We start from the raw sequence: 143611 nt of genomic DNA, 5'->3' as shown, positions 1-143611 counted from the left end.
AATCACAGGGATGGGCACAGTGGGAATTCAAAGTTACTCCTCCATACACCTCTGGATCCTCTTTCTTTCCTCACTTTCCTTTTAATTCTTCTTTTTCTTTCTTTCTTTCTTTCCTTGTTTTCTTTCTTTCTTTCTTTCTTTCTTTCTTTCTTTCTTTCTTTCTTTCTTTCTTTCTTTCTTTCTTTCTTTCTTTCTTTTTCTTTTCCTTCCTTCCTTCCTTCCTTCCTTCCTTCCTTCCTTCCTTCCTTCCTTCCTTCCTTCCTTCCTTCCTTCCTTCCTTCCTTCCTTCCTTCCTTCCTTCCTTCCTTCCTTCCTTCCTCCCTCCCTCCCTCCCTCCCTTCCTTCCCTTTCTTCCTTCCTCCCTTCCTTCCTCCCTTCCTTCCCCCCTTCCTTTCTTTCTCTCTTTCTCTCTTTCTTTCTCTCTTTCTCTCTTTCTCTCTTTCTTTCTCTCTTTCCTCATTTTCCTGCTCCTTTTTATTCTTCCTCTCTTTTTTTAGTGGTACAGGGAGGAAGGCTTTGAGAAGGAATAGTGCAGACAAATCCATCAACTCCAGCGAGGAGGAGCCGAGCTGGCAAGCTCCCGAAAGCAGCAAGGAGACGTCTCTTCCTTGGGGGAATCTCTGCGTGGAGGGATGATGGGAGAGCCCCTCCGCCCCCCTGAATGCTCCGCACTCTCGGCATCCCCTCTCCGCCTCCTCCCCAGCTCTCCGGTTTCCGTGACAACGCTTGGCTCACACCAGCCTCTCCATTGCAGCGCTCGCCCAGCCCAGCCCAGCTCCTGGTGCCTGCGCAGCCCACGTGGGGTTCAGCGGGTTCACCAGCAAGCAACAGCCTCGGACTGAGTGCTTGGGGGAAGCTCCAAACACAGATTCTTACAGGAGAAGGCTGCCAGGCTGGGGATTGTCTCTTTGATCCAGCTCCTGGGAATGGTTGTTGCAAGAGGTGGGTGATGAGAGAGGTTGGGATGCAGGAAAGGCAAAGGGGAAAACCCTCAGAGTGCTCAGGTCAGAGCTGATCATGGAATCAGAGTCCCAGACTGGTTTGTTTTGGAAGGGATCTCAACTTCTTCCATCCCCTGCCATGGGCAAGGACACATCCCACTATCCCAGCTTGCTCCAAGCCTCATCCAGCCTGGCCTTAAATCACTTCCAGGGATCCAGGGGCAGCCACAGCTTCTCTGGGCACCCTGTGCCAGGGCCTCACCACCCTCACAGCCAGGAATTCCTTCCCAATATCCCATCCATCCCTGCCCTCTGTCAGTGGGAAGCCATTCCCTGTGTCCTGTCCCTCCATCCCTTGTCCCAAGTCCCTCTCCAGCTCTCCTGGAGCCCCTTTAGGCTCTGGAAGGGGCTCTGAGCTCTCCCTGGATCCTTCTCTTCTCCAGGTGAGCACACCCACCTCTCTCACCCAGCCTGATGCTGAGGTTATGCCTCCACAATAAATCCATGCTGGAGCCTGATCTCCATCCCTGAGACCTGGCCATGTTCACACCATTAACCCTTCCCACCCTCCTAAAGACAGTGGCTGCACCCAACCCCCTGCAGGGGATGATCCCTGGCCTGTGCCACCTCCTGAGCTGAGACAGGGATGGTTTGGCTAAATCTGAGTTGGCCAGGGCTCAAAAGGCTCTGGGGATGGTGGCAAAAACAGAAAGGTGAAGGTTCAACCCCAGCCCTTGTGTTCTGACTCTGTTCCATTTACCACTCTTAACAATCGATCACCCAGCCCTGGAAGGGCCTGGGCAAACCTGAGTCCATCTGCTGGCAGTGGTCTCATCTCATCTGTGCCCCAGGCATGTCACAGCAAATGCCCAGAGCAGCAGCAGTGACTTCCACCAAGGACTGGACCCAGAGGGTGACTCACAGAACCCTCTCAGATGATTGTCCCCTGCCCCAGGGGACAGAATCAAACTGGTTATTTTGGCTCAACAGTCACCAAGGACATGAAGCCACCTTGTAGAGACCCAGACAGTGCTGGGAGTGTTTGCAGAGAGCAAGGGCTGTGCCCAGGAAAGAGCCACAGGGTGGGAATAAAGGGCAGGAACCGTTAGAATCATAAAATCACAGGCTGTCCTGAGCTGGAAGGGACCCACCAGGACCATCCAGTCCAGCTCCTGGCTGTGCACAGACACCCCAAAGTCCCACCCTGTGCATCCCTGAGTGTTGTCCAAATGCTCCTGGAGCTCTGGCAGCCTTAGGGCTGAGCCCATTCCCTGAAAAGCCTTTTCAGTGCCCCACAGCCCTCTGGGGGAATAATCTTTCCCTGATATCCAACCCAATCCCAAAATAAGCTCTACTGGTTTAGTTGTGTTGAAAATGGTTGGTAAATTTGTTATCTCTGTAACCTGGAGCACAGGAAAACAATCAAACAAAACATCCAAACTCTTGCAGGTTTTCTCCACACCCCAGAGCTTGGCAGGGTGTGGGGAGGACTTGGTTTCCAGCACAGCCTTGGTACAGACTAACAAATGCTGTTCTAAATTGTCCCACAACATAAATCCCAAAAAGGACCCAGGACCAGTTGCTGCACAGAGCTACCACTGATCACAGAGTCATGGAGCAGTCTGGGTTGGAAGGGACCTTTAAAGGTCATCTAGTCCCAACCCCTGGAATGAGTAGGGACATCTCCAACTAGATCAGCTTGCCCAGCTGATAGGCTGTCCCCTTGGGTTCTGATCTTACACCCTCACAAAAATCAAGTGGGTACAAAAGAGAAGGGTATGATGACTTCTTTTCCTCATTCCCATGAATCTGGGCAAACAGGATCTGAAGGCAGGATCCCTCTGCTTTCCAGGACTTGGGGCTGGCCATGAGCAAGGAGGTAGTTCCATATACTGCTGCCTGCCCTGACCCATGGAAATAAACCAGTGGAGAGGAAAACACAGCCCAGTGTGAACATCAGACTGTGGGAGAGGGAGCTAATTACCCCTCCTGAAAAGAAATGAAAAGGCACGGCATAGTCACTGCTGGAATTGTTTTGCCAGATACTTTTATCAGTGACAAGAGAAAGGCAGCTCTGCTCACTAAAAGGCATCTCCTGTGGGGTGAGATCCTCCAGCTTCCAGCTGAACTTCTTCCTTAACAGGACCCAAAGGTGATGGAATTGTTATTTACAGGCAGCCAAATTCCCAGGAAGGGACTGGCAGGGACAACTCTTGGGTATCAGGTGGCATCATGTTTTAACTCCTGGGAACAGCACCCACTCCAAGCTCTGGACTCCTGGTTTTGGTGGGAATTCTGGCACCAGCTGAATGTGGGGTTGCCCTCTCTGACATTGAAAAGCCAGCTGGGATTCCAGCTGCCAGAACAAAGGCTGAGGAGCTGTGTTTAACAGCACGAGGACCCAGCTCTACATTACACACACACACGCACACGCTGAGCTGTCCCCAGCATTAAAATTTCATTACAAGGAGTGCACCAGGAATAACCATTATCAATTATATATTACACACTGCTTTAGTCTAAAAGAAATCTCATGGCTCGGGGGTTCTGCTGTGAGAAAGAGCCTCTCTTGCAGACTTTGGAGCTGGTTGTGTGGTGGAGCTTTGTGATTCACCACACAATTCCCACTCCCCCAGCCCCGTGTCCTCATGGTGGGAATATCCATTCCTGGCTGGCTGTTTGTCCCAGTTCCATGCAGGTCATGCTGGGTTATCACAGAAGCACAAAATGGTTTGGGTTGGAAGAGTTCCAGTCACACTTTCCACTGTCCCAGGTTGCTCCAAGCCCTGTCCAACCCAGCTTTTAACATTTCCAGGGGTGAGGCAGCCACAGCTTCTCTGGGCAACTCTCTGTGGGATGCCCAGGACAGGACAGGGACTGAGGACTGGATCTTGCGGCTTTTTGTAAAGAGCTGGCTTTGCTATCTGGATAATGCCACTGTGCCAGGAACTGCTTAGGCAACTCACTTGGTCACCTGAGATGTCACCTACAGCCATGGGTGCCTCCAAAGGTGGCTGTCCCTGTGTGTCTTGGACACCTCTCATGGGTGGGACGACTGGAGGTGTCCCCACTGCTGACAGAAGGTTCTCTGGTGGCCTCAGTGTCCTCTTTCAGGTACTTTGGTCTGAGCACCAGAACTCACCCATATCCCAGAGCTGAGGTGTCCATGAACTTGTCCTGTGCCATTTCCCTGGGACAGCAGTGACAGCCACCCCTTCAGTGTCTACAGCACCCAAATCTCCTCTTTCCCCCAGTGCACCAGGCCTGAGGGCTGAGCAGCTTTTTAAAACTAAACCCCAAACTCTTCCCTTCTTAAGTTGCTCCTCATCCCCACCCTGAGCAGCTTTGGCCCCATGAAAAATCCACTTCCATTTCTTCATGTTGAGGAATAAATGTTGGCACTGTCTGAAGGTTTTCCTGTGAAATGATCCCCCCTATAGATGGCAGACAATGAACCGCCCTAGATCCTGACAGATGATAATGACAGGGACAATAAGAAGTGATGGGGTGGAGGGAGGGGATGTTAAAGGGTGTTTAAGTATTAACACTGATATTTCAATTCAATTAATTCCTCTGTGTGTGGTGCCTTAGTGTTTTAGGTTTTATATTTTTCATATATTTATAATCCTGCAAATTCTTTAGCGTATAACTCTAACGTAGCCTGTCAGCTCCTGTTCTCCCATTTTATTCAGACAAAACAGTTCCTCTCTAGGCCCAGGACTCAAGGACACCTCACTGTCTCAGGCCCCAAAAAGTTTAAACAAAATTAAGTTGGGGGGAGAATCAAACTGGGAGTATATGACTTCATTACCTGAAGCTGTAACTGGAGGATTAATCCCTGATATGTAAATAGACCAAGCTTAAAACTGTATGAAAAATTGGTGATCAATTTCCCCAGGGTGTACCTATTGAAGGCCTTCAATAAACACCCACTTTTATTCTATTAATTTTGTCTAGCCTGTGTTTCAGGCAGCCACTCCAAGGCATCATTTGCACCAAAGCACTGGATATTGTGGAAGCATCAGCAGCTGGGTGGGGAACAGTCAGGAGAGGGGGGTCTGCAGGACTTTGTCCACTCCCTCAAAGTTTTTGGGAGGAGATCCTCAGGCAGATAGGGAAAGGCCATGGGGGAATGGTTTTTAAATTTAAAGAGGAGAAATTTAGATTAGATCTTAGGAAGAAATTCTTTCCTGTGAGGGTGGGGAGGCCCTGGCACAGGTGCCCAGAGAAGCTGTGGCCGCCCCTGGATCCCTGGATGTGTCCAAGACCAGGCTGAAGAGGGCTTGGAGCAACCTGGGCTAGTGGAAGGTGTCCCTGCCCATGGCAGGGGGTGGGATGGGATGATCCTTAAGGTCCCTTCCCACCCAAATCACTCTGTGATAAAACTACAGTGGACCCCACATTTCTTTGCTGCCAACAAGCCCATGGCTGCACTTTGAAATCCTTATTTCCCTTTCCCATCCAGTGGATTGTGCCTGAGAAAGTGATTTCTCAGGATGCAGATTAAAGCAGAACAGCAGAGAGCCTCCAGTGCAATTATGAAAAGGAAGTCATAAAAAATAGTAATTAAAAGTCATATTTCTGCTGGGTAAATGCCTGGGCAGGGCTGGGAGTTGGAGAGAAAGATGCCTGAAATGCAGAGGATGCAGCAGAGGCAGGGGTGGGACAGAAAGGCTTTGTCTGTGCCAGTGAAGGAAGCAGGGACAGGGATTGCACCACTCCTGCTGTCACCTGTTGGCACAGTCCCTTGCACAGTTTTAACCCAGAGAACAGGCCTGTTGGGTGCTGTCACCTGCCTGTGACTCAGTTTCCTGCTGGATGAGCCAGGAATGGTGAGTCCTTTGGTCTGTGTGGATGGTGGGACACACGGCATTCTGCTGCAGCTGCTGAAATGGAGCTGGGGAAAAGCAAAGCAGTTTGGGTTGGGTGGAAGAGGTTTTACTCACTGAAATGAAAACATGGGCAGAATTTTATTTGGTTCAACCCTGAACTGAGCACCTTTGACCCCCTGGAGTGGCACAGCCTGAGGGCATCTCAGGTGGCTTTTGGCACCTGGGGAAAAAACTAGGAAAAAGCAACGACTGTGTATGTGAAATATCCAGAGCCTCTTCTCCCAGATCCTGAGGTCTTGTCCTTGGGCTGCCCAAACTGCAAATGCTCTTCCAGCTGGTGATCCAGCAAGGATTTACACCCCAAAGATCCTGTACCTCCTGCAGGACATGCAGCCATGGGGTCCTTTCTGCCTCTTCCCAACCCTCTCAGACCTGGCCAAAATGAGACCTCTGAGCTGACTGGTTGGCAGGTGATTGAAACCTCAACACCTGGAAACTCCAGCCACGCTACTGTCATGGATGTTCACCCAGGAGAAGATTCCAGTGGGACAACTGGGATGAGACCTGCCCAGGAAAGTCTTTCTGCACCACCCATCAGCCCATTTCTGCTGTGGGGACATTGGTCCAGTCCCACAGGCAATAAACGAGACCCAAGCCAGGGGGAACATTTCAGGAAATGCTCAAAAAACCCTCTAAAGGCAAAACCCTGGAGGCCAGAGGAACTCTTTGCCTTCCTGCTGCTGAATCACCAGTGGGGAACAGGCATTAAACAGAAGAAAATAAGAATGTAAGGGGAGATTGTAAACACAAGCCAGATTGAAAACTTAATGGGTCTAAGGAGGCTCTGGGGGTGGAAGACAGAGGGTCTGGAAGGGAGGGGAGGCTGGTGCTGTCTGAAAGGGCTGTGGGAAGCTCCAGCAATCCCACTGCACCCAGGGGAAGGGAAACAGATGCTCTGGAGTGGGAGTTGGAAGTGCAATCACTGGGCTGGGTCATTCCCAAGAGCCCAGGGGACATTTGGAGGGACAAGGTGGAAGCTCAGGACTGCCACCATCCCAGCCCTTGCTGAGGTCCCACATGGGGTTTGGGGCAGGGATGGGGTGCAGACCGATGGAGGCTGTTTGAGGGGTGGTGGGAATTGGTGGATATAAAGGAAGAAAAGGTTTTTCAGCCCTGTGTAAATGTGCCTGGGGCAAAGGGGAAATGGGCTCATGGAAATCAGCCTCATGGAAATCAGGGAATAAATTAGGAGGAAGCTCAGGCCAGCCCAGGATGAGCCTGGTGGTTGAAGATGCAGAAGACTGAGGCTCAAATCCCAGTTCTTGCAGTATCCCAGGGTTCAAAAAACTCTGCTTTTCCTATTTGTCTCCCAAAGTTTTCCTTTTCAACATGAAATCACATCCAGATCTCTCCCTACACTACAGCTAAGAAAACAAATCTCTCTGTGAGTAAAAGAGCGAAGCAAGGTTGGTTTCCAAGGGATGGGGGATTCTCCAGCACCCAGTAAAGAACAAGCACCAGTGAAAGATTTACCCAAGCCTGTGACACTCAAATTTCTCTGATGGGTGGTTTGGCTGGAATTTAGGAGGGAATATGGTCTGGGGGGTGATTTTTACTTCACTGAGGATACTGAGGTTCAAATTCTCTTTCCATTTGCCTGGTTGTGTGGAAGTTGAAGGATTTATCCTCTGAAAAATCAGTATTAAAAGTTTTGAGGGGTCCACCTTCTGTCCCTACGTAGGTCTGGTTTCTTTAGGAAATATATGTGAAGCTGTGGTGAAAGACTGCCCAAAACCAAACAGGAAAACTTTGTAAACAGAATTTTGCACCTCCCAGGCAAAGAGAAGCATTTAAAATGTCTCTGAGGTGAGGTTTGGCTTCAAAATTTTCCTCCAGGCTCTAACACCTGAGGGGGAAAAATAATGATGAAGAAATGGAATGCTGATGACTTCTTCTCTGCTTGCCTGGATTTAAAACCATGGAATGATAGAATCATTTGGGTTGGAAAAGACCTTTCAGATCATAATTTTTATTACTTTCTGAGGGCTTGGTGTGCATCTTGGAGAGCCTGAGATTGGCAATGCCTTAGCTGGAGCCAGTGAATTTCAGGACATGGGGAAAAGAGCTGTTTGATCACACCAGTGATCTGAGCTGCAGGTGGGACAGGAACCCTCTCTGGTGGCTCAGCAACCACGTCCTGGTGCTGGTGACTGTGTCCCCTCCCTGCTGTGCTCATCACCCCAACCAGTCTCTGAGACAACCATGGAAAACAGGGAATGTCCAAAAAGAGGATTCAGCTCACACAGAGCTGGGCTGAATCCTCTTTTTGGACATTCCTTGCCTGTCTCACCTCCTTGTGTCCTCCAAGAAGGGACCACATTCCTGCATGGCTGCCCCTGGGAAGAGGTGCAGGATGCCACCTTGTCCCATCAGGCCCGTGTGTCACCATGGAATCATCTTGGGTTTCTGTGGTTGAGATGACCCCTGAGGTGTTAGAAAGTCTCTTTTTTCCCAGCCCTGAGACCAAAGAAGTCGAGGTTCCTCGGCTCTGGTTTTCAAGGTTGTTTATTTTCTGTCATCTATCACATTCTTTCTCTGCCCTGCTGAGATCTGTCCAGCAGGTTGGGTTGTGGCACAGTCCCTGCCCTTGGGGTGCTGTTAACATTTTATACTATGAACTACGTGTACTTTATTTACAATAATTTCCCAACACCTCTCACCTATGTTAGACAGTTTGTCTCCAGTCTAAACCAATCCAAAAGTGCCACCATCACAGCAGAAGATGGAGGGCAAGAAGAAGAAGAAAGACAGGACATGCCCAGATTCCTCCATCTTGCTTCTTGAACCCCCATTCTAAATCCCCAAAACTCCCCAAATTTTCACCCTGTGACAAATTCACTAACATTCTACTCAAACTCTTGTGGCTTGTAACTCTTCACACAAAGTTGGTAATTGTTTCCATGGGCTAAAATCAAAGGCACAGGTGTCTGTGACTCTGTGCCAAGGTCTCTGAGCCCCTGCCAGGGTCTTGAGCTCTCCAGGACAGCCAGAGGATTCTGTCCTGGAATGACAGAATCACAGAGGGGTTTGGGTTGGAAGGGAAAGTAAAGCTCATCTCATTCCACCCCCTGCCATGGGCAGGGACATTTTTACTACCCCAGGTTGTTTCAAGCCCCATCCAGCCTGGCCTTGGACACTTCCAGGGATCCAGGGGCAGCCACAGCTTCTCTGGGCACCCTGTGCCAGGGCCTCACCACCTCACAGGGAACAATTCCTTCCCAATATCCCATCTAACCCTGCCCTCTGTCAGTCTGAAGCCATTTCCCCTTGTCCTGTCCCTCCTGCATCCATGGAAGTGTTCCAGAGGGTCCAGGCAAACCCTTTCCAGGCGGATCCCTGACTTGCAGGTTGACCTGCACCTTGTGAGGCATTAACCAGCAGTAAGGGGATCCTGCCATGACTCATCCTCAGGATCTGAAAAACCCTTGATCCCATTGATAAAAGCCCTGGAGGGTTCTGGCTCCTGGCCAAATCCCTCCACTTCATTCATGGAAAAGAAGGACAGGGAGGGAAACGGGCTGGGCTCGGGTCCAGGGAACAGAAGCACAGGAGGATCTGGCCATTGCACAGAGTCCTCCTATAGCCATGGATGGAGGCCAGGGCCAGGGGAAGGAACCACAGCCAGCCCTACACAAGGAGGCTCCGGCCAGGAAACAGCAAGGAAGCAGAGTCCTGGGCCAGAAACTCACCTTGGGGCAGGCAGGAGGAGCAGACCCTTCAGGAAAGCCCTGTTCCTAGGAAAGGTCATGTCCTTCTGGACAAATCCCTCCAGTGGCACCATTAACCTGAGCAGGGTGGTTTTCCCAGTAGGATCTAGAGCCAAACTCCAGTCTTAAACACCAGCAAGACCTTAAACATCAGCAGGACAGGTGAGGACAAGGAAGGGGCAGTCCTTGGGTGTTGTGGGATTCAAATATTCCTCGTGCAATCCCTTGTGCATCCACATCTTTTTGTGTGCCCACAGATGCTTCCAGTGCTGGAAATTACTTATGTTTCTCACAGCTTTTCCCTAATTGCTGATGGAAATGAAAAGGCATCCAGGGATTTGAAACTAGGTGGTCTTTAATGTCCCAGCCCAAATCATCCAGTGATTTGTTGGGATACCAGAGCATATCATGCCCACGGGGACACCAATAACAGGGGAAAAGCCTGCAAATAGCAACCCCTAAATAATTCCCTGATCACCAGAGTATTAGTTCAGAGGGATCATTCCTGCCAAAGACATTACTGGAATAGGCACCTTCCTAGAAAAGGAATTTTTTTTGTGGGGGCTGAACTGGTATTTTCCAGCAGAGAAATAAAAGTTTGCCTTGAGAAATTCCTAGAGAGCTTTCTCAGGAGATTCGCAGACTCATCAAGCCATTAAGATTGGAAAAGCCCTTCAGGATCATCAAGTCCAACTGTGCCCCCAGCACTGCCAAGCCCACCACTGAGCCATGTCCCCAGGTGCCACATCCACAGGGCTTCTAAATCCCTCCAGGAATGGGGAATCCACCACTGCCCTGGGCAGGGAATGACTTGTGCCTTGGTGCAGTCTGCTTGGAAAAGGCTGCTGAAGAGGCAGGACACCCTCAATGGGTTTCAAGTGTCAGGCCAGGAGACCTGACAGCCAAGCCTATAATATTTTAAGCCATGGGGATAAGAACTGAGCCACAATACTTTCTCAGAAGGCACATGGAGGAGCCAGGCTGGGACAGGCTGGACTCTTCCCTCCTGTTTCCACTGATTGCATCTCTAGGCCTTAGGGATGAACTGCAGGGAGGGACAACCTGTCAAAGACAAAAGGACTCTTCAATGTGACCCCACCTGCACTTTGATCCCCAGCCAAGCCTCTTGTAAGGGAGAGGTGATGGCTGGTTTGCTTTCAGAGCTGCAGCAGTGGCTTAAGGCAGTGCAGCCCCCAGCCTGGTGCTGGATTTGTCTCACTCCAGTGCTTTCATGTACCTGTAAATGTTAAGAGCTCACTCCTGGAGGTGTCAACCACGCAATGGGGCTGTGCTGGGAGGGGAAGCAGAAATAACAGCTCGAAAGCAAGAAAAGGGAAAATTTAGGGGGTTTAAGAAGAGCCTTCTGATGAGGCAGATGTTGGTCTGGGGGGCAGAGAGGGAAGGGACTCAGTCCCACTCTCCACTTGGGGCTGATCACTGATCCCACGGAAGGCAGCGAGGTGGATTTGGAAAACACAAGTGTAACACAAGGCAGGTGTGCAGCAGCAAGGCCAAAACATCTGCAGAGACCCCAACCATGCTCCTGGGCCACAGGCAAGAAACCCTTGGAGAGGGATCCATGTCCCTATAGGACACGAAATAACACAACGCGCACACACCGCTGTTCACAAGGTGAAAAAAGGGAAGTTTATTTTCTGGCTCCAACATTTATAGATTTCCAAAAGTGACAGTGGATTGGAGGGTGAAAGTGCCACCTCTCCAATGACACTGGACAAACCAACAGTCCATCAGGTTTCTCCTCCTCCATGAAAGAATGCCAAACAAGAAGTTATTTACAAAAGTGTGTGAGAAAGTTCGTTGCAAGAATATAAACATCAGAAGGCTTAGAAAATCTTTAAAAATCAGGGCGACAGATCCACGCCATCCCCCACCCCAAAATCACCTCTGAGCCTTGCTGCAGAATTCAGGGAAGCAAGCACCTCCTTAAGCACTGACTCCACCAAGCAGGGAGGAAAATGAGGGCTTTGGATGTAGCATTAGTCACGGGCTCCTGTGCGTGAGGGAAGTGGATCCCAGCCTTGTGCTCTTCCCACACGAGCAGTCCCATTGAGATCCAGAGCTACTCAAGCAGGGAGAAGTCAAGCAAAGTGAGGATGTGTGGGAAGCTCTCACAGGGCTTTTAAGGTAACGTTTGAGGTTGCCGTCCATTTTTTTTTCCCCCTCTTGAAATTCACTGAACAATTTTCTCCCTCTTGCAATTTCTTTTTTTAATTTTTTTTTTTCTTTAAACCAAATCCACATTACAGAGAAAAATGGCAAGAAAGTGTAACTGTAGAGGAGGGGAGGGAATGCAGAGTAGGGAGAGGAGGCAGCTGTATTGACCATCTGCTATACCACTAAAAACACCCACTTAAGTGTCTGTTTACAAATCAAGTTGCCCGTGTCAGGAGAAACAGAGGCACTTCTTCAGCAGGATCAGATGATTGGCTGCCAGCACGCTGGGTTTATTAGGGAGCAGGCTGGGTCTGGGTGAAAATGTGTGGTGGGAGAGGAGCAAACCCAAAATCTGTTCCCAACAAGGAAATACTGAGAGGCACAAGGCAGGAAAAAACAGTGCCTGCAAAGAGCTGTAAAGTGGGCCCACCCCTGAGCCAGCTGCCATTCTTAGAGGGATCCCAAGATTTCCTGAGTATGAGGTTTATCTCAAAAAAAGCCCCACAAACATTCAGCTCCAGCTTTGGCTTCATTGTTTGCCAAGGAGGATGTCATAGAATCATGGAATCACAGAATGTTTGGGGTTGGAAGGGACTTTAAGGACCATCTCATTCCACCCCCTGTCAACTCCTTCCACTATCCCAACACTTCCACTTGCTCCGAGCCCCATCCAGCCTGGCCTTGGACAATTCCAGGGATCCAGGGACAGCCACAGCTTCTCTGGGCAGCCTGTGCCAGGGCCTCACCACTCTCATAGGGAATAATTTCCTCCTAAAATCTAATCTAAATCTATTCTTTTTTAGTTTAAAAACAATCCCTACTGTCCTGTCACAATCTGCCTGTGTAAAAAGTCCCTCTTCATTTTTTTAATAAGCCCTCTTTAAGATGAAGTGAATTCCAGGTGAGACCAACTCTTTTTCCCTTCTTTCCACTTTGGACAGTGCTATATCCTTCCTCCAGAAGAGCCTGAAAGCACATCAGACAGTATTGCTTGGCATTTCACATCCATCTTACACAGAAATGTTGAACAAAAAGCTGACAAATACTTTTCCAGAGGTGTATTTAATCCCAGCAGGGATAATGAAGCATCCTGACCCCTCAGATGTTAGGTCACTGCTCATAAGTGCCTAATGATGCAAACCAAGCTTTAAAGATGCATTGCTGATTCCTGCTTCCATTCCCACCATCCTTGGGAAAGCAGGTGCAGGAAGATCCAGCTGCATTTTGGGAATCTGTACACACAGCTGAGGCTGCCTCTGTTCCAGAAACCAGGGGCCCTGAGCTTCTGGAACACAGCCACCTCTCAGGTGATGCCCTTCAGAGAACCTGAGCTGGGTCTCCAGGGGCCACCTCACCATCCCATTCCACCCTAAAAAGATTTGAGGGCAACAGGAATTTTAGGATAACCCAGCAAGATGTCCTGAAGCCAGCTGGGAGAAACAGCTTTCTCTGTGGAATTCATGAGATGGGACTTAAGAAACAGGGAATCGTACAGGTAGAGTTGCCTTAAGACTTAACTGCCCTCAACTCTCCCAAATCCAGCTCCTGGGATTCTATAAAATCAGCAGCCAGGTGTTTGCTGTGTTGGGAACTCATCCAGCATAGTCAAAGAGTCCCAGGAGAGGGAAGTTTTAGATGCCAGACATCAGTCAAGGAACCTTTAAAAGGATTCCCCTGACTGCTTCCAACCTGGCCACTGCTGGGCACACGTGGGAATGGGATCATGGAATCACAGGATCAGCAAAGTTGGAAAAGACCTCTGAGAGCAACTGAGTCCAACCATTAACCCAGCACTGCCAAATCCACCCCTAACTCATGTCCCCAAGTGCCACATCCACACAGCTTTTAAATCCCTCCAGGGATGGGGATTCCACCACCGCCCTGAGCAGCTGTGCCAGTGCCTGACCCCCCTTTAAGGGAAGAATTTTTCCCCAATATCCCATCTAAACCTCCCCTGGAACAACTTGAGGTCGTTTCCTCTTCAATCTGAGCATTTCCACAATTGTGGTTCAACGAGTGGCCCTGGTGTTGGTGCCCAAGGCAGCCACAACTGTTGTACATCAAAGTTGCCCCACCAAGGTCACTTAGTTTGCATTTCTTTACATCCATGGCTTGTATTCCAGCTCAGGCACAAGCAGGTGTCCAAGTGGGACTATAAAAACAGTGCTGGGGACACTTAGAAGTGTTGAGGCAGATGGCACAGCTCCATCCCAGCTCCTGCCTGCAGAAAGCCCTGGCAGACTCCTCAGGAGCCCTGGCTGACCTGTCTGCAGCCACTGACCATTCCAGGCTGTGTAAAATCCCAGCCCCGTGCCAGGGAACTTCTCCATGACAAACAGTCCCACCAGAAGCCCGGCACACCTCTGGAGCAAAGCCCTGCCAGCCTTTCCTCCCTTATGCTGCCCTATCCAGCAGTTTTCTCTCACTGCCCAAGGAAGAAGTCCCCCGAGCAGGCACAGCAATTTTTAAGATGCAGCCACGCCAGGGAGGCATCCAGGCATCTCCTGCAGCCTGTGGTCAGCTGGCAAGGCTGCATGAGAGGCAGATCCAGGCAGCTGCCAGCCCTTCATCTCCTGCAGGAGCTGGTGCTCCCTGTCCCTCTGAACAACTGCACGTTACCAGCGAGTCAGTGGAGCAGACACTGCTGATCAGCTCTTAATGCTCACTCCAAAGATGAAAACATTTAACACAAAATCAGATCTTAGAGGATTTTTTTAATTGCTATTATTCTATTATTATTTTTATTCTCTCTCTCTCTCTTTTTTTTTTTTTTTTTTTTTTAATTCCCTTCCCTTTTAATTCACTCCTTTATCTTCCAGGCCTTGATAGTGTCAGGAACTGACTGATGACTACAGTGTTAAGTTGCCTCTGGTTAAATCAAACACTGCTTCAAGCAGAGAGTTTCTGGCTGGGAGCAGTTCAGGAGTGACATGGAGCAAGGGAATAAAAATGCCTCTTTGATGGGTGGAGGGAGCCACGCTCCTGGATTGATGGAGAGAGGAAGAAAATATCCCTGTGCTGGTTTATCCCTGTCATGTACACACACAGGGAGGGTTCAGATAATCTGGGCAGCTGTGAGGCTGGTGCAGGGCAGGGGAGCATGACTGTAGGAACAAAAGCTCACAAAAGTGACAGCAGCTTCCATTCAGAAGGGACAGAGGATCCTGTGTTTTGTCTCCTCACAGACATATGCACCAAAAAAACCCCAATGCCTCCTGCTGGAGTGAAGCTCCACAGCCTCTCTCCCTGCAGTGGAAATGTTAGTCCAGGGACTCATTTTGCTCAGCAGCAGCTGCCTCTCAGAGGGTTGTTCAGCCACTGAACCAGCCCCATCCAGTTGTGCTTCCAGGTGCACACCCTGCTGCACGCCATTCCCATTATGCCAAGCAGCCTTTCCAGTGGCTCACAGATGTCCCAAATCTGGGCTAAGTTTCCTTCAAGGTCAGCTCCTGCCTCTGCTCCCACCAGGTGAAGCTTTTCTAGAAAGCTGGTGAACTCCTCCTGCTCCACTCTGTGCCATTTTGCATTAAAATCAACGTCACTTGGAGCAGCAAAGCTCTGCTCTTTATTCATTCAGCAGGGCTGCTCATCCCCCACCAAATACATCCTGGGAGCATCCAGGGAATCCATCCCCCACTTCAAAGAGCCATTCTGGTTAACACAGGAAGCTGGAAAGTCTGGAGAAAGGGGCTATTTTAGTTTTAATTTTTTTTTTTTTTTAATGCAGCACATTAGGTATGACCCAGGCTCCCTGTGGTGAAGGCTGCATCTCTGTGGATGAGTCCAACACATCACCTTGGTGGCCAGGTGGAGTTTCCTGCATGGCTCTGAAGTCACACAGCAGCTGGGATGTTGTCTCTGGGATATTTAAGTCCCTTGGAGTCCAAACACTTCTCCTCCCAAGGCCCTGCCCAGCCTTTCATGTGCTGTGCTCTAGAAGTTGCTGAGCTATCCCATCATTCAAACACCCACGAGATGCCCCAAGTGGGGTCCCAAACCCAAACTCCCTTGAATCAAAGTTGGATCAGTTCCTGTAAGATCTCACAAACTGCTCTGCTGGGTCAGATTCATCCATTTCTCTGGCTCCAACAATCATCAATGGCAGATTCCCAAGGAAATGATGAGAATTGGGTAAGATGAGAATTTCCCCCAACTCGCTCAATCTCCAGCAATCTCCACATTTGGTACTACCAGAGAAGGGAGCAGAGCTGGGGAAGGGGCTGGAGCACCAGGAGGGGCTGAGGGAGCTGGGAAAGGGGCTCAGCCTGGAGAAAAGGAGGCTCAGGGGGGACCTTGTGGCTCTGCACAGCTCCCTGACAGGAGGGGACAGCCAGGGGGGCCAGGCTCTGCTCCCAGGGAAAAGGGACAGGAAAAGGGAAATGGCATCAAATTGCATCAGAGGAGGTTTAGATTGGATAATAGGGAAAATTTCTTTTAGATTGGATATTAGGGAAAATTTCTTCATGGAAAGGGTTGTCAAACCCTAGAACAGCTGCCCAGGGAAGTGGTGGAGTTTCTATTCCTGAAGGGACTTAAAAGCCCTGTGGCTGTGGCACTCGGGACACAGGTCAGTGGTGGCCTTGACTGTGCTGGGGGATGGTTGGACTCAATGATCTTAAAGATTATTTCCAACCTAAGTAATTCTATGATTCCACCTACAGAGATGGATAGTTGGTTTTATTTTAATTTTTAAATTTCCCTTATTCTAATAGGTTTTTCAGTTACATAAACCTCCAGAGTCTACTTCCCTCTTTCAGCAATGAATTCCATGAAGAACTGGCAGCCAGTTCTTCTTCTTCTTCTATGGCTCAATAGAGCCATAGAATGCCCTGAGCTGGAAGGGACCCACAAGGATCATCATGCCCAACTCCTGGCCCTGCACAGGACACCCCAACAATCCCATCCTGTGCCTGAGACTGAGATGATTTTGGATTAGACAAGTCTTTCTGAGCCCCAGCACATTTTTGCAGCACCCAGGTTCCTGACAGTGCTTTTGCCTTGATTTGCACTGCCCAGACCAGTCACCCCCATCCAAACAGCACCTCTCTGGTGATGATTTCCAGAGTATGGATCCAGCATCTGGATCCTGTGGGGTCCTAGTAGGTCAAACAAGTCCTGTGCCTCAGTTTCTCCTGTGTTTTGACTGCAAATGCTCTGGGGCTGTTTCTCCTTGGATGCACAGAAAACACTGGATGTTGGATTCCATCACAGGTTTCCCAGGAAGCCAGTGGGGTTTAATTCTCCCATTAATGTCACCAACATGTTTTATGAAAAATCCTTTCTTTAGGATTTTTCCCTCCTGAGAAGCTGAGAGGCCTCAGGAACAAACTGTAAACAATTCTTACCTGCTGCTGTGGAATGCACCAGGTGGATCTGGGATTGGTCTCATCTGGTTGTTTCTAATTAATGGCCAATCACAGTTCACCTGCCCAAACTGTCTCAGCCAGAGACAAGCTTTTGTTATTAATTCTTATTCTATTCTTAGCTTAGCCTTCTGATGAAATCCTCTCCTCTATTCTTTTAGTATAATTTTAATATATTATATATCATAAAATAATAAATCAAGCCTTCTGATACATGGAGTCAACTTTCTCATCTCTTCCCTCATCCTGGGACCCCTGTGAACAATACCACACATTAACAGCCCCTAAAACTTCCAGACACCTGGCAAAGGGCAGCTCTGCTTGAAGAGCTTGATGAATCCAGAGCCTTCAGGCCGCACTTCCCACATTTCTGTTAGGAAATAAAATGGGTCAGGGCCAGTTCTCTGAGGGCAAAGCAGCATGGCACAGCCCACATCCATATGGACAAACTCTCCCGTCCTCCAAAGCAGGCTGGCACAGAGCCTGCTGGAAAACATCCCTGCTAAACCCTCAGGCACGCCCAGATATTGTCTGGGAGAGGGGTGGTTGGTCTGGGCCCAGCCCTTGTTTGGGATCATGGTGTGGATTTAGTGCCAGGGATGATCCCAGAGGTGGATTCAGCCTCCTGTCCTTGCCCTGGTTGGTTTGTTTGATGTGGCCCTGGGGAGCTCTGGGCTTTCACACACACATTGTACCTGCCAGGACCCCAGGCCAAATGTGCAGGACCCTAAAACGTAGCTTTGTGGATAACTCTGCTCCAGAGCCCAAGTCTGGGGTTAAATTTACTGGTACAGACAGACCTCCCCCACCTGGATACATCCTCCATTTGCCCACCTCCCTGCCCACAGTTTCCCAGGAAAAATCAGCTGAACAGGCACTCCTGCATGCTGTAAGGTGCTGAAGGGGAAAGTGCCACGTGTGGGCAGGGATTGCTCCCACCTGGAGTCATCCCAACTCCCAGAGCAATGAAAGACACAGGTATTGCAAAACAGGAGGACTCAGAAAATCCTGCAACGGTTTGGGTTGGAAGGGACCTTAAAGATCAATTTATTCCACCCCTATGACACGTGCAGGGACACCTTCCACTACCCCTGGCTGCTCCAAACCCCATCCAACCTGGCCTTGAATGCTTCCAGGGATGGAACATCCACAGATTCTCTGGGCAACCTGTCCCAGTGTTTTATCACCCTCATGATAAAAACATTCTTCTTTATATTTAATATAAATTGACCCTCTATTAGTTTAAAACCCCTTGTCCTACCACTACAGGCCCTAATAAAAAGTTTGTCCCCATCTTGCAGGCTCCAGGCCTGGATCAGTGGCAGATCTGAAACCCTGGCTTTGTTGGGCTGCTCCTGGAGCAGGATGCTGCTGCAGGAGATGACCAAGTCTCTGCCTCTCCATTGCAAACCCTGTTTATCTCAGAGGCATGAAATAGGAAGAGGGCAGAGATCTGAAATGTGGCTTTCCATTTGAGCCAACCATGGAATCATTAAGGTTGCAAGAGACCTCTGAGATCATTGAGTCTGACCATCAACCAGCAGCACCCTGTTCACCACTGAACCATGTCCCCAGGGGCCACATCCACACATTTTGAACACTTCCAGAGTGGTGACTCCAGCACTGCCCTGGGGGGTCTGTTCCAATGCCTGACTGCCCTTTTGGTGAAGAAATTGTTCCTAAAATCCAGCTTAAATCTCTCATAGCACAACTTGAATGCATTTCCTCTTGCTCTCTCACTTGTTACTTGGAACATTCCTCTTTCTTCTCTTGCCAAACCAAGTTAAAACCTGGCTTGAGTCTCACCCAGCTGTTTGTGGCCTACAATGCTGTAAGATGGATTTTTCTTTCAACAGTTTTAACAGTAGGAACCTTTACACTAAAACCAGCTTCAATTTGCACCACAACCACATTCCTGCAGGAATTAAATTATTAAATCCCATAGAAATGTGGCGGGGGAAAAAAGTTAATTTATCTGCAGAACAACCCACTTTGCTTGGGGTCTTTCCAAAATGATGATGCTAATGTCCTTAATGCCAAGAGATTTAGAGGTTTAGTGAGGATTTGGCCTTATAGAATAAAATCATGCAATGGGAGGCATGCTCAAGGATCAAGTCCCACTCCTGGCCCTTCACAGAATGACCCCAAGGATCACATCATGTTTTCCTGGAAGTCTGAATCCACGCCAGCCTGCCTGGAAGAGGAGGGTGAGCAGAGGGCTCTGAGTGCACCCAGGAGGAACACCAACCATTGCCCAGAAATCAAAAACTTCCTCAACTCATAAAAATTCCAAGGATGCCTATTTCCCACATAGAGAAGAATTAGCCACTGGCACAATTTACCCAGGAACATGGGAAAAGCCTTGTTTCCTGCTGTGTTTAAATGAAGGTGGATGTCATTCTGAAACCCCCTCCTTGGGCTTGGCTGAGGGTACTTAAAGTGGCTACTTTTGACTCAAAACCTCAGAGCCAGCTGATCCCAGATATCACAGAATCACAGAATTGTTTGGGTTGCAAAAGACTTCCAAGATCATGGAGTCCAACCATTCCTTCAGCACCACCACATTCACCACTAAACCTCATTCCCAAGTGCCACATGCCACATTTGCTTTTGAACACTTCCAAGAGATGGTGACTCCATCACGTCCCTGGGAAGCCTGTTCCAGTGCCTGAGCACCCTTTCAGTGAAGATTTTTTTTTTCCCTAACCACCAATCTTTGGATTTTAGGCTCCTCCTAATCCCCTGAGGATGGCAGAGAACTCTTCAAGCTGGCCAGGCTCAACTTTATGTGCTTTGAGTTTGCTGTGTTCCTTCCCAACAAATAATGCTGAGCACGGATCATCCACTGCTTGTTCCACAAGGCTCCAAGCAGAATCCATGGCAGGGGGTGGAATGAGATGAGCTTTAAGGTCCCTTCCAACACAAACCATTCTATAATTCCATGATTTCTCTGTGTCCTTCATCACACAACTTCTCCTTCACATCCTCTGTGGATCTCAGTGAGAGCTTCCCCTGTGAGTGTTCCAGCTTTGCTCCTGTGCCCTGGCTCCTCAACACATCTCAAATGCTCCAAGTCAATCCTGAGGGGACATTCACCATTACAACTTTCACATTTGGATTTTTAACTTCCTTGAAGGCTTCCCAAGGATAGCCAGAGGAGGGATCCTCTTTTAGGTGCATGAAGCAGATGAAAAAACTCACCAAATTAGGACTTAGTGCATTAACAGACTGACAAGTGTTTGATCTGATCCTCAGGTTGGAAAGGGTTGGATTTCCTTGTGCAGAAGCCAGGCAGCATCTCCTCCTCCCAAATCAAATTTTAGCCTCCAGCACCAGCCCCTCACAGGCTGTGGTTTCAGGGGACGTTTCCAAGAGCTGGGAGCACGTGCCTGCCCCGTGTTAGGTGAACACACACGGGGCAACATTGAAATTACACAAATAAATTCCCTTAATTGTGAGTGGAGGGGCTAGAAAAGCTCCAGTCATCCTGGCAAAATTTGAGGAATCCAAACTTGCAACAGCAGCTGCTGCAAGGAGCTCAGGGACAGACTGAGAGCCCATGCAGGAAGGCGCCGGGCGCTTTCTGCACGCGATCTTCTCCTGGCAGGGAAGTGCTGTCAACCCTGAAGTGCTGGAAGTGCAAAAGGAGGTGGGAAGCATCCCTAAAGACAGCCAGCAAGTCAGGCATGGAGGTGTTTCTAAAGCAGAGGGCATTGCCCTGTGACCATTGCAAACCCATGGACTCGTAAGTGATGGGATGGATCACCCTCATCCAAGCTCCCTCAAAACCTGCTGAAAATTCCTGTGTTTCCCTCCAATCCAGCTGTGGCAAAGGGAGGGTTATAAGCCAAGAAACTCGAAGAGATTATTTTTTTGATGTTTCATTTTGGGTGTTGGTCCTTTCTCCCAAGTGACAGAATGGCCTCAGGTTGAGCCAGAGGAGGTGTATGTTGGATATTTGGAATAATTTCTTCACAGAAAAGGTTGTCAACACTGGCACAGCTGCCCAGGGCAGTGGTGGAATCAGCACCCCTGGAGGGATTTAAAAGAAGTGTGGATGTGGTGCCTGGGGACAGGCAATAGGGAATGGTTCTGTTGGCAGCAAGTGGGGGATCTGCCTCAGGAGAAGAGCACAGAAAGGAAATTATTGTATGGGTTGGTATCGAATTATAGAATTGTTTAGGCTGGAAAAATCCTCCAAGATGGAGTCCAACTGTTAACCCAGCACTGCCAAGGAGGCAGCAGCTGTCCTGGTGAGGCTTTGGCCATCCCAGGGGGTGATTTAAAAAGTCATTTGACCCCTGAGTTCACCAAGTTCTACACTTGGGATCAACCTATGCCAGGTTTCCTTGCCATGTTCCAACACAGGGACACCTCAGCCCCCAGGGTCAAGGCACAGAAGTCTCCTTACTGGTGGCTCCAAGACAGGATGCTTCCAGCTGCTGCCCCAAACTCCTTCTATTATCACCCCAGCTGATCAGTAAAGGATGGTTGGAGATAGATCACAGAACCATGGAAAAGTTTGGGTGAGAAGGGAATTTTAAAGGTCACCGAGCCCAACCCTCTCCTCTGGACTTGCCTCTGAGCTCTGCCCAGTCCAGTCTGGGCTCACCCTGGGTGTGGCAGGAACACCAGAAATGGGGGCCAAGTTCCAGCCAGGGCTCCAAGATCAGATGGGATCCAGCTGGTCCAGAGACACTCCTGATCCCCCTCCTTGCTCCACTTCCAAGCTACATTTTCCACCTTGTGATCAGTGCACTCTGGGTTTTTCTTGGTGTTTCCTGCTGTTTCCAAGCCAAGCCCTTCCACCTGGGCCCAGTGAGTCCATGTTCCCAGCTCCACCTGCTCTACACCTCGCTCCTCAAAGCCAGCCAGGCTCATCTGACATCTCCCTGCTCCCCTCTCTACATGCAGGGCATGGCAGCCCCAAAGCCAGGTCTGGAGGCCAACCTAAGCCTTGTGGGGGCAGAAGAAATAATCCCATTAATGTGAATTCCCAATAAATCATGTCTTTGGGCAAGACTTCCCATTTCGAACCAGTAATTCCAATTTAATTTGTAATACAAATGCTTTTTGCAGCATAGCATGTGCCAGCTCATGCAAGAAGAGCAAAAAGAGCAGCAGCAGCTTCTGGGAAAGCACCTGATTTCTCCTGGGATGGGGCATGTGCTGGTGATTCCACTTTGGAGCAGGGCTGGAACCTCCTGCTCTTTGTTCTGAGTGAGTCAGAACTTGTGCAAATCTTTTGCATTTCCACTTCTCTCTTCTGCTGAAGCTCTGCTCATCCTGAGCTCCTGAAGCACATGAACTTTCTCGGAAAAAAATACATTTCACAAGCAAAAATCCTTAGGAAAATGAGATACTTGATGAAAAGCTTTCCCTTTGCCTTCCCTCCCAATTATTTTTTAAGTACTATAGGCATGAAATAAAATATTTTTTATTAAAATGTCAGCAGGCAAACAAAAAAAATCTGACAAGATATTTCACAGCAAAGCCAAAATCTACTCTGAAAAATGACTCAAGCAGAAGGGTTAACCCTCAGCCTGCAATTTCTTTCCCAGGGAGACAGCAAATCCTCTCGAGTTCTCTGTACAGAGGGACTCCTGCAAAGTCTGGCATTATTTGATTTTATTGTTTTCTGAGTAATAACAGCCCTTCTCTAAGGCTGAGGACTGGATTTGTCCTTATAAAATGACCTTTTTGTAGCCTACAAGTAGTGACAAAAGGACAAACTGGCAGAAAACTGACGAGATCTGTGGCTTTCTGCAGGTGGAAAGTCAGGTTTTATCCACCCTCAGCTCTGAGCCACTCCAGAGACAAGAGTGTGGAGATCCCTGTTATCCTTTGGGATCTGCCATTTCCAGAGCTCCTGGAACCACGTCCACAATGAGTTTTTGTTTTTCCTGCAATGGTTGAACAATCCTTCCTCACTCTTTGGAGCAGGTGGAGCCCTTTCCCACTGTCACTTTTCCGACAGATGCCAACAGCCTTCCTGCTCTTCTTGTGACATCATTCCCTCTCCTGAAATCACACCCAACCTGTCCAAAACTAATGTTTTTTCTCAAAAGCAGAAGCAATCATGATATGCTGGAACATCCAAGTGCTGCTGTTCAGGTTAATCCTCCCAAAGTCTTTTGAATCCTGCAGAGTCCCTGCCAGAACACCACAGAACAAAACAGAAGTTTTATTCCTCATTCCCCTGATGGGATTTTATCTCTTCTGGTCAACTGCTTCTTCATCTCCACTAAGAAAAGCTGGGAACAACTCCCTGTCTGTTTGGAATGTGCAGGAGCAAAGGAAAATGGCCAAATACTGAAAAAGGAGGATAAATTGCTTCCCTGGGTAGATCAGAGCAGGCTGGTCTGCACAAAACCCACCCCTGCCCACAGAGCTGAAGCGAGGAGCTGCTGTGAATCTTCATTTTCAAACCCACATTTTCAATGGGGCTACAAGGAGAGGGAATGAGTCAGATGACAGAAACCGAGCGAGGAAGCATGAAGACCATCCCAAGCAAACCATCTGGGCCTGAAATGTCAGGCAGATCCTTCCTGGAGGAATCAATCAGAGCAGTCTTTCTTCCAGCGTGCACACGAGTGAGCGAGTACCTCAATTACGGCTCTGTGTTCCACTGCACATTGACCTTAAGAGCTCAGTGCTTTATAGGAAGGAGATTAATTCAATTAGCACACCCAGGGGCTTCCAGCCAGGCTCAAACTGACCTGCTGACAGCAGGCATTGGAAGCAGCACAGGGCACTGCAGTTCAAATGTCCCATCTACCCCTGCTTTCCATCTGCAGCCAGGAAAAAGGGACATCGGTGACACCACAAAGGTGGGGTTTGTTTGAAAAACGTCCCAAGGGTTTGGGGTTTTATTGTAGTTAAAGGCAAGGCACTGAGAAAAGCTTGAGCACATCCACTTCTTGATAGGATCTGACCCTGTTTATGAAGTTTGGCCAAACTGGGAAAATTGGGACCAGCAACTTGATATCCTAAAATCCTGGAGTGGTTTGGGTTGGAAGGGAATTCAAAGATTATCCCATTCCTCCCCCTGCCGTGGGCAGGGACACCTTCCACTATCCCAGGCTGCTCCAAGCCCTGTCCACCCTGGCCTTGGACATTTCCAAGGATCCAGGGGCAGCCACAGCTTCTCTGGGCACCCTGTGCCAGGGCCTCACCACCTCACAGGGGGGATTTTCTTCCTAAAATCTCACTGAAATTTCCTCTCTGCCAGTTTAAAACAATTCCCCCTTGTCCTGTCACTCTCTGACCATGTAAAAATCTCTTCTTCTTTTTTATAAGCCCCCTCTAAGTACTGAATTGAGGCCTCCCCAGAGCCTTCTCTTCCCAAGCTGCTCTGCCATCAGCAATCCTGTTTTCCTCCTGACTGTGTGAATTTCAGCATTTCTTCTGGGAAGAGGGAGGGAGACCTTGCACTCCAGAAAGTCACTTGAGCACCAGAGCATCTGCACAAGGGACATTTTCTCTCTCCCTCATCCTATTAAAGGATGACTTGAGGTGGGAAGCAGTGATAATCCTAACCAGGAATACCAAATTCCACCTCATGCTAAACCAAGTTTTTTTTTAAACCCCCAAGTCTGTGTGCAGGTGTACTTTCTCCTTGAGGTGAGAAAAGAATCAGACAATCATGGATTTGTTAAGGTTGGAAAAGACATTTAAGATCAACAAGTCCAACCATCAACCCCATGCCACCACTGTGTCAAGTGCCACATCCACACATTTTTTGAACACTTCCAGGGATGGTGACTCCACCACTTCCCTGAGCAGCCTGTTCCAGTACTTGACAACCTCTTCTGTGAAGAAATTTTTCCTAATATCCAATCTAAATCTTCCCTAATGGAGAAAGTGGAAGATCCAAACCTTTTGAAACACCAGTGATGCCACCAGCTCTGTCAAGCCACTGGCTGTGCCCCACTTCTCCAGACAAGATCGGGATAATTCTGCATCCTTGGACAGGATTTGGTGGCTTTTATGGTGTTCATGGGAGTGGTCACCAACACCATGTACCTTCACCCTTGCACAGCATCCCACTGGCTGTGCAGCAGTGCTGAAAGCAAGAGAAGGAGGCAGCAGAGATCCCGAGGGAACTCAGGGAGAGTGGGAATTGCTGAGGTGCACCTCGGCTGCATACCCAGAGGGATGGGCAGAAGGAGTTAAAACAGGAAAGCTTTGAAAACTGGGGGCTGGTTCCCAGCGCTTTTGCTCCGTGGATTGCAAGGGAGCACGCCTGGAGAAGCAGGGGCACCGACAGCTCCCCTCCTCCTTCTCCAGGGTATCTCAGAGCTGCGGGGAAAAAAAAAAAAAAAAAAAAAATAGGAGCAAAACCGTCCAGCGACCTCACTGAAATTAGAAACTTAACAATGAACACGCTCCACATACAACTTGCCCGTCTCTGTCGTCATGGAGACGGGTACAAATCTGTGTCAGCTGCAATCCGCTCTCCAGTCCCGAAAATTTAAACGAAAAAGGAGGGAGCGCGGGCTGGGAGGCGGGAAGAGGGAATTCCTCTGCTCTGCTTGGCTTTGATGTGCATCACGTTTAAAGGCACAGGGGATTATCCGAGCCCGGTGCAGAAATGAAGCCGCAGCCGTGGAGCAGCTGATGTGTGCTGGCCACGTTTGCCTCCAGCAGAGCATCTCCCCAGCCTCCAGAACAGCATCTTCCCAAATTCCAGCAAAACATCTCCTCAGATTCCAGCAGAGCATGTCCCCAGCATGCAGGACATGATCTTCCCAGATTACAGCAGAGCATCATCCCAGCTTCCAGGACATATCTTCCCGGATTCCAACAGAACCTCTCCCCAGATTCCAGCAGAGCATCTCCCCAAATTCCAGCAAAACATCTCCTCAGATTCCAGCAGAGCATGTCCCCAGCATGCAGGACAGCATCTCCCCAGATTCCAGCAAAACATCTCCCCAAATTCCAGCAGAGTATCTCCCCAGCTTCCAGGACATGATCTTCCCAGATTCCAGCAGAGCATCTCCCCAGCTCCTAGAACATGATCTTCCCAGATTCCAGGACAGCACCTCCCCACATTCCAGCAAAGCATCCCCCCAGACTCCACAGGGGCTGTGTGGAAGCCTCCCAGAGCCCAGGATGAACCCAACCCCATGGCATTCCTGGGAGGATACAGAGCCTCAGCAGCACCCTGCAGGCAGCAAGACGAGGCAGCATCCCAGAGGAGATGGAAGGAGGGATAAGAGCTGGGGAAGGAGCATCCCAGGGGTCAGTGGAGGTTTTCAGTGGGAAAACACCCAGCAAGGAGGTTGGTGGTGTCTTCAGGGCAAAAAGGGCAGAGTCAGACAGGAATTCCTGCTGCTGGCATGGCAGGGGGGAAGATGAAGCAGGAAGGAGAAAGATGGCACCAGAGATTTGTTTGTCGTGGGTTCAGAGGTCACAGCTGGGATTTGGGGCATGGACACCCTCCATGTTAGGTGGCTATACAGAAAAATCATGGGAAATGGCCCTTCCAGCTAGGAAAGAGCAAAGCCAGGGGACACAGGATGGTACAGATTGGAAGGGAGCACCAGTAGGGTTATCTGGTCTCACCTCCCTGCTCCAGCAGGGTCATCCCAGAGCACAGGGCACAGGATTGTGTCCAGATGGTTCTGGAATATCTGGAGACTCCACAGTCTCTCTGTGCAGCCTGTTCCAGTGCTCAGTCACTGCACAGGAATGTTCTTCCCAAAGGGAATGAAGAATAGACACTCCACAGACCTTCCTGGAGAAATTCTCTTCCATCTTGGCAACTCAGCTCCCACCTCTGACAATTCCTAGGATTTGGGTGAAGTTTTGTATGACTGGAGGCAGTTATTGGCCAGAAATTCAGAAAAATGGAGCAAAACCAGCCTGATTTCCTCCAGCATCCCTTTCCTGCTCCACCATGTTCTCACTAATATTAAAGGGAGATTTAGGATGCATAGGGTGGAGACATGAGAAGTGACCCAACAGGGGAAGACTCTTGGGACACTGTCCCCTGGGCAAGGATGCAAAGCAGAAATACACCTCACAGTAACTGCAGGAACAGAGACACCAGAAATTCCAAACTCAATAATCTCTTCTGTGAAATAAGCATTTTTCCAACAGGGGTGGAGTTACCTTGCTCACTGTGATGCACTATCCAATATGTAACCAGTGGATTAAGATCTAAGGATTTGCTGAAATGGTCTCATTTGCTGCAAAGCAATTAATTAGAGAGACATTCACAGCCAGGTATGTTTTTAATGCTATCCAGAGAATAAAGCTAAAAAAAAAGGGAAAAAAAAGAAAAGAAAAAAGGGAAAATGAGCTTAAAATTAGTTAAATCCATAAATTTAACACACCAGTGTAACTCCTCTTCCTAGAACACAGATGCTTTGCTTTTCCTTTTTGAGAAAAACCCTTCAGAAGGCATTTTTGCTGAATTTTGGATTTTTCCAATCAGTGAAGTGCAGCTGAAACCAGAACTCAGGCTGGAAGGAGGGAATGAGCAGGAGCACTTGTTGAACAGAGCTCCATCAACACCCCACCCTGACCAATTAGCAGTGCCTCGTTATGTGCACTGCAGTAACTCCCCAATTAATTCGTTCCTGTTTGCAGAGCCATTGCAGGAGACAAAGCATTAAATATGGATGCTAAATAAAAGGGAATAAATAGCAGGCACCACTTGGCTCTCCAGGTTTCCAGGCCCCATCAGTGGGGACGTTCCCTCCCTGCCCAGAGCAGGCTCCTTAACTAAGGCCTGTAAGTGCATTATTAATTTTTCAGCAGCCAGGCATAATGAAGACACAGTTGCTTTGGGCATGAGGAGCCTCCCCAGAAGAGCTTTAAAATCTCCAGCCTTGTGGCTGGAAGGGTCAGTGCTGCTCTGCATCCCAGCCAGAGCATGGGCCAGGCACGGAGAAGTGACCCCTTTGCAGCCAGGAGAGTTCCTGATGCTCATTTTTGTGTTCCCAGGACACCTTCCACTATCCCATGTTGCTCCAAGCCCCATCCAGCCTGGCTTTGGACACTTTCAGGGATCCAGGGGCAGCCACAGCTTCTCTGGGCAGCCTCAGGGCCTCCCCACCCTCACAGGGAAGAGTTTCTTCCCAATATCCCATCTAAATCTCCTCTCAGTTGGAAGCCATTCCCCCTCATCCGTGACACCTCTCTGCACATCCTGCACAAGATCCCAGCTGAAACCAGGCCCTGGTGACCAGCAGGACCCTGCAGAGCTCCTCTTCCTCGATGAAGGCTCTTTGCAAACAGTTGTTTCTACCCCACAACATCCCTGTTCTGATCCCACTAGCACTGATGGAAGAGAAAAAATAATCCTGTCTTCAGTAAGAGCTTGAACGAAGGATTTAAGTCCAACCCAATGGCTCCCAGAGGCAACAAAAGACATCCTCTGCTATGAGGGTATTGGTGGAGATGGCCTCTTTCACAGAATCCCAGAATTACCTAGGTTGGAAAAGACCTCCGAGACCTCCTGTGACCAATCCTTGTCACCCAGCCCTGAGTGCCATGTCCAGTCCTTCCCTGGACACCTCCAGGGATGGGGACTCCACGACTTCCCTGAGCAGTGCCCTCCAATGCCTGACCACCTTTTCCATGGAGAAATTCCTCCTGATGTCCACCCTGAACCTCCCCTGGTGCAGACTGAGGCTGTGAGGACACAGAATGATGTGGAGATGCACCTGAGAGCTGGACACCTCTGGGAAAGGATGTGATCCCTGTCCCTCATTTGCTAACTCAGAGGGAATTTCAGCCTGAGCCTGAAATCCTGTACTTCTAACATTAAAACAGCACTAGCAGGTTTAAGACACCTTAAATTCAGACAGAGAAGTCACCTGCATCACTTGTGGATCTTCCACAGCAGCCCAGACCTGTGGGCTGGCCTCCAGAGAAGGTATCAGCTTCCTTAAATCCATCCCCAAGGCCCCTCTGGGTTCCCAAATCCTTCCTTCCACCCCCCACTCACATCACCCACTGCTGTTTCATCACTTGTGATGATCAAGGGGCAGCATTAAAAAAAAAAAAAATCTTCTTTGCATTTCCCCCCCAGCCTGCAGGTGCTGAGGGGACAGGTTGATAGTCTGTGCACTCAGCTGGTGTGTTCCCTTGGTTTAGGATTACATCAATCATCCCTATTTTTAGGCTTGAGGGCACAGTCCTGTAGACCACAACAGAGGCAAAATGACTCCCAAAGAAAAGGTATAAACATATCTTTATATTCCAGTCTTTGTTAAGCTCCATGAGGGATCCATCAAGGACCACAAGCCTACCAATTTCCAGGGCCTGGAGTATTTCCAGGAGTCAGTTCTGCTCCAACCCAGCTGGGATTTTTCCCCCCTCTCTTTTTCTTTCCTTGTTCTCTGCTATCCGTGGGAGTTCATTTGCCTCAGAGTACCTTGTACTTGGTTGAGCTTGTGCCATTATTATCTTCCCTGCAGAAATCCTTGTATGGGGGGAGGGGGTTTAAAACACCATTTCTTCATTTGGGGCCTCATCCCCATTGCAATCAGCAGCCAGAAAATTCAACACCTCGTTGGAATTTTCTCTTTGATTGAACCAATCCTTGCTGACCTTACCTCGAGAAGAGAATCACTGAAGGGTTTGGGTTGGAAGGGACCCTAAAGATTATCCATTTCCACCCCCTGCCATGGGCAGAAAAACCTTCCACTATCCCAGGCTGCTCAGGCCCAACCCAACCTGTCTTTGAAGCTTTCTTGCCCCAAAACTCCTTGTGCATGCCTTATTTTTCAAGACATTGTAATTAATTTGCACAAGTGCTGTGGGTTCTGTGCCAGACACCACACACCAGAGGTGATGCACAAGCATCAAGCAGAGCTGGAAAAGCTCTGAAGGATGCTCTGGACTCTTCACACCCTCCCTTTGGTCACTACACCACCACACCATAGGATTTGGGGTTATGCAATGAACTCCCCACTCTCAGGTGCCAATGTCACAAGGAGCTTTCCCGAGCCTCCACCTCTCCTCCATGACATCATTTTGCCTTTCAAAAAAGGGCAAGAAGCAAACAAAAGAGGTTTTTGAGCCATTGCACCACCTGGCTGTCCTGGCTTTGTTTCCCCAGCCTGTGTGACAAGGCAGCTCCCAGCAGAGAGGGAACAGCAGCTGGTACAAAGCTGGCACTTCAAGAGATTTTGGACATCCACCCTCCAATGCTGCAGAGGTTGGGGACAGGGACAGGTCCTGAGCCACCACAGGCATTGTTATTCCCATTTGGAGGCCAGCTGTGAAGTGGGACAGGGCAGCAGGAAGGTCGTGGCTGGAAGTGGCATGGGACATCTGCCTTGCCTCAGGAAGGGAGGAGGGACTTTGTGCCAGTCCCTTTCCCTGCTAAAGGTGTGCTCACCAGCAGAAACATCACCTAATGAAGGTTTCACCTAATGAAGTTTTCATTCAGGACTCTGCTCGATGGAACCTGTGGGTTTTAAGTAAAATAAGGTATTCTAGGCTTCAGGGCAGTGGGTGCCCAAAGCACCTCTGTGCTTTGAAACTCCACAAACAGGGAAATTGAAAAGGGTTGGAGGGAATGGGTGGCACAAAACACAGCCAGGGTAATTCTTCAATGTTTCGAAGTTTCCACCTAAAATGTGGAAGTGATGCTGAGATGGAGCACAGGATTCATGTATTGCATCCATTTAAAATAAATCTAACATTTAAGAGAAGGCCAATATACCCCTGCAATGGGAAAGAGTTTACATAAGAATAATCATGGAATCTTAAAATGTTTTAGGTGGAAGGGACTTTATAAATCATTTAGTTCTATCCCCTGCCATGGGCAGGGACACCTCCCACTATCCCAGGGTGCTCCAAGCCCTGCTCAGCCTGGCCTTGGACACTTCCAGGGATTCAGGGGCAGCCACAGCTTCTCTGGGCAACCTGTGCCAGGGCCTCACCACCCTCATATATCCCATCCATCCCTGCCCTCTGGCAGTGGGAAGCCATTCCCTGTGTCCTGTCCCTCCACCCCTTGTCCCAAGTCCCTCTCCAGCACTCCTGGAGATCCTTTAGGCCCTGGAAGGGGCTCTGAGCTCTCCCTGGATCCTTTTCTCCTCCTGGTGAGCACCCCCACCTCTTCCAGCCTGGCTGAGCCCTGCTCAACACCAGACACAGGAGAGAGGCATCTGGGGTGGATGAAGCCCCACATGAGGCTCTGGAATCCCAACATCTCCTGTGTTACACGAACCTGAACATGAACAAACCACCAAGTCACACTTAAAAGGGCCCTGATAGACCTTCCCCTCCTACCTCCAAACCCCTGTAGACTGAGTTATTTAACACAGCTATAAAAATAGCACCCAGACTGCCCTGCTGTGCCAGACAGAGCACAAACATCTGGCAGGCAACAGATCTTGTCCCCAAAAACTTAGCAGGAGGCTAGCGGGTAGCTCAATTCTAGATCCATATGTCCCAGGACCCAGGGAAGTATTTTAACCTCTCTTCAATGCTGTTCCTCCCAGCAATGTGGGAAAAGCTATTCCTGCCCACAAAATAAGAGGGCAGCAATTTCCAGCTCAGGAAAGCACAATGCCCAGCCTGGCTTTTTGTACTCAGATGTGAAGAATCACAGGCTGTACCCAAGAGTCACGAGTGACACTGTTAAAAGGGAAATTCATATTAAATCCAAATGCAAAGCAGCCCTTGGAGAGGAAACAATTCCTGGTGTGAAAGGGAAGTGGAGGCTGTGCCATCGCTCAGCTGTCTCTGCACTCACAGCTCCTTTTGAATTCAGTGTTGGTACAAAAACACACTCCCACCTGGGACTCGCTTCCCCCACGTCTCTCCCTCTCTGGGAGGCTCCCAAAACCCTGGAGAGCCTGCACAGGTAATGGGATGTGAGTGGTTTCCATGGGATGTTCCTGCCTTTGCACTGGAAACCTCATTGCTCTGCCATCTATATCCATCATGCAGTCATGGAATGGTTGGAGTTAGAAAGGACTTTATAAATCATTTTATTTCAACCCCCTGCCATGGGCAGGGACACCTTGCACTATCCCAGGTTGCTCCAAGCCCCTTCCAACCTGGCCTGGGACACTTCCATGGATGGGGCAGCCACAGCTCCTCAGGGCATGGACGATGCTTTGTGGATGTGGCTTCATCCCAGACGTAATTCCCAGCCCACCAAAAGGCAGGTATCCCCATCCAAGCCTCCTCTCCAGGCTCCCACTGCAGCTCCTGGTGAAATCTCCAGGCAGCCAGTGGAGGCTGCAGTGGTTTTCCCCAGGAGCTGCCTCCCACGTGTGGCTGTAGGAGGAGCTGAACACAATCCCAGCCCTATCCTTACTCGACCCCTCAATTCACACACAGCTCCCTCTCTGGGAGCTCTCCTCAGCTGCTCCCTGGCCTGCCTGTCCTGTCTGTGCCGTGGAGATGCCTCTTTTGGGACTGCAGCACTTGCTGGGATCACAGGAGGACAGAGCCACGGGATAGCGTGCTGGTGCTGAGGGCAGCCGGGGGCTCTTCCAGCACGATGGGATTTCCTCACGGAATAGAAACATTTTGGTGCAGGGCAGAGGTGGGGACAAACACCTGAGCACAGCAGCTCTTCTTGCAGCAAAAGCAGTGGGATCAGCAAAGGTGGGAGCAGGTCTGTGCTGGGCTCCCACAGAGCTTCTCTGAGTGATGGCTCTCAAATTGCATTAGTGAGTGAGATTGTCCCCAGAGACCTCAGAGTGAGGAAATGCTGGAAGTGAAGGCACCACGGGGACCAAAATCCACCTAGCAGCTCGCTGACAGCTGCACTGGCTCTGGGGCACAGGCTGGGAACTCCTGCAAACTCAGCTGGAGGCTGCTGAACCCAAACCTCATCCAACAGCTCACCCAGCACTGCTGGGAAAGGGGCTCAGGAGGGAGAAAAGGAGGCTCAGGGGGGACCTTGTGGCTCTGCACAACTCCTGACAGGAGGGGACAGCCAGGGGGTTCAGGCACTGCTCCCAGGGAACAGGGACAGGAAAAGGGGAAACAGCCTCAAGTTGTACAAGGGGAAGTTTTGGTTGAATATTAGGGAAAAACTCCTTCATGGAAAGGGTAGTAACAGCTGGAACAGCTGCCCAGGGCAGTGATGGAGTCCCCATTCCTGCAGGGATTACACAGCCCTGTGGATGTGGCACTTGGGGACACGGGTCAGTGGTGGCCTTGGCAGTGCTGGGGGAATGGCTGGACTGGATGATCTTGTAGGACTTTTCCAGCCTTAGCAATTCTCTGCCTCTGTGCTCTAATGAAGGAATCTGAGGTGTTTCCAAGCTGTCAGGAGCACTTTGGAGCTCTCCTCCACGAGGCTGAGCATCCCAACTCTGCTCTCAGCAGTGAGAGCCCATGCTGGCTCTCCTCACCAGTTCCAGGCCCCACACACCCTCATGTCTTTACCTGCTTGGTTGGAGCTCTCCAAGTGGGATTCAAAGTGGCTGCACAGGGTGACACCAGGAAATTCTGGTCTCTCACTTTAATAGTCTCTTTTATTCTTAATGAACAAAGAGTAAGCTTTGTGGCACCTGCAGATTAAATATTAAATGCTGGTTGCTGCTTTCTGCAAAGACAATACACAAAGACATGAGACCTGGGGAGGCTTACAAGCTCATTGTGTTGAACTGCAAACACAAGGAAAAATTTTCTCTACAGTTGGTTCATATTTGATGAAATGAAACCATAATATTTTGTAACGTGAGCATCTATGTTAAAGAACTTGAAAATTGTTTGTTTATCTTGAGAAGAGGTAAACAAAAACACTCAGGGTAAGATAGGACAAGAAGACATGGCCTCAAGTTAGGCCAGGAGAGGTTTAGATTGGATACTGGGAAAAATTTAATCACCAACAGGGTTGTGAAACATTGGAACAAATTTCCTGGGAAGTGGTTGATTCACAATTCTCTCAAAGTGGCTGCACAAAGTGACACCAGGAAATTCTCCCTCCTGCCACGCTGGCCAGTAGTGCTGGTTCTATTAGAAGCTTTTGAGAATTTCACTCCAGGAATTGCTGTTTATTTATTTATTTGAAAAAGACTGGCTTTTTTGAGTGGACAGAAATCTTCCTGCCCACACTCAAAGAAACAGAGCTGCAGGCTGAATGCTGCTGCTCCCGGGGCTTTCTCCCCAGGTTTAGGTTTTTTCTTTTGAAAATAAAAAGCACTTTTTTTTTTTTTTTTGGTGGCCACAGAACCACACAATGGGAGTGTTCCTGCATCAAATGAAGATTCATTTAATAATCACATTTGGAGTTTGCAAAGCAACTTCTTGGAAGTATTGGTTGGAAGGGACATTAAAGAGTGTTGTATTCCATCTCCTGCCATTGGCTGGGACATCTTCCACTATCCCAGGTTGCCCCAAGCCCTGTCCAGCCTGGCCTTGGACACTTCCAGAGATCCAGGGGCAGCCAGCCACAGCTTCTCTGGGCAACCTGTGCCAGGGCCTGCCCACCCTCACAGGGAAGAAATTATTCTTAATACCTAATTAAAATTGTTTCATAGAGAAGATCCAGCCTGACCCCAGTGTCTCCACGTGCTCCTGTAACTGTTGTGATTCCCACACAGAGCCTGGAACACACTGGATTTCTGTAGCAATCAGACTGGGCAGCTCCAAAATGTCACAGGTGCTCACAAAGGGAATGACTGCACCTTGAAAGCATCTGAGTAACCATGAGAGTCATTCAGTTCAGAGAAGAGGCTGATATTTAAGCTACAGATGGAGAAAAATTATGTCAAGAGCATGGTTCAAACCACTGCAGTTTAAATAACCTCCTCCAGGCAGCTTTGGTAAACACAATGCCATAAAGGAGCCCTTGTGCTGCCACGGAGAGCTCTGAAGGCAGGAAATGACAGTGGTGGGTCACAGGGACTCCTCTGCTCCTGCTCTCTCCTCTCATAAAGGGAAGCTGCTCAGAGGGAGCACAGCCTGGCTGCCACTCCTGATCCAGGAAAATGCTGCTGTAAAGGAAGGATTCTTCCCTGGAGCAACTTGGGAGAGTGGAAGGTGTCCCTGCCTGTGCTGGGGTTTGGACTGGATGGTCTTTAGGGCTCCTTCCCACCCAGACCATCCTGTGGTTCTGTGACTTGAGGCTCAGGTCTGCACAGAAAATGTGCAATAACCTTTAAGTGATGGTTAATCCTCCGCTCCTCTCAGCCCTTTCATTTCTCTTCTCCTGCAGACCAGAAGCTCTGCAAACAGAATCCCAGAATGGTTTGGGTGAAAAGGGACCTCAAAGCTCCTTTCATTCCACCCCCAGCCATGGGCAGGGACACCTTCCACTATCCCAGGTTGCTCCAAGTCCTGTCCAACCTGGCCTTGGACACTTCCAGGGATCCAGGGGCAGCCACAATTTCTGTGTGCCAGGGCAGACCTGGATGCACTCCCTGGTCCCCATAAAGCCTCACCTCAGCCTCGTTAGCTCCAGCATACCATTATCATTTTAATTGCCCAAACTTGAGGGCCTGTAAGACCTTTATTAGATTGCACTCATCCCCCAGTGCCAGACACAGCCTGGTTTAACAGGTTCAGTGCTGCATTTATGAGCAAGCCTGAGCACAGCCTCTTTCATTACTGTCTGAAGGTAATTCCTCTTGATTCAAAACTTCCTGTGGCTTGGAGTGATACCCTGGAAGGGAGAGAAGGGAAAACTGCCAGGCAGGTCAAAGCACCCAGCTGGGAAGTTTGGGTGCTTTGAGCACTCCTGTCCTGTCCTGTAGCTCCCCACCTCCACCAGGAGCAGCCAGAGGGAATTTGGGAGACTCCCAGACACACAACCTTCAGCAACAACTCTCACCTGCCCTGATCTTTGCAAACCAGATCCCAGACTGAGATGGACTGAGCTCCCTGATGGTGTTGAACAGCCTCCCTGGCTCTCCTGTACCCCACATATGCAGCAAATGCTTGGATCCTCAGGGCAGGGGAACCTTCCTGGTGTGGAGACAGTGCCTGGGGGGATTGGAGGGAGTTTGAGGGGGAGTTTTGACAGCCCATGCAGGGAAAAACAAGGTTTAAAGGCCAATATCTTGGTCAACTTGTGATTTTATATTTGTAAAACAGAAGAGGGAAAGGATTCTCCACTCTGGATCCTCCACTTCTAATTAGGGCAGCTCTGATTTCTGCTCTCTGTGAGCAGGAACAGGACCCAGGAATGGCTGAAGCTGTGTTAGGGGAAGGTTAGGCTGGATATTGAGAAAATGTTCTTCCCCAGAGGGTGTTTGGGCACTGAACAGGCTCCCCAAGGAGCTTGGGGCAACCTGGGATACTGAAGGTGTCCCTGCCCATGGGAGGGGTTGGAATGAAAGGAGTTTTAAGGTCTCTCTCCACCCACCCAAACCATTCTGGGATCCTGGAACAGCATCCCAGTTTTTCAAGGCACTACAACCTCAGCATCTTGAGTATCTGAAGCAAACACCACAGGCAGTGTCTATTTTAGACCACATTATTCAGTTTCAATACTTCTCAACACCGGTTTTCTTCCTTTTTAATTGCAGCTTCACCTTTGGGATTAGTGATTTTATTTTATGATGGGATATTAAGAGTAGGCAGCCTTCTTTTTTCTTTTCTAGTCCAAGCCAGTATTTAGAAGGAATAGCTTAAATTATTAAATACACACAAGCACAGGAAACACAGGAAACTCTCAACCATTATCCTATGAAGACAATGCCAATGCAAACACTGTAATAAAATATTCTTCACTGAAATCAACACTAATTTTCCCAGGCAATCAAATCCATCCCTGTGATCCCTCCTCCCAGGGAAAACAGCCAGCACAGCTAAATTCAGATCTCTGTGGCTCCATGCTTAAATTTGGCTCAGACACACTGCAAATCAATGACTCCAGAAAGGTTTTCTAAGGAAAAAATTCCCAGTGGGCAAAGTTTGCTCCAGCCCACGGCAGCTCTCCTGACACAGCAGCAAAGAGCCAGGGCTGCACTGATCTGGGAATTCAGGAAGGCTGAAGCTTCCAGTGGTGAACTTGTTGAGGTCACCACTGTTGGGACATGGCTCCTATGTCCAAGGGGACAGTCCCCAAGGACAGCTCAGCCATGAGGACACCCCCAGAGGATGATGCACCAGCAGCCCTGAAACAGCACCGAGTCTCTCACAAGCTTCTTCCTCATCCACCAACAATGGGGATGAGGATGGGATGGAGAAAGGGATGCAGCAGGTCTGGCAGCACCTTCCAGCTCAGGGGGAGGAGGAGAGGACATGTGATGGGGAGTATTTTGGGTTGGAAAAGGCTTTTAAAGGCCTTCCAACCCCCTGCAGTGAGTGGTGACATCTTCAACCAGATGAGGCTGCTCTGAGATCCATCCAACCTGATCCTGAATGTTTTTACGGATGGGGGAATCAGAACTTCCTTCCCCAGGTGTGGGAAATCTGTGGATTGCCCATACTCAGGGCTGTTTCACATGACACCAAGAAAACACCATTTTCTTGTCTCCAGAAAGTGTTGGTGCCTCTCTGATGTCCCTGAACTCTTACTCAGTAAGAGCATGAAGAAATGTTCCACCGAGATATTGTATGGTGGGTGCAAACCACCACCTCCATGATTTCTTTAAGGATCTTGCAGCACCTTGACCTCAAGACCATGGCAAAATAACACAATCATGGAAGATCAACCATTTCCCATCACAGCCAAGGCCACCACTAACCCATGTCCCCAAGTGCCACATCCATGTGGCTTTTAAATCCCTCCAGAGATGGAGACTCCACCACTGCCCTGGGCAGCTGTGCCAGGGCTCAGCAGCCCTTTTGGGGAATAAATTATTTCTAATATCTAACCTTAATCTCTCCTGGGGATCTTGAGGCCATGTCCTCTCATCCAGTCCCTGTTCCCTGGGAGCAGAGCCTGACGCCCCTGGCTGTCCCCTCCTGTCAGGGAGTTGTGCAGAGCTATAAGGTCCCCCCTGAGCCTCCTTTTCTCCAGGCTGAGCCCCTTTCCCAGCTCCCTCAGCCCTTCCTCTTGCTCCGTTCCCTTCCCTGGACAAGCTCCAGCCCCTCAATGTTTTGTCTAGTCAGGAGGATCTCAGAGCTGTTCCCAGTACTGGAGGTGCCCCAGCAGCTCCAGCACAGGGGACAGGCACTGCCCTGGCCCTGGTGGACACACACATTTCCTGGAACAGCCCATGGGCCACTGGCCTTTTTGGCCACCTAGGCACACCTGGATCTTGTTCAGTTGCCTGTTGTCCATAGCATGGAAGTTCCAGCCCCACCTGTCCAGCTTTTAAAACACCCCCAGCCCTGTCTCAGTCTGTCCCCCTAGTCCTGCAGAGCAGTGATGGTGACAGTCCCTTGGCCAGGCCGCCAGAGCTGTGTCATCAAGCTCAGAAACAGCTCAGCACCAAACTGACAGAGGCTGAATCATTTCTCCTTCCATACCCATGGCCCAGGATCAATGAACCTCTGCCATGACTCCTCCTGTGAATCACTTAAGAGGGGGAACAGTGAAACCACTTCATAGGAAGCAGTTTTAAAAATGTCCTGCTCTGCATAAGATGAGTTTGCCACAGAGAAGGGGGAAAAAACATTCAAGCATGTTCAGCATCTTATAGATTAATCCTAGGCCTAGAGCCAGGATAATTACTGCCAGAAGGAATAAAAGTAACATAAATATAGGTTAACACACAAAGGGTCCCGTTTGCAAGGTTTTACACATCACCAGCTCACAGGCGGATTTGTAAATTTAATTATAGAAAGATTTATAAAAGCAGGTAATACCCAAAGGGTCGTAAAAATAATTTTACTACAGTGAGGAGAACAAAACAAAAATAATAAAAAAATAAAAGAAACTCCAAACATTTTAAATTAAGTAGGGCATCTGATGGATCTCCTGAAGCCCTTCCGCAGGATCCAGCCCAGACTGCAGAGCAGCATCCGCCACAGCCTTCCAGAAATGCCATTTCCAGAGGAGAGCAGATAAGTGACTCTGACAGCCTTGTGACCTTCCAGAGCTGATGTGCTTAAAAAAAAAAATCTTCTTTTTTTGTAGAGGGTGTTCCTGGTATGGTCAAAGCCTTGTTAGGATGGGGGAGGGCAATTCCAAAACACCTTTGCTACAGGGGTGCTGTGAAATGCCTGGAATTGCTGGTTCCCACCAGGATTAATGGTGTTTTTCTGCCAAGGACAGCTTTGGGGGAGGAGGATGGTTCCCTGGCCATGGCAGGGGGTTGGAATGAGATGATTTTTAAGGTCCCTTCCAACCCAAACCATTCTGTGACTCTGTGATTAAATATCACTGGGATGGATTTAGTTTCTGAAGGAGCTGTTGCCAGTGAAGGAAAAAGCAGGAGCAGGGGCTGTCCAAGCAACTCAGCCTGGAAAAACAGGGATATTCTCCGCCAACCATGCTACAAGAATGTTATAAACTCTCTCCTTCTATGAATGCTGCATTCTTGAAGAAAAATTAAATACTTTTACAAGGTGTGTATGAAAGGAAGGCACAGGGCAGGAACAGGGAGGAGAACTCCATTCTGGGATCTCCTGGGCTTCCCACTAAAATACAGCCACCCTTAGAAACTTGAAATTGTTACCTATAAACCTGGTTTTGGTGTATAAACCACGTTTCTGACCTATCCAGTGCTTTCTGCTCCAGGAGGCACTTCCTGAAAGATCCCTGGGAGTGATGTAAATGCTAAACCAAGCTCTTGTCAGTCCAGCAAAACATGCTGTCACTTTTAAATGCACCTTTTGGGGACTTCAAACAGCTCCTGGCTGGCATGCTCTGCTACCCCCATGCCTGGTGTGTGTGAGGAGAAAATGTTCAGGATGCTGAATACCTGTAAAAAAGCATTTCAAAGGATCACAGACAAGGATTTTTTTTTGGCCTGAAAATACACATTTATTAGGAAGAAAACCTATGGGGTTACAAATATCATAAATAAAATGTAGTGTGATAAAAAAAACCTCAGGACTGAGCAGTTAATCTCTGGAAAATGGAGACAGGACACTCCACTTTGCCACGATCAGCATCAGTTCTGCACAGGTGGCTCTTGGAATTTCATTTCACACCAGTTGTTTCTGTGCACAAAGATCCAGGCTGGACATTCCAAACCCTTTTTATACGTAAAACTGTTCCTACAGCTCGAAAAGCTCCACACAGGACACCAGAGCTGTTTGCAAGAGTGTGGTTTAAATATACATCAATGTATATTAATGTAGTGAGCACCCAAAACAGCACAGGGAGGGTAACAGGGAGGGTAACAATCCATCTGCCTTGGGAAGGCCGATCCCAGGAAGCAGCAGCAGCGTTATGGGATGGCACAGGATGGAATGGGATGCTGTAATGGGAATGCAAATTGAATCTCAGTATCAAGGAAGTGCCACTAAATCAGAGGCTGCAGCAGACGCAGCCCGGAGGAGCCCAGTCCCCCCGGGCCGTGTAAAACTGGATTAGGTGTAAACTTCAAACCCAGTGTGATGTGGAATAATCCTATGCTGGCAGAAAGGGATCAAAGCTAATTTCTCTAACTTGCTTAATCTTCTGCAGAGATGTCTGAGCACGGGAGACCCAGCAGGCTGGGAGTTAAAGCCCTGCTCTGCTAGGGGCTGAGGGAGAACAGAGCACGTTAAAAATCCTGGGGAGTGGAGTTGTTTCTGATGAGCTTTTAGAAAATCAGGGAATCACAGGATGGACTGGGTTGGGAGGGACCTTAAAAATCATCTGATCTCTTAAAATTCCTCCCTGGAAATGTCCAAGGCCAGGTTGGATGGAGCAACCTGGGATAGTGGAAGGTATCCCTGCCCATGGCAGAGGGGTGGAACAAGATGGGATTTAAGGTCCCCTCCAGCCCAAACCATCCTGATTTCATGATTCTCTGTCTCTATACCTGGATGAGCTCTGCTGACGTAAAATTCCAGAAATTTAAAGTAACCCAACCAAAAAACAGGAAAAAAAAAATTCCACTCCTTCCCACATTAAATGAACAGATTGATCCAAACACTGGAACATCTCACCACCCATAAAAACCTTTCATACCTACAAAACAAAAAAAGAGAAAAGAATAAAATTAAATAAACAGCAATGCTCAAATCTTAATTAAACCATTATCGATCAATTAAAGCTTAAATGATGAAATAAAAAGAGGATGTTCAGGGATCCCTGATGGGGTGGCAAAGCTCATCCCACCAAAGGTTCAGTGTCTGAGGTGCAGACCCAGTCAAAGCTGGAGCCAAAAGGTCAGGATTTCTAGGAGAGGACACATGGCAGTGTCAATGACTGAGAGAGCCAAGACCAGCAGCTCTGACTGGGCACCTCACTTGGAATCACTGAATCTTAAAGATTGGAAAAGTCTTTAAGGTCATCGAGCTCCCCCAGCACTGCCAGGACCACCACTGGCCCCTGTCCCCAAGTGCCACATCCACATGGCTTTGAAATCCCTTCAGGGATGGTGATTCCACCATGGGCAGGCAGCCTGTTCCAGTGCCTGAGCACCCTTTCAGTGAAGGAACAGATAAATGAAGTCAGATGGAATAAAAAAAATCCCAGCAGTGTAAATTACCCATTTCAAAGCCTTTAAGAAAATAATTTTACAGGTGGGTGCCAATTGATTGGTAATTACACCTTAAACTGGGACAGGAGTTGGGATTTCTGGTTTGGGATGAGATCCTTCCACACTCAGTGCTCCCTTTGTGCTGCTAAAAGGATGCTGGTAACTGATAAACGCAGAGCTGCAGGAGAAATAGTCTACTTTGAGGTGTAAATCAGCTCTTACACTGCAATCTACAAATGATTCTGCTGGATAAAAAGCACAAAAAATTAAGTACAAAGAGGCTCAATCACCTCAAATAACGATTAGCCATAAGTGGATACATTATACCACAGACATGTCTCTGCTCTGTTAAATATTAATTTAAATGGACACATTTTAAAAGACATATAATAGGGATAAGCACTTTTTGTTAAAGGACAGCAACTCCTTTTAGTGAGTAAGAAAGGAACAGCTCAGAGGAGAGCAGAAGGATTTCAAGCAAGAACAGTCCAACAGTAAGAAAAATATAGGTAGAGTAACCTGATACAATTATATGCATGTAAACATGTGCATTCAGTGCAGCTTTTCTAAATAATTCCTCAAAATCTTGAATTGCAAGCTAAATAAGATAATATATTGCTGAGCTCCAAATCTGTGAGATCATTCAGCTTTCCAGAATGGAGTAACACTGAGCTAAAACACACACAGAGCTGAAACCAGCCCAGCTTTGGCTGCAACTAGAGGCAACATCAGCAGCTGCCACTGCAAAATGTGCAGAGAGCTCTCTCCAAGCTTCATACACACCCCCTAAATAAATCCTGTGCCAAAACACAGCAAATACTCTCTGTCAGAGACCAAGCTGTAAAGCTGTTTGGCTTGGGTATTTGCTTCCTTAAGTTCCAGCTTGAGGAGTGCTTTGGAATGCTCTGACATGGAAAGGGAAATAGCCTGAGCACGTGCCCACCTTGTTTCCTCCACTGGTGGTATTATGATGTTATGATATTATTATATATAAATTTTCTGGTGATAATTGACTGAGAAATCTGGTACATTTGCCAATTACCTGTCAACACAAAACTTTATTTCATTCTTAGTTATGGAATCATAGAATCACAAAATTACACAATCAGGGAATGGTTTGGGTGGGAAAGGACATTAAAGCCCACACAGTTCCACCCCTGCCATGGGCAGGGACACCTTCCACCATCCCAGGCTGCTCCAAGCCCTGTCCAACCCGGCTTTGGACACTTCCAGAGGCAGCAACAACTTCTCATGTAATTTTTGGGTTTGTACAATGCTGCCTAAACTCCCCTTTAGTTCCCAAAGTACTTTTGGAGAGAATTATGGCATACCCAGGACTATTTGCAAGAGGAAACCTCATGGAAAAGGAAAGAGAAGCTTTGCAAAGCAGCAGAAGTTGTGGCTGAAGACAAGAACAGAAGAGTGACAGCACAACAGAAGCCTTTCTTGGTCTCATTACCATTTTGCTGGAAGTTTTCCAGAGCGCTGGTCTCCTACAGTTCCTTCTATGACGGAATCAGGTGATGTCAAAATAACCCAAATTCTGCCTTAGTGCTTCAGTCTCTTTGGTTTAAGCTAAAAACAAAGACACACATGGGTGATTATGGAATGGAAAACACAAGAAAAGTAAAATAATGGTTTTTTGAAGGATTCTGAATTGTCATGAACAGTGAAAACAAACAAATAAATATAAACAAAGAATAAAAATGCTTTATCCTAAACAATGGGTATAATGTATATACATTAAAATATATATACATTGGAATAAAGGGGTGAAAATGACAGGTAAGAAACCACATCGTGTTTGCAACAGATGACAGAAATGAACAGAAATCTGTTCACAGGAGCTGAAAATACGCTGCAAGGGTGTAATCCTGACTTCTTCACCACTTACCCAGCTGCAATTGCCATCACCTCAGCCACAAACAGCACAGTTGGGGAGGGAGGGGGATTATTAGGGGCTCCTTTGTCATCCCGAATTACCTGCCCTGTGTGTGTACACAAGCACTGGCTTAAACATTCAAAGGAATGTGCCTCTAAGAAAAGTCATCTTTATTGTCATTGTCCCCAATTTCACGGCCAGACCAGCGACACAGCCCGGCTGTGTGTCAGCACAGCCCCCAGTTTGAGGAATCCACACTGACACGACAAGAACTAATCCTATTATTTCCTTAACGGCATCTGAATAGGCATTTTCCAAGTCCTCCTTCTTATTGTAAGTTTAACCCATGTGTTAATTCTCTTACTGAGATCTCAAGCTGCTTTCTCTAGAATCGGGGATTTAAGGGAATCAAATCCCTTCTATTCAATTTGCTACTTAAGAGACAAACCTTTCAAAATTAAACTTGCAGGCTGTTTGCCTGAAAAACATCCCATCTCTTTTCAAGGAAAGTATCTCTAAAATCTGTTTTAAGCACAGAGAGAGGAAGTTTTTAGCACATCTCAAGTGTAAACCTGACAGCAGCTGCCTTGAAGTAAGAACCAGGAGGGCAGAAATTCATCGGGGAAAAGATTTTCAGTTTATTTTAATACCAATTTGATGAGTGAGCAACCAAGCAGTGCTTTATTTGAGTAAATTATTTCCTGTTATTGTGATTCTCCTCCAGTAAACCACAATCACAGAATGGTTTGGGTTGGAAGGGATCTTAAAGGTCATTTTGTTCCAACTCCCTGCTATGGGCAGGGACACCTTCCACCATCCCAGGTTGCTCCAAATCCCATCCAACGTGGCCTTGGACACTTCCAGGGGTCCAGGGCAGCCACAGCTTCTCTGGGCAATATTCAAAGGTGATCAAGTGAGGAAAGACTTGGGCAAAACCCAACTCCTTGCAGACACTTCCTGTGGCTGAAAAAATTTTTGAGCACACCACGCTCAGGGGAGTTTTCCTTTCTGTAATCAAATATTAAGCTATGAAGCCCCATGAAAACAAACACCTCACTCTACACACACACAGGCACTTTCTGTGCTTTCCAGCAAAGCCACAACAACAGATTTGCTGTGGGTCTGCAAGAACTTATAGGTAACATATTAAATATTGATTGAAAATAAATCTAAATAATTAGGCTTAAATTTTAATACCCGTGTAGGTTTCTCTATAATTCATGATGAACGGCATTTTCTGAGGTTCCATGAGAAGCTCTGGGTTTAATTTTAATTATGCATTTATTACATAATTCACCAAATTCAGTAATGTGCAGTGAGTCTCCCAGCCATTGAAGTGAGTAACGAGATTTATCAGCCCAGTTTGTCACACAACAAACAGGATTCAGAGCCTTATAAAGGCGGGTGATGAAAGATACATAGAGGGAGGGAAGAACCAGCAGCAGCTTTATTTCCATGTAATAATGCTAATAATATGCAAATAATTCCCCATCTTAATGAATACTTCAGATGAATGCCACGTTCTAAGCGGGGATGGCACAGGGAGGGAGGGAACTCAGCTGCTGGGAGCATTCAAAGCTCTTTGGAAACCAGAGTTACAGCTGTGGGTACCACTGAGCTTCCCTTTTCCCCCCAGAGGGAGGCTGGACACTGGAACAGCTCCCCAGGGAATGGGCACAGCCCCGAGGCTGCCAGAGCTCCAGGAGAATTTGGACAACGCTCTCAGGGATGCACAGGGTGGGATTGTTGGGGTGTCTGTGCAGGGCCAGGAGTTGGATCAGTGATCCTGATGGATCCCTCTGAACTCAGGATACTCTGTGATTCCATGATCCTCACATACCAGGAATGACACTGTCACATGGCAGAAGGTTCCTAAGCTCCTCAAATCCTGTTTTTAGACAGTGACAGTCACATCAAAAATGTGGATAATTTTCAAAATAGGCAGGGATGCACACACACCCCGGTAGGGATCTCCCTCTGGAGGCTGGAGCACAGACAACATTTTATACGCCCAAACCTCCAGGGGTCTGTGACCTGCTCTCCTAAATGGTGACTCTTCAAAGTTGCATTTGGAAGTTTCTCCTGAATCCCTGCAACTGCAGAAGCCAGTGCTATCAGGTACTTGCCATGCTGTTCTTTTCCCTTATTATTTTAGCCTCAAACATCTTCAGGGAACTCAAATATTTAAGACTTACAACCTCCTCACAAAGCCAAGCCAGCATTCCTTCCCACGTTCTCACTTGAAACCCACATTTTTTCAGTCCTCCTTAGGCATCCCTTTCATTCAGCTTCCCATACCCACACATCCTCTGGGATTTCCAGTCTATCTCCTCTCTCAACAAAGTGTTAGGAGAAACAGGAACCTTTGGGCTGCAAGAAGATGCCCCTAAGCCTCCTTTTGTCCAGGCTGAGCACCCCAGCTCCTTCAGCTGCTCTTCACAGGATTTCCTCTCTAGACCCCAAATTCCTGTGGAACAAAAAGGCCCAAAATCCCCCAAAAGTTCACCCTGATGATGAATGGGGGTGGTGGATCCTCCTCTATGCTCACCCTTGGGAAAAAAAGGAAGTGTGAACCTCTCTCTTCTCAGCACCAAAGGATCTGCAGAGAAGAGAGAGCCCTTTAAATGGCACAAAACCTTCACCAATTCTCTGAGATTCCCCCTGGGTCCCAAAGCAGCTGACTGTGAGACAGGAACTCCAGGATATCAGGCTTTGTTAGGTCTGGCACTCACAGCACTGCTCCTGGGATATCCCAACTGGAAGACAACAAAACCTCCCCCCATGGAATCTGCAGCTCCAATGCTATCATGGGACTTGACTGTGGAATCACAGGCCCTTGAAATATTTTGCTTATTTTGACCTCAGACACTGAGGGAAATCTGCTGCTTTCATTGTCAGGTGGGACCAGCAGAGAAATAATATTTTCAATGTCTGATCCAGCACCAGCAGAGCTCATTGCTCACCAAGTGCAGAAACACTCTCTGAACTGAAAAATGAACTCAATCCTCGCCTCTGCTTAAAGGATGCCCTCAGACACCAGATGACAGTGGGCTGTGACCAGGGATTTACTGCAGGATATCAAAGCTGCTGCAGGAATGAGGAAACACAGAGCTAGAAAAGACACAGAGACTGTGTTGCACCCACTGAAATGCAGTGTTCCCAAAATAAAGGGTTTCCATCTGACACCAGGAACCCAGAATGGTCTGGGATGGAAGGGAACTAAGATACCATCTCCAAACCCTTGCCAAGGGAAGGGAAATGACTCAAGAGACACTGCAGCTCCAAGCCCAGTCCAAGCTGGCCTTGGACACTTCCAGGGATCCAGGGGCAGCCACAGCTTCTCTGGGCACCCTGTGTCAGGGCCTCTCCACCCTCACAGCCAGGAATTCCTTCCCAATATCCCATCTAACCCTGCCCTCTGGCAGTGGAAGCCATTCCCTGTGTCCTGTCCCTCCATCCCTTGTCCCAAGTCCCTCCCCAGCTCTCCTGGAGCCCCTTTAGGCCCTGGAAGGGGCTCTGAGCTCTCCCTGGATCCTTCTCTTCTCCAGGTGAGCACCCCCAGCCCTCCCAGCTTGGCTCCAGAGCAGAGGCTGCTCAGGGAAGACACCATCTGTGACCAAAACTGGACAAATTACACCTCATCGCCCCTTTTCCATATACTTCATGGGAAACAAAAGTGTGAAGAAGAGGAAATCCTCTTCCACCTCTGAAACATTCATCTCTAATAAAAAACACAGCACTGCCAAGTAGGGCACCATGAAATTATTCAGATTCCAAGTAATATCACAAATTTGCAATAAACCACAAAGCCCTTAATTCTTCCCCAAATAATTTCTGAGTAGATCCAAGCATACAAAGGAAAACAAGCAGGGAAGAAATGAGAGAGTGACTTTTTACACGGGCTGATAAGGGATGGGACAAAGGGGGAGAAGGAGGAGAGATTTAGATAGGACATCAGAAGGAAATTCTGCCCTGTGAGGGTGGGGAGGCCCTGGCACAGGTTGCCCAGAGAAGCTGTGGCTGCCCCTGGATTCCTGGACGTGTCCAAGGCCAGCTTGGACAGGGCTTGGAGCAACCTGGGATGGTGGAAGCCTTGCAGCAGAACTGTTCCAACCTGTTCATTGATTATAGAATCTAAATAAAATAAAGGAAGATGGACAAATAAGCAACCAGAGCAGCACAATTGAGCTCCCAGGTGGGGAAACATCACTTAATAAGGGAATTTTGTGGGCAGCAGCACCAGAGCTGGAAACCTTTATTCCGGCCTCTACAATCAGCACTTGCAGCACTTTGTTGACACAACAGAACATGGCTCAATTTCAAGCACCGTTGAGGTTGAGTAATTTCAAACATCTTTTAATGTTTGTAGAGAGTCCAGAGGGAAGTTGGTAGAAAAGATCTCCAAGGCAGCCATGTGGAAATAAGATACAAGTGCCTTCAAATCACTGCAGTTCCAGGCAGGAGGCAGGAATGGAGACAGAGGAGGGAAAAGGGGAAAGGTGAGGAGCCACACTTCCAGCTAAACCGCTTAAAGCATTTATTTATGTCCAGTGGCTCCACTGCAAGTTCACAGTGTGCCTTGGGGAGCAGTAACAGAACAATTCCATGAACACAGATTGGTGCTTCAGAAGTAAAATTTTAAGTGTAATCCGTACTCCTATTTCTTCTCATGGCAGGAACACTCCGTTTAGAGGGAGGTCGTCCTCCTGTTCTCTTATAGCAACCAAAATTGGGCATGAGAAATCAGGTAAGACATGAATACAGCTGGATTTAACTTGAGCATTATACACTAGGGCATTGGTGCTTTTAATGAAAATCTGGGAAAGATTGCTGAAACACCTGAGTTGGGAACAATGACAGTGAAAATAGGCTAACACTCATCTACAGAGCTTCCCCTAAACTCGTGAGGTCAAGGGAGAGCCCTTTGAAAGTCTAAATTAAATTTACAAAGGACAAAATTAGCTGCTCACTGTTGGTATTAGAGCATTTTTCAGAGCAGGATCCAGCAGCAGTATCCCAGCAAGGAATTTCAGGATAACAGTAAATACAAACCAGCACTTAGGGTTTGTGTCATTTTTTTGGTCACTTGTATTATGATGATTCAAATAAGGAAATCTGTCCTGAGAACACTGAGGGAAACCCAGCTCTTCAGGACACCCTATCAGAAAAGGAATGTCCTGCAAACATGTCCCTGGAACGAGCCAGCAGTGGAGGATGTCAGGGAAAACAGGAACACACCTCCAGCAACAGGACAACACTCTGAGGTTGGAGGATCCATGGCTAAAAACTGCTCAGGTCCTGCTGGCAGCTCTGGTTTCTTCCTGACCTTGTAACTCAGTGCACAGGCTGGATTATCACTGCTCCAGAGGCTGGAGTTTAAATCTGGCAGCAGGGAAAAACAACCAGGCCACAAATGGCCCAGAAACCCTGAGGCAAGGTGTAGAGATGATGGGTGCAGAGTGCTTCATCTTCTTCTGACTGAGCACAAAGTCTCTGCTTCTGCTTCCAGAAGCTTTTTGGGAGTGCTCAGCACTCTTGGAAGTTAAACCAGACATGAATGTTAATGAAGTGGTGCCCACAGCACTCCTGTCACATCTGGAGTCACAGAATGGTTTGGATAGGAAAGGGCCTTAAAGACCATCCAGTTCCAAACCTCTGCCATGGACAGGGACACCTTCCACTATCCCAGGGTGCTCCAAGCCCTGTCCAACCTGGCCTTGGGCACTTCCAGGGATCCAGGGTCAGCTACAGCTTCTCTGGGCACTCTGTGCCAGGGCCTCACCACCCTCACAGGAAGAATTCCTAAAATCTCAAATCTAAATCTATTCTCTTTCAGTTTAAGCCATTCCACCTTGTCCTGTCCCTCTATCCTTTGTCCCAAGTCCCTCTCCAGCTCTCTTGAAGCTCCTATGGGCACTGAAGGGGCTCTGAGGTCTCCATGGATCCTTCTCTTTCCAGGCTGAACACCCCCGGTGCTCCCAGCCTGTCTAGATGGGATATTTTATGTTTTTTATATTGGGAAAACAAACAGCAGCAGGACTGTCAGATTTGCTGTGGAGCCAGCAATGGGGACCACTGTGCAGCCTCACCCTGAGCCATGGGACAGCTGCTGTGCAGGTCTGCCTGCTTCCACCAGATCCTGCTGCATCTGCCATTCCTGAGCACCTCTGGCAGCACCACTCTTAGAGGAAAGCCAAGTTAAATCCTTCCTGTCAATTTGCTTTCTTCAGGACATGACTCAACCCCCTGCACAGATCCACACAGCTGTCCCAAAGTGCATCAGGATGGTTTAAATTCTTCTCCAAGTTTTACGATTATTCCAAGGGTAAAGAATGAAAAAAAAAATCTTCTCCCACATCACCCCAGAGAGCAGAGAAACCCTCAGAGGCAGCAGCAGCTGCTGAAATTGCTCCTTCCAAGCCTGTCCTGACACCTAAAAACGTGAAACCTTTTCGTGAAGGAAGATTTTTCTCAGTGCAGCACCAACTACTGCATCAAGCCCCATTTAATTTGCCATTTGCTCCTACCCAGCAGAGGTAAGGAGTGAATCAGCACCTCTGTGGCTCTGTCACAGATGCCACAGGATTTTCCAGACAGACAGACAGACAGACAGACTGTAAGTGCTGCCCTGCTGGGACACTGCACGCCATGGCACCGGCACATTAAGAGGATCATGATCCCAGCATTAGCTGTGGGAACACTCCCAATAAATAGTTATTTTTCCACCCTGATTGCTCCAGCTTCCATCACTTCACATTTTGATGCAGATTCTTCCTGTGAGCAGACTCATCACTGCCCAGCTAACTCTGTCCATCCGGCCCAGACACCACATTTGTTCACACAAGGCTGTGGCATATGGATTTTTCCTTCAAAAATGAGGAGTGTCAGCATTTTCCCATCATTCTTCTGAAGCAAAAGTGATCTTAACTACCCCTTCTTAAAAGCTGGAGCACATTTCACGAGAACTCCACTTTGTCAGGCCATGGTGAGGTCACAGATCAGGCTGGCAGGTGGGAAAGAAGGTTTAAATGTGTTTTTAGGGTCACCAGAAGAGGATCCCTCAGCCATTTGGGTTTTTCAGCAGTTCTCTACTGCCTGAATGCAAAGCAGTCTCAGCTGAATTTCACTAATTCCTTCAAAGGCTCTCTTACACTCATTTGCACAGATTATGCAGTAAATACTCTTTAAGAAAGCGCTCCCTAACCCCAACAAGGCTATTCAAAAAATAAGGCTTAACCAGCTGACCTCTGATTATCTTCAGCAGTTCACCCATCTGTCTCCAATACACAAATTCCAGCCTCAAAGCAATGCTTCCTTTAGGTGTCTGAACTGGATCTTAACAATTACAATACTCTCCAATGAAATGGTGACATGAAAGTGTCCAAACTGTTCCCCAAAAAGCTCAGTGAGGGCTGTGAACACTTAAATCCCTCTTGAAAGTCACCATATCCCAGGCACAGGACACTGAAGCAGCATTTCTGCTCTCAAGGGACACATCAGGACCACCCCATTAGGATCTGTCCCCCATTTCACACTTGGACAAGATCAGCTCAGATGAAGTGAACCCAAGTCCTTAAATGTTAATGAACTCCCACAGTGACTTTGGGAAGTAACTTTCCCAGTAGCTTTGCCTTTTGTAGTGACAGTGTTTGCAACATTTGGGAGCTGTGAAGAAAACTGGGATTGCTCAATGGCAGCTTTCATGAAGTGCAGCAGGCTGCAAAGTAAGTGGCATTTGAAGCTAAAAATTAGTGAATTATTTGCCTAGAGGTGGAGCAGCTCCAAGGTGGTGGCACCATGCTCCAGCTCCTTTATGGCCTTCTTCTCCCTGGACACCTCTGTTACCATTCCATAGGAGCTGCAGGAGACATGGCATCCATCAGGAAACTAAAGGGTTATCCCAAACCTCCTGGGGTATCACAAACTTCAATTTTCCCCTTCTCCCTTAGGTTATTTTGAAGTCTCAGCCAACTTTAACTGCAGCCAGGAGCTCACTTTGCCATCCATCATGGCATGACAGAATGGTTTGAGTTGGAAGGGACCTTAAAGATCATCCAGTGCCACCCCCTGCCATGGGTAGAGACCCCTTCCGCTGTCCCAGGTTGTCCCAAGCCCCATCCAATGTGGCCTTGGACACTTCCATGGATCCAGGGCAGCCACAGCTTCTCTGGGCAATCCGTGCCAGGCTCTCCAGATGCTGTCACCCTCCTGATGTCTGTGTATGAAGAGAGCAATTTCAGCCACTCCAACCCTCTAAAAGTGGTGTTTGACACTTTCCAGCCTGGAATCCAGCATCTTTAACATCCAATATGGACACTGTAAGCAGCTTTTGAATTTGAAGGGTTTCCACTGAGTGCATTTTACAAGTTAAGTCTCTTCAGGTTCAAATCTTTCTCACAGTGCATTTGAAATCACCCAGAGAAATCCTGATCCTGGCAGGGCTTGGAGATTGTTTTGATTACAAAAGAGAAGAAAAACTGCACAAATACATCTTAAAGAAAGGGGAAGATGGAACAGGAGCTTTCAAATGGGTGCAGCTTTGCTAGAGACAGGAAAAAAATCACAGGAAATGAGGGAGCACCAGTCTGGGAAACAAAAGACCAAAAGAGGCTGATTATGGCCTTGATTAACAATCCCTGCTCAGGGCTGGGGCAACAGGAGCAGCAGTGGGCAAAGCCACCCCTGGGAAGAGGTGAAGGAAGGCAGGAGCTGCTTTCCAGGAGAACTGAGCTATAGGGGCTCTTCACACCCCCATTATCCATGAGGGAAAAGCCCAGGGCACCTCCCATGGAAGGACTTGGCTCAGGAATGAGACTGAGCTTTGAGAGAGGAGGAAGCACCCACACCCAATTTTCCTGCCTTAACTCAGAATAAATCAATATTTTATCACCTTTCACCCTGAATATTTGGAGGGTTGCTCATTCCAGGAGAAAAGGAAGCTGCAAACCCACAGCAATGCATGGTGGGGCACCCAGCTGGCTCAAAAAGATACCTGGACCCGATCTTGCACCTCCAAATTCCAATGGTGCAGCCAGACTGAGGACATTGCAAAGCTCTTGAGTTGTCACCTCTCAGCCTGAGGCCACCAGAAGTGTAAGAGTGGATGGATGGCACTGGATGCACTTCTAACATGACAAAATTCTCTGCTCTAACTCATCATGTGTCCTCCTGTAAAAAACACTGTGCAGAGTATAGGTTTAGATGGGATATTAGGAAAAAATATTACCTTGTGAGGGTGGTGAGGCCCTGGTATGGGTTTCCCAAAGAAGATGTGGCTGCCCCTGGATCCCTGGAAGTGTCCAAGGAAAGACTGGACAAGGCTTGGAGCAACCTGGGATAGTAGAAAGTTCCCTGGCTATGGCAGGGGTTGGAATGAGATGAGCTTTAAGGTCTCTTCCAACCCAAACCATTCTGTGATTCTGTGATATAACACAGCAAATTCTCTCCCTTCATCTCAAATTAAATCTAAGCATGAAGCAAAAGCAGCTGCATTTGTGTAGCGATACATGAAAGTGTCTGCAAAGCATTTTAGGATCCTTCAGGAAAAATGCTAAATATCTGTTCTATAATTCAATGAATGTTAATATATTCATCACAGATTTCGACTCTTCAATTGCATGGGAGAAAAACAAGAAAATTGGTGCTTGTTGCAATGTTACGATGCCAAGGGATGGAAGCAGTCCAGGGTCTCGGAATATTCAAGTTCTGTGTGGGATGCAGGGAAATCCCCCATGAGAACACAAGCAGAACCTGTGTGCTGTGGGATGAGGAGTGAGGTCACACTCAGGCACGCTGGCTTTGACCTCCAGAGCCACAAACCAGATGTTGTTTTACCTTTTTGTGGTGGCCAAAATCAAACCCAAACCTGCCTCTGTCCTCACACCGAGGGCCCTGGTCCTGCTTGCCAGGCAGAGCTGGGTGAATCATTCTCCTCGCTTGTTTTTCACTTTGTGCCCTTCTAAAAAGCTCTACCTCAGGTGCCTTCCTGCGCCAGCAGCTCTTGCCTGACACGACCTCGACCTCGTGAGGACAGAGCTCCAGACCACAAAGGCAGAGCACTTGCCCTCCTTTTCCCAGGCACGCCATTCACTGCTACTCCAAGGTATTTTTGTTCGCTGCTTGGAGCGACTCTGAGCCCATAACTGCCCTCTTTTGTTCAGGCTCTTCAACAAGAGAACCCACTGCTTTTGCAGCGTGCTCTAACATAAAGACTCTCAGCAATACCATGTGTTTAACCTCGGGCTATTTTAGCATGTGCTAAATTAGGGGACTGTTTGTAATGCACTCACCTAAAATGATCAGTGCTCACACACCTCCTGCTTTTACACCTAGGCGGAAAAAACAAATCCCTGCTGTGGTGAGTCCACATGGGAATAAGCTCCTCTGTGGTCTCCCTGCAATTTTCCCAAAACGTCTTGCTATTCATCTTCTCTCCCAGCATCCTGGGTGTTTCAGTGACCATTTAAGCAAGTCACTTCAGAGGCCTGGAGCTCCTCTGTGCCAGAGACAGGCTGGGAGAGCTGAGGGTGTTCACCTGGAGAAGGGAAGGATCCAGAGAGACCTCAGAGCCCCTTCCAGGGCCTAAAGGGGCTCCAGGAGAGCTGGAGAGGGACCTGGGACAAGGGATGGAGGGACAGGACAAGGGAGAATGGTTTTAAGCTGAAAGAGGGCAGAGTTAGATATTGGGAATGAAGTCTTGGCTGTGAGGGTGGGGAGGCCCTGGCACAGGTTGCCCAGGGAAGCTGTGGCTGTCCCTGGATCCTTGGAAGTGTCCAAGGCCAGGCTGGACAGAGCTTAGAGCAACCTGGGATAGCAGAAGGTGGTCCTGCTGATCACAGGGGGTTGGAGTGTGATGTTCCCTAAGGTCCCTTTCAAGACAAACCATTCTCTGATTCCATGACTTTTGCCCCCAGCCCTGTTACAAAGCTCCAGTTTTTCTCCCAATAAAATACTCCTCATGCTGACAGCTGGAGCACTGCTGGAGTGCCTTGCAGGAGGGGCAGGAGAAGCACCTCAAAGTGAGAGGATTATTCTCCAGCAGTGGAGCACCCTTCCCTCCAGCCTGGAGCCACAGCAACCCTGCCTTTCCCCTGCTTTCCAACAATTTCCTCCCCCTGCTGTGCTTATGGAAGGCCCAACCCGAAAATCAGCCCTTAAAACAACATCAGCAGTTTTTAAACCCCGCTAAGCTGCACACTGGAAGGAGGAGGGGAACAAACTGGCCCCAAAGGCAAACTCCAATTCAGCTCCATTCAGCCATAGAAACTAAAATGTTAGAATAAAATATGTGTGCACAGTGGTGAACCCCTGAGCTGGCAGGTCACGGGGTGGGCAAAGCACAGGGTGTGCTGGCAGAGGCTTGGAACAACCTGGGATAGTGGAAGGTGTCCCTGTTCATGGCAGGAGGCTGGAACAAAATAAGCTTTAAGGTCCCTTCCAACCCAAACCCTTCTGGGATTCCAAGAAATACAGCAGGGTTACAACACTTTTAACATCTGGTTACTTTTTGATGTTATTCTTAGAAAATGTTTGCAAAATGGCCATCCAGCATCTCATCTTCATTATCTCAATGCCATCAAATCCACACAGATTTTGCCTCGTAGTAAATGCAGAGTATAATATTTAGGCATTTTCGAGTTTCAAGGCTGGAAAAGCCATTTCAATCTAAAGAGCCTCAAGAAGCAATAAATCATAACAGCTCAGACAGGAGTTGTTTTTGACTCAGTATTACTGAGGTAAATTACTTGTAGCATTACAGAAGAGTAATTCTGTGTGTGAGAAGCCAGCAGCAGCACTTTGGTGATAAGGTTAGAGAGATATTTGTGCTAACGAGGAAATTTAAGCTCCATTTCAACGCAGACTCCGGAGCCGTCAGCGGTGTCTCCTGCCTTTCTCCAGGGACCAACTTAGTATCACTCTCACATCCTTCTCTGGAGTGATGAAAGCACATTATAGGCTGATAAAGGCAATCCGTGGTATTTCTTACAGGTCTCCAAAGATCAGCAATTTATTAAAAAGCGCTTTTCAGGAACTGGGCAAAAACAAAACGTTCTTCATCAACACCTCACACCGAATCCATCTTGCCTTAAATAAATTCACAGCTCTGGCAATACAAACTCACTCCTCCCTAATTGCTGCTGCTCTACATTTGCAAATTCCAAGTGGTGATGCCTCTCTGCTTGTCAGCAGAGATTTATCAACCCTGCTCCATGTCCAAAGGTCACACGAGTAAATCTGTGTGTGTTCTGAGCAGGAATCCCTCCCCCTGCTCCTGAGCTGTCCCATCCACAGCAGTGCACAGACACAGGGTGACACAATGTGGAATACAACAGCTTAAATAATTAAAACCAAATTGATAATTATCAAATGAAGGAACAAAGCTGCTCTGAGACACAACAAGCTTTGCTTTGCTTTATCCTCCCATGACTTATTTGCAACAGGTCTCACAGGCTCTGCTGAGAATTAACAGCAATGAAGGGATGCTCTGGGGCTTGGTTAAAGGCTACTGCACCCAGCTGTTCATCTGTCATCAAGACACAAAGAAACCACCAGAAAATTGAAGGTCTGAATCTCACTTCCCACTTAAAACCACCCTGGCAGTGCAAACATGAGAATAAATTATACTCCTCCAGCAGCAGCGTAAATGAGCTGTAGTGGAAAGGCAGATCCAGCTGAAGATTTCAAGTTAAAAACTAAAGCAAATCCAAGTACAGATGTTTTGTATTCTCATGCCTTGTGCAAATGCTGCTTTTTTGTGTGCTGGAGCTGCTCAGCTCTCCTCTGAACAGCACCTGGGAACTGTAGTGTCACGTCAGACACTAAAACCAGGCACAGAAATGCCCAATAAATGAACCGTCCAAAAATTTCTTTTACTGTTTCTGCACCTTCACTGGTATCAAAATCTCTCTCCAGCCCACCTGCTGCCATGGAGCTCTTTGATTCATCCCCACAGCTGAGAAAAGCCTAAGCCAAGCCCCTGTGTGTGAAATCAGGGGAAATCAGTTAAATCAGCCAAGTCAAGTGGAATAACCAGACAGGGAACTGCTCCTTACAGGAGTATCCTTATCCATTGTGGGTCACACCGCTGGAATTCAGGCCTGTTTTTCCCTTGGCTTCTCAAGGCTCTCTGCAAACAGATGATACCTTCAGCTGTCTGCACTGATGGGGGTCACCACCCAAAAATCCACCCCTCTAGCTCAGTGTGACTCCCAGAAGCCCAGCAATGAGGGGCTGCCAGGGATGTAGGACACCAGGACAGGAGAAGCCTGGCACAAGCCCTGGTGGGTTCCCAAAGGTGTTTGTTCCAGGACCTGGCTGACCCTGACTTCAGCGTTAATATCATTTTTCCATGCTGTCACTTTTTTAAACAAATAAGACTAAAATTGGAAGATGTACCTGCGTGGCTCAGACACAACCTGCCCTGACAGGGGGACAAGGTCAAGTAACCCTGTGATTTATTGACTCTGGGATGTCTGAGTCACAAATTACAAAATCACAGACTCACAGAGCCTGGATGGAAAAGACCTCTGAGATCACCATGTCCAACCAACCCAGCATCACCACCATGTTCACCACTAAACCATGTCCTCAACTGACACACCCACACACTTTTAGAATGCTTCTAGGGATGATAACATGGACATCCTACTCTGTAAACCACAGTTATCCAACCTTACAGTCCATAAAACCTTATTCCCCTTTTTCTCCCAAAATTCTGAGGGGTTCTGCTTCACTACTTAGACTTCAGAATGTATCACCTGAGTCTGTTATAGTGCACTGAAAATAGAAAAAATGCCAAAATACACATCCCAGGCTGATACAACCAAACTGAATTGGGTGAGGTCAGAATATTTTGGTAGAGAATGATTTGAGCAGCTCATTTTTCTAAATTACACTGCAGTGCTGAAAACAAGCAGCACTCAGTGTTTCCCTCAAAGCTTAATTCAATTTTACTCTGTCTCAGAAAAAGAAAACAGCACATTAATCCCAAATCCCGTAAACACAGAGTTGTAAACATTCCCCAGCACCCTCCCCACCCATGCTGAGGAGGGCAGGTCTGTTTTCCAAGCCTGTGTGAAAGCAGATGGCAGCCACCTAATTCGGATTCGGTGCAATCTGTTGCTGGTGAGGAAAAAAAAAGAAAGATACTTGACTGCTTTTCCTTATAAATGTAAAACCTGGGAAGTTCAACCCACTCTGTAGTTTTGTGAGATGTTTGGTAGCAGTTTTGCCAACAGAGCCAGCTCTGCTTGAGGAGAACACATGCTTCCTGTTCTCAGCCTGAACTCTGCAGTGAAAAATCCCCTCGAATCATTTGGGAAGGGAGAGTTGTCTATGGGCTCACTTCTTACTCTGGCTTTGCACCCTGCAAGTGCACCAATCATGACAACATCATGATACACTGAGACTTTATCTACTTATCTACCTCATTTTTCATCACAGCAATGAAGATCTTACTGAAAATAGAAGTGTATTACAGCAGATAAATGCTTTTTGTGTCCAAACACCCCATGTTGTCAGCCTCATGGTGAATCCCCTCTGGTTCAGAGAAGTTCTTCTTATGAGGCACAAAACTGGATGTGGGATTTTGTGTATGACCAGCAAAGGTGGTCAAGTCAATCCTCTCTTGTGGTTGGGCTCCTGTTTACAGAGCCTGAGCTGCTTCTGGTGGCTTCCATTTTCTGGGAAGGGAATGGAGCTGGGGAAGGGGCTGGGGCACCAGGAGCAGCTGAGGGAGCTGGGAAAGGGGCTCAGCCTGGAGAAAAGGAGGCTCAGGGGAGACCTTGTGGCTCTGCACAACTCCCTGACAGGAGGGGGCACCGGGGGAGGTCGGGCTCTGCTCCTGGGGAACTCCTTCTTTGCCTGCAAATGCCTAGAAATTTGCTCAAGAGGACTCATTCCACAATTTCTTCAGGGGTCAAAATGGAGCTGACTGCCCTGTAGCTCCTTGGATTTGTAGCCTTAAGAAGACAGGGGCAATATTTACCATTTTCCCATCATTTCCATGGATTTTCAGAGTGGCCTTGCTTTGACACCAGCCACCTCTCAGCACCCAGTGGAACCCAGCAGGTCTCATGGATCTGCAGGTGATCCCTCACTGTTATCCACTGCTGATGTTCCCCTGTGGCTCAAACCCCTCTACTCTTTGCTCATGGCAGAGGCCAAGGAACACAAGTAGAGGATCATGGAATCATTTAGGCTGGAAAAGCCTTCCAAGATTATCAAGTCCAACCATTCCCCCAGCACTGCTAAGCCCACCACTAAACCACATCCCCAAGTGCCAGATGCACACCTTTAAAAACATCTTGCTCTTTCTGACATTCCCTTGAAGCATCAACTGTAGCTGAGTTCTGGCTTTCCTGACACAAACCCAACACACCTGGACAATGTTTAAACCTCCACTCTTGTAGCCAGATTCTGCTTCTACCTCCTGAATATTGTTTTTTTGCATACTGAATGCCAAATGTACCCACTGCCTTGTGGCTCTAGCACAGGTCATAGCATGATGCCTCAAAGTGAAAAACCTCTTTGGCCCCACTCAAAACTCAGGGCTTTGATAGTTCTTCTCTCCAAGCATGAAAAACTGGATAATGCTGCCAGTGATTAGTTAAATCCCTTCACAGCAGCCTGTAAATAACCCTGGCTTGACACAAATGCCAATGGTCACAAAGCTTCAAAGTCCTTCTTCAAAACTGGCCGATTTCATGTGACTGGGTTTCTCCGCGCAGGAATGAATTTGAGAGGTTGATTCTATGTGATACAATCAGGATGTTTTAGTTCCTGGAGATAAGCTGACACTTCTCCTCCTACCCACAGCTATAGACTTGAGAAGCGTGACACAGATTTCCTATAAACTTACAAATGTTTGCTTCGCTGTTTCAGCAGCCTCAAAGTGCCTTAACTGAATTTTTTTTTTTGTTAAAAATAAAAATCGCTAAATGCTGAAGTTACAACATTTCTGTCATCCCTGATGTTTATAAACATTAAATGAAGCTTTCAATGAGCATGTTCATGCTGTCACCAGCACAGAGCTGCCTCGCTTTGCTTTTTGTCTCCTGAGGAGAAATGCAGCTGTGAATCCTCCTATCCAAGAGTAACAGGAGAACTTGGACACCAGCTGGTGAGTCAGGTTGAGCTGGGAACTTTACTGGAATAATGGAAAATGTACCAACACACAAGACTAAAAAGCTCTACTGGTCGTTGCTTCTCTTCATGGAACTATTTACTTAAATTCCTGCAATTTTTTTCTCTGATCTCAGTACAAACAATGCTTTTCAACACTTTGGCTTAAAAACCCCTCCCATTATTGCTATCATCAACTCTTCACCTAAATAACATCAGGGACAAGGTGATATGGGAACACTCTTCCATATACTTGATGCATTTCCTTGGGGCATTAATCCATCAGATAAACAAACTGAAAGAGGAGAGGTTTAGATTAGATATTTTAGGAAAATATTCCTCCTGTGAAGGTGAGGCCCTAGCACAGGTTGCCCAAAGAAGGCTGCCCCTGGATCCCTGGAAGTGTCCAAGGCCAGGCTGGATGGGGCTTGAAGAAACCTGGGATAGTAGAAGGTGTCCCTGCCTGTGATCCTACAATATTAGACCTGTCACCCACCTTGGAAGATGTGCTGCCTTTGTAAGGGACAAAAACCCTTCAGGAGATGGCAAAAAGACCTTCCACTCCTTCCACTTCCCTCTGTGGAGAACAATTACCAGAAACTGCCCTGCAGCCTGGAAGAGGAGCTGGAGGGATTTATGCCTGACTTGCTCCTGTGCTCAGGCACAAAGCCTTTTTAACCCATTTGGAATCATAAAATCACACCAAGACTTCTCCTCTGCAATTTCAAAGAGCCTCAAGGCTGTCAGTGCTCAAGGAGTGTTTGGACAATGCTCTCAGACACTGGGTGGGATTGTTAAGGTGTCTGTGCAGGGCCAGGGGTTGGACTCCTGCTGGGTCCCTTTCAGCTCAGGACATTCTGTGATTCCTCCTGATAAGCTCCTGGGTAAGCAGAGTGAGAACATCTCTCCTCAAGCAATGCAAGGTTTGGTGTTTCCCACTTGCTCTGCCTTGGAACAGCTGCTGTGGCTGAACCTCACCCAAAATCTGCTCTGCTGACAAAGCAGCACCATGGAACCCTGGCCTCGTTCACTGCTGCTCGCCCCAGACTGGGAACTTTGAGGGCAAGACCCGAGGCAGCAGCTGGCACAGATGGGACACACCAGCACTGAATAAAGCAAGGCTGGTCTCAGGTGATGCTGCTCCACTGCCAAAACCACTCTGGAGACTCTTCAGTGTGACCAGGACTGCAAGAGCTGAACCAGGGTCTGCTTTCTCCTCTGGAGATGGTCTGGCTGCTTCCCTTGGGTCCTAACTCACCACTTCAGGGCTCTCATGAGATGCTGGACCAATGTCCACCCTCAGGGTCCATCTGTGTGCATCAGTTTAGTCCCTGGCAAAACAATCCTGTACTAAACCCAGCTCAACTCTGTCACACCATGGGCTTGGAATTATGTGCTGCCTCTTGACCCATCAGGTTCTCTGTTAGAGGATAGCAAGACCAGGGGCTGAGTTTTAGTGCCCTGAAGCCAAGAGAGAGACTCCCCTCTATCTCTTAACAGTGTAATTTCACAGAATCCATCTCTCCAGAGGTACTCCTGCTCACTTTAAAGGTTACAGACGTGGTTTCACGAGATTTATTTTTATGAAATGAGACTTTTATACTCCTTTTTATAAATCATCTGATCTCCCAGTATACTTCAGCTGTGGTATTAATTGTGAAACCCCCACGTAACGAGGCAGAAATGTTAAACAGGGAATGCTCAAGAACTGGAGAATTACATGAGGGATACAGAATGATGCTCAGTGCAAGGGCAATCCAGCATCCTGCTGAGAACAGAAGATAGGCACATGCAACCACCCTTCACTAATCATGTGAAAAAACTTTGGGAAAGATGAATAAATCCAAGGGATAATTAAGAAGGGACTGTTTTTGAGAAGTGAACTGCATGAAATGTGGAGAAGGATGTCAACACTTTGTTTTAACACCGCCTCCAACAAAGCCTTCCACTTTCAGCCTCTGCCACGTTGTGTAGATCAGATCTCAAATCTCTTAAAGCAGAGTGGAGCTCTCCAGTCTTACACTACTTCCAGTATATTGATCCCAAGCAAGCAAAAATCAGCAGCCATAATTATTATGGGTTTTGGAAGCAGCTGCTTTGTTGTAACTTGGACAGAAATTACACAGCAGTGAGAAGTACGTGAGATATTGTTGTGCCTACTTGGCCTACATAGTAACAAGTCTGTGTGTCTGTAGCAAAATGGGGAAGACCACAGTTGTCTAATAAGAATAAAATTCACTGCCTCAGAATGGAAGTTTTGGCCAGATCTTAATGCTGTAAAAATTACATTTGTTTCAGCAATCAAGTCTCCCTCTCATAACTTCACTGATATCAGGATTCTGATATAATTGACATGATCACTTTCAACAGTAAAGTTTGGATTTCAGAACAGCCAATCTTGTCCTTTTTTTCTGTAGTACTTTACACTCATCCATTTATACAATCAGATTTTTTTCCATATACCCTTCTAGAAAAATACTTTCAAAATAGTTCCAATGTCCACCTAATTAAGAATACAAGCAGAGTGAAAGACACAAAAAGAGTTTCTAAAGGGACGAAACCTGTTCCTTTTTCATTTAAGATGACCAGGCATGCTAATTATTTCTGTCCAGGTAAGAGTTTGTCCCCAGCATGGTGACACAGAGCATTATGTGCCCCTCATTCACACCTGGCTGTCCCCACCTGCCCGCAACTGTCCCTCTACAGCACAGGTCAGGGATGTGACAGCCCAGGCTGTGACCTGTCCTGCTGAATTCTGCCCCTAGAAACCCTTCTTGGTGATAAAACTGATTTATAGAATAACTTCTCTCAGTGGTGAGAACAAGGCTGCCTGTTGTAAAGTCCTGTCCTGCTACCAAGCAGTTCTGACATAAATCATCCTCTGCAGCACCTGAGGCAGGGAAAAACTCTTCAAAGAATCATGGAATGGCTTGGGTTGGAAGGGAATTTTAAAGATCTCTGTCCAAGTCCCATGCCATGGTCAGGGATATAAAGTTGCTCAGGGCTCCATCCAATCTGATCTTGAATTTTTGAAGGGATGGGGCACCCCCAACCCCAAGGGATGGCTGGCATCCCCCAATCCCCTCATCATAAAAATGTCTCCTATATCTACTCTCCTATCCCTTAACTGTTGTGACTGCCAGGTCCCCTCTGCACAAACTCCTCTTCCCGGGGGTACTCTCACTCCTGCAGGAGTTATCCCTTCCTCTGTGCTTGCAGACCTACTCTTGCACTGCTCAAAACCTGGCTGTCTGAAAAGGCAGCAAAAAGAAAAAACCCTAAAACAAAAGAACCTAAAGCTTAGACGCCTGGAATTTCCTCTTAACACCTCTTCAAGCATTCACTGTTCACTGAGCCTTTCATTTCCTTCTCAAATAACCTCCCACTGAGTTAAACCAACACAATCGAACAAAATCTCTGTAACCAGGCCAACACACGGAGCTCCCATAGATCCAGGGAACACGTGAAGATCTAGCACACCCCCTCCCGTAGTGCCGGGAGCCTGAGCTGGGATCAGCAGCTGCAGGTGGAAAAACAGAGCCCTGGGATCAGATTATGGCATCACTTCTCCCAAAGATTTACCTGCAAAAGAGGAAAGATCTTGGAGATCGACAAAGATAGGAGCACAGGAATGATGAATTCGGTGAAAAATAAACACACAATCATTTAGGCTGGAAAAGAACTCTGAGATCACTGATTCCAACCTGTGACTGCTCCCCACCTTGTTAACTGGAATAACTGTTGTGTCCTGGTAAACTCACAAACGTGGCAGCTTTTACTCCATTGGACCTGTAATAGGTTTTTCTCTCTCCTCTGTTTTCAGGGACCCAGCAACCATTTGTGATCTGAAAAATCTGCACTGAAAACTCTGGTTGAAATGGGTCAAATTCAGAAGCTACCACAGGGGCAGGCTCTGTGTCTCCTGCACAGGTGGAAAACACCACAAGAAGGATCAAATAACTTCACAGAATCCCAGAAGGGTTTGGGTTGGAAGGGACCTTAAAGCCCATCTCATTCCAGTCCCTGCCATGAGTTCCACTAACCCAGGTTGCTCCAAGCCCTGTCCAACCTGGCCTTGGACACTTCCAGGGATGGAACAGCCACAGCTTCTCTGGGCGACATTTGCCAGTGTTTCCCCACCTCAAAGGGAAAACTTCCTTCCTAATATTCAATCTAAATCTAAAATTCAAAAGAGCCTAATTATCCAGTGCTTTATGCTACGCTTTTTCATGATTCAGATGCTCTGATTTCATAATTCAGGACATCAGGAAAAGAAGCTAAAGATCACTATGGAAAACACTAATCATGTTTTTTCCAAAGTTTTTTAGAAAGCAGCATAAATACAACTCCTATTTCTTTTTAACCACCCTTTTGAGGAAAACTCAGTAGAAGTGGCACACTTTAGACATCTCTTTATTTCACTTTGACCACAACACCCTCTTCTTCTGGCTTCTCTACCACAGTACAGACACTTTGAGGACTTCCCCATTCCAGCTCCCACTCTGCCCCAAATCTTGGGCTCAGCTCTGTCACATATCCTTCCCCACGCTCCACCATTTACCTCCTCAGGAACATGATACCTTCCAAGTGCTTATTTTAAGCTGCTCAGAAGCTGTTCAGATCCATGGAGAGCAGCAAATCAACTCTCTGCCACCCCCTGCTTCAGTTTCTCCACCAAACTGGGGCATCCTTGGGATCTGTGAAGGGAGCATGGAAGATCCCACCTCCTCCCCTTGGCCTCCATCCTCCTCCTGAACTTCTGGCTTTCTTTAAAACTCACACTGCCAAAAAGGACACCTCTCTCTTGAGAGAAGAGTTTTCTTTCCTCTCCTGCAGTCTCCAGGGTGGCAAAAGCGAAACATGAACATTTTTGTTTCCTTTCTAGTGAGAATTCCCTGGCTTTACATTCAGAGCAGAAAAACACCAAAGTTGGAAAAAAATGGTTGTTCCTGAGGAACAGATACTCCCTCTGTGGGAAGGGATGTGCTGTGAGCCTGTTCCCTTCCCACAGGGATGTTCAGCACTTTCCTAAGTGATCAGAGACATCCTGAGTCACCCTGTGTCAATCAACACCATCCCTTAAAATACAACCACCAGACTATTTTCTCCCAGCACATCCAAACCAGGTACCAGAGAATCAATCATGGAATTATATAAGGGTTTGGACTGGAAAGGACTTTTACAGATCCTCCAGTGCCACCCCCTGCCATGGGCAGGGACACCTTCTACTACCCCAGATTGTTCCAAGCTCCATCCAGCCTGGCCTTGGATAATTCCAGGGATCCAGGGGCAGCCACAGCTTCTCTGGGCAGCTTGTGCCAGGGCCTCCCCACCCTCACAGGGAAGATGCTTTTCCTAATACCCATTTTAAACCTACTCTCTTTTATTTTGAAACCATTCCCATTGTTCTGTCCCTCTAGGTTGTGGTAAATAGTCTCTCTCCATCTTTATTATGGGGTCCCCTCTTGAGGGGTCAATAAGGTCACCCCAGAGCCTTCTCTTCTCCAGGATGAACAATCCCAGACCTTGCAGTCTTTCCTCATGGGAGGGGTGCTCCTTTCCTCTAGGATTTACCTCCAGGTACAACTCCTCTGCAGGCTTCCTGCCTTCCTCCCACCCCAGAGATCCAGTGTGGATTATAAGTGAAAAAATACTAAGTCCAAGATAAACCAGTGATGACAAGGCCCAGATCTACTGGAATAACGAATTCCTTTTCTGGCTGCAAGGTCAGCATATCTACAGGCTCTGGACTCTGCCAAGACAACACATGGATATCACAGGGACCCTGACACAAGCTGACAGAGACCTTTTCCTTAGATCCTCTGCCAGATCTCCTGTGTGCCAGAATATTCAACCACCTCTATCCCCATCCCTGAGAAAACACCCCCAGCTCCATTTTACCCTAATCCATGGACGAGATCAATCTGCAAGACAGAAAGCAACAGTTCAGGTGATGCCAACCAGCCAAGGTGCTTTTTATTTCAATTCTCTCATGCTCTGGAGTGGTACCTGATGGCTGCTGAGCCAAACCTGCAGAGCCTGGCATTAGGAGCCGTGTTTTGTGCTCCCTCAGAAAGCCAGCAGTTAATGGCATTCAGGCTGCCTCCAGAATCATGAAAATATCTTTATTAAGCATGTCAGGAAACGCAGCAAAATGCTGTGTCGAACAATTGGCCATAGCAATGCTACTCAGCTCTGCAAAGCGAGTCTGGATCACATCTGATGTGCTACATAAAATATATGTCAGCATTTTCCTGGCAATAACAATAGAGCACCTGCTGAAAAAAACCTTAACACACTGCAAATAAAATATTTGGAAGTGTGGTCACTGCAGAGCTTAACACACTCAGCTGGAGACTCACATGTCTCAATCCCCTTAGAGGAGAGCTGAATAAGCCCAACTTTTTCAGGTATATTTAGACACAGTGTTGAGTCTAAGGGCTTCTTATATATATAAGGTATAAAAGACATTTTTACTTAGCCCTATCTATGCTTTCCTGCATATAGGAATATGACCCGAGGGGAAAAAAAAAGGAGATGAAAGGAAGAAAGTAAGGCCAGTGTAAGGAAGGAGGCACAGGCAGAGAAATTTTTTATGAGGCTTGAAAACTGCTGTGCTTAGTCATGAAGGAAATCAGAAATATGAAATAAGAGGTAGAATAATAAAATATGCTGAGTTGGAAGGGATCAATTAGAATCATGGAGTCCAACTCCTGGCCCTGCACAGACACACCAACAATCCCACCCTCTGTCCATTTCATGATTTTGTGATTATGAGTAAAAATCCACCTGGGAACAACAAAAATACAAGAACAAAATTCAACTTAACCTGAAAAGTCCCACACAGGCAATGACTGAACACTAGTTCAGCATTTCTTGTAAGTGAGGAAACTCCAAGACTTCCCAGCTTTTCACAGAGTAATATCCCAGGATCATCATTCAGGGCTGGAGCATTTGGAAAAGGAGGGGGTGTGCACTGAACATCCCTAGCCCTGTGCACTGGATATCCCCAGCCCTGTGATGCTCTGAGAGGAGCACGACTGGGCTGGTGGCTTTGCTGTGCTTCAGGTACCTTTGAAGAGACTGACACCAGCAGAAACAAAGCACTTGCCTTTCTGTCAGTGCAGTCATCCCAGGAGGGCACTTCTGAAAGGTTTAGGAAGCCTTTTGATTAAAGGGGAAATTGGAAATCCTAGCTACAGATCCTAGCACATAATAGGTCAAAACCTGCTGTCACCAAAACTACTCATTTAATTTTTTTTTTCCACAGCTCTACCAGAAAATGAGTTACACAGAAAACAAGAGTAAGGGGAAGGAAGAACAGAGAGGGCTGTGAGTGTGGTCTCCCCATTACCTCCATGGATGATCCCTCCTTCAGGTAATTCCAGCTCTGTCCAAACCTACCACAGAGAAACCCCTGTGCTCACCTACTTTATCTGTGATTTCTCTTTAGAGATGACAAGACTGGGAGCTAATTTTGATGCATCTTGATATCTAACAATGCTTCTGATCTTAAAAGTAGTGCAAGGTACCCTTCAACCCTTTCCAGCCCTCATTCTTCCTGGATAATCTGCAGCAGACAAGGATTTAGCTCTAATCCCAACAGTTTAAAGTAGTCATGGTGCCACTGAAGGATGGTGCCCACACGTTTGGTGGTGGAGGGGTTAAACATCACCAACAGTCTTTTGCTATTGATGTAAAAAAAAAGGGAAAAAACCCAAATAAGCAGAAACTGGGCCAGCCTGGAGCCAGAATTGAGTGGCTGATCCTTCTCACAAGTCTTGTCTGTAAGTATTTGCAGCAGGGGACAGAGGGCCCACCCCACAAGGAGGTTGGGATGTCCTTGTGCAAAAGAGAGAGCAGATTCCAAACCTGGCTGTAGCATCCTGGGACCTGACAGGCCAGGTGAGTTCCAGAGGCAGAGAAAAAAGGTTTGAGGAGGCAAAGCTTTACAGGAGCAGCAGGGTGGGGAGATTTGGCAGGCCCACTGCAAATGTAAATTTGCTTTTCTAAGATTATTTAGGGTCTCCCCCTAAATCTTCCTTGGCCCTGCCTTGTCTAACGCTGGCCCTGCCAGAGACACTAATTTTCCCTGCCCCATCTGTTTGGATTTGCTTACTTCCTAATTTATCCAACGCCTAGCTCCATGGTGGCTAAGCATTTTAATCACAGTGATTAACACACTGAGCAAGAACAAAACAAAAATGGTTAATCAAATGCTATTAGCAGTGTTTGAATGTCTAGACGCCGCTTTACACATGAATGCTGGTTAACGATCATCTCCCCAGAACGTTCCCTGATTTATTCCTTCCCTTGCCAGCTCCACAGTTTGCCACCACCACGGCAGAGATTTTGACCCATTTGGCACCAGGATAACACAACACTCTCCTGCAGGAAACACTCAGGCTTTTCAGGCTGCCTGAAGTGCTTCACACCACCAGCAATCTCCAGCAAGGGGAAATCCTCAGCTCCATCTCTCATGCAGTGAGATGGAGATGAAATCCACCATGCTCTGAACTCACCGTGCCTCCAACATAAAGAGGATCCTTCCCAAACTGAGGAGGAAATGCCAAGAAATGTCATTATTAAATGCACAACATCTTAACCAGTGTTTGTAACACTCAGGTATTATTTATGCATGAGCATAAATGAGTTGGGGATTAATAAAAGCCTCGGTTTGCTCCTACAACCCTGGGTGTTGAACTTTCCACCCCAAAATTCCTCCCAAGAAACAGAGCCCAGTGCCCAGCTGGGAATGAGAACTCCCTTGGGTGAAGGCATGTCTGTCCACAAAAAGGCTCTGGCTTGAGGATTGCTCACAGGGATAGACAAGGAAAGGAAGGAATGCCCTAATACTTGGACAAAGCATTAATTTAGGAAGCCCAGACCTCTAAGAATGAGTTATGTGGGCAGGAAAAGTGTCTTATCTGTGTTTGTAAAACCCTGTGTAAATTAACAGTCTTGCACAAACAGGATTTAAAACAAAAATACAAGTGCAGTAACAGGGTTTATGGCTTTAAATACATCTCCAGTGGTTTAGACTGTGAGCATAGTGCTCAGTGGTTTATTTACGAGTCCCAGCAGCTTCAAGTAAAGCAGAACTGTAGGTTTGTTGGGTTTTTTTACAGTTAATACAAATAAAAACAACCAAAAAAGTTCGACCACTTTCAATTCCACTGTCTTCAACTGGTCCTTCTGTCACTGAGCTTTTTCTGAGGTCCCTTTGGCCATGTAAGTTTTATTTTTCTTACAAAATAAGGCCCCACAGCTGCAGCAGTGGGCTCTGGGCAGGTTCTGGGTTCAAAAGGCTCCAGTAAAAGCTGAGTGCTGGGTGAATCACAGAACCAATTAAGGTTGGAAAAGATCTGTAAGATCATTGATTCCAACAGTTAACTACGATAGCCATGATAACCAGTCAAGTTAAAAATGCTACAATCCCATACCAGCACACATACAGTCATCTCCCTCGAGATAACAAAGGTTTATTTGGTGGTAAACTGGAAGCAAATGGACAAGGAATTCCCCGTATTCTACTCAGATTTTTACCTCCTTTTTCCAGCCAATCATCAATCATTTTAGCTCAATCTTTCCCTTCCTTGGAAAGGTATGTTTACAGCAAAATAGCAGTTTTGGGGGGGTTATCTCTGATGAAATCTTGTGAAAACACCTATCCAAAGTCTCAGCGCTGTGCAAAAGAGAAGAGGCATCTCAAGAGAAGATGGACCTCAATTAGCTCAGTCAAAGCTCGTCTCCAGTCACTTAAGTCTCTTAAAACAGCATTACCAGCCACAGGAAGCAATAATCCCACTGAATGTGCACATTAGTGATTTAAAAAGCCTGGCTAGTAGATCCTTACATAGACCATCCCAGCTTTCCACCAGTTCTACTCCACTGTTGACTGTTTATTTATAATTTACTATTCAGGTGTCTCTGGGACAACTTAATACACTGTGATAGTCTCTCATCTCTTCCCTGCTAATGAAGGCAATAAATAACTACAGTAAGCATTCCAATCAATATTACACTCTGCTCACATCCTGGAGAACACGAGGTCTGTGGCCTGCAATCCTGCTGGAGATGAAAAGTCTCCCTGGGATCTGCTCAGGGCTCATGCAGAGCAGGTGGATTAGCAGCACTGGGCTGGGGTCTGTGTGCTCCAAAGGGCTGGGAAGGCACCTGCAGCTCACGGCCTCATGTTTCAGGTGAGATACAAGAATGGTTTTAAACTAAAAGAGAGGAGATTTAAGTTAGATGATAGGAAAAAAATCTTCCCTGTGAGGGTGGGGAGGCCCTGGCACAGGCTGCCCAGAGAAGCTGTGTTTGCCCCTGGATCCCTGGAAGTGTCCAAGGCCAAGCTGGAGCAACATGGGATAGTGGAAGGTGTCCCTGCCCATGGCAGGGGCTGGAATGAGATGATCTTTGAGGTCCTTTCCAGCCCAAATCATTCCATGGTTGTATGAAGAGACATCCAAGTTTTATGCACTGAGTAACCTCTGTGAACAATCCTAAAGATCCATTTGTGATTTGAGAAAATAAACTCATGTTATGGGAAAATACTATTAATACTATTGCAGCTGCTTGGAATTTTCCTTCCTACAATGCAGAATCACAGAAAACTCTCATGATCCTGAGTTCAACTGCTTTTTCTTTTTGTCTTCTGCCCTTACAAACTCAGAACTTCACACAAGACTTCTGGCTGCCTCTTGTTGAAGCAATTATATTCCTCCATTCTTCCACCAGCTCTCCACCTTCTCCCTGAGCTGCTCCAAGGCATGAGCCAAACCACGTTACCCAGAGGCTGAAATCAGACATGAGCTGTACTTTTCAAACCATCCCCTCTGAGATCAGTCATTATTACACCCCTTGGTACCCTCCCAGGAAATATTTAGCCAAGCTCTCTCCTTGCAATTCCCACTCTCCCTTGTCAGTGCTTGCCCCCTTCCAGGATTTCTCCTCAAATCCTGCTGTACATCTCAGAGCCGGGATCACAATCTGCTGCAGAGAAATCTGCAGGGACCAATTCTCCCCAGAGCCTGAAGGGAGTTTCTCCAAATGGTAAAAAATGAGAAAAAGGAGAGAAACTACAACTAATGACTCATCTCAGAGAGGAGCTTTGCTGCTGAAGCTGTTCCTGGTGTAAAATCACCTCTGTTATCAGCATGAACATCCCATGTGGGAGACAGGGTTTGATCTGAAGGGGATCCTGTTTTCCTTGGGTCTCCCTCCTCTTCACAGCTCAGCTCTCTGTACACCAGCTGTAGAGAGCACAGACATTTTTAAAATGTAATTTTACTTTCTAGAAAGGTGTCCCTGCCCATGGCAGGGGGCTGGAACTAGAGGAGCTTTAAGGCTCCTTCCAACCCAAATCATCCCAGGATTCCATGATTCAGTAAAATCTTTCTCACTAAAACACCCTTTGACTGCAGAGTAAATAACACATTCACACTAAAAATTCTGACAGCACAAAATACAAGAGTATTTTCTCTATACATATTCCCAAAGTCCAATACACACAAAACATAATTACCCAATAAAAATATCATTGAATCCAACTGTCAACATGACACTATACTGAAGCTGGAAAACTGACTTTGGAATATTCAGTACTTTGCTTCACTAAAAAATAGTGTCCACAATTAATCTATGGACAGGTTTTTGTTGCACAGGTATTTTCTCTCTCTGCATGGAGCAGAAACTCACCCCACTGGTTTCAGTTCTTCAGGATAACTTACTATTTGTAAAGCTCAAATAATCCCTATTCCACAGAGGAATATGTATGAAAACAAACCAAACTCCCCCCAAAAAGCCCCAAATAAAACAACTGCCATTGTCCCACTCTCAGTATTTGCAGGAAAACAGTTTCAAGACCTCAGAATTCACAAAATCATCAATCAGAATGGTTTGGGTTGAAAGGGACTTTGCAAATCCTTCAGATCCAACCCCCTGCCATAAGCAGGGAACCTCCCACTACAAGATCCATATTTGGGAATCTTCCTCATGAAAAGAGCAAGCAGACACCGAGCAAAGCAAAATTTAAAAAAAAATATAGAAAGAAAATTTTACCAAGTTCCAAAACCCCTCAAAGGACTAAAGCATTCGTCGTGGGCTATTAAACACACACCACCTCCTGCTCAGAAACTTTTAAAGCCACAAATGCCAGATGATGGCATGAGAACCTGGAGGAAAATCAGGATGTACCTGCCCAGATCCAACCCCTTTTCCTGGGCCAGCTGTGCTCTTTTCTGCTCACCATCAGAAAGCAGATAATGAGCTGCACGGTGCTTTGGCCTGAGATCTCTGAAGGTACTTTCCTATACTGCCAGAAAGGCTCTTTCAAGCATTGTGAAATGTTTTCAGTAACTGATAATGTTCAAAAAAAAAAAAGAAAAAAAAAAGTCTTTTACACTTAAATCAGAACTACTTTAAAAACACCAAACATTGCTGCTGCTCTGTGGTTCCTTCCTTTAATTCCAGCAGTTATTACAGACCACAGGGAGCTGTGCACAAAAGCTGGTTATCCCTGTCACCCTGAGCCCTGAACCATTCAGGACATGCAGTTACTTCTTTAATTCACCAAAGGCATGGTGGAACAAGTACAGGACACCCCAGGAAGGGCCCCCATCAAAGGCAGAGCAGAGCCAGGTCAGGAAGGACAGCGGAGCAGACAGCCTCATTTAGATAATCCCACTGGTTTGACCCAAAGAGATACAACTTTATCAGGTAACAGAACTCCTGTGGGGGGGAAAAAAGAGTGTGAGATCATAAACTGACAAAAGCTGACTTTGCTGACTGAATCCAGAGGTTTCAGATGTATCTGACACTTCACTGCTGAAGCTGAATGGGAAAGTGCATAGAGGAAAATAATGGCTGCGCCACAGAACTGGGTAAACAGCCTCATTCAAAGCAGGAATTCCTTATTCTAATTCTATTCCTATGATTAGGAAGAGTAATAGATACCCTTTAATAGGCAAATAATGTCAGTGTTATCATGAGAATTGTGGGCAAAAAGGATGTGGGAGCAAATTTTTAAGTCTGGGATGGTGAATTTTCATGGTCATTCCTGCTCCTGTGAGGAGGCTTTTCTGAAATCCGGTAACACCACTTTCAGTAAAACCAGCCTTGGTTTGTCAGGCCTTTAAGTTGCATTTCTATTAGGAATCTTGTCTTTTATTAAAAAGCCAAAGGTACCCAAGTTCCAAAAACCTGAAACTTTCTGAGGTAACCCCAGCAGATGATGATTGAAGGGCAGGGAGAGCCAGCCTTGTACAGGTATCCCATCTCTTAGGTGATCCAAGAACATTGACATGGATCAAAGGAAACTCTAAAGCTGGAACTACCTGACAGGAGGTTGTGGACAGGTTGGGGTCAGTCTCTTCTGCCATGTAACAAGTGATAGGATGAGAGGAAATGGCTCAAGTTGTGCAAGGGGAGGTTTAGAGTGGAAATTAGGAACTATTTCTTCACCAAAAGGGTGGTGAAGCTTTGGAAGGGGCTGCCCAGGACAGCAGGCATCACTGTCCCTGGTGCTACTTAAAAGCTGTGTGGATGTGGCATTTGGGGACACGGGTCAGTGGTGGACCTGGCAGTGCTGGAGGAACTGTTGGACTCTATGATTTTAGAGAGCTTTTCCAAGCTTAGCAATTCTCTGATCCTGTGGTTAATAAAATGTTGCAGTTCCTGGGTTTCTGCCACTCAGTTCCATAAATGCAGGAGCAGCCCAGCCCTGGAGACACTCAGTTTAAAAGCAACAAATGACCACAGCAACTCAAGGCACTGATTGCACAGAAACCCTGGGTTTGGGGGAAAAAAGAGTCCAAATAAAACACTTCAACCAACTTCAACAATACTGAAGAAAACAATACCTTCCAAGATGGGGAAGGGGCTGGAGCACTAGTCAGATGAGGAATGGCTGAGGGAGCTGGGAAAGAGGCTGAACCTGGAGAAAAGGAGGCTCAGAGGGGACCTTGTGGCTCTGCACAACTCCCTGACAGGAGGGGACAGCCAGGGGGGTCAGGCTATGCTCCCAGTAAACAGGGACAGGATGAGAGGAAATGGCCTCAAGCTGCACCAGGAAAGGTTCAGGCTGGACATCAGGAAGAACTTCTTCCCTGAAGGGATGGTCAGGCATTGGAAGGGGCTGCCCAGGGAAGTGGTGGAGTCCCCATCCTGGGAGGTGTCCAAGGAATGACTGGATGTGGCACTCAGTGACAAGGAGGGGATCAGCCACAGGTTGGACTTGATGGTCTTGGAGGTCTTTTCCAACTTTAGTGATTCTGTAATTTAATAATTCTGTGAAAAGTTGAACACACTCCCAAAGAAGGAAAGGGGTAAAGAGCAGAAAACAGATGAGGAGCAATGCCAAGGGAGAAGGACAGGATACACCTCATCTCAGAGCTCCTGACAGGTGTCAGGCATTGCCCTTAAATCTGCGTTAACTCTGAGGGCAAGTTTGTATTCTTGCCTCACAAGCAAGAATACAAACTTGCCCTCAGAGTTAACACAGATTTAGTGTCCTACTGAAAGGTTTCCTCTTGGAAAAAGAACTGGAAGAGAAGTAAGTATGTTTAAAGGAGTCTGATCAGTAAAAATGTCCAGTTTTATGATGGCGAAATTGTCCCTAAGAATGCAGACTCCTATTCTGAGTGACTAACAGATTTTCACATGGTGCATTTAGGACAGGAAGAATACAAATGCACTGATAATGGCAGCCTAATGAAGCTTAGTCCTCAGTTAATTCACACAACCAATTAATCTGATATCTGCTGGAAAGTGGCAGCAAGGCAAGGACCCTTTTGCTGACCATAAGGAGCAGTGCTAGGCAGAATATCCATTCTAAATATCATGGAATTATAGAATGGTTTGGTTTGGAAGGAAACTTAAAGATCATAAATACGTGCATTTTCATTCTTAATTAGAATTATGTGGTCTTTATGAGCCTCACAGCAGCACACAAGGACCCAACACCAGATCCCAGCCAGGTACAATTCCCAGCCTGGCTCCTCTAGCAGTCAGGATCCTTAAACAGCTTTCTGCTACAGTGACACCCATATTCCATGTGGGAATTAGCTCTAAATAATTTTTCAATTAGTATATCCTCACTGATCAATTCCTACTTAAAATTCTTCAGCAGAATTGTTCAAAATAAATATTCAAAATTAAAAGTGTGATTTCCTTGTCATTCCCCCCAAACACCAGTTTTAGGATGGCAAAAGCAGTTCATTCAAAGTAAATGGAGGAGGTGTAAACCCAGTGTCTCAGACACCTCTGTCAGGAGTGCTGCTTCACAAATAAATCCCCTAATCCCCTGAAAAAAAGGGGGAAATAATCCATTCCCAGGCAAAGAAGTTGGCAAAGCCACCAGAAATGCAACTTAACCCCTGAATTCAAACTCCCCACTGCAGTTACACAGCTCCCAACAATTGCAGGAAATCGGAAAAATTGTCTTTATTTTCATCTCAGAACACACTTAAATATCAACAAGAAAAATAAAAGAGTTAGAAATAATTTGCCCTTGCTGATAAAAAATTGGTCACTTCCCAGGAATGTCAAAGATCTGATTCCCAGTGAAAGAAGCAGCAAGGAATTACAGGAAGATCTGTGTGTTCAAACAGAAAATTCAGTGGTTCGTTGCAAGAAGAGCTTGATCACAACCAAAAAGAAAATAATGAGAGCCTATAACGAAGCTCTAATTGTGCAATAAGCCATACCAGGGAGAAAAGAAACAACAAAACCCCAAATGTTTTGATAAATGGGATTATGAAACTCCAGAGCAGTAAAACAAAGACTAAGAACACAAATGGTAATAAAGCATCATTAAAGGCGCTGTTTTGAAGCACTGCTGAAGCACAGGTAAATGTCAGGTTACCCAGGCAGAGTTTTAGTACTCAAAAGCAATGTTTAATCTGATTTTTTGCTCTCCTGAATTTCTGAATGGAAGATATTCCCCTTACTGAGGGATAATTTTTATTTGCCTATGTAGATATGTTGATTTTTTCAGCCCCTTCTGAGACACAGGGCATTATGAGAAAGGACCAAGCACTAAGACCAACCCAACAGGGGTCATTTGTCCATTTTGTTCACTGCCTGACAAACAGATTTCAAACTGGGCTTTGCATCACCATTGGAGGAGCCACACCAATCTTAGAGCAAGCTGAGGAAATGCTGAAGGATGTCTGAATTTAGGGATGCCAAGATTTTCCCACAATAAAACCGGGGCAGATCAACCATAATTTTCTGCAAAATTATAAATGACACCTGAAGTCCTGGCTGGCTTCACCTACTGAGGGATGATTAAGCTGCAAATCTACAATTACTTCTAATCTTAAATAACTGATAGGATTTGAACTCCCAACATACAGTAGCTCAAATGTGATATTACTGGGAGCTTTTTGAAGCCAATCAATAACTATTAAAGCTGGATCCCATCAGCTACCACCAGGTATTAGCCACTTTCTCAATATTTCAAGGATTCAGTTATTCTTAGCTACAGTTAAAGTAGTAAAATGAAGTGGTCTCATACTGACACTGCGATAAATACGAGATTAAATATAGAACAAATTTATTACTCCCCGAAGTCCTACTGAGTGTCCTGATTTTTTTTCCCTTTTTTTTTTTCTGTATCCACAACAATCTGGTTTACTTTGATGTTTTATTATCCCAGATCTAAAGCTCACGACTGAAAAGCAAAGCCTGCGCTGGTTCAAAGAACCCAACCCCAGCCACGCCGGGGGAAGGGAACAAATTCCAAAGGGAAGGTGCGGATGACGGAGCCGGCCCTGTGACAGCCCTCATGCCCCACTTAGAGCAAGTGGCACTCACAGGCGAGTGATTTGTGACACTGAGCGTGTGTGACACGGCGCAGCACCCCTGGAGTGCCTTGGGCTGCCAGAGGATCGTGCCTGCAGGAGCCGACTTTTCCTAATACCCCGCGCTTTGAAGAAAGCGGAATAATCAACCCATTTTTAAAGCACTGGTTTGAAGGGCTCCGAGGAGTTTTAAAGGAAAGCAGTTAATTACTTGGCTCGCTTTACAAATAAATTAACCCACAAATTAGAGTCGGGATGGGTCTGGGTGATGATGGGTGACCCCGGAAGTGTGCATTTTTGGCTCGCTGCATGTCCTGAGCTCCCAGGGATGATCACAGTTTAACACCAGTGGGTCTTCCCTGAGGAGCAAAGCACTCTGGAGAACTGTGGGAGCAAGAAACCACATCCTCCTCCACCAGCATCTGAGTGGCATAAGTCCACAGGGACGTGAGTGTTTGAGTGTCAGTTAAATTCCCTGGCAGTGTTCAAGACCAGGCTGGATGGGGCTTGGAGCACCCTGGGATAGTGGAAGGTGTCGCTGCCCATTGGAGGGGACTGGAACTGGATGAGCTTTAAGGTCCCTGCCAACACAAACCACTCTGTCATTCCATGATTTATGACATGTCCAGGCATTTCTCTGCCCTCCTAACCTGGGATTCACGCCTAAGCATCAATTCCAAAGTGGCCCACAGAATAAAACTCTCCCAAAGATGACAGTGACAATCTAATCCAATGAAGGGATCTGGTCTCCACTACTGGTGCACACACAGAAGTCATAAAATAAATTTAGTCCCAAACAGGTAAATCTGACAGCCATGTCCAAAAGCTAGAAGTGGATTTTGCTGGAGACCCTAATAGGCTGGATACACCCTCATCAGCTTGGAAAAATATGTCCATGCTCTCATAAGAAAATAAAAATTAACCCTAAGTAATGGGAATATTTTCCCTCTGATGTGCTGCATGCTTCTGGGCTCTTCCTTGTCTACTATGCAGGGATACTGCTGCCTTCAAGGCTCAAACCAGCACAGGATCATCCCTGGGACCTACAAGCCCTCACCTCAAGAAGCATCACCAGAACCATTCCCAGCTGGCATCCTGGAGCCAGCCACCCTCTCCCAAAAGCCAAGAAAGCTTAATGTGACAGAAACAGCCACGCTGTGCCAGCCCATCTCAAGGCCAGAGGGCAAATCCTGCCACTACCAAGAAGAGATGTGGCTACTGAGGATGAGTTCATGGCAAGAGAGATGAAAAGGGCTCTATCCTTGATCAGTGCATAAGGTTGGACTTTGAGATGGAACCACGGAAAGGGGAAAGCGTCCCTGCCCATGGCAAGGGGTTGGAATGAGATGATCTTGTAGGTCTCTTCCAGCCCAAACTATTCTGAGATTCACTGAAGGGCTCTGGTATCATCCCAGAGAGAGCTGCATCACATTTGGGGCTGGAGCCTTTCCTGGCGTCAGCGGCACAATGCATTTACGTCAGCGTGTGACAAAGGGCCCGGAGTGACAAGGACTAAGGTAAGATTAAGCATTCAGGAGCAAAGCATGTCCTTCACTAAAACAAGGGCGCCGAAGCCTTATCGCGCTGCCTTTCGGCACAGCCACGTGCCCAGGCACAGCCTCAACCTCCAGCTCCGGCCCCGGCTCGGATGCACATGACTTGGCAAGGCACTGCTGCAGCTTCTTTCTCCCAAGGAAATCATTTCTTCCCCAGCCCAGCCATGAAAAACGCTGGGAAATAAAGCCCTGAGACAAGCTCCCACTGCATCGCTGACGTGTCGGCATGACAGACTCCGTGTGGCGACTTCACACCCCAACGTGAGCCTCTTCCCTGCATTCGTGAGTGTTCCACGAGGGAGGAACTGATGGATTTCTGCAGCCGGTGGTGCTTGGAGAGCCGTCGGTGCACACTGTTCCAAATTATTTCCATTTCTAATTAATATTCATAAACGAGCCACAATACTGCGCCTTCCATCAGCCGTCACACACCACCCACGCTAGATGAAAGGACAACTACACGAGATAAGCAGTTTATTGGATCAAAAGTCCCCTTTAGACGAGGAGACAGCTACTGCAACAGCCTCCAACTGATAGCATCCCATCACATGGAAGGAGTATCTGCAAATCTCCCTCTTTAAACCCAAGATTCTGTACACGGAATGCACAACGCAATTATTATGTTAATTTAGCTGCATTTTGCTGCCTGCTTGAGGCTTGAGCTTGAGGGAGGAACTTCGGTTTGAAGAGCTGCCACTGAAAAGGGCTACTTCAAAAAACTCAACTGACACCCAATTATACCATCAGCTGTCAGAGTTTAATCCCCTTTTGTCCCTGTTGTCAGCACCGCTGCCTCACCTGGCTGGTTTTGGGAAAGGACTCTGCCCTTCAGCTTTTGCCTTTACCGACTGTCTACATCTTGCTCCAGCAGGATCCTGAAGGAGCTTTACCTGTCCTCCTCCCCAAACTCAGTTTGGGCAACAGAAAACGAGGATCTCATCTGCATGCACAGAACATGGCCTGGGAGTAACAGCTGTTATTGTCCACTACCCCTGCATGGACAAGAAATTAATCAGAAAGACACCTGACATTCACATCAAGCCCATGCAGGATGACAGAAAACACTGAGACTGTAACATCACATTCCCCCCTCTCCACTGATGGGAAACAAGTGTTTCCCAGCTTTAAACTGAAAGACAGTAGGGTTAGATTGGATATTGGGAAAAAAGATTTCCCTGGGAGGGTAGGGAGGCCCTGGCACAGGTTGTCCAGAGAAGCTGTGGCTGCCCCTGGATCCCTGGAAGTGTTTAAAGTTAGGCTGGAGAGGGCCTGGAGTAACCTGGGATAGAGGAAGGCGTCCCTGACCATGGAAAGGGGCTGGAACTGGAAGATCCTTAGAGTCCCTTTGAACCCAAACCATCCCAGAATTCCATGATTAAAAAGAGCAGAGGAAGGTGCATTGCCCACTGCTCTCCAGAGCTGTTCTGCTCCTCATCCACGAGGGACCCAAACAGTCTGCCCAAGAAAAAGCATATTTACACCCATTGCCAGAGAGGGAAAGTATAAATATTTCCAAAGCTTTATGAAGGCTGGTACTTACAGTCATGCTTTGAAAGGGAAAGAATAAAGCAAAATATTCAATTAGAAAAAATTACTATAATTGCAGGTTCTATTTTATCCCTCCATTAAAGCAATAAAGTGCCTCGAAATATTGCTAAGCTGGGATACAGAGCTTAGTGCTACTTAACATATTAATATACATCCAGGGGGGTTAATTTAATTTAGATCTGCATGAGGGTCTTCTCTCCTCCCTGGCCCCAATGGTCTCTCCCTACACTTCCAGCTGGATATCCACACATGCTTCTCCCCCATTCCAAGGCATGGACATGCAATGCTGAGGCTGGACATAAATTCTGACACGTGCCACACACCTCTGGAGCCAGAGGAGCCATCAAGCACATCCACACACAGCTCCACACACACAGATTCCCAGCTTAAACCATGTTTGCCTGCCCCTCAAAGCTCTGATGTCTGAGTATTTGATTTTCTGTTGGACGAAAATGTTCAATTCCTGCTCTCTGAACATCAAACAAAATCCTCTTGGAAATGTAAAATCATCCCATTTTGCTCTAATAGTACATAAATCCCATGGGAAGGGATTTGCTGTTGAAAGTCACTGAGCAAGGAACTGCTGAGGCTGAAGAAGGGGCTCTTCCTCCCAGCCTTGGCTCTCTCCATGCTTTCTCCACACAGTGGTGCCACAAGCTGCAGTTTTCCGAATATAACCTCGCTCTTCCCTGCGACAGAAGATAAGTGAATCTTATTTTAGGGAGCCCTTCATCCTTTTAATTAAACAAATTTATATCACTTCTCCGTATCTCATAGCCTCCATTATCTTTTGTGAACTCCTACAATTCTGTTGTAAAGATATATTGAAAAGCGCTAATTGAGATAATCTCTGGAATTCAAGAGTTGCTGTATTTTTAGCCATGTTTTAAAACTATTTTCCCTTTGTTTCTGGAATGCCTCCCATCCTTCCTCCCATGCCAGACTGTTTACATTATTTAAATGCCTTCTGCTTATACCACTCTTTACAATTTTACTTCAACAACATCGGCCTCCGTTGCTCTTTTTTCCCTCGCTTAGACATAACTGGGATGAATTCCAATCCCAAACTCAAAACCACTCCTGGTGCTTCACTGCTGTCTTCTGTGTTTGGAAGATCAGGCAACGTATTTCTGCCATCCTGTCATCCAGGGCTGCCTGTGTGGGGGATCCAAGCATGAGGAGTTAAACTGATCTTTTTTTTACAAGAGAAAATGGGAGAATGGTGATTTTCCCAGAGACTGGAACTCTTTAAACTCACAGGGATATGTGACATGTCCCTGCTTTAGGAGATGATCCTGAGCCACCCCACTGATAGGATGGGCGAGCTCATCTCTCCTGGACTTTTTTTGGAGAGTTGTGATGTCCAGAGTCCATCAAAGAGGCAAAATATGATCCTGCTCCCTGCCCCTACAGAAAACCCCAGAGAACTCCATGAGATGAGGGAGGTTCTGGCAGCTGGACATGATCCTCCCTCACCCAGGTTTGGGTTTTTCCCACAGTTTTAATTAGCAAAGTGATAAAGGCAGCTCCAGCTGCCAGAGCCTTTTGCATCGTGGCTCCTGAGGAGTTTTTAATAAGAGTTCTGCCAAAATGGTGGGGGTTTTATGGGAAACTTCTCCCACATCAAGCAGACCTGTGAAGGCAGAAAAGGTAACGTAGTTCAGCAGCTAACAGGAGTTTTCCAGCAAGAGCTGAGACCTCTGCAGTGTCCACTTTTGTGTCTGTTCACAACAGGCTTGGTTTTCCTAGTGCCCATTCACTGACCATCTACAGGGCACTGCGAGATTCCTGTCTTAGTCCTACTTCCCATGGGGTTTTGGAACAGGAAGAAGATGCCCATTCCCTCAGCCCACCCTGTACAAAAAAGGGTACTTAAACAAGGTGTATAAAAAAAAGGAAGAGTGACTTTTACATGGACAGAGAGTGACTGGACAAGTGGGAACAGTTTTAAACCAAAAGAGGAGAGATTTAGGTCAGATATGTGGAAGGAATTCTTTCATGTGAGGGTGGGAAGGCCCTGGCACAGGTTGGCCAAAGAAGCTGTGACTGCCCCTGGATCCCTGGAAGTGTTTAAGGTTAGGCTGGACAGGGCTTGGAGCAACCTGGGATGGTGGAAGGTGTCCCTGTCCATGGCAGGGGGTGGAACAGGATGGTCTTTAAGGTCCCTTCCAACCCAAATCATTTTATGACATTATTCTATTCCATGATAACATGGGGATATTTCTTTTGAATGCCAAAATCCTGCTGCAGGTAAACCAAATCAGAATGGAGCCAAGGAAGAAGAGGTCATGATAAAGGCTTGGGCTTGAACACAGAAGGCTTCAACAAAGCTGCCAATTCTGCAAAAATCTTCTGTGCAGCAGAAGTCACTTAAGGACAGACTGTGAATATTTCAGAGGTGAACCTGAGCTCTCACAGATTTCCAAAAAAAGGAGACATGAGGAGCAGCACAGTCTTCAGGTCCCATTATAGTTTTGGGGACACATTTGAGATGGCCTTTTGCTCTACTTTTTTTGTCTCTTGGCCAAGATTTGAATTTCTTCCTAGTTCAAGATATGGAAGTAAGGAACAAAACACCCATTTATACTGAAATAATCAAAGTCCATCAGTGAAATTCGTTCAGGGATGGACAAATAGCAACTCCTGAGACTCCTCCTCAGAGCTGTGATTGTGGTTCCTCTGCTACAGCATTTCCATATAACCAAACACAGGCTGAAACTGGAATACAGGGTGGTTGGAAATGTAAATCCCAAGTGGAGAGAGTGGAAAAAAAAAAAAATTAAAATCCATCCACGGAGAGATGCAATGGGCTGCTCCTGGGACACAGCTAAATGCTCAGTCCCACAGTCCAGAAGATTTTGGGAGCATCTTTGACACTGCAGCCTAAAGGATATGGGATGTGCCTGCAAAGATCAAGCAATTCCACTCCACAGGGTTAAAAATACAAGGTGTTCCTCCTTTCATCAGACTGCTGCTAAGTTGGAGAATTTTCTAAATATTCTCCTCCCCTGGAAAGCTCTTTCCCCATTTTCTTGGGATCCTGTTTGGAAAAGTATCTTGGTGCCCTAAAGCATCACGATAGGCTTGGCCATCATTCTGAATCCCAGCACATCAGAAGAAGGCGGGTCAATGAAGTGACAATATTTGGCACATGTTCTTTGCTTACGCCTTTAATTACAATTTAATTTTCTCTCTAGCAAAGCTTTACTCTGACTCACAATTCCTCCTGCTTAAAAGCTTCCAGGTGTTAAAACACTGCCTTGTACTACTGCTGATTTTCACTACAGTCAGGTGCTAAAAATCAAGTCAGGATTCAAGGGAAATAAAATGAGTAGAGAGTGAAGTTGTGTGAGGGATCCAGACTTTTCCACAGGCTCACCTTCATTCCCCAAGGAAAATTACAAATTTGACGTCCCATTTCTGCTCCTTGCAGTCTCAAGGCAGAGCAAGCAGCTCTCCTCCAAAGAGATGCTTTATCACCATCAGTTCTTCCTCCATCCTTTTCATTAAAAGAAATGCTCCCTGAATAACCTACATTTATTCGGAGAGGAGAACCACTGCAAGGAATAAAGCTGGCTCAGTGCAGCTGAAAGCAAAATGGAAGTGTCTGGAAAGGTGGAAAATACAGAGTCTGGAATTTTAACACATAAAAAATGGTGAGCCATCTTTCCCTCCTTCCCTTGGCACCCTGCCTCCCCTCCACCAGGAAAGGCACTGTCAGGCTGCCACTGGCATTAGAGATAAAGCCATAGGGAGAGTGGGAAAAAAACCAAACAGCTGTTTTTCCTGGAGTTCAGCTTGAACAGCTGAAAAGGAATGTTGTGGTCAAGGACCACATGGGGGGAGCATTAGGAAAGCAGCCTGCAACCCAACTTCAAGGCAGTTGGGCTCCCTTCCAGTTTTTGGACTCCTGGAGATACTGTCCCCAAAATACCTTGCAACGATGTCTTCACCTTGAAACCCATGGAAATTTTATGCTGGTTCCAGGAAGAATTAAGTCAGGTCACCCAAGCAGTTCTGCTTCCCTTTCCTCCCCCACAAAAACCAGAGCAGGGGATGATGAGTTGCTGTCACTGCCAAGCCACAGGGCACCACACAGCTCTTCCTCAACAGCATCCAAGAGCAAACCAAGCTCCAGTTTCTCCTCCAAAGCCCACTCCCCACCTGCCCAAGCCATGCTGTTTCTGCAGAAACACTGGGTTGCATGGGAAAGGGAGTTCCCAGCAGGTCAGGGCAGGATATTATTTCTCCCAAGGAAAGGTTTGGAGCAATCTCTGCCCTCCCAAGGCTGGCCCAGCAGATCCGCTCCAACATCTGTGGTTGGACCCCCTCTAGTGGGAACCACTCAACAAGACACGGAGCGTCACCACCACCAGCCACCCATGGAGACCCCACTCAAGGGATAAAGCCCTTTTTCTATTGTTATTATGATTATTATTATTATTTCCACTCTCTCACAACCTACATGCTCTGTAGATGTTGTTGGACCTCTACACCCACAGCCCAGCAGTTCCTTATGGAGATCCTGCAGAAATGGGGGTGGAATGGGTAAGTTTTTTGAAAGGGAGAACAACCTCACTGGAAAAAAATATAAAAAGTTATACCCTGGACCTGATTTTGTAGGGAGAACATATTTATCATCTATCCCAGAATGTCTTCCCTCTGCCAACTTGTCAAAAACTGACAAAACTCCATACTATAAAAGCAAGCTGTTAAAACTTGGCTAAAAGGAAAAACTCAGCTGCCAGACAAGCTAACCAGAAAAAGCTGAAAAAAATATTCCAGCATGCCAAGGAAGGCAGCAAATTTACAGAAAGGCTCTACAGAGCTGAACATCCCAAACCAAGACAAGGAGGCAGCATTGGGTCAGCAGCTTCTGGTTCATCTGCTGTTTGACAAGCAGATGGCTTCCACTTTGAGGGATTCAGGCAGAGAACTTCAGAGTTGTAGCTGCCTGTATTTCTAAACTATCCAAAATAATGTGTCTCCAACTCACAAAGTCCATCCCAGACAAAGTATTTTAGGAGAGCCTGAACCTACTCAACACAAAGTCATTAAATGCCACATATTCCATTTAAACCCATTGATTCATCCTTCCACCTCCGAAGATGAACAGCTCACAGATTTGGTCTTTCCACTAATAAAAAAGATGCCAACTCTCTGCCTAAATGTTAGGAATTTCTCACCATGTACATACACAAGACAATTTTTAATGTCACAACAATGACAAGGGTTGTTGTGGTTTGCTGGGGTTTCTTGTACAGAATGTTTTTCTCCTAGATCTGTATTTAAATCTGTTTTAATAACAAACCCCATAAATAGAGCACATTCATGTCCCAAAACTCAACATCACTGATAGTTTAACAGACACAGAGAGATTTCCAGCTGGTCAGCATTCATTTTAGCTCAGCTCTACATCCTGTTAATCCAATGGAATCCAATAACGTTTGCTTTAATAGCAAGGCACAACGCAAGGGATCGGACTTTCCACTCTAAACCCCCTATTCCAGGGCAGCATCCATGACCCAGTAACCCACTTCCAGCAGAGGTTAAAGAAAGATACATCAGACAGGGAAGTTCACTCCTGTCATTCATACAACCTGTGCAACTACTCAAGATACCAAAACTTCTACTTCTCCTGAATTTACATGGCTGAACAGCTCCAGCAAAAACAACACCCCTCTCTTCATCCTGTTTCCAGCAAAACCACAGCATTCCTCCTCAAGGAACAGCCCTTGGCAGCTCGCACTGCAGCACCTTTATAATGAGCATAACGTGCTCCAACTGGCATCCTTCACTTATTGGATAGTCTAGATGAATTGTTCAAGTCCTCAAGACAATCTAAGATTTGTGAGGAAAGGTGAATATTGTCGGTTTATGAAGGTAAAAACCCCAGGAGCTGAGCTTTATTGGTGGGAATAGTATTGGAGATCAGACTATTGGCATCCATTTGAGACCAGACTACTTCCAGCAAGAATTCAAAATATACGTATCTATATACACACATATGTTTTTACTATTTTTCCAACAGCCACTACAGACAGACAGTATTAACACATCCTTCAGATCCCAGCTGAACTAAAAAAACCCACAAAAACTCCAGGAATATCACTAAGTGCCCCCTCAGCACTCGCACTGCCCCCTCAACCCTCCTGCCTGGTCACGATCCACCCTCTGAATACAACACAAACAGACAAAGCCCCCATCCAGACTGCTCCAAAACAAGCTCCTTCTCCACAATCCTGACAAAATGAAGAGACAGCCTTGCTAAAATAAGATCCCGATGTATATTTATATTTCTGCCATAAAATGCTATTTATTCACCATCTCATTGGCGAGTCTTCCCAGTATTTACGAGAAGAAGCCACCACAGGAATTGTGTCATCCCTCAAAATCCAAACGCAGATTTACCTAACGTATTCAGGATGAGAATTCCTGTACTACTCCAACCTGCTCCCCCACCCAGTTCTCCACGGTTTCGCTCCCAGCTGCTGAGCAACACCCACGACATCCCCTACGTAAGGTACGATCCCAATTACGCTCCATGCAGCGGCAGCGCAGATCCGTGATCCCACGGGAGAGCAGGCTTGGAGCATTACGCACTGAACTTACACTGTCCCAGGTTTTCCTCCTCCATCCCCACGCCTAAACTTCTTCCCAGCACGCAGCGATTGTGCTGCAGGCAAAGGTGGCCAAACCAGTGTGCTCCAGAATTAGTCCCATCACTGCATCTGAGATTAATTGTAAAGGCGTTGGCAATAGCTGTAGTGGGAATGCAAAAAGACACCCTCGTGGAGGCTGCTCCACAGATCCCAGGAAGTTAATTCCGGCTCTGGTCAGATATTGGGAGTCGGCTCCACGCTGTCCAGCGTGCCTTAAAGAGCGGGAGCTGGGCACTGGTGGGATTAGAGATCAACAGGAGAGAAGGCTCTCTGATTTCCCCTAACATGATCCGGGCTGCAGCATTCCTTATCAGTCCTTTTTGGCATTCCCAGCCCTGCACAATCTCAGAAGCAAACGTTTTTCCTCTGCATTAGCATAGCAGGGAAAAGTCTGGGCAACTTGAGCTTTGTTTCTTCCTATTACCCAAAAATCAGCCCCCTACATGCATCCCCTCTGTCCCTACCGGCATCACTTCAGCGTCCCCCTCCCCACATGCTCATTCAAGCGTGCCACGGCATGGGGTCTTTGTGCACAGCTAAAACATAATCATTTCTTCTGCCTAACTCCAAGAAAGGAAAAATCCAACTTGCCAGAGGAGCATCTGCATTGAGAACTGCTTTTGCTGATGGGATCAGCACTTGGGAGTAGCAGGGGAAGCAGCAGAAAGGGTCGCGGATCAATTCATCATCCTCGCACGCACCACCCGCAGACATCCCCCTCCCGTTACCCCCCCAGCCCAAATCCCAGCCGTAAAAAACCCACAAAAATAGAATAAACCCCCCAAGCAGAAGTTGAGAACAAATGTGCTTTGAACGCTGCACAAATGACATTGAAGATGCAGAAGAAATATGTATTTGCTGTTGCACTGCATGATTGCATGGGCTTATTTCCTACGTACACATCTCACGCACCCTTCCCACGTAGATCCCCTCCCCTCCACCCCCGCGGCTTCTTCAAAAAAAAAAAGGGAAAATAAAAATCTTTGATCCCTAAGGATTATTTTAAAAGCTACAAATGCCGAGCGACCCCCGTCTGGAGCCTCTTCCTACAGCCTGACCCATCCATGGTGTGGAGGGGGTGCTGCCACCACCCTGTGACACAACCCAGAGTTGTCCCTCTACCCCCACCCCAAATCTCACACCCCTTCCAGGTTACCAACCCGCGCCCCAGCTCAGAGGATGCTGGGCCATGCCGGGTTTTTACAGCTGTCCTTACACCACCTCCTTCGGTAAGCCCGACATCTCTGTGGCAGTGTTTGCATCCACAGGCTTTCATCCTGGAGAATCCCTCCCTGCCTCCTCCCACCTCTCTTTTTGGGGAGGATAACGTAATTTCCAGCTCGCACTGGAGGATGTTTCTTTATTCCTGCCGAGCTCGAGGTCACTTCCCAGACTCGTCCTCTGGCCAGTGTCTCCTTCACCCCAGGACCTCTCCCTCCGGCAGGGAAGAGCCCCTTATCCCTGACCTTCAGGCTCACACCGGCAGCCCCACTGCTGCCGTCCCCACTGAGGAAGATTCTCCTTTCTCCAAAGCCACAGCCGAGGCATCATGCTGCGTTTTTCCACTCCCACCACCCGCTCCTTCGGTTCAAGGGGAGTCAGCGAGCCAGCAGCTCCAGCTCCCGCACCACCGGCTGGGGAGAGGCTCTCGGGGATGAATGAGACCCTCACCCCTCATCCCTACGGGATCTGTGCCAGGAGGACATCTGCCCTCTGGAACTAGCACATCCCAGTGCTTGGCAACCACGGGTGCATCCCCCTGCAGATCCTCTCTGGAGCAGCCCCTGCGTTCCATGGGGTCTTTTTCTGGCTGCCCCTTGGCTCCAGGAGTTGATGGGGTGAGTTGATGGGGTGAGAACCCTCCAGGGCCACAGGACCTCCCTCTGCAGTGCTGCCAGGGTCACCCCCAGCCCCAGGCCTGTCCTGAAGGGAAGAGCAGCTCCATGACCCCCTCTCCCAGTCCTGCCCCATGTCTGTGGAGCACCATCTCATTCCCAGGGAGCTAGAATCCCTTCCATCCCACACCATGGGGGGCACAGAACTGTGTCCCCTCCAAGCTGCGAGGTGACAGCAGCCCTATTCCCCTCTCCTCAGCCCCACATGCTGCATCTCTGCTCCCTTTGGGGCTCCTCTCAGTGAAGAAGGAGTCACCCCAAATCTCCACGTGGGGAATACCATCTTATGTCCTGCTTGTACCAACCAATGCCACTCCTCCCACCTCAGCCCCACAGACATATTCTGGGGGAACTTCTCTTCCCCTCAAATGTCCCCTCAGCACAAAGGGGCCCTTGACACCTCCTCCACCGTGGGGAGCACTGGCAAGGGTCCACCTCAGACAAGGAGATGACAATGACCCCCATGTACCCCACCTCAGTCCCCCAAGCTCATTTTGTGGGAATCACCCCTCCCTTTGGAGTCTTTGGGTCTCTCCTCATTCAAAGTTGGAGTAACCCCCAAATCTCCCCTCCTCCTACACATGGGGAGCACTGCACTGACCACCACCACCTCAGACCACGAGGTGACACTGAGCCATGTCCATCTCACACCACAAGCAGACAACAACCCCCATCTGCCCTACCTCAGCCGGGGACAGTGACCCACGTCCACCTCAAATCATGAGGTGACACTGACTCCCATCGGTCCCACCTCAGCCAGGGGACAGTGATCCACCTCAAGCCATGAGATGACACTGCCCCACATCGGCCTCCAACCATGAGGTAACAGCAATGGCCATCTGGTCCACCTCAGCTAGGGGACAGTGACCCACCTCAGCCTATCGAGGTGACACTGACCCCCATCTGCCCCACCTTATCTAGGGGACACTGACCCACACCAAATCATGAGATGACACTGACCCACCTTAAACCAGGAGATGACACTGACCCACGTCCACCTTGGACCACAAGCTGAGAGCTCCCCACCTCATCCAGTGGACAGTGACCCATTTTAAACCAGAGGGTGACACTGACCCATGCCCGTCTTGGACCACGAGCTGACAGTCAGCCACATCCACCTCAAACCAGGTGCTGACAAGCAGCCCCTCCTCGGCCAGCGCACACTGACCCACGTCCACCTTGGACCACGAGGTGACACTGTCCCCGTCCATCTCAAACCCGGAGGTGACAGTGCCCCACATCCCCCTCGGACCAGGGGCTGACGCTGCCCCACGTCCCCCTCGCACCGGGCGCTCGCAGTCCCCGCTCCCGCCCCTCCGCGGCCGCGGTCCCCGACCTAGCGCGCCGCCCGCCCCGCCGGGGGCACGGCGGAGTCCCCGGCCGCCCCTTACCTCCAGACCTGCCCCATCTGCAGCAGGTGGATGACGGACTGCCAGACCCAGACGGAGATCCTGCAGAGGCGCTGCGCCCCGGGGGTGGCGGTGCCGCCGGCTCCTCCTACCCCGCCGGCGGGTCCCCCACGCCGGCCCGCGGTCCCCCCCATCATTGGCGGCCCGCGGCTGCTGAGCCCCTGCACGGCGCCCAGCCCGCCGCCCGTGTAGTCCTGCACGAACCAGCGGAAGCTCAGGATCTGCACCAGCACCGAGGGCAGCAGCACGAAGGCCAGGGTGAGGCCGCACCACAAGTAGTCCCGCCGGCCGTAGTGGTGCAGCGCCAGCCACAGGTCCGTGCCCACATCCCCCAGCAGCACCAGCAGCGCCAGCACGATCCACAGGCAGTCCAGCCACGGCCGCTCGGCCGCCTCGCCGCCCTCCGGCGGCCCTTCGGCGGCGGCGGCGGGGGGGCGCGGGGCCAGCGGCTCGGCGGCGGCGGTGGCGGCGGCCCGCCCGAAGAGGTTCCGCAGGCAGGCGCTCCGGCAGCCCCAGTAGCAAGACGACGTGTTGCAGCAGTGGCAGATGTGCAAGGAGCTGCTTGCGCCCGGCTCCTCCGCCACCTCGGCCGCCGCTGCCCCGACGCCGCCGCCCGTGGCCGCCGCCGCCTCGTCCAGGTTGTGCAGCTGGGCGAAGCCGCTGCCGCCGCCGCCGCCGCCGCCGCCGCCATCCGACTTGGCCGCCATCTTGCTGCCGCCGCCGCCGCGTCCCCGGCCCGTTCGCCGGGCGCTCGCTCGCTCTGCCCCCCCGTGCCCGCTCCCCCCGCCCGCCGCTTCCGGGGGCGGCGCTTCCGCGGCGCGCGGGACGGGCCGGGGCCGCCTGGCGGCGACAGCGACCGGCGGCGGGGCCGGCGCGGACGGGAGGGAGCGGCGCCCTCCACACCCCGTGCCCGGGTACGGACAGCGCCCACCGCAGCGGGATGCTCCGTGCCCCGTCCGATCTGGACCGGGGAACTCACGGGGATGAGGCCTGGAAAAGGGGAGGCTGAGGGGGGACCTCGCCGCGATCTGCAACTTGGTCGTGAGGGGGAGAGGAGGAGCGGGCGCCGGGCTCTGCTCGGTGCTGGCCCGGACAGGAGCCGAGGGAATGGCCTGGAGTTGTGTCAGGGGAGCGTTAGGTTGTATACTGGGAAAAGGTTCTAATCCTAGAGGGTGACTGGGAGCTGGAATAGCTCCTCAGGGAACGGTCACAGCACCAAACCTGACAGAGCTCAAGGAGCACTTGGACAGCGCTCTCAGGCACAGGGTGGGCTTGTTGGGGATGCTCCTGTGTGGGACCAGTAGTTGGACTGGATGATCCTTGTGGGTTCCTTCCAGCTCAGCTTATTCTGTGATTCTCTGGACAACCTCTGCCCTCACAGGTCTCAATGCCCTCACAGGGAAGAATTTCTTCCTAAAATCCCATCTAGCCTTGCCCTTTTTCAAATTAAAACCATTCCCCCTTGTTCTGTCACTCCATGCCCTTGTTCAATGTCCCTCTCCAGCTTTCTTGTAGCTCCCTTGCAGAATTAGGTTGGAAAAGACCTCTGGCATCACCAAGTCCAGCTGTTAGCCCATGGACATGATCACACCTAAATTGTATCCCCAAGTTCAACATCTACACACATTTTGAAAACCTTCAGGGATGGGGATTCCACCATCAGGTTGCCTTGAGCAGCCTGTTCCATTGTCTGACCACCCTTTCCATGAAGAATTTTTTTCCAAATATCCAATCTAAACCTCCTCTGGTACAGCTTGAGATCACAGAATCACAGAATGACAAAATCATTTAGGTCGGAAAACACATCTGAAATCATCGAGTCTGAGTCCAACTATGACCAAACACCACCTTGTCAACTGCAGCAGAGAACTGAGCACCATGTCCAGTCATTTCTTGAACAGCTCCAGGATGGTGACTCTACAACCTCAATGGGCAGCCTGTTCCAATGTCTAATCACCCTTTTTGTGAAGAAATTCCTCCTGATGTCCATTGTGAACCTCCTCTCCAGCCATGTAAGACCTAGGCTCTAAGATCTCCCCAGGGTTCTTTTCTGCAGGCTGAACAACCTCAGTTCTCTCAGCCTTTGTGTTCCATCATAGGTGTTCCATCTATTTAGTCATCTTTAAATCACAACATCTACACTGAATCATAGACTATTCTGATTTGGAAGGGGCACACAAGTCCAACCCCTGACCTTGCACGGGACACCCCAACCATGCCATCCTGTGCCTGAGAGCATTGTCCAAACACTCCTGGAGCTCTGGCAGCCTTGGGGCCGTGCCCATTCCCTGGGGAGCTGTTCAGTGCTCTACCCCCCTCTGGGAAGGACCTTTCCCTGATTCTCAATATAAATCTTCCTGACAAAGCTCTAGCCATTCCCTGGCTCCTGTCTCTGTCACTGGGAGCAGAGATTGGAGCTGCCCCTTGGAGGAGCTGCAGCCCCCAATGAGGTCTAACCTCCATCTCCTCCAGCTAACCAAAGCCAGTGACATCATTTGCTCCTCAAATGGCCCCTGAGACCCTCCACCCTCTTCCTGGCTCTCCTCTAGACACTTAAAAAGTTCCATTGGGCTTCTTCCCCCAAGGCTGAAACCTCCATTCCCCAGACCAGCCTCAGCTGGACCCACTTGTGCTGACCCCATCCTGCTCCCAAATCAGCTCCCCAATCCAATGTCAACTGCCCTGTCCCTGCTCAACCTCAAATCCCAGGATCACCACTCAGTTCATCCTCAGCCAGGCTGCTTTCCACCTTCCCACCTCCAACAGCTCCGAGGTCCCTGGCAGATCTGAGACCTCCTCTGGGTTTCTTTTTGCCTTTTCCCTTCCCATGGTTGTGCTGGGGAAGGGGGGCTTCTGTCCCACCCCATCCCACAGGTCCCTCCTGTACTCAGAGGGTGGTGGAGCTGTGGCTTCCCCATCCCTGGAAATGTTCAAAGCCAGGTTCGATGTGACTTGGAACAACCTGGGATAGTGGAAGGTGCCCCTGCCCATGGCAGGGGGTGGCACTGGATGAGTTTTAAGGTCTCTTCCAGCCCAAACCTTTCTGGGATTCATTCTCTGTTGATAACAGCTCTCTCCAAGCACACCTTGGCACCCTGACCTGACACCCTTGTTGCCTTCTCAAATCCCCCACCTTGGTGTCTTCCTGTCCTTCTCCTTCTAACACAGGGATTCTCCATCTCCTTGCCTGCTCTTTGTCATTCCCTTACCCACTTTGGGGACACTGCTTTTCCCACCCTGTACGTAGAGTCAGGCAGACTCTCCAGAGCCTCAGCTCTGTGCTGGAGAAACCTCTGACAGGCTAAGGAAGCAGCTCCTGGCTGTTTTTGGGATCTGCTGTGAGCTGAGCTGCACCCCAGGCAGCTGTTTTACCAAAGGACCCACTGGCAGTCTGGGAAAGCCAAACTCCAGGTCCTTTCCCCTCAGTTCCATGTTAGACATCTGTTCATTCATCATATCCATCTTTTCTGAGCTGTCTTGTGCTGTCCTCTGTAGGTTACAATCTCTCCTCTTTTCCATGTGTTTTTTTTCCTCACCATTCAATAAGGAGACTCCTTCCAGATGCTCCTTCTCCAGTGCCTGCTTCTGCCTCTTTCTGTGGGAGTTTGAATTCTACCCTTTCTCCATTTTTTTTCCTTTAAACTGTGTCAAAATACCAGGGCTGAGAATGTCAGGACTCCAGAACTGGCTGAAAAAGTTGCTGCTTTGCAGAGTCTAAATAGCAACATGGAGAAAAAAGCTCCAAGAAGGTAGAAAAATGTGATAAAGTGCAGATAAAATGTTTTTTCAGGGAGAAAGAATTAATTTATTCTTGAAGAAAAAGTGGGAGGACTTTTGTGTATTAAATAGGCTATCTGAGAAATGTGTATTTGGTGTTTCTGGGTGATGTCAAAAGAGCTGAAAAGTTTTGTGAAATCTGAAAAAATGCTGCTGGTTTTGAAATGGTTGGATCCTCCTGTAGCAGAGAAACAGAAGAAAGGGAGCAGAAAGCAAAGCTTTGGGCATGATCCATGGGGATGCACCTGATGCACCCATGGATGTAAACAAATTTCTCTCGGAGTGAAACTCTAGCACAAAGTTCCCCAAAGGGAGAAAACTGCTATTATGTATATTATTATTTAGTGGGATCAGACAAAACAGGATCCCACAGATCCCCATCATAATGCATTCAAATGTTGAAGATAATCCCTTATTTTCTGCAACTTCAGCTCTTACAAGAATATGGAAATAAATAAGAGCAAAACCAGCCCTCGACCAAATTACTTCATGTGCATAAGACAAGTATAAATATAAATATATATATATAACTTCAACTGCCTCCCCTGATAGATACTTTTAAACCTAAATATGGCTGATAATTCTCACTGCAGTAAGAAATAAGGACTCTGGGACCCATATTTTTGGGTGAGAAGCACCCAGATTAAGCTTCGAATTCTGATTTGCAGCATAAGGAGATATAAATGGAAGCAATCCTCATTCCTTCAAACTTTTCTGTGTGGCAGATTTGCTACATATGATTCAAAAGATAAAAAAAAAAAATCTCCCCAAACCCAAAACAACAGAGAAGTAAACAAACTATTTAATCTTATTACTTATATAGAAGTGTAGGTGAACCAGTAAGGGGGCAGACGAGTCATCTGTTTTGATACAAAACCAACCCAAACTTGTTTGATGAGACATTCTGGTGGGAGAAGGCAGAAGTTGAGGATTTCAGCATTGGCACGTGGAGTAAGAGAAGCAGCTGCTTGGGCAAGGGATGACACAATGACAATACCCTGCTGGCGCTGCCCCCAAACTCCTCCGTGCAGCTGTGGCCACCTATGCCCAGCCTAGGAAGGGTGAATTCCAGCTGTAGGGAAGAGCTGGGTGTTGATCAGAGCTCAGGACAATCTGTCTTTTCTCCTGTGGACTGAAAGAATTTGGCTTGTTTAGTTTAGCTAAAAAATGAGGCTGGAGAAGGAATATGTTTTCCTGCCTATAAATACATCCTGGAAAATAAATGCGAGCAGAGGGAAAGGCGTTGGGACACTGAAGGGCAACGGTGGAAAAGTAAATGAGTAGGAACTGGCCATGAATATTTTTAGCCTGGAAATCGGAAGATCTTTCCAGTAGGAGTATCGGAGACTGAAATAAAAAAGTAACTCATTTAACACATCACTTCCTGATTTTATCAAGAAAAAGGCATGCCAGTGTGGAGGGATAAACAGCTGGGATAGAAGCCCTTTAAAGGTCTTCCATCCCAGATCATCTCTCCTTGGAAAGATCCTGTCCATTTTGATGCACGGTACGCTACGTTCCTTCCTGCACCAGGGGATGAGTCATGGCTACATGACTCTGTGGGTGGCCAGAAGTGATATCTCCACCACTTACATCTTAATTCCTGATTATCCCATGATGTTCTCCAGCTCCTGCTCCCTCACTAAGCACACAGCAGAGATGTACCCATGTCCCAGTCTCCCCACAACCCCCCAATTTCCCTGTTTCCCACAGCTGCTGCTGTGGGGTTGCTTTGGCCAAGGACATGGGGGTGATGCTTTGCCCCTTTAGTCCACAAGAGCTCCCATTCCTTTGTAGTCCTGGCCCTCACAGAGAGCCAATAGTCATTGCTCAGCGCCTGTTTCTTTTATTAGCCAACACTCTGTATTTTTAGGGATTTTTTGGAAGTTGTGAGTGTCAATCACACCCATGATGAGATCTCTCAACTCTTATTTTTGGGAGGAGAAAGCTTTTCTTGGCACTCAGCAGCATCCCACACTTCCATCACGCTGGAGGCGCTTGTGTCCGGAGGTCTGGGTAAACTCTGGGTGACCCCAAGATCTGCAAGTATTTATAAAACATGTTTAGCCAGGGTTTTCCTTCACAGCACTGGGAGCTGATCTGTCTGTGCCTTGCATTTTGTGTTCCTGCTGTTCTCCAGGAGCACCAGGGAAGGGGAGGCGTGTTCAGTGCTCCAGCAGCACCCCAGCATGGGATCACAACCTCCTTGTGCTGCTTGGTTAAAGGCTTTTTTCATCCTGATCAATACCCTAATTGAGCTGTGTGGTCTTCCATCTTCCAGGCATTTATTCAGATCAGGGGAACAAACACTAAATATAGAGAGGTATGTAAGCCAGAATCAGAGTTGTGTAAATCTGGAGCTACCTCATTTAAATAACTGGGGGATGGATCCAGCTGAGAGTTTGGTGTACGTGGAGTACAGATAATTACAATTAATGGGGATTTACTTTAAGCAAAGTAGGTCAGAAAAAAATGACATCTTATTGTGTCATTAGTTTCCATCAATTACTTCCATGTTGTTTGCTCAGTTCCCAAGTCAAACGAGTGTGGGCTGACAGCCTCGCAAGCTCAACTTGGTATTGTCTCTAAAAATCAAACTGCATTATTTCTGCCTCATGCATCATCACTAACAATAAAGCATCCACTGCTGGAATATAGCAGGTGGCTTTGTTATTCATGCATGAGGCAGAAAAAGCTCCAGCTTCCGTTGTCACGATGTTCATGTGTCCACTGGATCAAAAGTTGGATTTGTTGGTAAACTTAGTAGTTATTGTGTGAGCTTGACTTAGAAAACTCACTTAGGCCAGTCCTTCTGTTGATTAACTTGTTAATTTTTATTAACCTCTTTGAATGCTACATGTAAATACCAGGGGAGGATCAACAGGATGGTGCTTTTGTTGCCCCTTGTCTCCCTCTGGCAGCACTGTCTAGAATCATGGAATGGTTTGGGTTGAAAGTGATTTCTTAAAAGTTTATTCTGTTCCAGTGCCCAGCCATGGGCAAGGACACCTTCCACTATCCCAGCTGCCTCCAAGCCCTGTCCAACCTGACCTTGGACACGTCCAGGCACGGGGCAGCCACAGCTTCTCTGGGTAACCTGTGCCAGGGCCTCCCCACCCTCACTGTAAAAAACTCATTTCTTCTGTCTAATCTAAACTGACCCTCCTTCAGTTTAAAACCATCAATCCTTGTCCCTTTTATCCCCTTTTATCTGTCTTACACGCCCCCTTAAAGTACTAAAGGGCTGCAATAAGTTCTCCCTGGATCCTTCTCTTATTCAGGTGAACACCCCCAGCTCTCCCAGCCTGGCTCCAGAGCAGAGGGGCTCCAGCCCTTGGAGCATCTCTGTGGCCTCCTCTGGACTCTCTCCAGCAGCTCCACAATCCTTCTGCTGTTGGCCCCAGGGCTGGAGGAAGCTCTGCAGTTGAGGTCTCGCGTGAGTGAGTCAGAGGGGCAGAATGGCCCCCTTCCCTACTGCCCATGCTGGGAGATCAGCCCAGGGCATGGGGAGTTTCTGGGGTGTGAGAGCACATGGCCAGGGCATGTCCAGATCTCACTCACCACTTTGTGACTCTCTAGCAAAGGTGCAGAAGGTCCCAAATGTTCTCTATTGAAAAGCCAGTTCACAGCCATCATAAGAACTGCCTCTAAAACAGTGTGAGGAATGTTTGGTGAACCTTTCCAATTCCATCCCTTCTCTTTTATATGAGGGCTTCATCTTTGATTTTTCATTTTAGCAGTGCAGTCGACTGGGAAGTGATATCAGCAACTAGCAATAGTGTTAGTCCTTACTGATCATAAAATCATGGAATCACTGAATGTTTTTTGTAGGAAGGGACCTTAAAGACCATCTTGATCTATTCCCTGCCATGGGTTGGGAATCTCCCACTAGACCAGGTTGTTCAGAGCCTCATCCAGCCTGGACTTTAAACAACTGAACATGGTTTGTTCTCACACCTGGACCAGGTTCTTCACTTCTAGTTCCTTACAAGTCCTTGAAACATGTTCAGGTCCCCAGGTGTTAGGTGATAAAACCTGGATACCAATTCCCCACTAAATATGAAGTTATATGAATCCCAAACTTGTGTCTATTGAACAGAAATGTTACATTTAAATCCCTTTACACCTCCTGACAAATTTAAGAATTAGTATGGTCTTGAGACGTGTGCATTAGCAAACTTCATCGTTCCTGTTATCTAGATCTTACCTGTGGTGACAGGGTTTATTCAGCTCTCCTCAGGCTCCCTTTAATCTCCTGGGAGCTGCAGCTGTTTTCATTTATTACTGTGCATCAAAAGGAACCTGTCTGCTCTCTCTGCTTCTCCCAAAATGCCTTTGTGGGATGCCATTTCAATGCCATCAGCTGAACCAGTGACATTGGATGCCTGGTCCTGGGGCCATCTGGGCAGTAGGGCTGGCCAGGAGAGGGTGACTCCAGGATTTCCATCCTTCCTGCTTTTTCTGGAAGTACTTGCATCTTTCTTATTAAACCAAGCATGGGATAATCCCCTAGAGGAATGTCCTGCTCCTCAAGGAACTCAGGAACTCGTTACACAGTAGGAAGGAGCAACGTGAGTTCATTGGCCAAGGAAGGTGGTGAGCAGTGCAGGGAACTGTGTTTCTCCCCTTGGAAAAGCATTAACAGCTCAGGCCTCCAGTTTGATGGACTTACTCGGTGCTTTTCCAAGCTGGGATTTAGGAAAAGTGACTACACAGCATTTCCTACTTCCCCCCATGGGATTCCAGTGATTTAATTGGCTCTGAAGGGCAGGGATGTATCTTACAGAGTAGCTGGCTGCTGTTGTCAGTGTGCCACGCTGCTCCTCAGAGCTCAGTGAAAAATAAACTTATCAGGCAATACTTCCCCTTCCTAGCTGGGTGAAGGTTGGCCCCTGTGCCAATGGGAAATGTGGGTTACATTCAGTTCTTCTGGGTCACTAGAAAAGCCAATGTGGAGCCATGGACCATGGGAGGAAGTGGAGCTGGATTTCACACCTTAACTAAGGTAAGGTACATTCCTTGTAAAATGATTCCCCTTCCCACAGTTCCTGATGCTTGTTTTTTTATAACTGATAATCACTGAATCACAGAATGGTTTGGTTTGGAAGGGACCTAAAAGTTCCCCTTCCACCCCCTGCCATGGGCAGGGACACCTCCCACTAATCCAGGCTGCTCCAAGCCCCATCCATCCTGGCCTTGGATCCTTCCAGGGATCCAGGAGTAGCCACAGCTTCTCTGGGCACCCTGTGCCAGGGTCTCCCCACCCTCACAGGAAACAATTCCTTCCCAATATCCCATCTAACCCTGCCCTCTGGCAGTGGGAAGCCATTCCCTGTGTCCTGTTCCCTCCATGCCTTGTCTCCAGCCCCTCTCCAGCTCTCCTGGAGCTCCTTTAGGCCCTGCCAGGGGCTCTGAGCTCTCCCTGGATCCTTCTCCTCTCCAGGTGAACACACCCAGCTCTCCCAGCCTGGCTCCAGAGCAGAAGGAACCTTCAGAGCATCTCCATAGCATCCTCTGGGCTCAGTCCAACAGGTCCATGTCCTTCTTATATTGGAGGCCCCAGAGCTGGGAGCAGCACCTCAAGTGGGGTCTCATGATGCTGTAAACCTCCCCTGAACCTCTGAATGTAACAGAAGATTTTTCTGGTATTTATCACTGTCACTACAGAATTGTTAATTAAATGACCTTTTATATCAAACCAAATTTAGACAGGATAGTGCACAAATCCGAACATACCTGGGTGTGCCCCTGGAAGAAAGTCAAGGAAAAGGTGACTGGTGACTGCAGCTTCTTCCATCTCCCTCTGGCTGAAACATCAGCCCAGCCATTGTCTCTTTCCATTGTGGCCTGCTACACCTTGGTGTCTTTACTTCTTCTCTTCTTGGTCCTTCCTCTAGACAAAGTAGTGCAGAGAAATCACCTTCCCCTGATTCCCTGCTGATCTTCTGAGATCCTCTATGGCTCATTTTCCTAAGGGTCACACCAGGTCTTCTTGCTTTTCTCTCCTTTTTCATCCTGAGGACAGAATTTCCATTTCCATTTAATTCCTGTTGTTTATGGTGTGAACCTTGGAGTTTTGCTGTGCAGGGCCAGGTGTGGGATTTTGATGAACCTTGTGGGTCCCTTCCATCTCTGGATGTTCTTTATTTCCATGTTGGTGACACCTTTGCAGCCTTCCTCTTCTCCTCATGAACCACACAGGATTCTGATTTTTGTGTCCTTTTGCACTCAGTAAATCTTTTCCCCCTGCCTTGACTCCACTTCAACCACCGTTTGCCCCACTTTGGTCCTGAGTGGGAACGTAGAGTCTCAGAATGGTTTGGATTGGAAGGGACCTTAAAAATCATCTAATTCCAATCCCTTGCCAGGGATTTTCCCATCCCATGACTTTGTCCTCTCCTTCCTTCCTTTCTTTCTTCCTTTCTTTCTCTCTTTCTTTCTTTCTTTCTTTCTTTCTTTCTTTCTTTCTTTCTTTCTTTCTTTCTTTCTTTCTTTCTTTCTTTCTTTCTTTCTTTCTTTCTTTCTTTTCTTTCTTTCTTTTCTTTCTTTTCTTTCTTTTCTTTCTTTCTTTCTTTCTTTTCTTTCTTTTCTTTCTTTTCTTTCTTTTCTTTCTTTCTTTTCTCCCTCCATATTAAAAGCATCACCAATCCTCCTTCTGTGTTTTTAAATGCTTTTCATTAATTTGGCTTTGCACAGGTCATTTATTAACTCAGGGGATGGATGAGATTTGCCCTGCTTGAAATGGACACGGGAAGTCTCTCATCTCTATGGCAAAACTTATCACGTGGCTGTTTCAAACAACATCTCAGAATTAATTCTGGCTATTCTGAAGTCCTGGTTCAGGCACACTCTGTGCTTTCTGATATGTGCAATCACCAGCATTTCCAGCTTTGCCAAGTGCTCTTATCATTTCTTCCATCTGCCAGCGCACACAATATTTCTGAATCTGTTAATTAACTGAACTGAAGTTTTGCCCTGAGACACCAGAGTAACTGGTTCAGTTTCTTTGCAGGGAAAACTGATGCCTGCCTTGTCCATAATTAGCTAAATTGTAGAGAAAAAAAAAAAAGATTCTGCTTTCATGTTGATTCACTTTTGTAATTTCATTGCTGGGGCTAAGTGTGGCGCCCATTTAAATTATCTCTTGCTCTCATTTTACTCAAGACATGTTATTTGCTAACAAAGATTCAATATGGAAAAACTGGAAGGTGACAACTACCTCCTTCATCAATGCAAATGACAATAATCTCCTCTCCTCCACTGTGTAAATATAAACACTGAATCATCCCAGACAGAAATACCCTCCTGCATTTAGAAATATGAATGTGCAAAGGAGGCACCTGCTCTCATTTATGGAGTCATAAAACTCAAGTTTATCCAGTGATTCCATGACAAATCATTCAGGAGATCAGCAGCAGTGTGGACACAGACTGAAAGTGTTCCCAGTGTTTATTCCAAGAATATGGACATTCTTCACCCTTTGGTTACACTTGCACCTGGAAAGAGAAGATTAATTTTCCTTCTTGTCAAATTATTGGAATTATTAATTTTAAAAACCAGCCCATACAATTCCACTATAATTTATTTTTTCTCATAACTCTTTGATATTATTAATAGTCTCTATGGAGCTTCTAAAGCAACATCAAACCTTCCACAAGTGATCACCTCTTGGACTAAGTGCTGTTGGGTGTGCAGAGGCTTTTGCTGAGGATAATCTCAGGGTGATGCTCCTTTTTGTCAGAAACTCAGCTGATGGAAGAGTACGTGGAAGTCTTGCCATCAGACTTCTAGATGTTCCGTTCTGTAGCTGACAGTACTTGAGTTCAACCATAAAATCCCAGAATGGTTTGGGTTAGTTAGAGGAGAGCATAAAGATCATCTCCTTCTACCTCCTGCCGTGGGCAGGAACATTTTCCACTATCCCAGGGTGCTCCAAGCCCTATCCAGCTTGGCCTTGGACACTTCCAGGGATCCACAGGCAGCTACAGCTTCTCTGGGCACCCTGTGCCAGGGCCTCACCACCCTCACAGGGAACAATTCCTTCCCAATATCCCATCTAGCCCTGCCCTCTGGCAGTTTGAAGCCATTCCCTCTTGACCAACATTTGAAGATTATGAAAGTTTGTGACTTCCAGAGGATCTGTTGACTGCAGCAACCTCTTTGCCTCCTGAATCTCCATGAATCCTCTCAGTGGCACTGGGCAAACTTCACCCAAAAGTGTATTTAACAGGAGCATTGCAGACCTACAGCCCCCTGCCCCCTGTGACAGACCCTGAACAAGAGGAGCATCCCCACAGCTCAAAATTTTCTCAGCCTCACTTCGGGCTGTTGGAAGACCCCACAAGTCTGGGCACCTTTGTGGGGTCTGGGTCAGAAAGGTATTTTGGTAGATGTGAGGGTCCAGCTGTGTAAAACGTCTCTGAGGAGCTGAGGATGCAAAAACTTTGTCAAAAATCTTGAGCAAGAGGAGAAAACCCTGTCAGAAAATCTCCCTGGGATGGGTTTGGCTGCATTGTGCCATAACCCAGCACAGCAGAACACAGGGGCAGTTCCTGCTGAGTTACTTTTTGCATAAGAATATTAAACATAAATGCATAAAATAGTACCATTCTTCTTCTCAGAGACTGTATCATAGAATCACAGAATGGTTTGGTTGGAAAGGACCTTGAAGATCATCTCATTCCAACCCCCTGCTGTGGGTAGGGACACCTTCCACAGACCAGGTTGCTCCAAGCCACTGTTTCCTAAACAAAGTAAATCAATAAACCTGCACATGGCTCCATGAATCTTGCAGAGAAGACAAAAGTTAACACCTCCAAAGGCAGCTCTTCTCTCACCCTGCTGAAAATCCAAATTCTCCAGGCTCTGCTGGCTTCTCTTTTCATTCCTCCTCGTGCTTTGAGCCATTCTTTTCTCCACAAGGATGGGTGTTTAGATGCTCGCCTTCTAATCAGCCACAATTATAGCCTTTCCCAGGATCTTCTGCTGCCAAATTGGAGGGGGGAATAGAGAAAAGGTTTTAAAAAATAAGAGAGAGAGGCTAATGCTTGCAAAGACATATGTGTTTAGTGTTGTTGGCAGATTTGTAAACTTATTAGTGCCTCCACACACCATGTAATTAAGATCTACTGGTAATTAGTCAATAGTTAAAAATAGGGGTTGGTATTGTGCTGCTGAAAACGCCTACAAAATAATGTGTTCTCTGCTCTCAAGATGCAGTTAGTGTCTCCAAAAAATGTTAATTTAAAAAATATGTATTTGTTGCAGAAGCAGATTTTTCAGCAAAGGAGATTTCGGCGAGTTTGTGTGTGTGTGTGCATGTGTGCATCCAACCTATTTATCTTTCAACATTTCTGTGTGTTTGTGTGATGTCCAAAGAGCCTGACTGCATGTTTTGTCTTGGATAAAAATGTTAAGCTACAAAACTGCAGACTCGGCAGAGCTGTGGAGAGGGAACGGGAGCTGTTCTCATTTGTCGATTTCCATTGGAATAAACCTGCTCATCAAAGGAAATTGTTCAGAAATCCATGGGAATGGCAGATGTGCAGCACCATGGGGCAGATGTCTGGTGTTTGGAGAGCTGTGTGTGTATTTTCTAAATATTCAGGGATTACCACAGTCTATGGATATAATCCTTTAGTAACCTGGAATGTCAAAGACACCACAAAAGCTCTAATGCCTTGTAGCAAACAATTTGGCCAAACTGCCCTGGAAGAGCAGGTTAGAAGTCACTTGTCTTTATCCCATGAAAGAAGACCCAAAAGAGGTAATGTGGTTTTTTAAGATTTCTTAACTCCTGCTGTATAATGTGCTCCGGAGCTGTGAGAGTTGCTGGTGATGTTCTGAAAGGACGTCTCATTTGGCTGTCATAAGCAATCTGCAGTGATTTGTTGTGCAGACAGGCATTTGTCTCAAGTAATCCAAAGGGCTTATTGTGATTGCTTGCTAGATCCAAGGAACGTACAGTCGACTCGATGGGGGATTCATTTATTATGCTCCCAAACCTCTCCTAAATCTTTCCTTATGTTATGTCAATGGATTTGTCAGGCCACCCTCAGACACCAGCAATGCACTGGTGAGGGAGATTTACCTTTGCCAAGCAGAGTTGGCTGCTGTGTTGATAGAGCTGCTCCTGGAGTGCCTGTGGAAAGGGGAATTCTGCTGCAGGAGAGGAGCTGGACTTTGTTTCATGCTCTGGAGAGAAGCACCTGTTGTTGACCTTAAGAGAAAAAAACTCCAACTCCAAAACCAGGCTAAAGCAGAAAAGACCAAGCCTGAACCATCCTACCAAGGACAACGAAGTTATTTCATGGGTTGTTCATGATACCACATGAGTTCATGAAGTCATAGAGTAATGGAATGGGTTGAGTTGGAAGGGACCTAAAAAACCATCTCATTGCAACCCCCTCCCATGGGCAGGGACGCCTTCCACTATCCCAGGCTGCTCCAAGCCCCATCCAGCCTGGCCTTGGACACTTCCAGGGATGGAACAGCCACAGCTTCTCTGGGCACCCTCTGCCAGGGCCTCAGCACCCTTGCAGGGAACAGTTCCTTCCCAGAATCCCACCTAACCCTGTTCTCTGTCAGTGTGAAACCTTTTCCTGTCTCTCCAGGCCCTTGTAAATGCTGTTTCTCCAGCTTTCCTGTTGGATCCTTTTAGCCACTGGTTGGCCACAATTATGTCACCCCTAAGCTTTTTCTCTTCCAGGCTGAACAGTCCCTACTCCCTCAACCTTTCCTCTCAGAAGAGATGCCCCATCCTCTGGTCATTTTGGTGCCTCTTTGAACTCACTCCAACCCATGTCCTTCCTGTCCTGGGTGACCCTAAGTGGGGTCTCAGTTGACTGGGGCAGATGGGCAGAATCCCCCCATCCCCTGCTGTTCACGCTGTGGGATCAGCCCAGGACATGGGGGTTTCAGGCCCAGGTCATGTCCAGCCTCTCACCAGCACCCCCAAGTCCTTCTCCCAGGACTGTTCTTGATAGGTGACATCTGGAAAACCCTCTGAGCATCCCTGTTACCCAGACACCTGGCATTGTTACCTTTGAGTTCACAGTAGGATTTATAGCAATGTTTCTTTGACGCTGAAAATGAATTTCAATGTCATTGTATTCATTGTGGCATTTATAGAGTGAATTTTCTGCTGAAAAAAAAAAAAAAGAGAAACTTATTTTCAAATAGCTTTTTCAGGTATGAATGTGTCCTTTGAATCCTCTCACCCTTTCCCAAATCCTCTTTCCCTGGTTAAGAGTGGCAGTTAACCAGCACATGGCAAATACTTTGGGAATATCATAAAGTTTATTGCACAGAACTTGTGCGTAGAATGGTGTTATATGATGATAACTAAAATGCATAGATGCATATTGGGGATGCAGTTTGTTTCTAATCAAACAAAATCACTCCTTGGGGAAAAAAAAAAAGAATCCGAACAAATTTTAGAATCAGAGAATGTCGGTTGGAAGGGACCTTAAAGATCATCTCATTCCATGAGCAGGGACACCTTCCTCTAGATGAGTTTTCTCAAAGCCCCATCCTCAAAGCCCATCCCCAAATAAAATGAAGCCAACAGTCTTTGAACAAGGAGTGCCCTTAAGATTTCCCTTCTTTGGGAGCTGTGCCTGCCATCTGCAGCTTCACCTGGGAAAAGACATTGATAGGATGTCTTTTGTCTCCTTGGGGTCTAGTAGAAACTTTTGGATGGATGGAGGAGTTGTTGGAGCAGATAGGAATGAAAAAGACACAGAAAATTAGAGATGGGCACTCTGAGGGTGTGATCTCCCAAGCCTTGCTTCCTCAAGAAACTAGAAAAACATTAAAAAACCCTTTATTCCCTCTGCTCTTTTCTGCTTCACTTCTTCCAGCTCTTTTATAAATCACCATTCCCAAATCTCACTGTCCAGCCTGGGCTCACTCGGGACTCAAACACATGCTGCAGCTTCACCTTGGGGTAGGTGCACATTTCTCCTGGAACAAATCTCCATTTACCAGCTGATCAGTCACCACTGGGGAGCACCAGCTGATCCCCACTCATGCCAGAGCTTGGAAAGAAGTCACTGCATGAGAACTGCTGGGGCATGAGGACCTCTGGGACACGCAGCTGCCGAGGCTGGACAGTGACAAACCTCTCCAGAGGGACTCAGGACATCTGAACAGCCTGCAAAATCCTCCAGGACTAGAGGACTGGGAATAGGAAACAACTGCTGGTCTGTTCCAGAATGTGAACTAAAAAGAAAAGCCCATTTGAGGCAAACTGCAATGAATTCAAGGAGTCCTCTGGGGTGAAAATGTGTGGAAAGTAGAATTATTAAAGACAAATAAGTGTTTTCCTTGATCTTACATTTTTTTATAGGACCTTGCTAACAGTCAACAGTGAGGAGAAAATGTGAGGTGAATCCTCGATTTCACAGGATCATACAGGTTGGAAAAGTCTTCAAAGAGCATCAAGTCCAAACTTGGACCACTTTGACAACTAAACCAGAGCATTCAGTGTCACTTCCAGCTGTTCCTTGAACACCTCCAGGGATGGTGATTCTACCATACCACTGGGCAGCCTGTCCCAATTTTTAACAACCTATTTTGTAAAGAAAGTCCTCCTGAAGTGCAAAAATTTGAAGCAATCCAGCTGCTGTAATGCTCCTGGGGCACCCTGCTCCCCTGGAGGATGCACAGGACCAGGAGGGCCCAGGGTGAGGAGAGGCTGGAGCAGCCCCTGTGCTCCTGTCCCTGCAATACACAGCCCATCAGGGTTTGCTGCCCAGCAACGTCTTTTCTTCTCAGTTTGGAGTTTTGCTTTGAAAGGCAGTTCTGGTGACTCTGATTTGTGATGACAGCAACTTCAGTGGCATTTAAAGAGACTGGAAAGAAGAGATAAATAAGCTTGAAGATTGCTTAATAAAGCAGTGGAAGAATTGTTCTTCCCTGTGAGGTTCCCAGACACGAAGCCAGGCGTGGGAATTCATCTCGTCTTGTTTTAGCCATCTAGAAGTTGGACATCTTCCTTGTCCAAGATGATCCTTCAGAGTTTCACTGGAGGATTTGGAGAGGATGCCAGCACAACTGGAAGGCAGCTCCCCTCCCTTTTTTAAGCACCTATTTTAGGACAGGAGGAACCATGCTCTGGAGGTGCCCAGTCTTTTTCTGCTGACTGCACAGAAATTTAACTTTTAGAGGGGTGAAATTAGGCAAGGGCAACCCAGAACAGACAGAGTGAGAAGAACCTTGTTGAGAGATAGATCCTTTGGTTAGGTGACACTTTGAGTCATGCTTCTCAGGTTGTCAGAGAGCCAGGAATGGTGAGTTTGGTCTTTGGGAGGTGTTACAAACTGCTCCTTGCGGCATCTCCCATGGGAAACCCAGCCAGAACCAGAGAAACCCACCTCCTGCTCTGCTCAGGGGATGAGCAGTGCAGGACAAAGGGAATCCCATGGAGGTGGAGCAAAGCTGGAGGACAGCAAGGACTCCTCAAGGGGAAGTGTGAGGAGCTCAGTTCTCTGCTGGTTAGGTTGATCAGAAGGGGCACGAGGGAGTCTGCGGCACAAATGCTCAGGTTGAGTCTTGGAGAGGATAACAAGCTCTGGCATTTTTAGGGCAGAATGGAAAGAAGATCTTAAAAAAAAAAAAAAGAAAAAAAGAAGCTGAAACAGCAGCAAACAATAACTCTTGATTTAAATCTTACAGATCACTGTACTTGCAGTGGGGCAACTGTCCAGATAAAGACTGCAAAACTGGGCCTTGAATGAGACCCACCTTGACCCAAAAAGTTCTTAATTGTCCTTCCACCATCAGAAGAGATTGTGCAGGCTTGACTAATCACTCTGCAGCACCTGTAATATTTCATCTTAAGAGAGGAAAGAATTCCCATTCCTCTGAGACATTCCCATCCCTGTCTTGTTGCTGTGGACTCCCTATCCTGGAGAAGTTCAATACCAGGCTGGGTAAGGATCTGAGTGACCTGATTTAGTGGAAGGTGACTCTGCCCATGGCAAAGGGTTGGAACTGAAAGTTCTTTAAGGTTTCCCCCAACAGAAAACATTCCAGGATTCTATGATTCAATAAAGAGAGAGACTTAATTCATAGACCTGAACATGAAGAACAGTCCTGGGAATGGCAGAGGGAATGGTTTTAAGTTAGGAGAGGTTTGGTTTAGAGATCAGGAAGGAATTGTTCCCTGTGAGGATGGGGAGGCCCTGGTACAGGGTGCCCAGAGAAGTTGTGGCTGCCCCTGGATCCCTGAAAATGTCCAAGGCCAGGCTGGACAGGGTTTGGAGCAGCCTGGGATAGTGGAAGGTGTCCCTGCCCATGGCAGGGGTCAGACTAGATAAGCTTTTGAGTCCATTCCAAGCCAAGCCATTCTGTGACTCTATGATTCTGCTGATCCTGCTTAGGACTGGTCAGAAATGCCCCCAAGAAATCTCCAGATGAGAATGGCACTCATTGCTCTTTAAATCACTGCTGCTCCAGGTGCTGTGAGGCTGCAGCACGCCTGGAGCGTGGCTGCTCGTTCGTTAACATTCCAGGGAGGAGCCGCCCGTTCCACTCCTGTGAGCAAGTTTCCCTCCTCGGTGTGGCTGCAGCTCCCAGCTGCCAGGAGAATTTGGTGCAAGGTGGTCAGACCAGCAGGGTGAGAGGCAGCAAACTTCTGTTTTCAGGACCTGGGACACTCGAGGGGCAAGCACACATCCCGTTCCTTGCTCCAGGTTTCTCACAGGGAGTCCAACAACCTTGGATTGCTCATGTGTGCTTTCAGGATATGTACAGCGTGGCTTCCATCTCCTTGTCAGCAGCTCTTTTATCACTTCTTGATTAAACAAAACATTTAAATCCGTATTCCTTATCATGTCTCGATCCTGAGACATGTCTGTGTGGCAGAATATTCAAACCAGCTCTCAGTGCCACTTGTTTCAAGGAGCACAGATGGGCTCCAGGTTAATTTTAGGTGTAATATTTTGCTGAATCAGGATCTTGCCCCTGCAAAGGACAGCTTCCTAGGTACAGAGAGGGCAGTGCAAGGAGACATCCCTGTCGCTGCAGGAGACACAAGCTAACATTGTTTTTGCAGGAGAAAATGTACATGGAAGGACCTCACAGCTTCCTCCTGAGCCTGCAAGTCTACCTTGGATTGCTTAATGGGGGTGTTGATGGAGGGTGACTTGGGAGCTGGACTCACCTGAGGGTTGAAGCCACAACAACCATCCATCTTTAGGAAGGATCTCAGTGTTTTCAAGTATTTTCTGTCCCTGTTGTTCATTCATCCATCCATCCAGGATGTGCGTGGGTCTCAGTCAATCCAGTCCTTGGATTTTTCCTGCCATATGGTGATGTATTCACCTCTGAGTTTCCCATCTAAAGCACTTGAACCACAGCTCATGTCTCAACAGGTGAGTTGTGCCGCAAACTCCTTTTGGAGGCATCACTGGGAGACAGAATCATGGAATCATGGAATGGTTTGAAACAGAAGGGACCTCAGAGATCATCTTGTTACAACACCCTGCCATGGGCAGGGACACCTTCCACTTTCCACTATCCCAGGGTGCCCCAAGCCCTGTCCAGCCTGGCCTTTCAGGGATCCAGGGGCAGCCACATCTTCTCTGGGCAATCTGTTCCAGGGTCTCACCACCCTCTGAGCAAACAGTTTCTTCCTAGCTCTCCCCTCTGTCAGTTTGAAGTCTCGCCACTTGTCCTATCACTCCAAAGTCCCTCTCCCTCTTTTTTATAAGGTGCTTTTAATTACTGGAAGAGGTCACAATGAGTTCTCCCTTTCCAGACTGAACCACCCCTGCTTTTTCAGCCTGTTTTCCTAGGAGAGGTGATCCAGCCCTCAGATCATCTTTGTGGCCTCCTCTGCACAGCCTTCCCAGGACCTCTCCTTTTTTCCTCAGAAGAGCCTGGATGTGGCCCCAAAACAGTCTCCCCGAGTGGGCTGTGTGGGTTTTGTGGGCAGAGATGATAGATGGCTCTCACAGCACTGCAGCAAAGCCTGTTTTCCATGGTTCCCCCTGTACTTTCCCCCAGAGCTCGGGGAATTGTGGATGCGGGTGCATTTGACAGTGTGAAGGCAGAGTAACAGTCTGGCAGCTGGGCTCTGCTGGGAAATCCTGTGCCTGCCTGATGCTGGCTCCTGATGTCAGGGAGCTGCAATCATGGCCAGAGGTGATACCTTCATTTCCAGGTGCTTCTGCTCTTTCAGCTATTTGCCTCCCCAAAATCACTCTTTATTGCTACGTGTGAAAACCTCCACCACAGTGTGAAATTACTGTGGATCAGATGGGAGCGGATCCCTGGCGCTGGCTTTCAATAGGATATTTCACAGCTCTCTGCTTGCTGGGAAACATCCATTTCTGCTCCAGCCTGTGCTGACCTGCAGAAATCACAGCTTTCACAGCCTCCTGATGCAGAGCTTGGGCCCTGTAGTCAAAGATGCAGCCCCTTGGATGTTTAGTTTTGAAGGGCACTAATTCAAGGTCCCCTGTACCCCCACAGCGGGCATTTTTGTCTGAGCAGTTTTCACATTATAGCTGGATGCACTTTTCTCCAAGATGCTGCTTGTCTGTGCCCTCTTCTTTCCTCCAAATATTCAAAAAAAATAAATTATTCCCTGAGAGGGTGGGGAGGCCTTGGCACTGGGTGCCAGTAGAGCTGTGGCTTCCTTATCCCTGGAAGTGTCCAAGACCAGGTTGGACGGAGCTTGGAGCAACCTGGGATAGTGAAAGGTGTCCCTGCCCATAGCAGGGGGTTGGAATGAGGTGGTTTTTAGATCCCTTCCAACCCAATCCACTCTAGATGGGATTTTAAGAGCTCTGCTGTGCCTGATTTTTTTTTCCTCTTGCACATGTTGGAAATCTTAGTTAGGACCACACAGGTTCTGATTTCCCTGATTTAACCATATAAATACATGCAGATCCCAATCCTCAATCCACATCAATGCACCCATCAGGGTGTTATGTTTCCTCCCTGGTTGGCAGTAGAACCACAGAATATCCTGAGCTGAAAGGGACCCACTAGGACCATTAAATCCAACTCCTGTCCCTTCACAGGACACCCCAGGCAGTGATAGAACCACGGCTGGGCTTTTCATTGGCTTGTCATGGGAGGGAGGTCAGTGTTTCAGTGTTTGCTGAGGGTGGAATTATAGAATCACAGAATGGTTTGGGTTGGAAGGACCTGAAAAACCATCTCATTCCACCCCCCTGCCATGAGCAGGGACACCTTCCATAGACCAAGTTTCTCCAAGCCCTGTCCAACCTGGCCTGGAACACCTCCAGGAATGGGGAGTCCACACCATGTCTGGGCATCTATGAGGGCTCCTTCATCACTCCTCACTCTGGAACTGGGCAAAGTGTCATCTGCAGTCTCCCAGGATATTTCAGACTCCATTTCATAAATGCCCTGTGGTGCTTTGCTGACATTCCAGCAAAGCTGGGGCGATCTCCCGAGCCACGGATTTCCCCTTAGCACACTAATCACAGCCAGCCCCTTCCGTGACCTCCCCGGCTCCTGCACAGGAATTGCCATTCCCACTTAGACCACCAGCTCATCAAAGCCCCTTTCCTGCCTCCGGCGATGGCCAAAACTGGAGGCTCCTGAGGTTGCCTCCATCACACTCCAAAGTGTCTGCACAGTTCTGGGTGTGTGGGTGGAAAAGCTCTCCCCCGGCTGCTGCCCAAGATCCACTTATGCGCTGGAGCATGAGATTTGATTACCTTTATTACAGGATCTTCGCATGCAGAGCTGCAAATGTTCATGGTCATGCAATTATCCAGTCACAGCAGTTGACTCAGTGACCTTCTTTAGCAGTGAAGTCCATAAATTGGCTTTACACAGTGGAGGGACCTCTGAATTCCTCCTCCTCCTCCATTGAACTTCATCTTCACCGAGTGACATCCAGTGACTTGTATTATACAGGGTGGGGAAAAATGGAAACAGGGTTTTGTGCCTGTGGTTTCCTTCTCTTTTTTTTATTTGAATATCCTCAAACTCTTCTGTTGTCTATACAAAACATTTTTGGATTTTTGACTGTTTTCTTTCCTGAATGGAGACAAACTTGTGCAGCTCTTCAGGGTGCACCCTGGAGCACAGGTGAAGATCACCCATTAAATGTTGAACTCATCCTTTGGCTTCTCAGGGCAAAGGTCTCATGTATGTTTAGGAAAATACACAAATAATTGTGGAATCCCACAATGGTTTGAGCTGGAAGGGACATTTAAGATCATCCAGTCCCACCCCCTGCCCTGAGCAGGAACACCTTCCACTCTCACAGGGTGTTCCAAGCCCTGTCCAGCCTGGCCTTGGACACTTCCAGGGATCCGGGTGCAGCCACAGCTTCTCTGGGCACCCTGTGACAGGGCCATCCCACCCTCACAGGGAACAATTCCTTCTCAATATCCCATCTATCCCGGCCCTCTGGCAGTGGGAAGCCATTCCCTGTGTCTTGTCCCTCCATCTCTTGTCCCAAGTCCCTCTCCAGCTCTCCTGGAGCCCCTTTAGGCTCTGGAAGGGGCTCTGAGCTCTCCCTTGGATCCTTGTCTTCTCCAGCTGAACATTCCCAGCTCTCCCAGCCTGGCTCCAGAGCAGAGGGTCTCCAGCCCTTGGAGAATCTCTGTGGCCTCCTCTGGTCTCTCTCCAGCAGCTCCATGTCCTTCTGCTGTTGGCCCCAGGGCTGGGGCAGCTCTGCAGGTGGGGTCTCACCTGAGAGGAGCAGAGGGGCAGAATTCCCCCCTTCCCTGCTGCTCACACTGGGGGATCAGCCCGGGACATGATCATGGCTGTGTCATGTCCAGCTCTCATCCACCAGCACGCCCAAATCTTTCTCCCCAGGAAAAGTCCCATTCTCCTCCCAGCCTCTTTTTGTGCCTGGGATTGCCCAGACCAAAGTGCAGGACCTTTCAGTTGGCTTTGTTGATCTTGATGAGGTTCACATGGACCCACCGCTCCAGCCTGTCCTGATCCCTCCAGGTGGCAAAGGGCAAGGAAAGCTATTTCAAGGGCTGACACCTTCTGAGACCCAGCAGAAGAGGGCAGATGATGAGTTCACCCTTTTGAATTTCAGGGGAAATTGAAAGACAAAAAGCAACTCAGGGATTCCATGTAACATTTGGCCATTTCGCATTTCTCAGTGAAAATGCACCAGGTATCACAAGAAATAGGGGAAACAGCCATTCAGGGAGAAGGAAAAAATGCTACTTTTAGGGGAAACAGGGGCACAAAATAACATTTAGCATCTCTACCAGCACATGCTGCTGCAGCCTTGAGTGCAAGGAGCCGTAAAAGTGACTAAAGCAAGAGTCTCCGGCGCGGATTGCTCAAGTGAAAGGAAGCTGGGATGAAATGCCAGGCAGCCCCGTCGGTCCCTCACCCAGCACTGCTCAGAAATGCCTGATGCTTTCTGACTGGATAGCCAGGCCTGGAGTAATTACTCAGTTCCAGCATTTTCACTTTTAAAGTGAAAAAGAGGCTTCTTATCTTTGCATGAGTTACAATTTTGCCTCGTGTTTTACGAGCTGACACTGCTGGTGAATGTTGTGGTGTTGTGGGGGTCCCCAGGATGAGATGAGAGATGAGAATTGACTCCACGTTCTCAGAAGTCTGATTTATTTTTTTATATTATATTATATTATGTTATATTAAAAGAAAATTATATACTTAAACTATACTAAAGAAAGAGAAAGGAGACATCAGAAGGCTGGACAAGAAAGAATAATAAAAACTTGTGACTGACCAGAGTCCCGACACAGCTGGACTGGGATTGGTCATTAAGTTAAAACAATTCACGTGGAACCAATCAAAGATGCACCTGTTGGTAAGCAACCTCCAGACCACATTGCTTGGAATGTGTAATTATTTATTTATTTGTAATTAGTGTTTACATTTCTTTTCTGAGGCTTCTCAGCTTCTCAGGAGAAAAATCCTGGTGAAGGAATTTTTCAGAAAATATCATGGTGCCAGGTAAAGGTCTTTGCTTCTGGCTTGGTCCCCTCCTGGTCCTTGTGGCCACGTGGCCGCTGTCCTACTGCACCCTACTGGAATTAAAATCCCTGGGACTATGGCTGCAACTGGGAATGAAATTATTTGGGGCACAGAGAGTCACCCCTACTGCTGAACTGCTTTTTTCAGCTCAGGTGGGATATTGGCTGGAATGACCTGGGAAATTCAGGAGTTAACATGGACAAGGGATCATTCCCAATGGACCATCTGGAGGGATCATCCTGTTTTGAAGACTGAGAAAGTTTAATAGCAGATCCAGCCCAACTGGCCACTCTGTCTTGGCTTTGGGGCATGCACAAGACCATGTTTAAATTGTAAATCTCTTAAGAGATTTATAAATCTCTGGAGAGAATCTGGGTGCTCTGAGGTGCTCTGGTGCTACACAGTAATTATGACTGGGGTAATTAATCACATTTAGGGACTGAAGGCCTGAATCCCCTCTCCAGGGGAGTAGCAGGAGCTGGGTATCTGACTGCTGCGTGATCCAAGTCAAGCTCGAGGCAAAAATGCTGAAAGAGCCTTTCCAAGGATTCTGGAAGGGCTGTTTGGCCACAGGTTGGGCTGGCAATTGCCCCAAGACCTATGGGATGGGACTCTTCCCTTCCAGTGACACCCAGGCCAGACCAGGTGGTGTCCCTGGATTATCTCTAAATCCTCTTGGTCCTACAGGCACTGCACCCATTGCCTTTATTCCCTGACACCCTCCTCCATCAATTTTTCCCCTTTTCAAGCCACAGCTTCAGCACCTCACCATCCCTTTCCTGTGTCACATCCTGGGATCCTGATGAAAGAACCACATGACCTTGCTCAATGTAACCATTCCCTTCCTGGTCTCTGCTCTTGTTCTGCTCCTGGAACTCCCCCTGCCCACATCCCTCCTGCCCTTGTGGTCATCCCACTTCCCTCTTCCACATCTCCCTTATGCCTCATGCTGCTTCCCAAGGACTTTTCCTGCTCTCTCCCAGTTCTCACAGCACCATGAGAGCTGAATATCTGGCCTCCAAAACCTTGGGATTCCCAACACCAGGGGGATACCCCATGTTCCAGCTGAAAAGCAGAACAGTTTTTGGGGCAATAGCATCACTTTGCCTGTTTTTCAGCTTTCCATGCAGCCCACAAGTCCTTCCCTCCTAACAGACCACTCTTTCCTGAGAGAAATCACAGCCATCAGCCTCCTCGATCCTCTAAAACCTGTCATTGCTCAGCCATTGCCTCTTTCTCCATCTCAGCCACCTCCCCCACACTCTTTTCTTCTCTAATATCCAAGGAGCCACAGCTTAGGAGCCCCAGCTTAGCATCACCTCCTCTAATAGCATAAGCCCTGGATGAATTAGGGCACAGGGTGTTACTGGAATTCCTTGTCTTGTTCCAAATGCCTGGGTCTTTTCTGTTATTTCTGTGCTGGATATTCAGAGCATAGGAAGATGGGTTATTATCGGGATTTTAGAATCAGCATTTGTTTTCAGAAAAGAAAACAGGTGCAGCAGAGGGGTCTATATCATACAGCCTCAGGAGGCAAAAACTGAGTGACAAATTAAAGTCATCATGACAAAAAGTTCCCTTTAAAAAAAAATTACAATTCTTACAGTTTGGACCAAATATTCACAGTATTGGTCAGCTTGATCCTCCTCCCGTGCCTGCCAAAAATAAAAACAGCTTTAAGACAGTCACTTTATTTGAATTTGAAGCTTTTTTTGGGTCTAGGGTAAAGGTCACAGCTTGGTCAGAGGTGGCAGGGAGGACAAACAATGGGGATGTAGAGCTGACAGGCATGTGGGGGTGGAAAATCCTGGAAGCGCTGGATGTGTTGGCTCTGATTTTATTTGGGTTTTGTCAGGCTAATTAGAAAGTGCTGCACACTCATGCATTGGCAGATCCTAAACATTGTGGTGTTGGCTGGCTGGGAGAACACATATGGGATTGGAGGGAGAGGAGAGGAGTCTTTTGGGATATCCTGGAGAGATGGAGCAGGGTGGAAAAATGAGGCAGGATTGGGGATATTCTTTGGCCGTGCAGCAGAGGCCATTTCCCTTTGTCCATTATGGGGTCATTTCCTCACTCCTGGAAAGGAGATGAGCAGACTGGTGTCATGGACATATTTTATGAAAAAATCTTTTCATTAAGAAATTTTTTCTTGAGAAGCTGAGGAGTTTCAGCTTCTCTATGTTTTGTTGTTTTAGAATGTGATTTAGAGAATTGTTTACTTAGCATGTGAAATTGTTTTTACTTGATAGCCAATGACAGCCACCTGTGTCGAAGCTGTGAGTTGGTCACAAGATTTTGTTATCATTCCATTCCATTCTATTCTTTGCTAACCTTCTGATGAAATCCTTTCTTCTATTCTTTTAGTAAAGTTTTGATATATCGTTTTCTTTTAATATAATATATATAATAAAATAATAAAACAACCTTCTGAAACATAGAATCAAAATTCTCATCTCTTCCCTCATCCTGAAACCCTTGCAAACACCACTACAGACTGGAGGCACAAAATGGAAGGAAAACAGATGAGGCATCCATAAGAAACGCTTTGGAGTGGGGGCATTGCAGTGGTCCCAGCAGGAAGCCATTTATTCTCGGGATACTCACAAAGGGGCTTTGCCCAAGACATGTTTAAGCAGCTTATGGCCATTAGACAAATGTTTAATCTGCAGGAAAGTGGGCCACCAGGCAGGCAGGTGCTGGGATGCTTTTTGAGCCATGGAGCAGCTGGGTTGGGGAGAGAGGGCAGTGCAGGGGACCCTGGGGACGGGGAACCCAGAGGAGGGCATGGTCTGCACCTCAGGGCTTGGCAGGGCAGGTGTGGCCACTGCAAATGCCAAAAGGCTTCCTATGGAAAGGTGAAAGGAGCCCCTGAAATCACCTGAGTGCAGCAGGGATGGGCAAAGAGACCCCAGAACGGCTGTCCCAAGTGTAGTGGCACCTCTCCCACCTGTGTGTGACCTGAGGCAGCCAGGTGGGAGGTGGTTCAGATAAAATTCTCCAGATGTGCAGCCCCACAGAGGCAGCCACCGCCTTAAGGCACGGAAAGCCAGACGGAAAATCAGCTCATTCCCACATCTGATCCCAGTTTGCCCTAAATAAAGTCGTGGATCGGCCTGCGGGGGGCACGAGCAGAGCGGGAATAACTTCAGGGAATGCCCTTCTCCTAGAGCAAGGCTGGAGCTGGCATCCCTGGGCTGCGTGAGCAGCATTTCCCAGGCAGCTGCCGTCGTTTTGCAGTTATCCAAGAGATGGCAGCCTTCCCTAAATCTTCTCCGGGCTCTGACCACGGGCACGGGTTTCACCTTGAGCCCGACACGGCGGCTGGCCCAGCCCGTGGGGTCTCAAGCTACAGAGAGCTGCTAGAAGCTGCCTTTCCAGCCGTGCTGCCGGGATTGTCCTGGTTCCTGCCTGCAGCAGTGATGGTGAAGAAGGGATCTGGGTTTTCTCTTGGTTATACATCACCCAAAGTTACCTTTTTGCTGGCAGCTCCAGCATCCCGGGCTGTTCCTGTGGCATTCCTCACCATCCATGGTGCCTGGAGCATCTTCTGTGGGAGGAAGGTTGGGAACTCCAGGAGGAAGTGTAGGAGCCAGTAATACACTGGTTTGGGCTCTCAGCTTCCTGTGATCTCTATTCCCAAACTGTTTTTCCCTGCAGAAGGACACAATGAGATGGTGGGATGAGCTCTACCTCCTGGTACCTTTGCTGTGTGGCTTTGTGGTCACCCATCCACAAAATCCCGACATGTGCCCTCAAGAAATCACAGAGTGGTTGGGTTGGAAAAGGCTTTAAAAAACCTCTCAGTCACCATGGGCAGGGACACCTTTCACTATCCCAGGCTGCTCCAAGCCCTGTCCAGCCTGACCTTGAACACTTCCAGGGATGGGACAGCCCCAGCTTCTCTGGGTGACCTGTGCCAGTGCCTCCCCACCCTCACAAGATTCTCATCTTTCTCCCTACAGATTTTACTCTGCCTCAGTGTTCATTGCAGGAGCTCATCAGGATTGGAAATTATGTCTCCTTATGTACCCATCTCGTGCATCTCTGTTCTCCAGACCTTGGAAGTAGGAGATGAAAACACAAATATAAACCCCATTTTTTTCTCCAAGCATCCCTTTGATCAGTTTGCCCTTCTCTCCACATTATATTTGCAGCCTGTGGAAAACTACAGATACCAAAGTACAAATACAAACCAACACCCTCAGCTCTGTTTCCCCACCTTTATTTCCCTGAGCCCACCAGTCCTAGAGAAAGAAGTCACACAGCCTATTTCTGGCTCTGTTCCCGTGGCCTTGGACACTCTGGAGGTGTCTATTCCAGTCCATTAAACAGTGCCAGGGCCTGTTTGCTGGGCCTGAGGCCAGCTGGCATTACCTGGCCATGTCCAGACTATCACTGGTGTGTGAGCAGCCCCCATCCCTGTTCCTTACTGGTGAACACTTTTGCTGTTGTCCCCACCTGGCACTCGGACTGACACCTGCACAAAGTTAGACTTTCAGTAGGCTCTGTTCATCCCTGTTCACCCCAGCCTCCCTAAAAGATGAAATTGTCACTATCCACAGTGCATCCTCTGTTTTTCTCAGGTAAAACTGTGGTGATCCATTTTTTAGTTTGAGTTTTTAAATCTTTTCCCTTTGCTGTGCATTAAAACTGAGCAAAGCATTATTTCCTTCCTCTCAAAGAGAGACAGGGGAGCCCTTTCCTCTGGGCTTAGGATAATTTGGAGGTGCCATTGGGGGTGACACTGGAGTCCACAGCTGAGGACATTGATGGGAATGGAGGGAAAATCTGGCCTTAAAAATCTGCAGAAGACAATTCCCTGAGCCATAGTGAGCTCTTCTGCAGGAAACCCACCCAGTCTCCCCCAGGAGCAAGGTGTAGTGGCAGCACAGTCCCTGCAGCAGGGACTTCCAGCTGCTCCTCCTGGAGACATTAGGAGGAAAGTCACAGTGACGAATGGGAACTGGGATCAGCAAGGGATGCAGCTGATTTGGGCTTGTCAAAGCTTTGTTTTCCAAAGAAATGGTGAGCAAAGAAGAGCCCTAGGTCATGGAATCACAGAATTTTTGGGGTTGGAAAGGACCTTAAGGGTCATCTTGTTCCAATCCCCTGCCATGGGCAGGGACACCTTCCACCATCCCAGGGTGCTCCAAGCCCTGTCCAGCCTGACCTTGGACACTTCCAGGGACCCAGGGGAAGCCACAGGTTCTCTGGAAAACCTGTGCCAGCTGCAGCTCTGCTCCTACCAGTGGGTCAGGGATCACTTCCATGTTCATCAGATTTTTCTCCTTCAGGTGTCCCCAGTGATGCCCAGAGATGCTGCCTCAGCTGAGAAGGAGCAGCTGGAGGGCACATTCCCCAGGCTGTGTCCTTGGGAAGAGTCTCCAGGAATGCCATGGGCTGCTTACCCCATCAGGCCAACTCCAAAACAGGGCTTAATGACACATAAAAGGACAAAACTAAAGTCTTTCTGGGGACAAAACTTGATTATTGATGGCGATTTTCAGATTCAGAAGCCACAGCACAGTTTTTAGGCTGCACTAGCCCTGGCTGGATCCAATCTGTTGTCTGAGATTGTGCCTCTGCCTTCCTGCTTCACCCTCCAGCAGCTCAGTCCCAAGGACCCTGCACCTTCCAAAGTTCCTGTGCTACCACACAGAGCTGCTCACACAGCCATGGGCATTTCCAAATCATTGGCAGTGCAGGGGGTGAGGACTGGATCCTCTCTGCTCTGGAGCCAGGCTGAAAGAGCTGGGGGTGTGTACCTGGAGAAGAGAAGGATCCAGAGAGAGCTCAGAGACCCTAGCAGGGCCTAAAGGGGCTCCAGGAGAGCTGGAGAGGGACTGGGGACAAGGGATGGAGGGACAGGACAAGGGGGAATGGGTTCAACTGGCAATATTTGCCAGTATTGGCCACATCATCTCCATGAACAAGGACCTCTCTGGCAAGACTGGATGGATTTTTCCTGATCCTCTGCACCCAACTTTTAGAAGGCAACAAACCACACAGCACATTTCAGGGTATATTTTATTGAAAGGAGCAAAATATTTTTTCATCAAGGAAAAAAAAAAAGAAAGAAAGAAGAAAACAAAGAAGAAACAAAGTTTCTTCTAAACAGAAGAAACCACTGCAAGCATCACTGTCCATCCTCCTCTCTACTTCCTTTTCCTGTGTGTCAGGCAGCAGTGCATCCTCCCACAGTCCTCAGTGTGCTCCTCCCTCTCTCCTTTGCCACAGGTCCTGGAGCAATGCCCTCTGCAGCTCCTTTTTGGCTGGCTCTTGGCTGTGGAAAGAAGGAAAGATCTGCATCTAGACTGACTTGTGGTCACCAGCATGGTCCAGTGACCATGACCAGGCCCAGTTCCCTTGGAGACCCACAGGTGTTGGATGTCTAAATTTAGGATGGGGTGATTCTGGAGCTGAACTCCACTCCAAAATTCTTTTGAACCAAACCCTGCATAATTGTCCTTGCAAGACCCACCAACACCTACTTTCCTGGAAAACTTTTTTTACATAAAATCCTGGAGTGGTTTGGGTTGGAAGGGACTTTGGTCCAGTTTCAACCCCCTGCCATGGGCAGGGACACCTCCCACCAACCCAGGCTGCTCCAAGCCCCATCCAGCCTTGCCTTGGACACTTCCTGGAACACTTTCACCTTAATTCCTTTATGGTTCAGTCTTATCTCTCATTCTGCTCCACACAATTTTCCACCTTACCTGGAGTGGCCATCAAGGCCATTAGGAAAACAGCAAAGACAACATAGATGACCCTCATGGCTGGATTTCCACCAGGACCACAGCAGCTCTGGGATGCAGCCTTGCAGGGAGATCTTGCTCAGAAAAGGGCTGGAGACCCTGATATTTATAGACATTTCCTGACAGGACAGCGTTAAGAGGAGCGTGACTTTGCTGCTGCCCAAGGACACATTGTTTGCTGCTTAATGGGACCTTATGTCACTCCAACCCAGTGGCCATCTGACAATGACACCTCCACTCTGTGTCCATTTGGCTCTTTGAAGGGCTCTCATGTGCCCTGTGCCAGTCTCCCTCACAAAAACTGGTCCCACTGCAGCCTTTTTTTCTTGGTCTGGCTGCCAAGACTTTTAGCACAGACAATATTGACTGTCCCCCTGTTCAGGGGACTTGGTGCTGGCTTGTAGGAATAGTTGGGGTGATCAGTGCTAAAGCAATGATTTTGAGAGCCTTTTTTCTCCCTTTCCAACCCAGAGGCCTGAGAGGATTGGTGCTACCCTGGCCAATCCCACCCTGGGCATTCCCAGCTGCCTGCCAAGATCCAGACCCTCTACCAGAGCCCCAAATGCTGTGGCAATGGGCAAGCAAGTTGTTATCAAGTTGAAATGTCTTTCCTATCAGAAGAGCCCTCTGGCCGCCTGAAGGTAAATTTTGCAGATAAATTAACAGAACATAGCAAAATGCCAATGGCAGAGATGGCCTGAGTGGCTCAGGCCTCTACTGCTGTCCCAAAGTGTCCTTCAACACAAACTGGGAAGGGTCAGAGAATCACAGAATGGTTTGGGTTGGAAGGGACCTTAAAGGTCATCTATTTCCAAGCCCCTGCCATGGGCAGGGTCAGGGACACTTTTCACTAGAGCAGGTTACTGGCAGAAGAACCAGAAGTCCTGGCATTTACATTTATATCAGATTGTGATTGATGTGTTCCTTCCCACATTTCCCTCTCCTTTGCGGAGAAACAAACAAATTCCTTCAGCACCTCCAGTCCAAGGAGAGGCTGAACCCAAGCAGGGACTCTGCAGGTTGTGTTCCTGGCAAAGAATGGATGTTTGAGCCTGAACAATGTTGGCACTGCACCATGCTGCTCCCTCTGGAATGGCCTGACAGCAGCCTGGGGCTGCCTGCCCTGGGGAGCAAAAACTAGAAAAGCTCTTGCTCTCAGTGTGGCCGTGTGAAGGGACTGGGAACAAGGGGTTCCCTCCCACATCCAGCTGGATGTCACAGCTCTAAGGTGCTGAATGGATCCCAAGCCCTGTGGATTTGCTGCTGTTCTCCCTCTGCACTGAATGTATCCATTGCATTGCAAGGCAAAAGCAGGAGAGAAGTAGAGAAGATAAACAGAGGATTAAACTGTCCCAAATGTTCCCAATGCACCCCTCTAGCTGTCCTTTCTCCAGATGGGAAATGATCCCTCAGCCCCTCTTTTGGCCCCCAACTCCTCTACAAATTCCACTTTGCTTCAGGATGGATGTGCCACTGGGTAAGGCTGAGCCCATCAACAACAGTGGCAGCACCTCTGGGATACCAGAGGTAAGAAAAGAGGGGGAAAATGCAAAACAGCATCTGGAGAGAGAAGAAAGAATATATGAGAACACCCTGCTCCAAGGCCAGTGCAGAAGGAGGAGCAGGAGCTGCTCCAGGCACCAAAGCTGAGATTCCCAGTCCAGGGTGCAGCCCAGGGAGAGGCAGCTGTGTCCCTGCAGCCCATGGGGACCCAGGGGAGAGCAGAAATCCACCTGGAGACCCCACACTGGAGCAGGAGATGCCTGAAGGAACCTGGGGGAAACCCAGGCTGGAGCAGGGTCCTGGCAGGACTTGTGACTCCGTGGGGGACACATGTGGAGCAGCCTATTCCTGAAGGACTGAGCCCATGGAAAGGACCCACACTGGAGCAGGGGAAGTGTGTGAGGAGCCCAACCCCTGAGGAAGGAGGAGCAGCAGAGACAGCTGACCACAGCCCTCATTCCCTGCTGAGAGGAGGAGGGAGAAGATTCAGGATGCCCAGAATGGGAAGAAGTAGCAGGCAGGGAGGGCAGAATTTAAAGATTTTTTTTTCCTTCCTCATTTCCCTCCCCTTACTTCCATTTGCAATAAATTATATTCAATTTTCCAAGTGGAGTCTGTTTGGCTATTGCTGAGGGATCTCCCCCTGTCCAATCCATTGCATGGCACCTGTGAGGACCTTGTTGCTTCTCTTTTTTCCCACTTGCTGAAATTTTCGTGGAAAGAGGGCTGTCTAATGCTTGGGAGGAGACATTACTGAGCCACAGACACTTCTGAAGACATCTGCAGATAACCTGTGACCTGAAAAGCAGCAAGGAGCTAAAAGAATCTCTTCTGTCTCCAGAGGGCTGTGTTAAGGGCCATGGAGAAGTCAAGAGGAAAAATAGCACCTTATTCCCAAATCCCCCCCTGTCAGACCCCTGGCAGACCTGCAGCTCATTGTCAGTGGATGTTCAGGCTTTTTTGGTGCTGCTGAGCCTTTGGGCTGGGCTTGGGGAGCCTGTTTTTATGCAGGGACCATGGGGACACCAGTGACCACACCACACACACCAGAGTTACTTCTCCTTTTTTTTCCTTTGTTTTATTTATTAAGAGGAGGGGATGGCAATGGGGTCAGACAGCTGGGAATCTGCTCCCAAGGCCACCAGGGTGCCTCCTCTTCCCCAGGTGCTCCCTTTTCAGCTCCTATTTCCCCTTCCAGGTGGTTGGGATGCAGCAGGAGTACTTGCAGTCAGCAGAGGTGTATTTCAAATCCATCACACGACACTTTGGGGAGCAGTACCCCACAGGAGCACAGGTCTTCCTGACCTTCCCATAGCCTGGAAGTGGGGAGGGAGAGTGGTTGTTCCTCATCTCTGTTCCCCATTTTCCCCTTTCTGTTCCCCATTTCCCCATCTCTGTTCCCCATTTTCCCATTTTCCCATTTCCTCATCTCTGTTGCCCATTTTCCCAATTCCCCATTTCCCCATTTCCTCATTTTCTCATTTCTGTTCTCTACTTCCCCATTTCCCCAATTTGTATTCCCCATTTTCCTATTTTTCCATTTCCCCATCTCTGTTCCCCATTTCTCCATCTCTGTTCCCCATTTCCCCATTTCCTCCCCTCTATTCCCCATTTCCATGTCCTCCCACCCCCTCCCAGTTGCAGTGGGCAGCAGGATCAGACCCTATCTATTGGGATGTTCTGCTCTATCCCCCACATGTCCAACATTCCTGTCCAAGTTCAACTCAGAACTGGAAGGTCACAAGTCTGAACAGCTCCTTGTGCACCTCCCTCTCCCTCATCTTTGGAAAAGATGCTCCCAAGGGAAGCAGATCCATTTCCCTCCCAAGAGATGCCCCAAAAGCAAAGTTCCTAAAGATGCTCCCCTGTGCCCATAGGTGTTTCCTTCCCTTGTCTCTCTCCTGAAAGGATCAGTGATTTCAGAGCAAAGCAGCAAAAACCACATCAAGGATGCTGCAAAGGTCTTAAAATTGGTCCCACAGCAGCATGGACTCTAAATATTCACCATTAAAAGGTTAGAAGTGGCCCAAGGGAAAGACTTGCCCCAGGTGGTTGATAATTGACACCTGAGGGGGGTGGTTCTCACACCCCTTTGGGAGAGCTCAGCCCAAAATCCCCTCTTGATTCCTGGAGAGGGACCAGAGAGATTTAGAGTCTGAGAAACAGGGAATAGCAGCAACAGTTGTGTCACATGAATAATCCAAACATAGAATCATGGAATCATGGGATGGTTTGGATTGGAAAAGTCCTTAAAGATCTCCTTGTTCCAACCCCCTGCCATGAACAAGGACACCTTCCACTAGCCCAGGCTGCTCCAAGCCCATCCAGCCTGACTTTAGGCAGTTCCAGGGAACCAGGGGCAGCCACAGCTTCTCTAGACACCCTGTGCCAGGGCCTGCCCACCCTCACAGGGAAGAATTTCTTCCTCATATCCAAATTAAATCTACCCTTTCTCAGCTTGAGCCATTAAATACAACCAGGACTGAGCTTTGACAGAGACACTGAGCTGCCTGAAAAGCACCCTCAGCACTATGAAATTCTCCAAATCCCTGGGAGAAGTGGCCACATCCAGACTCTTGTTTGGAATCGTCTGTCCTTGGCTCACTCCTGAACTGGAAACTGATGTTTTAACCTCAATTATTCTTATACAAATCTCCCCAGGGTAGTTTTCATTTTATTGTCCCTTGAAAGAAGTCATTGAAGTAGCTGCCAGGTTATGGCAGCCACCTCAGAGGGTAAGAACTGAGCTAAAGTTATTTTAAAAGAATCCCAACTAGCATAAAGCTCATCCCATCCCATTTCCCATCTTACCTGGAGTGGCCAGGGAGAAGAGGAGGAAAAGAGCAAAGACAAGGTAAAGGAACTTCATGGCTGGAGTTGAGCTGGGATCTCAGCAAGGCTGGAGAGAGGAGAGCCAGAGACCTCAGAGGGAGGAGGTGATGTACAGGCAGGCTGGAGCTGCTGGGTTTTATAGAGAATCTCCCAGAGGAGCAGAGGATGCTGGGGACACGTGGGAATTCATCCAAGTCGTACTGCTTGGGGCTGGGCGTGCAAGGATGGCACAAGAATTCCCCAGTTGTGCTGGCAGGCACCTCCTGTCTGCCCTAGATGTGGTTGCCCAACATCAGATAGGATCCCAGCACTGATGGGAACACAAAGGAATGGGGATGTTGATATCTGGGTCCTTGGGACGGGGCTGTGGGTCAGAGGGACCCGATGGAGATCTGCGGGTGCAGCGGGGAACAAGATCAGTATCACACAACTCCAGGCCTTTCCCAACCTCTGGCAGGGATGCAGAGGGATGCAACAGGGCCACCATGCACTGATAACTCTGCCTGCATTGTCCAGGCTGATCACCATGTGGGACTGATGGCCTGGAAAGGATCCCTGCTCCCACCTCCGAACCGTGACTGCAAAATCTCCCTGATGAATTCAGCGAATGCTCAGAGAGGTGCCCTTGGCTGTCCCCTCCGATGGATGGGTGGGTGGCAGCTCTGGGGCTAGCAGCTCCAGGGAGCCTGGAGGAGACACTTTGATCATCACCTCGTCCCCACAGACCTCCCAGACAGTCCTGGGCTTTCTAACAAGAGCCAAACTCTGTGAGGAAACTTTTCCAGCCCCAGCTCACTGGGCTGTTTAATAGTTTGATAAACAGCCAGGGAAAGAAAGAGGCTGAAGGGACAAGAAGCTGCTTCAGAATTACTCAGTATCATCAAACCTGAATCCTCAGAGTGCAGCAGGTGAATATTACAACACAACAGAGCAGCAAAATGACAAATGCTGAATCAGTGAGAATCTGGAAAAATCTATATCTCTGTACAAATGGGGGGTCTGAATTACCTAAAGCCAGTTGGGAAGGAGGTTTGGGCATCCTGCATCCCCCTGTGGGATGTGCACTGCTCATCTCCCCATCCTGATGGCCTTTGGTAGGGAAAGGACAGGTTAAAGAAAGGTGGCAGAACTGGGGACTTGTTTTCACAAAATTAAATATACTGGAACTTGTCATCTCAGGCTAGAAACTTAGTGAAGCTGACTCACAAGCTGCAAACCTTTCAGAGGCTTAAGCAGGACAGAACTACAGTTCTGCAATTTTTCTAAGCCAAGAAATAGGTGGGATATGAAGGTAAATTATGAATTTATCATAAAAGTAAAAAAATAAAAAGGATAGCTGAAATATGGAACTTGAACAAGAAATGCAAGAAGTTAAAATGCATTGAAAGGACAAATGTATTGAAAAAGCAATTTATAAATTAATGGAGCAGATGCAAATTTAAAAATTAGGTGCAAAATCTCCTTGGGGAATTTGCTAAAGTTCATGTCACTGACTTCTCCTCTTGGCCTTCAACAGATCCCCTTTCCTGGATTTGAATGCTGCCATGTTTTCCATGTCTTCTCTTTCCTGATCATTACCATTCCACTTGATTCTTTTCTTTTTTCTTTTTTTTTTTTTAAGTGGCAGGACACATCTTAACCACAGAATCCCAGAATCATTTAGGTGGGAAAAGCCTCTCTGAGATCCAGTCCAACCATTCCCCAGCACTGCCAAAGCCACCACTCATCCATGTTCCCAAGTGCCACATCCACATGGCTTGTAATGGGATAGGGGCTCCACCACCACCCTGGACAGCAATTTCATTGCCTGACCACACTTTGGGTGAATGAATTTTTCCCAATTGCCAATTTTTCCCAATATCTCCCTGGGGCACCTTGAGGCCATGTCCTCTCATCCTGTCCCTGTTCCCTGGGAGCAGAGTCCAACCCCACCCTGGCTGTCCCCTCCTGTCAGGGAGTTGTGCAGAGCCACAAGGGCCCCCCTGAGCCTCCTTTTCTCCAGGCTGAGCCCCTTCCCAGCTCCCTCAGCCCCTCCTGGTGCTCCAGCCCCTTCCCCAGCTCTGTTCCCTTCCCTGGACACGCCCCAGCCCCTCAGTGTCCCTTTTATCAGGAGGGTCCCAGGGCTGTCACCAGCACTGGAGGTGTCCCAGCAGTGCCAGCACAGGGGGTGGGCACTGCCCTGATTCTCCTTGGTGACCCTGAGCCATTTTCTGAGCCCCCTTGAGCCCCTTCCCTGTTTCCCTGGAGCACACAACAAGATGGATGCACTTCCCAAGGGCCATGCCATAGGTACAGCCTGTCTTTTCCAGACCCAGCTCTTGTTTGCACTTGTAGGACAATTGGTGCTGCTTTCCCAACACCCTGACTCGGCTCTTTGCTGCCTGCCTGTGATCTACTGCCACACAAACGATCCCTGCAGAACAAGGAGCCAGAAACTCCTTGTTCTGTGTTCTCCAGCTCATTATCCTTGTCTGTAAAGGCAAGGGAATGTCCACTATTACTCAATGAGTTTTTTTCATTAAGGTTTTAGCACGAGGAGATCAACTGGGTTTCTAATCCTGTCTCCAAATTATTTGCAGTCCTTTCCAACCTCTTATTTGTGATATTTTGAAGCATTCTTTCCAGAAAATCATGGAAATTATTAGGCAGGATAGCACTGGAATCACAAGAGACTTCTGATCAGATGTGGTGTGGCAATTCATTTCCTTAGCTTCATTTACATATTTGCCTACATCCCTTTTAATCAGCATCATGGTCCTTCTGGAAAGATTTCAGGGAAAAAAAAAAAAAACACCAAAAAAGGCTTGGGCCAAATCAAAGTGATGAAATTCAGGCCAAGTGCAGGGTCTTGTCCATGGGCTGGGGCAGCCCCCAGGATCAATCCAGGCTGGGGATGAAGGGATGGAGCAGCCCTGAGAGAAGGACTTGGGGGTGCTGGGGTGACAGCTGGACATGACCCATCCTTGAACTCCCCATGCCCTGGGCTGATACCCCAGGGAAGGGAACAGAGCTGAGGAAGGGGATGGAGCACCAGAGGGAGCTGGGAAAGGGGCTCAGCCTGGAGAAAAGGAGGCTCAGGGGGGACCTTGTGGCTCTGCACAACTCCCTGAGAGGAGGGGACAGCCAGGGGGTTCAGGCTCTGCTCCCAGGGAACAGGGACAGGAGGAGAGGAAACAGCCTCAAGTTGCACTAGGGGAGATTTAGATTGGATATCAGGGAAAGTTTCTTCATTGAAAAAGTCATCAGGCACTGGCACAGACTGCCCAGAGCTGTGGTGGTGTCCCCATCCCTGGAAGTGTCCCAAAGGGATGTGGATATGACATGTGGGGACATGGTTTAGAGGTGACCACAGTGGTGCCAGCTTCAGTGCACTCAGGGATCTCAGAGGGATTTTCCCACCTTCATGATTCTTTGATTCCATAAGAAGGATGTGGAGCCCTTGGACTGAGTCTAGAGGAGAGCCACAAAACTGATCACAGAACTGGAGCCCCTCTGCTCTGGAGCCAGGCTGGGAGAACTGGGAGTGTTCAGCTGGAGAAGAGAAGGATCCAGGGAGAGCTCAGAGCCCCTTCCAGTGCCTAAAGGGGCTCCAGGAGAGCTGGAGAGGGACTTGGGACAAGGAATGGAGGGAACAGGACACAAGGGCCAATGTCATAAAGCTGAAGGAGGGAAGATTTAGATGGGATATTGGGAAGGAATTGTTCCCTGTGAGGGTGGGCAGGCCCTGGCACAGGGTGCCCCGAGAAGCTGTGGCTGCCCCTGGATCCCTGGAAGTGTCCAAGGCCAGGCTGGACAGGGCTTGGAGCAACGTGGGATAGTGGAAGATGTCCCTGCCCATGGCAGGGGGTGGGACTGGATGAGCTTTAAGATCCCTTCCAACCCAAACTGTTCTGGGATTCTGTTCCGTGACTCTTCGATCCTCAGTGCCAGAGCCCTGGTCAGGGTTGGGTGCTCCATAAAACCACTGGGGAATGGATCTGACACCCCATTGTGTCTGTGCCTTGCAGACAGTGCCCAGAGCTTATCAGGAGCCATCCCAGGCTGAATTCCAGCTGCCCTGGGAGCAGCTGTGCCATGGGCAGCCCCAGCTGGCACCGCTGGAGCCCAAGAGCCGGATCTGGAGAGCAGGACCAGCCCCACGTGCCCACGGAGCACAGCCTGGCTGCCAGGTGCCTTTGTGAGAGGGCCCAGTGGGGCAGGGTGACACTGCACAGCCTGCAGAGCAAACAACAGCCCTCTGCAGATGGCTTTGCCCAAGGTTCTCCTCTGGCCGTGCTGCTGGTGGCCGGAGTCCCTCTATAAAACCTCTGCCCTCAGACACCTGAGACACCTCAGATCTTGTGTGCCAAGGTCCCCCCTGGCCTCCAGCCATGAGGGTGCTCTGCGTGGTCTTTGCTGTGCTCCTGCTTTTCTCCCTGGCCACCCCAGGTAAGACAGGAAGGTGTGGAGGTGGAGAAATCGGGGTGAGCTGTGTGCTCTGCAGCTTCTGTGCCTCAGGGCGAGGGAGGGGGTTCATTGCTGGGGTGGTGGGGATCAGGGCCCTGGTGATTTACCCAGCCTGGCAGGCACAATGGGGTTGGGATGGGTTGGATGCCACACAGCAAATCCCATCTCCCACCCTCCTGCAGAGGGATCCGACATGAGCAGAGGGCTGGTTTGTAAATGCCCAGTTATCCTCCAGCTCAGTGGGGACATGAAATGCATCCTGTCCTGGGTGGGGTACCCAGAGCATCAATACCACCCTGGAACCAGCAAGAAGACAACTCCACGTGCTCTGCCCTCCTGCATAGCCGTGATTTTCTCCATACCCCCCCCCCCCCCCCCCGTCTCTTCCCACGGCAGGGCAGGGGCAGCCCAAGGGAATCTGTGATGGGTACTGCGCCCACGCGTGCGCCGAGACCGAGGAGTGGTCCTTCAGCCCCTACTGCGAGGAGCTGCACTGCTGCATCCCCTCTCCCAAAAAGGGCAAATGACCCTGGAGGAGTCCAGCCCCGCAGCCCTGGGGCTCCCGGAGCTGCGTCCAGGGCGTGGCCGAGGCGGTGCTCAGCGCTTTGAAGTAAAGATGGGCAGATAAGATGATTTCCGTGTGTTGTGATAAGATGATTTCTGTGTGCTGTGAGGTTCATTCGGGAGGGGACAGCCGGGAGAGGCTGGCAGCCAGAGCTCCCTGGAGAGTGGTCACCACACACCCCTGGCAGCCCTGACACCACAATGCCAGCCAGGAAAAGCAAAGGTTTTGGGGTTTTCAAAGCAGAGTGGTGGCAAAGGCTGGGAGAGGGCTCATTGCTTAATCCAGTGCTTAATCCAGTGGCTCCCTCCTCCACAAGCTGAATCCCAGTTTATTTGTTGGGGGCACAACAGCCCAATCAGTCCCATCCAGCCTCTGCTCTGGGGTTCTCAGTCCTGTGGAGAGGTGGGAATGGGAGACAAACAGCACCACCTTCCCCTTGCACCCAGAAATCCCATTCCTGGGGTGCCCACAGAGCAACCAGTGCAGCCACTGAGGCTTTGGGGTCCCGTGGTTGTCCTGGACACCCTCACCAAGTGCCTTCTCAGCAGAGTCTGTGACCAGATTATTCCATGGGGGTCACCAAGAACAGGAGAACAGCTGAGGATTTCCTCAGTGTCCCCTTCCCTGTCCCCTCCCCTGTAGCATAACCCAATCACTCCAGGTATTCTGCAAGGGCACATGGACTGATCCAGTGTAGGGTGGCTCAGAACACCCCACAAACACTCCAGCAACGCTGGAGGCTGGGAGGTTTGTGTCCTGAAGGGCCACAGGGCAGAAATCAGCTCTGTTTCTTTGAAACCCTGCAGGAAATAAAGGAACTTTCCAGCCCTGGGGCCTTGCAAACACAGAAAAAGGCTTTGCATGGGTATTTGTGGGGCTGGAAGGTGCTGCAAGAGAAGAGAGGGAGTACAGACCTCTCCCTCTTGTGGGATGACTCCCAATTTCTGCAGGAGGAAGGGCTGTGTCTCCTCTCCTCAGCAGCATCCTTTGTGACCAGCAGAGATCTTGGCACGTGGAGCTGGAGGTAAAAGTGGTTTCTTTGTCAGAATAATTTATATATTTGTCCAAAACTCCCATTTTCCAGGACACACGGAGCCTGCTGGTGCCTCTGAACATGCAACATGAGGTGCTCCAAGGGTTTTGTGACCACCCTGGTCTGAATGAGTGTCCCTGGAAATGTTGGGGCAGACAGGTAGAAAAAAGAAGAATAACAGGAAAAAGAGGACCAAGTTTATTCTCCTTTATTTTATCTTTAGTAGAAAATTTTCATCCTCAGGATAAACTGATAACCTGAAACACTTTATCAGCTGAAAGACTGACCAGGGATACAGGAAACCTGATAAGGCTGGGGGATTTCTTAGGGTATGGACAAGAAGACTCTCTTCAGAGACTGGGTGAGATGCTGGGGTTGAGGGGGTTAAGGTCCAGTTTACAGAGGCTGAGGGCTGGCAGCAGGTAAAAATCCCATTTGATACAGGATGGCCCATCAGAAGTCACAGATTTTGTCAAGACTCACCTGAGCCCAGAAAAGAAGACACAAAAGATGGAAAATTCACCTAAACCAGCCCTGAGTTGGTGACACTTCACAGACACACAAGGCTGAAAATCTGATGAAAGAATAAAAACTCCAGAAGGAAATATAAAAAGTTTTAAAATTCCTTTGTTGCTTCTTTTTTTCTTTATTTTTTTTCCCCTGGAGAGTGAAAAGAAAAGCCACATGAAAGTGAATGAACTCCAGAATGGGGTTTGGGTTTGGAGCACCCTGGGACAGTGGGAGTTGTCCTGCCCATGGCTGGGGGTGGGATGAAATGACCTAAAACTCTCACTTACAACCCAAACTATTCTGTGATTCCATGATATTATAAATTCCAACCATGCCAAGAAGCAGATTCATATCCTGGGAAGAACCTTTTATAGGGGAAATTAGTTGAACATCTATTTGTTTTACCCACGGATTACTGGATTGCAAGGGTTTCTCATATTTACAGGGAGAAAACATCACTTACTGGGCTTGCCCCCTGGGAGAGTCCCTGCAACTCAGATCCCACAGAACTCACACTCCACAGCTTCCCAAGGCAGCAGGGGATGGAAAGGCCACTGCTTCTGCACCCAATTTCAATATAGAAGTGATATAAAAATGGGGGAATTGTCAAAAAGGAGACAAAGGTGCAGCTAAAAGAGTTAAATGCTTGCAAATAGATTCTTTGCAAGCACCTGGGGAGGTGTTTAAGGCCACTGAGGAAAACCTATGATATGTGTTATAAAAAAAAGAAAAAAAGGCCTGAAAAAGAGCAAAAAGGGAAAGGTCACAGCTGAACAGTGGGATGAGGGAAGTTGTTAGAAAGGAAAAGCTGAAATTGTGGCCAAACATGGAAAATAGAAAAGATAATAAACTGGGCCTGACAAAGTATAAAGCACAATAAGGCAGCTCAGCAGAGAATTGAAGGAAGAGTTGAAAAATGTGAGGAAACCTCTTCAAATCAGTCTTTCTTATTCTTTTTCCAAACACACAGAGAACGTGAAGCCTGACAAAGAGTGTGGTCAGGGAAATAAAGTTAATTAAAGCTCAGGCCACTCCACAGGAGCTGAATGAAATATTTGCATTGGTTCTCACCTGGCCAGAAAGAAGGGAGGCCTGGATGCTGAGCCCTCCTTTGTGGGGACTCATCAAAGGGCTTGTCTTGAATGTAAAAGCAGTGGAAGAGAAGAAAAAGCAGCATCAAATCACCAGCACCCTGATATTTTTCCTCAAAAAAAAAAAAAAAAAAAAAAAAAAGAAAAAAAAAGCTGAAAGGAATTCAAGGATGAAATAACCACTTCTGACTGCAGTGTGTGATCTCTGCAGCCTGGAGAAGGGAAGGATCCAGGGAGAGCTCAGAGCCCCTTCCAGGGCCTAAAGGGGCTCCAGGAGAGCTGGAGAGGGACTTGGGACAAGGCATGGAGGGACAGGACACAGGGAATGGCTTCCCACTGCCAGAGGGCAGGGATGGATGGGATATGGGGAAGGAATTCTTGTCTGGGAGCATGGGATGGCCTGGCACAGGGTGCCCAGAGAAGCTGTGGCTGCCCCTGGATCCCTGGGAGTGTCCAAGGCCAGGCTGGACAGGGCTTGGAGCAACCTGGGATAATGGAAGTTGTCCCTGCCCATGGCAGGGAGTGGGACTGGATAATTCTCAAGGTCCCTGCCCACCCAAACCATTCCCTGGTTCTGTGATCTGTTGCTCAAGAAGGTTTTGCTGTGCAAAGATGGGAGATTGTAGTTTGATAAGGAAAAAAATCTTTAGGTGCCCTATGGGATTGCAAACCAGGATTTCACCAGGTTTAAATACAATAACAAGGGGGGAAACCAGGAAATCAGGAAAATCCTGTCCTGAAACCAAAGGACAGGGCTCAGCACTGTGGGGCTGAGATGCAGGAGAGGGGGTTAAGGGAATCAGCAGGAGATTTGATCATAAAAGAATCCAGAAAAGGGATGGGAGGGAATGGAAAGATGTGTTGTTGAGGGTAATAAAGGTGATGGCTGAAGGAGGACCTGGCTTGGGTTTGGGGCTGTGACTCCTCGCCTGGCTGGTGGAATCCAGGGGGATGCTGTGAGGAAAAATGTCACTTTGATTTTTTTAAGATTTTCTAAGCCTTCTGATGTTTACGTTCTTGTAAGGAACTTTCTCACACACTTTCTGTAAATAACTTATTGGTTTGCATTCTTTTATGGAGGAGGAGAAATTTGATGGACTGTGATTGCTTGTTAATTAAAAACAACTCCATGAGACCAATCAAAGATCCACCTGTTGCATTCCACAGCAGCAGATAATCATTGGTTACATTTCATTTCTGAGGCATCTCAGCTTCTCAGGAGAAAAAAAATCCTAATGAAAGGATTTTTCATAAAATGTGTCTGGGACAGAAAAATCCAGGTTGTGAGGAAAAATCCAAGTCATTTTCCATGTGGAGTGAATGGCTCCACATGGGTTATTTGATTGTAGAGACTGGGAGCACCAGCAGCACCACACTGAGCTGTTTGCTAAACCTTGGGAATTCCAGCCTGACACTTTGGGACTCTTTACTTGCTCTCCTGTTTATTTTTTTTCTACTTTCCCCATGTGTTTGCTGTTCCCATGATAGGGAATATCCCAGTGAAAGGAGAAGGAAGAGTTGAAAGCACCTTGTGACCACTCAGGGAGTGAAACCTGGATCAGCTGAGCCTTCAGCCTCTGTCTCACCGAGGAAGGATCAGCTGGAAAAAGCCCTGCTGGACTTTATTTATTATTTATTTTTTTTGCTGTTTACACAAACTGCAGTGATCAGGAAGGTCCCAATGTTTAAAAAGAGGCAGTGCAGGCTCTGCCCTGCTCCCTGTCTGTGCCTGTGTGTGGGTGGCAGTGACAGGGAAGCAGATGGGCACATGAGCAGGAATCACTGGGCCAGACATTCCCGTTCTTCTCTCTGCCGGGGCAGATGCACTGACTGTCACCACAAGGAAAGACACATCTTTAAAATGTATAGCACCAGGCAATATGGGAACTCCAGATTTGTGGGGAAAGCAGGTTTTTTGGTTTGCTTTGCTTTGCTTTTTGCTGCTCTGTGGGGCTTTTCCTTTAAAAATGTTTCTATTGAAATCTTGCTTCACAGAAAATCAGACATAGAGGAAAACAGAGGGGGGAAAAAGAACCTTACAACCAGGATCCAATCAATTGTCATGAAATCCTGGAATGGTTTTGGTTGGAAGGATCTTAAAACTCATCCCATTCCCACCCCCTGCCATGGGCAGGGACACCTTCCACTATCCCAGTTGCTCCAAGCCCTGTCCAACCTGGCCTTGGACACTTCCAGGGATCCAGGAGCAGCCACAGCTTCTCTGGGCACCCTGTGCCAGGGCCTGCAACTTCCAGAAGCAGGACTCAGCAAAACACCCTTTCTTTTGTAGCTGCAGTTTCTGGGGCTGTTTTAATTGATATTCATCACATCTCAGGCACCTGGTGGGATTTTTGGGGGTGTCCTGTGCAGGGCCAGAAGTTAGACTGGGTGATGCTTCTGGGTCCCTTCCAGCTCAGGACAGTCTGTGATTTTATTTCTCAAGTTACTCTGTTTATGTCAGATAGGAAAGACAAAACGTTTTGGTTTTGTTTTGCTTTTTTCCCCAAATACCTGACCTTTCCAGATGTAGGACACTGTGAGAGGAGTGAGTAAATGACTGCTTTAAAGTGGTGCAGTTTTAGCTGGGACCCCACAGCAATTCAGGGTCACTTCATTATTCTACTCCTGCACTTGTTCCACTGCCCTGCACAGCTCCCTGACAGGAGGGGACAGCTGAGGAGTCGGGGTCTGCTCCCAGGGAACAGGGACAGGATGAGATGGAACAGCCTCAGGATGCTCCAGGGGAAGTTTAGATTGGATATTGAGACAATTTCTTCACCAAGGGGCCATCCAACCCTGGGACAGCTGCCCAGGGCAGTGGTGGAGTCCCCATCCCTGCAGGGCTTTAAAAGTCCATGTGGATGTGGCACTTGGGGACATGGGTCAGTGGTGGCCTTTGCAGAGCTGGGGGATGGTTGGACTGGATGGTCTCAGAGGAGCTTTTCCAACACAAACAATTCTGTGATTCTATTGATGTCGATAAACATGAGGGAATCTTTGCTTTCTCACTGGAAATTATGGTTTCTTTTCCAGATTTATTTGGACCCTTGTGAACCCCAAGTTTTAAGTCTTTTTGATTTTAATTTTGTTTTACCACTTTTTTTTTTTTTTTTTAAACTTGCTGAATTCAGTGGTAAAATAAAATGTATTAGGAGGGAAATACAAGTGATGACTGAGGGACATCCCTCTGCTGAAATTTCTGCAGTGATTTCAGGGTACCAAGACACAAAAATCATTCAAGTACGTGGGCTCAAACACACCAAACCCAGTCCTGGATCAGTGGCACAGAGAACATCCTGAAAGGGAGTATTAACAGTGCCCTAATTCTACAGTTCTGAAATTCCTCCAGAGGTGGTGAGAAGGGATTTTGGCAACACCAGAGCCACTGGGAGGTCAGAGCTGCTGCCAGACATGTGCTGCATTCCCCAAATTGTGTCTTTTTTAGGAACTACAGAGTGGGAAACTCAGACTGTTGGTTTTCAGCCCCTTCCCTCACCTGCTGTAGAGATCTTGGCTCTGTGTTTCTCTTCACCTTTCCCAGTATCCATTCCCCATCCAAGACCAGCAGAGGAGCCTGGAAATTGGCTTCACTCCGTGTATTTGCTGGAGGACAAGGAGATGGGATCTGTCCCATGGCCAGTGAGGCTAATCCCATTTTCAGGAGCTTCCTGAGCACCTTCTGGTCATCCCTGGGAGGTCTCTTCATGCTCCCTTTAAAGTCCCTCTATTTACATTTTTCCCTTTCACCAATCCCTGCTTTATTTCATCATGTTTCCTCACAATTCTTGGGTTTCTTCAACCTGTGGCCCATTTTTCCCCCTTTTGAATGAGGAAGATGCTGAAGAGAGTTTCAGACCTTGTCCCCACCCTTCCCTCTCATTCCCCAGCCATGGCCACAACACTTCTGCCAGGATCTCCAATGAACACTGATTTTTTGAGCCCCAGGACTGAAGCAGGCCTCCTCTCACCCAGGGGATTTGCTGTGAGGCTCATTGGGGACAGGGACAGCCAGGGGGGTGTTGTTCCAACCACACCTTTGTCACCCTGATTCAGGGATTCAGCCCTGCCTGAATCCCCTGTGGGAAACAGAGGGGGAAACTCCATCTCTTAAACACTTCTACTGTGAAATTTGTGGAAAAGAACAATGGGACATGATGCCAACAGGTCTTTGGGGCTTGGGGAACTTGTCCTAATGCTTTAAATAGGATCACAACCACACAACAAATGATATCTCATTTTTTTTCCTTTGTTTTATTTATTAAGAGGAGAGGATGGCAATGGGGTCAGACAGCTGGGAATCTGCTCCCAAGGCCACCAAGGTGCCTCCTCTTCCCCAGGTGCTCCCTTTTCAGCTCCTATTTCCCCTTCCAGGTGGTTGGGATGCAGCAGGAGTACTTGCAGTCAGCAGAGGTGTATTTCAAATCCATCACATGACACTTTGGGGAGCAGTACCCCACAGGAGCACAGGTCTTCCTGACCTTCCCATAGCCTGGAAGTGGGGAGGGAGAGTGGTTGTTCCTCATCTCTGTTCCCCATTTCCCCATTTTCTCATTTCTGTTCCCCATCCCTGTTCCCCATTTCCCCATTTCTCCATTTCCCCATCTCTGTTCCCCATTTCCCCATTTCTCCATTTCCCCATCTCTGTTCCCCATTTTCCCATCCCTGTTCCCCATTTTCCCATTTCTCCATTTTCCCATTTCTCCTTCCCACTTCCCCATTTCCCAATTTCCCCATCTCTGCTCCCCATTTCCCCATTTTCCTTCCTCTGTTCCCCATTTTCCCATCCCTGTTCCCCTGTTCCCCATTTCCCCATTTTCCCACCTCTGTTCCCCATTTCCTCATTTCCCCATCCCTGTTCCCCATTTCCCCATCCCTGTTCCCCATTTCCCCATTTCCCCATCCCTGTTCCCCATTTCCCCATTTTCCCACCTCTGTTCCCCATTTCCCCATTTCCCCATCTCTGTTCCCCATTTCCCCATCCCTGCTCCCCATTTCCCCATTTTCCCACCTCTGTTCCCCATTTCCCCATTTCCCCATCTCTGTTCCCCATTTCCCCATCCCTGCTCCCCATTTCCCCATTTTCCCACCTCTGTTCCCCATTTCCCCATCCCTGTTCCCCATTTCCATGCCCTCCCACCCCCTCCAGTCACAGTGGGCAGCAGGATCAGACCCTGTCCATAGCGATGTCCTGCTCCATTCCCCACATGTCCAACCCTCCTCTCCAAGCCCAACCCCAAAGCTGGAAGGGACCTTGTAGGGCCCAGAGCAGCTCCTTGTGCACCTCCCTCCCCTTCTGGTGGCCACTGGGTGACCCTGGTGCACTTTGGGACAGATGGCAGAGCATCCCAAACCCCCCAAAACCAAAACTCATGAAGGTGTTCCTCAGGACAAGGCTTCACCAAGTGCCAGGCACCAGGGTGAGAAGCTGCTGGCCTGAAATAGCTGGGAAATGATGTCCAAAGTGAAGGAATATTGGAATGGGAACCTTCCTGAGCCCCAAATCTCCCTTTCAGTCAGTGAAGGGGGAGGTGAGGACCAGAGCAGAAGGGATGTCTGAGCACTGCACATCAGAAATGTCAGGGAGCTTCACCCTGAAGGTATTGCCAGAAGTGGCCTGGCCCAAAAATGGCATCAAGCAGAGAAGAGTTCCAGAAGGCTGGGGTCTCTGAAAAGGACATCCAGCACTTGCTTGGTGCTTCATGATTAAAACAATTACACCAGAGCCCAGCTCACCTTATTTAGGTGTCAAAAACATCCAAAACATCCTGATTGTGCCTCTTACAGTACTTTAAAGAGATTTTTTTCCTTTTTTTGGCAAAGATTCATTTGTATAAAAATAGATCCCCAGATAAGACAAGCTGGGGTAACCAAATCATGTTTGGTTGGAATCACAGAATCCTGAAATCATAGAATCACAAAATCATAGTCATGAAATCATAAAATCATGAAGTCATAGAATCATGAAATCACAGAATCATGAAACCCCAGAACCATCAGGTGGCTTGGGTTGGTTGGAGACACAGATGCACACCCAAGGGATTTGGGACATTTCTGTGGGTGAGCATCAAAGCCAGAGCCCCAAAGCCAGCAGGGCCCAAGTTTTCTCCAGCTGCCTGCAGCCCAGACGGACCCTCCTCATCCTGCTTTTCCCCTTATCCAGCTCACGATTCCCCCTCTTACCTGGGGCAGCCAGGGAGAGCAGGAGGAAGGCAGCAAGGACGAGGCAGAGGAACCTCATGGCTGGAGAGGAGCTGGAACTCGGGCGAGGCTGGAGCGGGAGCGTCCGAGGGAGCCGGAGCTGGGCGCTGTGAGTGCCTCGGCTGGGCATCCTCAATTTATAGGGCAGAGAGGAGGCTCTGGGGGAGGTCCTGCTGCTCATGGGGCACTGCATGGCATGGCCACCAGCCCCTCCACCCTGCTGGCAAAGCCCTGCTCTGCCCAGAGCTGCAATCAGCCCCCTGTTCAAAGGGAAAACCGCGGAGTGTGACAGGAGCGGCCGGGGAGCAGATGGAACAGATGTCCTGGGGCAGAGGGACCTCGCAGGGAACAAGATCAGTATCACAGGCCTTTCCCAACCTTTGGCAGGGATGCAGCAGGGCTGGGATGTGGCCAGGATGCACTGACAGCTCTGCCTCTGCTGTCTAGAGCTGTCCCCACACGGGCTGGGCACGCTGAGAAGAGCCAGTGTCCGTGTGTCACCCTCTTGCAAACCCCTCTGGTAAATTCAGCAAACACCACGCTCCCTGCAGCCTGATCTGTTGGCCCCTCTCACCTCTCTGAAGGACAGCAGCCCTGGAGCTGAGAGCCTTTTCCCAGGAAGATCTGACCACTTGCAGACACTTTGATCAGCCCCTCTCCCTCACAAACCCTCCAGGGACTCGAGTGTGCTCAGTTTCTGGGGTGGACATGGCCTGATCCCGGCTGTCAGGGGTGCTCTGATGCCAGCAGAAGGTTATTCATAGCAGGGAAATGAGAACTGACTGCAAGGAGTCTGGAGGCAGAAGGATCTCAGTGCTGAGTGGCAGCTTCAGCAGATGGCAAACGAGACTGGCTCGGTGATGGCAAACTGATTTTCACCTTCCAGGAATGAGATATTCCCAAAGAGCACTCAGAAAAAAAAAAAAAAAAAAAAAAAAAAAACAGTGCCAAGAAGCAGGAAAACTGAGTGCTTGGATTTGCTGGAATGGGTGCTGATAGAAATTGGGGTGCTGTGTTTAGTTTTGAGGGTGCTTCATGCTGCAAACTGTGCTGGTGTCCCTCTCTCTGCACGTGCAGAGCAAGAAAAGAGGTACAAAGGATGGCAGGGAGCATGGTGAGAGCTGGGGCCTTTTTCCCAAGACAATAATTAGACTGGGAACTTCCACTGTAGAGGGAGAGGAGTAGGTGGGAACGTGTGACAGCACTGTCAAAAAAGTGTCCTGAAAAAGAGGGAACTCTGTTTTTTCCCTTTCCATAGCCAGGGAAGCAGGAGACACACAGGAGTTTGATGCACTGAACAAAGGAATTGCTCCTTCCCAGTGCCCACAGTGGTGCAGCTCACTGTGCCACTGACAGCGTGAGAGGAAACAGCCTCAAGCTGCACCAGGGGAGGTTTAGATTGGGAATTAAGAAAGATTTGTTCCCTAAAATGGTGCCCAGGGCAGTGATGAAGTCCCCATCCCTGGAGGGATTTAAATGTGTGCATGTGGCACTTGGGGACATGGGCCAGTGGCGGCTTTGGCAGTGCTGGGGAATGGTTGGACTTGGTGGCTGGACCTCAGAGGGCTTTTCCAACCTTCATGATTCCACGGCTGCCATGGATATAGTGGAACAGAGAGCTGTAAATAACTTCAGAAGGCAACTGGGCAGCCAATCTGACTTTGAAGGTTGCTCTGCTCTGAGCAGCTGGGCAGGCTGGACCAGGTGATCTCCAGAGCTCCCTCCCACTCTGTGCTATTCTGTGCTTCCATGAAATCCATGAAATCCATGAAATCCCCTGAGGGGCATTCAGCACAATAATAGTCATCCATATCCAGCTCAACAGCCCCAGACATCAGACTGCTGGAATTGGGTGGGTTTCCAGTCTAATGCTGCTCTCTGGGGCTGTGCTCTCCCACCCTTCTGAGCATCAGCTTTTGTCACTGTCACACTGAGGACACCTGGCTGGATGGGGACCTGCTGCACAGACAGCAACAGAGCTGGGGAAGGGGCTGGAGCACTGGGAGGGGCTGAGGGAGCTGGGAAAGGGGCTCAGCCTGGAGAAAAGGAGGCTCAGGGGGGACCTTGTGGCTCTGCACAGCTCCCTGACAGGAGGGGACAGCCAGGGGGGGCCAGGCTCTGCTCCCAGGGAACAGGGACAGGACAGCAGGACATGCCTCAGGTTGTGCCAGGGGAGGTTTAACTTGATGTTAGGAACAATTCCTGCCTGGAAAGGGCTGTCCAGCCCTGGCACAGCTGCCCAGGGCAGTGCTGGAGTCCCCATCCCTGGAGCAATTTCAAAGCCATGTGGATGTGGCATGTGGGGACATGGATCAGTGGTGGCCTTGGCAGTGCTGGGGGATGGCTGGACTTGATCTCAGAGATCTTTTCCAAACCTAGACAATTCTAAGATCCTCTGACTCTGTGACTCCATGGCATGGTTTACACTTCTGTTCCTCTTTCTTAACGAGTCAACTGTCCTGGCACAGGAGCTGCCTCTCCCTATTGATAAATTTTTAGCACAATCCTGGCCATGCTTTTTTCCAAGGCTGCTTTACACATTTGCAAGCACAATTCCCACTGCACCTCCTGTGTCTCTGTGAGACAGGCCTGATTTCCAGTGGGACTGGGACCTGGCCATCCTGCTGGGAGGGGAAGAGATTCATTCTTGTGGATGTCAGCAGGGTGTGACCACTGACATCAGGGCCAGGGAGTGGGGCATGGAACTGCTGCAACCATGGAAAGAGTGTGTGTTATCAAAAATGCATGGAACCACAGTGTCCCAGCAATGCCACAGAGATGCTCCAAGGGCTGGAGCCCTTCTGCTCTGGAGCCAGGCTGGGAGAGCTGGGGGTGCTCACCTGGAGAGGAGAAGGATCCAGGGAGAGCTCAGAGCCCCTTCCAGGGCCTAAAAGAGCTCCAGGAGAGCTGGAGAGAGACTTGGGACAAGGGATGGAGGGACAGGACAAGGGGGAATGACTTAAACTGAAAGAGAGTAGGTTTAGATTAGAGATTAGGAAGGAATTCCTGGCTGTGAGGGTGGTGAGGCCCTGGCACAGGTTTCCCAGAGAAGCTGTGGCTGCCCCTGGATCCCTGGAAGTGTCCAAGGCCAGGCTGGACAGGGCTTGGAGCACCCTGGGATAGTGGAAGCTGTCCCATGGCAGGGGGTAGGAACAGGATGATCTTTAAGGTCCTTCCAACCCAAACCATTCTGTGATTCAGTGATCACAACCTCAGTTCTTCCAGATTTTTGTTATAGATCATTTTCTTGGTCCTGTAACCATCTCAGCCCTGAGCTCTCTCCAGCTACTCCACCTCCCCTTGAAGCCTGGTCCTCTTGGCAGCAAACAGCACCACCTGGAATTCTAGTTCAGAATAATAAATGAATTAATTCTAATTCAGAATAATAAATTAATAACCTGATAAACATGGTGGTTATTTTTATAGAAAGAACAATTCCTGCCTTTTCCAGAAGAGAACAGGATGATGTTGTCCCAGTGTGTGCACCTTGGTGCCCACTGCAGCCCTACATCTTTCCTGCAGAATCCCTGAATTGCCAGGTATTGCTTATTCCAGCTTCTCCACCAACTCTTCTGTCTTTTCCAAAAAAGAAAAGTCAGCCCCCAGCACCCTCCAGAACAGGAGCTCCTTTCAGCCTATGTGCAAATTCAGAAAGGATGAGCTTTATTCCATTATGAAGTTTTTTAATGGAGACCTTGGATAGTTCAGGACTTAGAACAGCCTTGTGAGATGTCCTATCATTGCCATGGTAACTGGAAATTTATTAACTCCTGCTCATAAACCGTTTTTTCCTTCATTTCCTTTAGGCCATGATCAATACCAGGAAGAAAAAAAAAAGAAAGAAACAAACTCAAAATTGAGACAAAACACCCAGAAAAATGAATGTGATGAAGAGAATCACATATGGGAGAGGCCCTTGAGGGTCCTCAGTGCCAGAGCACTGGTCAGGGTTGGATGCTCCATAAAACCACTGGGGAATGGATCTGACACCCCATTGTGTCTGTGCCTTGCAGACAGTGCCCAGAGCTTATCAGGAGCCATCCCAGGCTGAATTCCAGCTGCCCTGGGAGCAGCTGTGCCATGGGCAGCCCCAGCTGGCACCACTGGAGCCCAAGAGCCGGATCTGGAGAGCAGGACCAGCCCCACGTGCCCACGGAGCACAGCCTGGCTGCCAGGTGCCTTTGTGAGAGGGCCCAGTGGGGCAGGGTGACACTGCACAGCCTGCAGAGCAAACAACAGCCCTCTGCAGATGGCTGAGTTGTCTCCAGGCACAAATGTTTCTGGTTTTTGTTGTTTCATCTGAGTTGTTCCATGCTGCTGGCACAGCAAGAGCTCCCGTGGCCTTGCAGCCATTGGATTGGATATTGGGGAAAATCCCTTCACTGGAAGGGTGAATGGCACTGGAATGGGCTGCCCAAGGAAGTGGGGGAAGCACCATCCCTGGAAGGGTTCAAAAAAAAGCATCTAAAGGCAGTGCCTGAGTCAGTGGTGGCCTCGGCAGTGCTGGGGAATGGATGGACTCGATGGCCTTAGAGGGATTTTCCATCCTCAGTGATTCCATGAGTCTGCTTTTTACACTGTTCTGCTTTTCCCTCATTTTCCTCCATGCCCACCCAGGTAACACAGCAGCTGGAGAGGATGGAGAGACTTGCAAGGACGAAAAATTAGGAATTGTCACCTCCAAAGTCACCTTATTGGGACACTCTGCAGCAACACATCCTTGAGAACAAACTCCACTGGTCAGAAACTCTCAAGGAAACTGGAGAAAGTCTCTTCCCACCCTCACACCTGTCACTCCTTTACCCCCTTTCCAGATTTCTCCGTTCCTTCTCTCTTTTTTTATGCCTCCATCCAGCTATTGTCCATATCCAATTCTTGTAACTACATGTTCATACCCTCTCAGCTTCCTTCTTCATTCTTTGCTTCTTCCTTTTTCATTCCACTTTGTATTTTTCTGTTTTCCATGACCACTACAGGGAAATAACCCTGCTCATTTCTGCTGTTGACCATTCATAACCTTTTAGAAGGAATAATTCCATTTACAGGGATTCTGAAGGAAAATAAATCATTACACTGAACATTACACTGCTATTGAGCAGTGGGGTTTGTTTTTTTTCTTCTTGACAAGAAACTGGGTGGGTTTTTTTAAGATGCAGAGTTTATTTTGCAGGTATTGAATGTGTTTGTTCCTACAAATGTTCAGCAGGGAATCCCTCAGTCTAGTTCTTCATGTCCAAATTCAAACAAACAGCACCAATTGTTGCTGGTGTTGTTTCTTCTTTTCTGGATTCATCTTTTCTGGATGCAAAACCAACAGCTAAAATCTTCTCCTCTGAGTTAAGGCACAAGGAGCAGGAAGGATGAATCTGGATCAGCTGAGAAACACCCAAAAAAAAAAAAAATCCAGTGCTGCTGAAGCCCTTTGCACCCGGGAGGAAGAGCAGAGCTGGAGAAAATCCAGCAGAGGAGAGGAAGGATCTTCTGTGTTCCTTCACCAAAAAAAAAAAAAAAAAATTAC

General features: G+C 48.2%; 2 protein-coding genes across 2 annotated transcripts; one reads left to right on the top strand and one right to left on the bottom strand.

Moving 5' to 3' along the window:
• Window positions 1-39852: 39852 nt before the first annotated feature.
• Window positions 39853-90160, bottom strand: XKR6 (XK related 6). The gene is made up of 3 exons (XM_059843109.1): window positions 89401-90160; window positions 42999-43114; window positions 39853-41025 (listed from the first exon to the last, which is right to left on the bottom strand). Exons 1-2 carry the CDS (start codon window positions 90123-90125, stop codon window positions 43096-43098), a joined length of 744 nt encoding a protein of 247 aa, XP_059699092.1. The 5' UTR covers window positions 90126-90160; the 3' UTR covers window positions 39853-41025; window positions 42999-43095.
• Window positions 90161-128620: 38460 nt separating this feature from the next.
• Window positions 128621-129223, top strand: LOC132325884 (small basic protein 1-like). Its single transcript, XM_059843437.1, has 2 exons — window positions 128621-128678; window positions 129093-129223. Exons 1-2 carry the CDS (start codon window positions 128621-128623, stop codon window positions 129221-129223), a joined length of 189 nt encoding a protein of 62 aa, XP_059699420.1.
• The last annotated feature ends 14388 nt before the right edge of the window (window positions 129224-143611 follow it).

Source organism: Haemorhous mexicanus, chromosome 3, assembly GCF_027477595.1.
Source record: "Haemorhous mexicanus isolate bHaeMex1 chromosome 3, bHaeMex1.pri, whole genome shotgun sequence".
NCBI classification, from domain to species: Eukaryota; Metazoa; Chordata; class Aves; order Passeriformes; family Fringillidae; genus Haemorhous; species Haemorhous mexicanus.
Note: the sequence above shows the minus strand (reverse complement) of the source record. Positions and strands in the feature narration are given on the sequence as shown.

Bases quoted from the DNA above. Each gene is read 5' to 3' on its own strand.
- LOC132325884 (XM_059843437.1), top strand. From the start codon at position 128,621: ATGAGGGTGCTCTGCGTGGTCTTTGCTGTGCTCCTGCTTTTCTCCCTG. The intron at 128,679-129,092 runs GTAAGACAGGAA...TTCCCACGGCAG, and splicing joins TTTCTCCCTGGCCACCCCAG to GGCAGGGGCAGCCCAAGGGA.
- XKR6 (XM_059843109.1), bottom strand. From the start codon at position 90,125: ATGGCGGCCAAGTCGGATGGCGGCGGCGGCGGCGGCGGCGGCGGCAGC.